Genomic DNA, 102,434 nt, shown 5'->3' with positions numbered 1-102,434 from the left:
ATTACTTTTCGGTCGGTAGCCAGGCGTTTCGACGTGGGTGCTTTGTTCACTCACTCGAATTGACTGCCGTGTTGATCGGTGGTTCAAGCCCTAGTCTGAACGATCGATTTTCACTTGCTATCGTCCAACCCGTGTTAGCAATCACACGTTGAAAGGTAAGACCTCGTTAATCCTTGGCTCGCACAAGTTTCGACTTCTGAGGGTTGTCGTTCGTAAGGGTGCGACAGCTGGTTAACGAAAAAAACAGATTTGAAACATTTCTTTTTAAACAAAACAGATTTCGTTTTTATATTCATAATGTCAGTAAATCCATACAACTTCCTTTTTTGCCAAAAAATATTTTTTTATTGGTATTCCTGGAGAGCTTTCCAAATTTCTAGGTACGTGTTAAACATCGATCAGACCACCAACGCCGACATAAAAACTTGTGAACCAAACGTGTGTGTGGTTCCGTTTATGTTTCACTTACGTTCATGCGGTAATTTTGATGAAGTACTCATCTTGGTTTTTCACGGTTTGCCTTCGATCGGGAATAAGAGGAATCAGCGATACAGGCTTCAAATAAATATAATGTGAGGAATTAATGAATTAACTGTCTTACTTAAATTTATTTCCAAAAATATTTCAATAATCACAAACTAATTTATTTATAACAACACTTAGCAACCAACGCTGAATTTATTTCCACTATTTGAATTTCTTGTTTAGCCGCTCGATTCACTTTCTGAACTGCCCCCTTGGGTCGGAAAGACGGACTTATATCGTAGTCGGATCGGTACTAGAATTTTACCGAAAATTTCTCTGGTCCTTCTTCAACTGTAGCACTCCTTTTACTTCTGGATTCTCGTAATGTTTGGAGCTGACCAAATTTCTTGTTGAATACCACAGCGATACCCCTGGACACAAGGAGATCCTCTGCCACGCAGTGAGCTAGTGCGTAATCAACTGGAACCTTGAAAAGGTCTCGTGACTCTTCTTGAGTTACCCCATGTACGACCTTCTGTCCATTCAAGTATAAAGACATGAACTTCTGGAACGTCATTTCATCCTCTGGTGGTCTGAGGGCGCGAAATTGGTCGTGATTTCCAGCATAAGGAGCCAGTCTATGAAAATGGACGACCTTGGCTTTCCCCGAGGTGTTCTTTGAGCACTTTCCGTCGTCTGTTCCTGGGTACCACTGTCTGACGCCTTTCTTCTCCACCGTCTTCAGACTCCTACACCCGCTTCAGAACCCCGTTTTCTAAGGTAAGGAAGTTCCATTGGGCCCAGTAGGACTTAACCGCTGGCGAATTGCCTACTACCTCTTGCCACGATGGTCTTTGATTACATTTCTTCCATCCGGTGACTAAACCAAGATCTGGGTCTTTCTCTTGGCCTTCCTTGATTTTATTGTTCTACAAATAGTCCTACAAATAGCTGCTTCCTTCTCTTCTCATCGGCAATGTGAGCAATCATCGAGACATGGTCTCCGTGACAGGGCATCTGCGTTTTTCACGGGGGCTTGCTGGATACAGACCCACGATTGACCCCCTTCAGTTTTTCTGCTTTGGTATTGGTTCTTTGAATGTTTGGACATTCGCTACGCACATGCTCAATTTTCCCACAGTTCCAGCATCTCATTTGTTTTCTCTCAGGCAACACTTCTTTTATCACCTCTCTAATGGTGGCCTCAATATCAGCTGGCACCCGTCCATCTTTCTCGATAGTTCGAGTTTCGCTCTGGTAATTGTAGGATTCTTTTGCAGCCTTGAACTCCAGAACGCTTGCCAGTGCATCCACGAGATGTTTGGGATGTTTCTTAGTCACAAAGTGCGTCCAAGAATGCCTGAATTGCTAACCACTCCATTACATTTTCCGGTGTAGCAGGATATGCCAGACAAACCAATCGAGCAATGTCGGCTTCAAATTTCTGTGGAGATTCTCCTGATTTCTGGCAGCAGTTCTTCAGCTGTGAATGGTAAACGTGCTCTAGGTGGACCTGCCCATACCGTAGCTCAAGATGCTTTACAAGTTGGTCATAGTCTTTCTGTTCTTGGGCCGTGAGGGTTTGTAAAATATTCGTTGCTTCTCCACGCAACGCCAGTGTTAATGCTACCACCTTTTCACCTGCATTCCATCCATTCGCTCTGGCCGCAGCTTCGAATTGTTGGCGGTAATTTGCCCAAGGAGTTTTTCCGTCAAACTGGGGCAGCTTCATGGAGTTTTCCTGGTTCATTGCCTTTTGAAGTTATTCCATGTTGAGTTTTACTTCTACCACAGTTACTGTGGTGTGGGCAGAATTAATGATTTGGTTTTACAACTTGCTAATTGTTTCCTTCATCTTGCTGATTTCTGCCTCAATCCGCCTTTGATTTCATCGCCTATCTTTTTCCATTCTCTTCATTTCTGCCCCGATTTCATCTTTGACCTCCTCTTTTCCTTCCTGATTTTGTCTATCTCTATCTCGATGGTTCCTATCCTTTCTTCGGGTAGACTCGCCACACAACAAAAGTCTTTCTACAAGCCTTCTGCATTTTCTAGAATTTCTTCCTTCAAGCTATTCGAATTCTCTAGAAATTTAACTTCCAATTTTTTGAATTTTCCAGAGGGACTTCGAATTTTGTTGGAATTCATCTTTTAAACTCAACGAATTTTCGAGAAGCTTGTCTTCCAAACTCTTCGAATTTTGTTGAAGTTCATCTTCCAGCGATTTCGTGAGCAAACTCAATGAGAATTGAGTTTGCTCATTATTGAACTCAAATTACCCCCAGAAACATCGAATATATATGTTTCGGGATCTTCTCCTGATTCAGTCAAGTTATCCCACAGTCTCTTATGGAGTACTGATTTCTTTCCAGAACAATCTAGCTCCCTCTCCACCAAATCTTGTTTCAATTCGGCGACTTTCAAGTCCGCTAGGCACACTTTCCTCGAACACATTTTGTCTCTTATTGTCTATTTTCCACAAAACTGAGTATATCCACTCGTTTTAATCGAGTCTGAAAACACTTATTTACTTTCACAAATCTATTTTTCGCGATGAAGGTTTACCAGTTTATAATTCCGTAGTCTGGTACTGTCCACTTCGTGAAACACAACGAATTACCAGTCTCTCTACGCGAACAAATAGTCTTATAGTCAATTTCCCCGCAATACAAAGTTTGTCCACTAAGCGCTCACAGATGCATTTTACAAATCCCATTTCTGACACCAATTTTGACAAATTAATGAATTAACTGTCTTACACAAATTAATTTCCAACAATATTTCAATAATCACAAACTAATTCATTCATCACAACACTTAGCAACTAACGCCTCAATCCAGTGGACCTTAATCCGGTGCAAATATAATAATATAGTGACGGATCGCCCCATGCTAGAGAGCTCAATAGAAACCCATTCGAATCTACCACAGTAGCATTCACCAAAAGTATCAAGAGAGAAGGAACTTGACTTCACAATTCCAATGGAAGAAGAAGTAACTATCAGGTAAGGTTAAATATCTGGGAGTTAAATTAGATCCCAGACTGACCTGCCCCAACTTTCAGATAAAATGGAGGAGTAAGCATTGATAGCCGCATCTATGAATAACCTTAGGAGTTGAACCGATCATAACATATGCTTCTGTAGTTTGGTAGTCAATAATGAAATACGCGACTGCTATTAAGAAATTAGTAGGGTGCAAAAATTTATACCTAGGGATGATGAGAGCAGAGAAAACGATACCAAAATCATTTTTGAAAACATGCAAAACTGTATGCACGTAGAAATGTACGTTGAAATGGATTAATATTCTGAGTAAGCTGAATGAGGATATTAATAATTTCAACAAATCTGAATACAACTTCTTGTGTTATCCAGTTCGAAGAACAATTAGCTTTCACTGATTTCCACCCACGATCGTCAATTCTCCCCTATTAGGAGTTTTTTCAGATCTGAAAATGACAAGCCACTTTACATTCGTCCCCTTGCTCGACAATTTAGAAGTAAAAACTAAAAGATGTCACTTAACTTGAGTACCCAGCATCCGACGTGTCCTCTGCTTCACAATCTCGACCTTATCGTTTTAAGCACTCTCCAAGCCTCACTCGACTCACAAAGAACGCAAAACAAAAGATAAAGGTGCTAATATAACTAACGTAGGCCCGGAAGTCTCATTATGAGGTTGTCCCTGCTTTGATCGTGCGAGATGAAATACGATCGGCCTTAGGCTTGTTCAAAATCCACGAGAGTCTCTGTATGATTCAAGTTTAATTTAATTTAAGTAAATTTTGCAACTTTTGATTATGAAAAAAATTGAGCCCTACTGTGAAGAAATTTTATGGCGCTTGATTGCGATAAAATTACAAAGAAAGTTGAATGCATCGACTGATATTTCGGGGTAGATTGATACCAAGGAATTATTATACAGTAACTTAACTAAACCAGTACTTCAATTAGTTCATTCAACCAGACAATGGAAAAACTACAGCCTATTCTCAATAAGATAATACTTTTCACGTATTTCAATAACCGTAGCAGAGGAAAATATCCAATTTTTTCAAAAAAATTTCATAATACACTTTCAATTATCTTATCTTCCCAGAAATGAGAGAAAGAAACTACAGCAGTACTTATATATAAGTGTTGCCCATCCTTACACTTTGCTGAACCATACTGATAATGGGCCAAAAGCCCGAAACACGTGTCTATGGTTTGCCACTTTTTCGAATGCTATGTCCGATATATATATATATATATATATATATATATATATATATATATATATATATATATATATATATATATATATATATATATATGCTCAAGGTTGCCCCTTTCCTCTCATGCAGACCTACGACTTTGTAGGTACGTATGGCAGATACCCAACGGAAAACACAACAACTAACCCAGCTAATGCCGCGCAGAGAGTTGAAGTAAAACCATCAGGCACCTGTGCCACGTCTTCTACTCGGAAGACTCGTCGCAAGTTACTTCCCACTATGAAAAGCTGCAATTAATTTCATTTGGTAGATCCGACCAACTGATAGACCGGTTTCGGGGTGTTTGCTCCATCATCAGTACCGGACATGGTCTCTTGAGTATCATGACCAAACAAATATAATTCCAGCTATTCATGGAACCTCTCTGCAATTGATTCAGTGGAATGTCTACTGCGCCACCTGCAGACAGAGCCAAGAAACAACTCCACAAGCATACTCCGGGGTGGGAGTCGGAATAATGCCACACATACCCACAAATTCGTAGGTCAGCATGAGAGGAAAGGGGCAACCTTGAGCATGTCATAATGCACCTCTCCGAAATATTATTCATTATTCCGACTTCCACCCCGGAGTATGCTTGTGGAGTCGTTTCCTGGCTCTGTCTGCAGGTGGCGCAGTGAACATTCCACTGAATCAACTGCAGAGAGATTCCATGACTAGCTGAAATTATATTTGTTTGGTCGTGATACTCAGACAGTTCACACCGTTCTGAAGAGAACATGTCCGGTACTGATGATGGGGCAAAGACCCCGAAACCGGACTATCGATTGGTCGGATCGACCAAACGAAATCAATTTCTGCTTTTCATAGTGGGAAATAACTCTCGACGAGGAAAGGAACAACCTTGAGCATGACATAATGCACCTCTCCGGAACATTAATTCAGTTAAGCTGCTGGAAAATGATTACATGAAAATCAAAAGATAAATAAATAAGTACTATTCTGATCACTCCCATATTGATTTCAATTTAAGAGCCACCGGTAGACAGCTGTTTCAGCCTATTGGGCATCATCAGTACCGGTCAGGCGGTTCCACTTATATCTCGCTTGCGTTTACGCAGTTATTTTTATTGAGTACTTTTCTTGGTTATTCACATTTTTGTCTTCAATCGAGAACCGCCTGCGCGGTACTGACGATGTTCAATAAGTTGAAACAGCTGTCTGTCTACCGGTGGCTCCTAAATTGAAATTAGTATGAGAGTGATCCAAATAGTACTTATTTATTTAACTTTATATATATATATATATATATATATATATATATATATATATATATATATATATACAGTGTCACACATAAAGTCCGCATCAAATGGGATTTTTTTTTGTTCATCTCTTCAAGCAACTTTTGATATCTCCATTAGGTTGTGCTTTAAAAATGATGCCAAATGACATGCATATGACCGATCCAGTGATTTTTCTTCCCTGTCAAATTTGACATTTTTTCCAAAAAATGTTCAGAAAAGCAGTTATTGCTCGAAATTTCGAAAATCGGTAAAGAGAAAAGATGATTGTTTTTTCATTTTTTACCCATATACCAATTTTTAGCTCTCTAGTACAAATTTAGTTTTTTACAGTTTTTCGAAAATTTGACATTTGCCGATTTCTCAAATTTAGCCAAACCTCAACAAGGATAGTGCTTTATGCCTTTTTATTACCAATTGCAATTCTAAATACAACTTATTTCGCAAAAATTTAAAACACCAGAAAAAATGATGCCAAAAATGATGCAAAGTTGATACAGTTTTTAAAAACAGATAAATATTTCACTTTATTTCTATTTTTTACGAAATAGCTTGCTACATCAGCATTATTTAAAAACAATATCAATGAAAAGTCAATAATTTATTCTTTACTGCACTTTTCAAACAGTTAAACTTTGATTTACTAATTACGAAAAATTACAACGCAATTAAACTAAGGGAAGGAATTATACGAAAGTAATTTCACATTTACTAAATATCTTTTATGAGATATGAATGAACAAAATTACTTCAGAAATCAATTTAGATTTTGTTACCTAGAAAACTAAACCGTAAAAAATTCTAACAAACATCTGTTAAAATAAAGTTATAATTTAAATTAAGAACACTAAATCAAATCGAAACATATGCCTAAACCATGTAAATACCAATAGAAATACAAAATAAAAAGTCACATAAAACAAACATCTGTTAAAATAAAGTTATAATTTAAATTAAGAACACTAAATCAAATCGAAACATATGCCTAAACCATGTAAATACCAATAGAAATACAAAATAAAAAGTCACATTTCGGTGTGCCTTCCACCACGTTCAATGCAATCAATTGTCCTTTTTAAAACATCTTTAACTGCATTCTTCATACTACGGGGTTTCGTGCTTACAACACATCCTCGAATAACTGCCTCTAAATGGTTTATATCTCGAAAAGGTCTTTGCTTATATTTCTTTTGTTTTAGGTACCCTCACAAGAAGAAATCTAGTGGGGTTATATCAGGAGATCTAGGCGGCCAAAAGTGTTCCATATTGCGACTGATTACTTTGCCCCTAAATATTTCCAAAAGACGCTCTTTAACCACCCTTGTAGTATGAATAGGTGCACCATCACGCTGATACTACACAACATTTCTTACTTGAAGGGGCATTATCCAAAACTTCAGATAGTTCGGTATTCACAAAGTGCAGGTAGTCCGCAGAATTTAAATTATGTCTAAAAAAGTATGGTCCTATAATTTGATCGTGTAATATGCCACACCATACATTCGTCTTAAACGAATATTGATCTCGACATTCGATTACGAAATGTGGGTTTTCTTTTGCCCGCCACCTGCAGTTTTGCGAGCTCACAACGCCATTTGAAGAGAAGGTCGCTTCATCTGTCCATAAAATTTGATAAGGAAAATGATAATTTTCTTCTTTTTCCCCTTGAAATCAAAAAGAAAAATACAAGCGCATATCGAAGTCCCTTTCTTTAAATGTATTGATAAATTTCGGTTTATAAGGCGTAAATTTATTTTTGTGTAAAATACATCGTACACTCTCTTGGTTAACATCTAACATCTGTTCTATCTGCAATATCTTGAATACTTGTTTTTTAATGTTCTACGACATCCAAACATATTTCAAATTTCACTTCTTCAGTATGTCTAGAAGGCTGATGTGCTTTTCTAAAATTACTCTCAACCGAGCCAGTAGATTTAAACTTAGCTATTATCCTACTAACTGTTGACTGATGAATATTTTTTGCAGGATGTCTGACATTGAAAATATCAGCTACTTGTCGGTGACCGGTATTCTCGCCGCATATTAAAACGATTTCAATTTTCTCTTGAAGATTCAGCATTTTTAACAACACACTAGACAACGTATAAACTATTTTAAATCTAAAACTGATAAACACTATTTTGAGTTATTCAACAAATGTCATATGACAATGAAATATTTTGCTTATTCAGTTCAGTTCAATTGTTTCCACAATACCCTTAATTTAATTTTGTTGAAATTTTTCGTAATTAGTAAATCAAAGTTTAACTGTTTGAAAAGTGCAGTAAAGAATAAATTATTGACTTTTCATTGATATTGTTTTTTAATTTTGCTTATGTATCAAGCTATTTCGCAAAAAGTAGAAATAAAGTGAAATATTTATCTGTTTTTAAAAACTGTATCAACTTTGCATCATTTTTGGCATAATTTTTTTTGGTGTTTTAAATTTTTGCGAAATAAGTTGTATTTAGAATTGCAATTGGTAATAAAAATGCGTTGGAAAGATAAGTTAGGCATAAAACACTAACTCTGTTGAGGTTTGGCTAAATTTGAGAAATCGGCAAATGTCAAATTTTTGAAAAACTAAAAAAACTAAATTTGTACTAGAGAGCTAAAAATGGTTAAAATATGGTTGAAAAATGAAAAAACAATCATCTTTTCACTTTAACGATTTTCGAAATTTCGAGCAATAACTGCTTTTCTGAACATTTTTTGGAAAAAATGTCAAATTGGACAGGGAAGAAAAATCACTTGATCGGTCATATGCATGTCATTTGGCATCATTTTTAAAGCACAACCTAATGGAGATATCAAAAGTTGCTTGAAGAGATGAACAAAAGAAAATCCCATTTGATGCGGACTTTATGTGTGACACTGTATATATATATATATATATATATATATATATATATATATATATATATATATATATATTCCCAAATATAGATAATAATCATGAAATAATTCAAATTCATTTAAGCGAATACATGAACTGAAAGTTGTTCTAACCTCAACTTCAATATTCTAAAACAAAAACATTTAGTATTTAGAATTCCATCTTTTAATATTCCAAGTTCATAAACATCAAACTTGATACGATAATAGGATATAGAAATATAAAACAATCTTCAAATACGCAAACTTTGCACAGATTGCATACTGAGCATTTTACCTTATTACAGTGACCGGATCAAAGTTGCAATGTCAGCATATAAATCTTCACAAATATTGAGGGAGTTCAAGATCATCAACAGACAGTATTGAGAAATTCATTCAGTATCTATTGATCTTCAGAAAAACGGTTCGAACGGTTCAACCCGAAATTCAGATATTCAAATTTCTAACAGGGGAAACCTATTGTATTTGTATACTTATCTGTTGATGTTTCGGAGACTTTTTCCATCTTCATTACCAAACCTATGATCAATTTTATATTATCAGTGTCAATAATAATAATATCAAATTGATTTACATCAAAATACGAATTATAACTACAAATTATAATATCTTGAAAATGGATTGTCTTCTTATTTTCATATACAGAATTTTGTAAATTCAAAATACTGACAAATTAGATTTTTCTTCAAAAAAGCTAATTTATGTAGAAGGTAACAATCCTAAATAAAAAACTATTTCAAATATTAATTGTCCTCCTAAAAATAAAGTATTCAAACAAAATTAGTTTTTATGATATTTCAATTATCTTCGCATCATGGAGAATATATAATTGGAAAATTTACATTAATACCCCCAGTCCGACGTCTATTAGTACTATTTTAACGCAATATGACATACAGCGTCAGCCGCCTCTTTTGAAGTTATTTGTCGCCAGTCACTATTTCAATGGCTCTTTAGCGGCATCCTCAGGGACATAGCGGGTAGAAATATCTCTGACTTTGTGGATGAATTTCAGTACCACTTGCTCAAGACGACTATGTTGCTTTCTTTGCTGTACAAGCATGTTTTCATTCTTAAAATCCTTTCACTCTCAGACATTATCGAATGAACTACAGTGATGATAATTCAAGTTGTATAGTTCTAATCGATCATTTTTTCAGGATTTGCCTGACTACTATCGTTATTCGTTATTCATCCTTCCTCTGATTATAATTTGAGTTTTGACAAAATATCTCAATGGTGGGAAAAAGCTTGTTGGCTTCCTACTTTCCGATCATCTGAACAAAAAATGTGGAAAACTTTCAAAGGAAGAAGAAAATTTATACTTGAAACTCTGTTAAAGATATATAATGCATACACGAGTGTTCCTTTCAGATACAAATTGGAAAAAACCCTGTCGAAACAACTACTTTCACGTGAAGATCGAATTACAAAAAGAAAAAATATTTTCGAAACTACGTATTCACATTCATATGGTTAGAGATAGACATTTCATTCGATTGAAAAAAAAAATTCAGAAGTTTTTGCCTTTCTACTTCTTCGACATTAAACACATAAAGAAATGAGTGCTTCGAATGATATCCAGCACGATGCTGATGCGGTGGTAAGACAAGTATATTGTCCCGAAACTGCGAATTATACCATTGTGGATGATACTGTTCAATGTTAATGACATTTTATATCAAAACTATTGAACATTTTGTAGCGTTCCTATGTTCCATAACGTTCCATAACGAATATTTGTAGTATAGGTAAACTGAATGTTCTTATGAAAATACTTGTTTCAAAAGGATATTCTTCTTTTTGTAATTCACTCCTCTCAAGTGAGCCCTATTATTTTGTAGAGACATTTGTCAGGTGACTGAGAAGAAATAACAAGAACCCAACTGAATGCTAAAATTTTTTAGCTGAAATATTTTCTGCTATTCATTATAGGACTCTTATTAACAGAGAATATTGCCTCTACGGTGTCCCCCATCTACGTGTCTAGTAGAGGAAGTGTTCCCTACATCACGCACAGAGATTAGTTCTCCTTGTGGGTCTATATTCGTAGTTATTCTTTCAATATATTTTCTGGTTATCAAATATATCTATTCGCTAATACAATAACCATTTTTTATATAAAGACGGTTTTCGAGGATCACGCTTGCATCAGGAAAATCTCAATGGAACTACTGTATCCAAACTGTAATAACGGAGCGTAGAAAAGTAACACCAACAATACTTCCATCAACAATGCACTAGAGCCCAGATACATTCAGAAATTCTCATTCAACTAAAGAAAACAAAATTGCACGCACTATCAACTCACTAATTGAATTTTTATTCCAAATTGCCCGATAATTAAGCAGTGAAAGACCTTATTTACCCGAATATTCACCCGTCAACCCAAATAATAATATTATCTACCAGATTATTCACATGACATGGGCTTTAATCGCTAAACGTACGCCTTCTAATTGGGGATTGTAAAATCAAGCCACCCTTGACTGGCAACCCACTGCCGATTGTTCGAGTATCGGGTTACTAGGGTTACTTCTATTCATTCGTCTAAGCATACTGTGATTTTATTAAGTTCCTCTGACACGTACTTCACCTACGTATTGGAAAAGGGCAGTGTAAAGTGGTCTAAGGGGTTATTATTTTTCTTTTGAGGGAAAAAGCAGTGGACTGTTCTTAGTCCAAAATTATTACTTATATGACGATTGTCAATTATCTCATTCAAAAAATGTATAATAAAGTGATAGCAATATCAGATGAATTTGAAATACTACTATTGATTGCTGATTGCTTTCAGTGCGTCCTTAAAGCAATGCTTGAATCCATCATGATCTGAATGAGCAATATTATGGAAAATTTTCGAAACAGGTTGATTTGTTATTTTTCAAAATAATAATATTAAAGGTGAATTACCTTCGAGTAGTCACTGGTTTAGTTTCAATGAAACATTCAATTTTTATATGAATTATCTTGCTGATTTGATGGCATAACTGTATTTCAAGTTGTTTTCTAATTATCCGAGCAAGCAACAATACAAAAATCCCAAGTTATTTACCAAATAATAGGTGAGAAATAAACAAAATATAAGAATGAAACAAAATTACGTATTGCTATTATTGCTATGGCCATAATGAAAAATCGTTGAAATACACGAAGATCGTAAACGAAACATATTTCACAATTCACCATTGAAAGAATAGAGCAAAAATACAAATAATTATAATGTGTGAGTATGGATGGTAGACCTACGGTTTCTTAAAATATTCAACAAGACGTAATTTTATTGACAGTTGGAAATCGGCACTTCACAGCGCGGGGATCAACTAGGAATTTTAATTTTATTATTGAACATTGGAAAAAATGAAATTCCATCATTATAAAGGACGAACATTTTCTCAGCGTGCAGTCTATTCGAATTCAGCTGTAGTTTGTCTTTGTCTTCGGCACCTGGATAATTAATTCTAAGGACATATTGTCGACCTCAATATCGAAGAGAGCAGCTAAAAGTTCAATATTGTTTTTGTAATATTATTATATTTTTTCCACGACACGACAAACTGTTTCTGTTGAAGTGGTTTGTTAGCCAGTGGTAACTCTCTAATATGTCCAGTTAGTTTTTCAAAGTTTTTATTGCGAATGACATGAGAGTGATTGGTCTCAAAACCCTCATTGAATTATTTCGTTCAGAGGTTTCGGAATTGAAGTTATTTCAATCAGTCCATTTGTTTAAGGTTTGTGTTCCAAAGCCAAACTTGCTTTGAGGAGACACACAGTTTTTGGATTGAAATTTCCAGTCATTCTTGTAGCATTGCTTACTGGACGAATATCACCTGATTCTGGTAACTGGTTGAAGTAATTGTTTTCAGGTCCGACGCCATATTTATTACTGAGAATATCTTTATTCAACCTCCTTGCATTGTCTAATCCATATTCCTCTTAGATTTTCTGGGTCATTTTATATTAGTCCCTGATTTCTCATCCATGCCATATGTATATTACCTACATCAGGAAACACTCCTATTATTTGATCACTTTAGAACAAAACATCTGTATTTCTCAGCGCCAGCGCCGTCACTATAAATCATAGGTAGGGCTGCTATATCAAGTCTAAAGAACCAGTCTGAGCAAATTTGTAGGTCTGACTTACACTGTCCATAATTTGCTTTCAACGGGTTGTGATGAAAGTATGGGACCGTCCGACTTCAAAGTTCATGTGCCGATAATCCGAATATCCCTCATCAGACATGTCTCTTGTGAATACATGTATTATTGCGTCATTTTTCGTTTTTATGAGGTAGAATCACACCTATTTTTGCTAAAACAAACTGTGGTAAATGTTCACTACTTCCAGTGATATTGTGGAGTTGTGCACTGATTTCACAGCCAATTATGAGCTACGAGCTGTATGATTTGCCAGTTCCTCACTAGCTTTTTCACATTCCTGTTGGTGGCAGTTCCGAACTATAGTGGTGAAAGGGTTACGCTGATTCAAGATCGTAGCAGACAATAGTATATTTGATCCTTTTTAGATATTTATTCGGAGCTTTGAGGGTATTTTTTTCTCTTCCTGATGTCTCAAATGAAATTTCTCTTGGGACTAGGGTTGTTGTGAGAGAGCAAATATCGAATTTCTCCCAAAACCTTCGTGAGGACCGCCGCAATCCACGTACGGATGTAGGATTATGAGTCAGTTTTCATGAGTAGGGAATGTTTCCATCCATGAAATTCTCTGCATAGATGTGAGTCTAAGAAGTATTCTGAGAGGTTGTCTGGTATCTTAAATGCTCCGTTGGCGCATTAACGCACCCTATAATTGTTTCAGATAAATTGTTAAATTGAAATGGGGAACCCTTTAAGACTGAGCGCAAATTACAATCTCCCCAATGTCTGTATAACCGAAACGTGATAGAAGGCTTTGATTGAAGTCTTCATAAACGTCGTTTTATTAGATTCATCACGACGATGTAGGAATTACCGGGTGCTCATGGGGCGAGGTAAATAAAGAAGTCTAATGAAATTATTTACTTTTTGATGTAGCAAATGAATAGGTTCGAGATAATAGAAAATAAAAGCACGATCTTTGTCTCGCTCTTTGTCCTGTTATTTGCCCAGCATATTTTTAATGTTTGGAGTGGATGAATGGAGGGTGTTGCCCGGGAAAAGTCACTTTGTGGAGCGTATTGAAAAATGTGTCCTTTTGTTATATGTGTAAAGGGCTGTATTGTCCATGTTCCAAAGCTGTCGCTGTGAAGGCAAATAACACTGATTTGTTATTTTTTATATTGTTCTGCAGCTTTTCCACGAATTTGAAAAACGTGCCATATTCGGCAATACATTTATACTATATAAAAGCGGTTCAATTCAGTTAGATAATTTGAAATAAACTAACATATACAGTTGCTGAAAATATATAGCTGAAAATGTTAGGGGATTCAATCTGATAATTGTGTTAACAATGATGAAAAATATAGAGATGCAGAGATGAAAAATTGTGTAGACACATGCAAGACATATATTTACTCATCATCATTAGCCTGTGAATAATTATAATTTCAATGATAGATTAGTGCAGAATTTTTTTGTTCACCTAATATCAATGACAAACAATTAATGAAATAATTTTCCATAATAATTTTTACACTTTAAAATTTTGTACCATATAATTCAACTAGATGGATTCAAATTCAACATATAAAAAAAGAACACGATGATTGAATAGAACTGGTCGATACTTGATGAAAATCCATATTAAAACTAATTATTACAGTTAAATCTATGATTTTCATTTAAAATTAAAAGTTTCAATTCATGCTTGAGAAAGCTATTGTATAGCGAAACACGTGTTGCGGTTTTTGTAAAACCCTTTATAGTGAAAATCATACAGTAAACTGTATCAATTAGTAACTGACCTAGGAATCAAACTAACAGATGTTATTCCCATATTTTCTATCGTCATGTCACAAACCCTTATTTCGCAAGTATCGTCGAAACATGAATTATTCTCAGGATCCCATTTCAGAACCAGTCAGCCAACTGAAATTATGACAATATATTGTCTTACTTACAAAATAAAAAGGAAAGGGCTCCCAGGAAACCGACAAACTCTTTCAAAAGTCTCCGAAAAGTAGTATGGTTTCATGGGGTTATTACGTTTATATTTCTATCTGTTCTTGACATCCATTACAATAATATTTTTTTCCATATTAGATTGTTATTGAATGTTTTCACGTTCTTCTCGACATAACTTGGGTTGTTCATAAATTGTTTGCCTCGTGTGCCTTACATTCACATAAAACCTGACGAGTTTTCTCTACCCCCCTGTTGTTGACGCAAGTTTCCGTGATGCCCTATTTTTTTCGGGTATAATATACCTTCATAAAGGTTTTTTGTGGATATGTATGTCTTATTACAATTCATTTCGAATTTTTCTCACATTTTCATTTACACATATAAACTTAATATTTTAGAGGTTTTGTTTGCACTATTTTTCGTCTTCCACAAATGACAAATACTACATCCACATAGTTACTCGACTTCGCTCTGTGTTTACTGATTGACTGACACTCTTATATTAACCTTCAGTCGAAGCTACTGAACCTAGAATCATGAAATATGCAGGTAAGTTTTTTGTATAATGTAAATTAGCATTAAGAAAGGTAATCAGGAATTTCCGCCCTCGAGGGGAAAAAATTGGGGTTCAAAGATTATAATGCATTTCGTCAGTTTTGAAGTTGGAAACCTGAAGTTTTGGGTCGATAAAAAAATTATTGTAACAAATTCTACGCGGACGAAGCCGCGCGCAAGAACTAGTAATACATATCTCAAAGTTTGTTCATGAAGAAGTTGAAAAACAAACTTTTGGAACTACTATGGGAGCAAAAAAAATTGTCTCAATTTTGGCAGCTTACGTTATGAATGACCTGTCAACTACCTACTCTTCAAGTTTTTCTTGTCAGGCACTAAAACTTGTCTGGCTACTGGGGAAACATCTTAGCAATAGTTACCAAAAAAACATGCAAATTTTGATGCATTTTGAAATGATGTATTTTAATATTATATCTCGCATTACAATAATTTTTGTTTTCTTTATTCTTTCATCATCGGCACGTTTCTAACCATATAACTCTCCGACAGGGCGTATCATCAGTTCATGTACCTGAAAAAAATTGAAGTATTTGTTTTCAGTGTTAATAACTCCACATGATGAAAGTGATACAATTGTAATGAATGAGATGAATAATTTTGAAAATAATTGCATAACAAGTGAATGGAACAGCAATTCAGGATATAGTGGGCAATACAAAATTAAAGCAGCCATTCCAGGTTAAACTCGAACTCTATTTTTGGAGAATTGTTAATTTTTGTGACATTAATTAACGCAGTTTTCACTTCACACTGATTAGTGAATTATGCAAATAATGAATGATGAGCGAAATATGTGGTAGCAGAATTGAGTCAACAAAATTATTGAATTGTTTATGTATATTTGCTGACTTTGAATAAACGCCAAAACGTAGATTTCTTTTTAGATATACCTAAGAACTATTAAAATTCTCAAGGCTAACTGAAGGGTAGCGCTTGTATCTAAATGACGGTTATAAATTGGGTAAGAATACAAACTTTGAGAAAATGGCATAATGCAATTGATTTCATTCTCCAAGTTGAGAAGTTTGTTTTGGATTTTTTGTTCTACAGATCTTCTTTTGAGCTTCAACAGATTCAGAATTCAATATTTTCCAATTTTACATAATAATAATTATGGGAAAATGAAAATATCCAAGTGAAATCCATTAAAAGTTACCTGTACGTGCGGTGGTGTTGACAATACATAAATCAATCCATCTACGATGTCATCAGGGTTGAGAATGATTTTATCTTCGATGATTTTTTTAATAACTTCCGTATTTCTGTTAGAAATCATTTCGGTGTCAACTAAACCTGGACTTATACTCTGAAAAATATTTTTGTTGAAGACAAGTATTATAAACATACAATTATATTTTCCTCATTTTACCAATAATTATGTATTATTAAATGATCCACATCACTAATTTATGATTAGTGGTATTGAATTATCTGTGGGATTATGAAATATATATCTATGATTTCTCTCAGATGACTGAGTACCGGTAAATTTGATGAAATCGACCGATAATTGATTTTCACTACTAAACAGTTTTACAAAAATGGAAAACGTTTTTCGCCATACAATGGCTTCTTCAGGCGTGTTTTTACTAACTAAATTGACAGAGGAAACTTTCAAGATGGCGACTGGGCGTCATCTGGAAAAAAAAATAAATGGGGAGTCTTCTGACACATGAATATGAAGTCAATATCTTCACCTACTACATTTAATAATTTCCTGAAGACAAACACATTAATATCGATATTTCTATAAAAAATTATTTTTATCTGCCATATGGCAATTCCAACAATCTGATAAGGTTTGTTAAGTTATTTTTTGTTTATAAAAACAACAAAAAATGTCAGTACGACAATAAACATCATTGTTCAGTTGGAATATTCTCATTCAGTTTTCGGTTTCACTAATAGAAAAGTACCACGTCAACAATCTCTAAAATGGTCAATTCTCCTCCATTGGGAGATTTTTATTTACGGTGCAACGCCGACGCGTAACTTTCACGAGAACGAAAGGATTTTCAGTGAACTTTTCGGAATCGTCCTATCTGTAGAAAATATTTGAGGGAACTTGTATCCAAATTCACAACTACTGGTAGTGTACAAAAGCCCCCAGGTCATCCGTCCATTCCGGAAGAACAGCAAGTGCAAATAATTGGTGGGATGGTAGTAAATCCTGAACAGTCTACTTATTCCGTCGCGAATGTTTGTGAGATATCTCCTTCTAATGTATGGAGATTAAAGAGGAATAGGTATCATCCATACAAAATTAAAAGGTACACCAATTAACTGAAGATGACTCTGATCGAAGAACAGAATTCTGCGAAATCATGACGGAAACCATTGTAAGGCATCCTACATTTCTCTACAATATTTGTTGCAGTGACGAATGTACATTTTTTTTAAAGGCAATGTCCACAGACAAAATTGCCGTTATTGGAGTGGCACCAACCCTCACGTTTTCTGGGAAACAGATACCCAATATACAGAAAAAAATAACGTTTGGGCAGGAATATTGGAAAACCATATCTCAGGACCTCTATTTATTGATCAAAATTCAACAGGGGAACTGTATTTGAATATGCTGGAAACTACTGTTGACCCTCTCACTGAAATCGTCGAAGCGAATCCTAATGAATTCGATATGAATATTGTATTCCAACAAAATGGAGCATCACCACGTTACTCCAGACAAGTAAGAAACTATTTGGATACTAGTTTTCCCGGTCGTTGGATTGGCCGTCGATGTCCTACAGAATGGCCAGCCCGCTCGCCAGATTTGACACCTTTGGACGAAACTGAACGTTACTGTGTTCGAAAGTGTTCGGCGTGAAATATCGGATAGGCTGTTCATTTGTCAAAAAGTTCAAGGCAACCATTTCGAGCATCTTTTGAAGTGACCTCAAGCTTATTACTTCATATTATGTAGTTAAATGTCAATGTATTCAGGCAATTATTAAAACTTCCGCCATTTTGAGTAGTTGAAGATATTAACATTATATTCTTGGGTTGTGAAGCATTTGTCAGGAGCTTCAAAAAGATGTGTCACAGGACCCCCCTTTCCATTTAATTTTTTTTTCCGAGATGGCGCCCAGTCGCCATCTTGAAAGTTTCATCTATCTATTTCACTTCAAAATAAAGTATTCATGCAATAATTTCATTATCCCAAATTTAAATTTTTTGAGTTGATCCGTTCAAAAAATAAAAGGGGGGGACATTAAAGAAAAGCACTGTATATTTTTTACAATTTGAAGTACCTAAATTTCAAGTACCTGAGTTTTACCTAATTTTAATATATACCTGAGTTTATAATGAATGAAATGACCTGAGCTCATGCACACATTTGAAAAAATATTCAGTAACGAGGAGTTATTCTTCTGAATGTAACACGTAACATTCATGATTGAACTCATATCCTTCTGCTGAAAGATAATTTGCGAATGTGGAATTGATCTTTCCATTCATGAAACTTCTTATATGCTCTTTTATTAATTGGAAAAAATTACTCCCTTTGGAGTTAAAGTTTCGGGCAATACTCACAAGTAAACTTATATATTCCTCATCTATCCCAATTGAAGTTTTGTCTTGAACTATTATTCGTTCTGTAAGCCACGTCCAAGTATTCTTTTTTCAAAAAAAGAAATATCTTTTTTTCAATTTGGGTAGACCTGGTCCATAGCTTGTTTTTGTAGTTTATTCAGAAAGAATGGATTCGATAATATCTACCTTACAACCTTTGTTGACAGTGATTTGTTCGATGAAAATCAGCTCTCTCTGAAAATTACTTTCCGACACTGGAATATTTAATAGTCTATGAAGACTATTGAATGCAGCTACTTCATGTTGGTAAGGGTATGTGTGAAGGAATTATGTATGACAATTTCTGTACGAGATGGTTTGTGGAAAATTGCAAAATCATGTTTATTATTAATTTTTGTAATAGTCATAGCCAGGGATTTATTGATTATTATGAATTTCATTCTCTATGTTATCCATAAAAATTTCAGCCAGCAAAGAACTTAACGGGTTACCCATTATTAGTCCTTCACTGCATGAATAAAACGTTTCGTCCAATTGGAAATAATTTTGAGATAGACTTCCGGTATTATTGTAATTGGTGCCATTGTTTATTACGTAAATATCTGATGTACTTTTGTACATTACATGTATGAATTTACACCTCTCAGTTTGAAGTCTTTATTGGTGTTTATAAAAATATTCAAATCAATATTGAATTTTTTGCATTCAAAAATATTAATAATACCTTGATGATGTGCTTTTATTGGGACTATTGTGTGATAGAATATAAAAAAAATATCAAATTCGTTATTGGAACATAGAATCTCTGGGATCTATAATAAACCATGTAGACAGATTAAATAGTTGTGCTTCATTTTTTACAACCAGGAACTATTTATATCTCAAACCACTAAAAAGAAAGGAATTCAATAAATCGTTCTATGAAATTTCTAGGAGAAAGCTTTCCGAAAGATGTAGATTCCATACATCTGATTACATACTGAGTGGATAAAATAACAACAAGCTTTGTCATTCAAAAAAACAGGTGGAGATTTTAACATTTTTTTCAGAATACTTTCCATAATTGGAAATGACTATAGATGGTGGCTGAAAAACATATCTGCTTCTACTGCGAAATTCTTCAACAGGATGGGGTTTAACCTGAAATGGGTAAACTGCCATGAAAATTCGAAGCGCTTCATAAATGCCGAAAAACTTCGAAACTTCGAAAGTTCTTGATACCCATCACGAATTGAAATGTTTATAAAATGGACTAGTAGTTGTAAGATACTTCTACGAGTGGATAAGAAGACAGATATCGCCTATATCAAGAAAATTAGAGTAGATACAAGATATCCACATCCTAATGCAATTACAGTAAATATATGGCAGTTTGGGGAGAAAAGCTCGTCTGCTTTTTACTTTGCCATTTTTATACAAAACATGTAGGAAACTTCCATAGAAGGAAGAAATCAATTGAATTCAGAATGAACTCTTTAGAAAAATGTGTAGAAAATGCATAGAAAATTATTTCACATCTAGAATGAACGAAAAAAGGTCCTTCGAAATGTCTACGTTCTCATGAACGCTGATTCACGAAAGAAAAACTCATTTCGGTACAACTACTTTCATATGAACATTGAATTGTACGAAAATCACTTTTCCTATTCAGTTTGTATTTGACATATTCGTTATGGAATCGAAACAGAAATTCATAGAAAAGCTACACAATATGTTTCTCCTGGTTTCTCCGACCACGAGGCGGTTCAGGTCACAATATTGATTGACTCAGTTATGAAAACTAGGAAATTCAAGTATGGACGACTCTTCAACTCTCGGAATTATGATGGATTCTGCCACGGATGACTTCATGCTGATTGGAATTTTATATTAGAAGTGCAAAATGAACCCCTTTCTGTTTTATATTCCCAAATAAAAAACATTTTTGATGAATCTTTTCCTTATCAAAGAATTGAACTGGAGAAAAAGACACACTGGATTACAAAGGGCATATAGGTTTCTGCGAGACTAATGAAATCACTTAATTATATAAAAAACTTCACGAATAGTATATATTTTCATACCTATGTTGAAAAATATAGAACTACTTATAGAAAAGTAATTGAATGCTCAAAAAAGATCTACTATAAAAGCAGAATTTTGCAAGCAACCAATAAATCAAAAGATATGTGATTCATGATTAATGATTTTAGAGGAAAACAAAGGAAAGATCAAGTTGATATACCAATAAACGCAAACATACTGAACAATTACTATTGCTCTATAGCAGAAAAATTAACAAAAAACATACAAACTTCTCTTAATCCGTTGACTCATTTAGAGAACATATGGATCGCTGATAACTGCATTGTACACCCTACTGATGCAAATGAGCTTAAAGAAATAATTCAATCTTTTAAAAATAAAAAGGCCGCGGGAATAGACGAAATTTCAATTATCATTTTTGCTAACCTTCCTGATACCCCATTAAATGCTCTAGCGTTCGCAATAAACTCATCCTTCAAGACCGGAACATTCCCTTCCTGCCTAAAAAATCAATAGTTATCCCATTGCACAAAGGTGGTGATCTCAGTGATCCTTCAAACTTCCGTCCTATATGTCTCTTTCCCACTCTAGGCAAGCTAATAGAGAAACTGGTTAAATTAAAATTGACAATTTTTTAAAATAATAATAGTGTCATAAGCAACAACCAGTTCGGCTTTCAATAAAAAAAGAAGACCCATGATGCTATATTTTCTTTGTTATATGACGTTTATGGAAATATTGATAAAAAGAGTCATCAGCAGGCGTGTTCTGTGACTTTTCTAAAGCCTTTGACTGTGTAGATCATGGAATACTGCTGAAAAAACTATATCACTATGGCATCCGTGGAATTACTCACAAGTGGTTCAAAAATTATCCCACAAGAAGAAGTCAGATTATGAAAACCTCATCATCCTCATCAGAAGGATGGCGTACCACAAGGTTCAATACTGGGACTGATATTTTTCCTGCTTTGCATAAACGATTCAGCATATATCGATATAAAAGGAAAATTCACCCTATTTGCTGATGACACCACAATATTGTGGCGTGATAAAACTTTATGTAATCTACACGAGAATATAAGTGCAGATATAGAAAAATAAAAAAGTGGTGCGACTCTAATCTGCTGTCTTTCAATGTTTCCAAAACAAATTCAATATCATTCCGCTGCTTTATTGATAGCATTCCTTTACCAACACAGGACGCGGACACGATAATTTAAAACAGACCTAGTACTAAATTTTTGGGTGTAATAATTGACAATAAACTCAAATTCGCCGATCACATTGCAACCCTCAATAAAAACCCAGCTTCAGGGTATTTTACAGTGAGAATAACATATAAGGATCTTAGTTTGTCTGCCGTTAAATCGGCTTACTTCTCACTTGTTGAGTCACATTTGAGGTATGGAATTCCTTTCTGGGGAGTATGTTGCAAAAATCAAATGCAGACGGTGTTCATCATTCAGAAAAGGGCTATAAGATTCATGTGTAATGCCAAAAGTCGAGACTCCTGCAAACCCCTATTTGAATAACATAAAATCTTGACAGTTTATGAAATCTTTATATCTTTATTTTAGAAACAGTATGTTTGATTAACAAACATAAATTGATATTTAGCGGTTACTCCAATTATTATGCTCTTCGTCAATCTAACGACCTAAGATAACCTATATCAGCCTGTACTCTAGTCAAAGACTTTATATATTATAATGGTCTCAAGATGTTCAATCATTTACCTGACCATATTAAAATTTTAGAGGATAGCTGTGTATTTCGAAAGTCACTAAAAGACTTATTAATGTGGTAGACCCTATTATAGTTTAGAAGAGTTCTATGAGGATAATTTTCTCTAATTTATTTCATCAACTGTATTTTTCATTGAACAAAGTATTGTATACTGCATTTAAACATTTTAAACTTTTTTGGTATTTTTTATTGTATGATGTCTCTAATCAATTTCATATGTGTTTGAGTATTTTAACATTATTTGTACCCTATATATGTATGTGTGTGTATAGATATGTATATGTATATAAATAAATAAATATATATATATATATATATATATATATATATATATATATATATATATATACATACTATATATATATAGTATATATAAATATATATATATAAATATAATATATATATATATATATATATATATATATATATATATATATATATATATATATATATATATATATGCTTATGTTTATGATGACTGATGAAAATTTGTAGCTTTGTCAATAAGACCTAATGTTCTTTGGGTAATAAAGCATATTATTATTATTATTATTATATATTGAAAAGTATCGATATAAAATTTGTTTTGAATGAAACACTATCATCGTCATTGATGTACAGTTTGGCAAATCTAGCTGTGCTTCTGAGATGTGCGAACTATGAAAAAGGATGTTAACTGTTCACTACCTATTTTATCAGAAAGTATAATCGGGAAAATCATTTAGGCTTAAATAAATTCGACAAGTTATGACAACTACACATATACCGGTAGGGTAACTGGTGCAAGTGAAAAATAATTGAAAGATAATGAGTGAAATGTTGATTTGATTGAGGTTTGAAACAATATTGATTTTAAGTTCAGAAAGAAATGTTACTTCAATCAAAGTTTGAAAATAATTATTGTTTTGATTTTAGTTTTAAAAATAAATGTTCGTTTGAAGTTTAATTGCTTTATTTTATCAGCCTTATCAACACATTCTTCAATGGATTTCTTTGACTTACAAAATAACATAAATCTCACATAAGAAGTTTTGTCTTTCAGTTCTAAACCATGTCGTGTAGCCATGAAAAAGAGGCCTAATACCAAACGAATATTCGGCGTATCACTACAAATAATGGATACGTATATTATCATTAGTGCTAAATGAATTGAGAGAAAATGGATGAACTTAGAACCGATAATTGATAGATAATTGAATGCATAGTTACTAGAAATGATTATGGAAAGTAGCAGGTTAATAGTATACAAAACACAAGAATATATACACAGACACAAGATATATACACAAACAATATTTTATTTGTGTCAAAGCCATTTTCAAATTTGTTTGCCGAGGTTTGTATGTTTTTATGCCTGATGTTTCGTCTACTGCTGCGGCAGACATTGTTGAAGGCGATGAGGCACCGGACGGAAGTGCTCGGGTTGTTCTCACAGCAGATACTGTTATGAAAGCATCGCAGTAGTAGACGAAACATCAGGCTCAAAAATCTACAGACCACGGTCGACAAACTCGAAAATAGTTTTACACAGTGACATCCAGTCCTGAAAATTCACACTCTTTGATCAATACTTCATTTTATTAAATCCACGTTGAAACCAGAACCCAAATTAGCATGCAGTGGAACACGTAGAACGATTCTTGTTCGGCGATTAACGTCGAAGCTTGACATTACAACGTATTGCTTTGGGAAGCCTCGTTTATATTTGATACTCGTGAATTGAATCTTATGTCGATCTGATACATGGCGTATTTGTAAAGGGAGACGTCATCGCCTTTACTTTCTCGGTGGAAGTCATATCTACTCATAATATGAATATACATATAAAACAAATAAGGATTTGTGTTCAATTGTGTTCAAACAGTACAGTGGCATGAGAAAAATATGGGTTTTATTCAGTACACAGAAATAATTGACTATTTTTAGAATATATTTTGGATGAATCTAAAGAAATGAACTTCAAATGTTCAAACCAGTCTTGGATATACCTACACAGTAGGTTGAATGTACTGACGCCTATCAGAAAACAACTACTCCCCTGGTTAATACCACGAACGGCGTTGGATTATATCCGACAGGCGTCAGTGCAGGAATCTTCACAGAAAATTTCCTGCATATGCAATTGGCAATACTGAAAGAGTCGACTTTCAATTTTGGAACGAGCACACTTGCAGACCGGTTTCGGGCTCCTTAGCCACTCATCAGTGCAACATAGTGGCCATGATCGACCTAAAGTCAATGATACTCCATAATTGAAAAACAAAATTCTTCCAGAGTATTTCATCCCTCGTCCTAAGTTGGAGCGAGCAAAAAAAATGTCACTCCATCTAGTGGACGAGGTACTAACCAACTGCATATCTGAAATTTGCCCGATTCCCGATTCATTTTTGTTCTTCGCTTCAACTTAGGACAGCGATCTATTTGTTAGCCTATTGAGGATAACTTTACGAAGTGAAAAAATTCTAGGGTTTCAGTTTCTTTATTATCATGGTTTTTATGTTAACTTTCAGTTTATAAAAAATTAATTATTAACAAATGCATAATCATTGGAAAAATTTTGATACATTTTTTTACCGCGGATTATTATTATTTATTTATATATTCCAAAACTACATGAATTTTTTCATTTCCTAATTTTCATGTTTGATATGTATAAATAAATTTTTTGTTGCTGTGTCAGATTGACGCACCGCGCGAAAGCCTTACTACCCGTTTTTCGCTCTAGTTTCAGGGCTCCGTAAATATTGTAAATAATAGAGATACAGTTCCTGGAGTCCTGGAGTCGAAACTTTTTTTTAGCAAATTTTATGATCTTTTTGGATGTTTTTTTAAAATTCAAACATTTTGAATATTTTTTGAAATAATCAAAAAAATCAAACCTCTAATTTTTTTATTAATTTGTTTATAACTTTTGCCATTTTCTTCAGCGCCTTTTCGAACTGTTCCTTAAACTTTTTACGTTACAATACGAATCGAATAACACCTTTATCGTAATATTTGGAGCCTTTATAAAAATTTTAGAAGGAAATGGTACATGTGAACTCGACTAGTAGAATAAATCCAAAACAAGTACTTATCCCAATCACCAGAAATGCAATACTCTTCTCGACGCGCGAAAATGATAAAAATTCTTCATCTCTTGAGGACGCCAACTTGGTTGATGAGATGCGCTTTGAGAAGAGTATTGCATTTCTGGCGTTCACTCACTTCGTTCAATTACTTCAAGATATTTTTGAACCATATGGCACGAAACTTACCGTTACTTTCACTTTTGATCCTGAAAGAGCCAGTTCATATCGAAGCGACTCGGTTAGAGATGTCACGCTATGTTTACTGGCCATGTACATACCCAATCGCGGGATCCTGATGGGTTGGTGACCTGACACGCTATTGATATGGATAATGTGTCCATCAATATTACTTTGATTCATTTGTTTGATAGCTTCTCGTGTCGTTATGCTGAGGCCCAATACGTTCAACTGGAATATTTTGTTCCAATTTTCTGTTGATCCATCCAAGAGTGAACCTGTTACATTTGTACCAGCGTTGTTAACAAGGATATGGACTGGTCCTAAATTTCGTTTCGTCCATTCAAATGCCTTCAAAATATCATCCTCATTAGATATATCGGTTTGAATGGAATAAAGTTTGCCAGGTTTATCAGAAACCAGTTTACTCAAATCTTCTAGTCTGTCCTTTCTCCTTGCCAAACCTACAACCTGAAATAATTTATCTGAGAGAATTTCATTAGATAAGTATAGAAAAGTAGATAGTAGGAATCATCTCCTCTAAAGAATATCAATAAAATAACAAGAAGTTAGACGTGGTGATGAATAAAAGCTGATCTTATTTAGATCGTATCAACTTAATAATCAACATTATTTGATATTATACGTCAGAGGATGAGGTTACTCTCTCATTCACCTCTTGAAACTTCTACAGAAACTTAAAGAAACAAAACAACTTCAAAATTTTCGAAAAACACAATCATATTTCATAGGCAACTTCTTATTATATTGTTATAGTATTATTGAAAATCGAAGGAAAAAGAAGAAAGAAAAACAACTGTGACAAAGTAAAATCTGAATATTCTAGATAGCTTCTGAACAAATCGAAGATTATTCATTTCACGGTTCAACTACTATTTGTAAGATATGTCTCTGATTGAGGATGAAATAAACTCACAAACAATGATATTAATTCTAGTTTTCCCCAATACAAATTCATTGAGCCAAATTTCAATTATTATCTCAACATATACTTATATGGTGAAGTCAACAGAAACAGAAGTGATTTTTTTCTCTGTTTTGTGACTCTCAGCAAGATTTCCGAGTGACAAAAAAGATTTAATATGGTGTATATCAGGACATGGTGCTAGGTCCCTTAATGTTCCTTCTATATGTCTATGATCTAACTCAAAATTAGCAGATGGAAATGTAACAATAATTGCTAACTGTATCAGAATAAATCAGAAAGTAAAATCAACAAATTTAGTGCATGTTTATTTTGAATAGTTCCAAGTTCACCTTCATCTTCTATCATGAGTAATATGATGATGAAATTCTTTTGAATCTACCTAGACTCTAATTTAAATTGGAGAGTAAGTAAATCATACTTGTTCTAAGATGAAAAAAGCCGAAACAAAAATGATAGCTATATTTTTGCTTTATAGAAATCGGCCATAACTAAGCTGTGGTCTACGTTCGTATGAGCATGAATAAACTTATTAGGGGTGCAGGCAAAGATTTCTCGAAAGTTTTTATAACCTAGAAGGGACAAATGAAATATTAGCAACTGTTGTCCTAATTTTAAGGCTAAAAAAAATTCTTACATTTCAATTCTCAAATACCTACATGGTATTTTCCAGTCTATGTTTGAGGATAGTCGTGTCACTAAGTGTTCTGGTAATGTATTGAATTTATTGGAGCCTCTGGAGAAACTCTACATTTTGTTTTATGAGAGAGAGGACATTGCCAGATCAAGATCTTCGTATGATGTGGTGCTGCAGGTTTTTCCGGGTTTTCCTGCAGCTGAAAAAGCAAATGCGCCACTGGAATCAATGAAGTCGCCCCGGAGCGCCAATTAATTTTTGCTGTTGTTTTATGATTTCATGATTTGTATTGAAAATAAATTTCCATTAACAAATGAAGTCAAATGAGTCAGAGACAACAAAAAAATAACGACGATCTCAAAACTTCACTAAGACATAAAAAATCAGTTTCGTTTCTGATATGGTGGTGGACAAACGTGCCGATAACGACCGTCCACAAAGAAGGTACGTGGACGCCATTTTTGGAGATGGAACTTAGTTTGTGTTGTGATTGTCCGCCGTCATAGAACGTGTCACTATGAAAATAAATATTTTGTGGAAGTGTTTAAAGAGAAATATCACTTTCATTTACGCCGGTTGGAGGCCGGTATGGAACGGATGTCCACGTGGGAGTTCTATAGTGGATTTACATAACACCTACCTCCATTCACGACGGTTAAAGGCCGGGGTGGACCGGATGTCTACGTGGGAATAGGATTGTACCAATCATACCAAAGATATGTGTAAAAAATCAAAGAGTCTATCGAACAGGGTGGCAGCATTGCTTTGATATGAGATAGAGAAAATACATAAGAAATATTATTGTGTCCAAGAATTCCTCGCAAATAACTGAATATGAATATACACATTTATATGAGTGTATGGATCTGGTTGTTTCAGATTGTGCTGTCAAATATAGGTAAGTGATCCTACTTAATATAGGATTTGTTCTATTTCATATTTCAATTCATCTAGACTTGGATTTTAAACTCCATACTATAAACATAATAATTTCAGACTTGGTTACATACCGAGTATATCGAACGTGACAGATGAAGATATTATTAAATTGATGGATGTAGCCGTTACTACGTGGTAGGAAATCATCATGAATAATGAGAATTGAAACTTTCAATGTTTTTTATTACTCACTTGAAGTCCCTCTTCTACTAATCTTCTAGCGATGGCAGCCCCAATACCAGAGCTTGCACCAGTAACAATGGCCACTTTTCCTTTCCACCGATCCATTGATAGAACCATTTTGTGTCAAGTGATTATCTCAATATTCTAAATTCAACTGAAATTATATAAAAACAAACTGTTTCAAGGTTCGCTCTCCCCACTATTTAAAATACTCCAACTAGATCGTTAACCGATTAGTTTTGTTATAAAAGTAAATAATTGAAACATGTATCATGCTGATAACCACTTGGCGATTAAAAGTTTTCTAGAAGTGACATTGTACTGAGAACGAACCAAAAAACTCTCTTTTAGGCATGACGTAAAATTGATGTTTCCGACTTCAACTATTATAACTGGAAACAGATCTCACCAAAATGGGATGGGGGATATTTCTCATATTAATACAAATGAAATTTTCAAAAAAAGGTAACACCCTGTGTCTTGCAAACAATGCATTTTTGGGACTATGTTTATACGATTTTTTCTCATGGAATCAACTTCTAAACATGACCTCACATTCTTTACCGCAATTAAGAAACACCCTTCGAAGTTATGCCAAAGTCAAAAAACTGATCTATTCATTTTGCACCAATTTCATTGATAACTCAATTGAAGCATCTGTTTCATTGTAAATATATTTGAATAAACTTTGTTTTTTTTAATGAAATATATTATACTTTATCTATACTTTGTTTCACGTTTTATTTGCTTCTGAAAAATAATATGGGTTTTTTGCTACCTGGGAGCTGTCTGAATCATTGATTCACCTGGAGAATACTGCAATATCATGGAGTTATTTTGTTTTTCCTTTTTTACGTACGTATATACTAGTTTGCACAAGTTCTTCATTGAAACTTCAAGAAAATGCACCCGGAGAAGCTCTCTTATAGGCTGGTCTCCTGTTACTATGAATTGAGATACGAGGTCCCTTCGATAAAACCTCCTCACATCACGTACTCCATGATTTTCTTTCAGAGTTCGAGGCCGCTAGAACATTCTCTACCCTCAGTATTTCATTCAGAACCATCTCGATCTTTTCGTGATTGGACAGTGTCGTACTTGCCCATTTGCACCCTTAGCAATCCTACCTACTTTTTTTCAACTCATTCCCTAATGGAAAACTCATTTTCTTGATTCCCTTCGTCCGAACTCGTCATTTGTAACTTTTCTTTCATTCGCTTACTCATTATTTGCAAACATTGCGCCGTCTTGTAAACTTATGTACCTTTTCAGACTTTCTCTTTTTCCACGATATAGTGGAATATGCATAGATAGAGAATAAAGAGCCAATCACGGTTCCTTTTTTTTGTGACGGCGTTTCACTATTCCATCTGACTGTACATATTACTTCAAGATCAAAATAAATTTTCTTTACTCTGTCCGTCTAAGCAAAAAAGTGCTCCAAATCATTATAAAAATAACGCTTTGATGTACAGATAAAACTTCAGTATTATTCATTATCATGTCTAGTACACGTGATATCCCAGACAATGCTGCTTGTACATAGTCGAACTGAGGAACAACAAAAACTATATATTTTTTTTCAATAATATGCGGCTGAGTATAGGGAAATTTTTTAGATGGAGTGTAGGGACACAAATTAGCAGTTTTTTCAGCCGTATCAGTACTTGACATTTCAAAAATTTCAAACTTGCATTTAAATCTGATTGGCCAGCGTAAGGAGGCTTGTTTATTCTACTCAATAGATGCAAATGTGCGTGGTGATCATGCTTCTATCATTGTTTGGGTTAATTTGTTTGTTGGATGAACAGAGTTTAGGACAAAAACATACCAAAAACAGGCAACTCTTTAAAATATGGATTCGTAGTTCATCACTTACAACCAAAATAATATGAACCAAATTTCATATTTTTACATTTTACAAAACATTTGATTACTCCAGTAATACTTGAATCAAAATTTCTGGATGATATGCGTTTATTGCTTGTTGGTTCAGATAGACTTCATCTTGATGATGAAAGGTTAATGAATCAAAAAAACTATTTGCATAAGAGTTCACACAGCTTTATCAGATTTGATTGTACCGAAAAAACTCGGGATTAGATTAGCTAGTTTGCAAATAAAATTTATTTTTATTTGAAAAATGGGTGAAAATTGTTCTCAAACTTTCAATTTCCAAGTATTTGTAAGGAATGGTGTGTCTTTATGGTATAACTATCAAATCGCTCATGCCCATGTTTTTAACCTTGCCTTTCCATACGGTGCAAATAGGTCGGGTAGAAGGAACCCCCTTGTGGCAGCGGGGATAGAATAACCCACGGTATTTCTTGCATGTTGTAAATGGTAGTTTTCATAGATATACTGAATTGTTTGTTATATGATAATATTGTATTTCAATGGTTCGGACTTCCGTTGTCTAATAAGATATGAATTGATTTGAAATCCCTGAAAGAATCTGTAAAAAAATTTAAAAAATTAGCTGAAAAATAACAATTATATCAAGCAAATAAACTGAAATTACAATAAAATTATTAACACGAGATGAAAATTAATTTTTTTTAAAAAGAAATGAATTGAAAATTAAAAAAATCCAAACCAAGTTACTTCACGACGTTTCGATTGTTAGTATCCACAATCGTCTTCGGGTGATAACTGGACTTAGGTACTCCTCAGAGATCTGATTATTTATAGGTCATTTGAGAGATTTCACCATTTCCCTCTTCCCTCTGTCCGCTGCCTCGGTTTCAGCGGAAGCTGACCGTTTGGCGGGAGTTGGTCGTGTTCCGCTTGATTGGAGGTTTCTATATGTTGCGTATCTCTACGATAGCTTGGCTAAATGCGTTGTTGGACAACATATATGCCGCTTCTCTGAATTTTCTCCTAAACCAGTGTTCCTCCTTGTGGATGATTTCAGTTTGAGCCCACTTGATGTTATGTTGATGAGCCAAACATGCTCCGCTATTTCTGATTTGCTGATTTCTCCTCACTGTGTGTGTTTCTTGTGCTTGGCAATGCGAACTTTTAATGACCTCCTAGTTTCACCGATGTATGATTCTCCGAACTCGCAGGGTATCCGGTAAATGCAATTCTTGGAATCACAGTCCGCGTTTGGTGGCCTGGTTTTCGTGAGGCCTTACGAGAACCAGGCCAACAACGCATTTAGTCGAACTAGCGTAGAGATACGTAACATATGGAAACCTCTAATCAAGCGGAACACGACCAACTCCCGCCAAATGGTCAGCTTCCGCTAAAACGGATGAAGCGGAGAGGGGGAAGAGGGGATAGGTGGAAGCACTCGAATGATCTATAAAAAGTCAGATCTCTGAGGAGTAAGTCCAGTTATCACCCGAAGACGATTGTGGATACTAACAATCGAAACGTCGTGAAGTAACTTGGTTTGGAATCTTTTGATTTTTAATTTTTCATTTATTGTGTTGATAATTTTTTTTGGTTGTTGTTTGTATTTTATTTCATTATTATTTCAGTTTTTTTGCTTGATATAATTGTTATTTTTCAGCTAACCTTTTTAAATTTTTTAGAGATTCTTTCAGGGATTTCAAATCAATTTATATCATATTAGACAATGGAAGTCCGAACTAATGAAATACACCATGAAACATTGTCAACCACCTTCAAACAAACGTATGATATTATTGTTAGACCATTTGCAAACAAAGGGGCAGATACGTATTCGGTACGGATTGTTGCTATTTTTACATTACATTTGCATTTTGAAAGACTTTTACTAAGAATATTATAAAGTCAACATTTTATTATATCATCATTGGTATAATGTAGAGTTTTATTTAATTTTTTTCAGAACAAACACACACACGCTATTCACAAGTTATTAAAACTCACTAATGATATTCATTTTGATTTTCACCATGAAGTAATAATAATAATAATAATAATAATACAAGAGAGCAGAGAGGGTCGAAGAGAGGAGTCGCTGAATGTAAAGAGAACCTGCTCATCGATAGATGTGTAGCGCAGGACTCGATACAATATAAGCGTAACCTCTCTATGGCCTGGATCGATTACCGTAAGGCATTTGATACAATTTCGCATGAGCTCATCTTGCATTTGCTCAGATGGCATGCGGTACCCGACAACATAGTGAGATGCATTGAACAACTGATACCACTTTGGCAAACTCGCTTCACCATAACATCCGGTTAAGCGAGAGTCCAAACAGGGTGGGTTACTTTCAGAAGGGGTGTATTTTAGGGTGATTCCCCCAGTCTCCTTCTCTTCTGCATCTCACTATTGCCATTATCCGTTCGTTCAGAAATACTCGAGGATATAACTGTACACTCCCGGAAACCGGTGGCACAAGGTCATCCATCTGTTTTATATGGATGATCTTAAACTTTATGCCTCTGGAGAGAAGGATCTCCATCAGTCCTTGAGGGTGCTATCGGTATGAAATTCGGGATTGACAAATGTGCAATGGTCCATCTCAAAAGAGGACGATGCGGGGACTACGGGGAGGGTGTGCAGCTCGTAGATGGAAGCATCTGGATGCCGGAGAGACGTATACTTACCTCGCCACTCACAAGAGGTAACAGTAGTGAAGAACTCTCTCCGCGGCAAGTATCAGCACAAACTTCGACAGATCTGGTCATCGAAACTGTCGGGGAAGAACAAAGTTGCTGCAATAAATATGCTTGCCGTTCCAATCTTACTCTACTCGTTTGGAGTAGTGAAGTGGACTCGGGAGGAGCTGTATCAACTCGACGTAAAGACCCGAAAAATGATTCATCTCTATAGGGGTTTGCATCCCAAATCGTCCATTCCACGGTTGTACTTCCCCCGACAACAGGGAGGCCGTGGACTTTTGAGTTTAGAGTGTCTACATGACAGAATGATACTGGATACAGCCTGTAAAGTCGTCAGGAGTTCGGATCCTCTTCTCTGCATGGTCCGTGACCATGAGAGAGCCGGAATTGGAGCATTTCTCTTTAGGACAGCTGTCCGAGCAACTGGTAAACTCGGTATAGTTTTCGACTCTGGCACGTTCAGAGTCGAAAACTCTGAACGTGGTGACCACAACTCTGTCACCGAGTTGGAACCCGTTCAGCAAAAAGCTGAGATAAAAGCCGCAGAGATCACCTTACTTCTGCGGAGACACAAGGATAAGCCAATGCATGGGGTTTTCTTCAAGAACATTGGAGACCTTGGCGTATTAAAGCGCCTGACGTTCGCTTTTCTCAGGTCGAGTGGACTGAAGTCGGAAACTGAGGAGTCCATCATGGCTTGCCAGGATGGTGTCTTCAACACCTTAGTCTACAGCAGTCGCGTGATGGGTAAAGAGGTTCCTGACACACAGTGCAGGGCCTGCCGCGAAGCGCCCGAGACCCTAATTCACTTGCTATTAGCATGTCCAGCATATGCGGTTTCGGCCTATATCCATCGACATAACGCGGCCCTAAGAGTGCTATATTACCATCTACGTCACTCTTACGGTATTGACGAGACATCGGTGTTGCCCTAAGCTCCGGGAGATGTTGAATCCGTTGTGGGGAACGAGAAGTGCCGAATTTATTGGAACTATTCGTTCACCACCCTCAGGATCATGCAAGCTAATAAGCCTGATATAGTCCTTCTCGACCACCAGAGCAAAACTATATTTGTCGTGGAGTTTTCAGCTCCTGGCGAAACAAATATCGTCAGAAAAGAGAAGGAAAAACATGTAAAATATCGAGATTTTCTCTTCGAACACCGCAGACTCTATCCAGATCAATCTGTCAAGATGGTTGTTCTGATTATTGGAGTTCTTGGTGGAACGATGCCCTGTCCACTCTCTAATCTTAAAATCATACTGGCTTGCCGAACTAAGGCAGAAATCTTAGCCGCTCAAATTCAGAAGGCTGTCATTCTTGGCTCACTGCGCTTGCTCAGGGCACATGATTCCCAGACCCAATGATTACTTACCCCACGGTGTGTAGCAGAATGTTCAACAAGTACTGGTAACTTGTGAAATTTCATTGCCATATAATAGAGAGGTTTTTCATTAAGTCTCAATATATGATATGGATAAATGAGGTCATGCCTCCTGGTGTTATATTCGTGTTCTGCAGCATTTATATTTGTAAGTTCTCTATTTTCAAACAAATACATCAAACATTCAAAAATATACAGAGCATATACAGTCATGATGTTATTATTGTTAAAAAATGTTCGACAAGAGTCCTTATAATGTTTGTAATTGATTATTCTCATTACTCTTTTTTGTATTCTTGTTGGATCCCCATAAAAATTATTTCCTATCTCATGACAGATTCAAAATTTGCAAAGTGAAGAGATAAAGCTGCTTGCTTTTCTAGATGTTTACTGATTATTCTCAGTCCATAGGACACTTTTCCAAGCTTCGAAGAGATTTTCTCTATATGTTGTGACCATTTCAGCCATTCATCAATGTAAACACCCAAAAACTTTGTGTCATGCGATAACTGAAAGGAATTTGTTTGAAGGTGATTGACAATGTTTCATGACGAATTTCACTAGTTCGGACTTCCATTGTCTACTATATGAAATGATTTTAAATCCCTGAAACAACAGAAAAAAAAAGAATAATTAAAAATGAATAGCTGAAAATAACAATTATATCAAGCAAAATAAACCTGAAATGAAATAAAAGTGAAATAAACTACAAGTAAAAATATAACAATTGAATAAATAAAAACAAAATAAAAATAAAGGAATGAAAAAAGAAAATAAAAATATAAAGTGTAGAGATTCCAAGTCACGTTAGTTCACGACATTTCGATTGTTAGTATCTACAATCATCTTCGGGTGATGACTGGACTGATTCCTCCGAGAGATGACTATTTATAGGTCGTTCAAATACTTTCACTTATCCCTGCTTTCCATTTTCCGCTTCACTGGTTCCGTGGGAGATGACCGTTTTGGCGGGAGTTGGCCATTTTTCGCTTGATAATGGGTTTCCATATGTTGCGTATTTCTACGCTGGCCTGACTGAATACGATGTTGGACAACATGTATGCGGCTTCCTTGAATTTTCTCGTAAACCTTTGTTCCCCTCTGTGCAAGATCTCAGTTTGGGACCACTCGATGTTGTGTTGATGGGTCCAAACATGGTCTGCTATTCCTGATTTGCTGATTCCTGATTCCTCGCTGTGTGTGCTTCTTGTACTCGGCAATGCGAACATTCGATGGCCTCTTAGTTTCACCAATATAGGATTTTCCGCACTCACAGGGTATCCGGTAAATGCAATTCTTGGAATCGCAGTCCGCGTTTGGTGGCCTGGTTTTCGTGAGGCTGCTACGGATAGTGTTACCGGATCTGAAACAGGTTCTGATGTTGTATTTGGAACCAATTCTTCTTATCCTCTCCGATAATCCTCTGATGTAGGGAAGTGCAAGCACTGGTTGTGACGGCTTCTCTTCCTTGCGAGGCTCCTGCTGCCTTATAGCCAAAGTCTTTTCTACCATCGCTTTGGAGTAGCCATTCCGTTGAAGATCATTTTTGATGATGTCTAGTTCCTTCTCGAGACCTTCTTTCGTATTACAGAGCCCAGAAGCACGTTCTAATAGAGTCTTGATGATAACTCTTTTAGTCGAATGATGGTGGTTGGATTCGTGGTTCAGATGTCCCCTATGAGTGGGTTTTCGGTATACAGATGTTTCCCACTTAGTGTCGGTCCTCTTCACCAAAACGTCTAAGAATTCGTTGTGGATTTCCTTCTCCATTGTGAAAGTGACGGAAGGTCTCACGCTGTTGATGTGTTTCAGTAAGGCGTCTAGTTCAGTATTCCCATGGTTCCATATTATGAAGGTGTCGTCAACATATCACAACCAGACTCGGGGTTTCTTGTGGGCTTCTTCAATGGCCAGAGTTTCAAACCACTCCATATGGTGACTGGTGAAAGTGGCGATCCCATTGGCAGTTCCTCATATTGTGTGAAGAATTCGTCCTTCAGTTGGAAATAACAGTTTCGTACACAGTATCCTAGTATTTCCATAATTACTTCTATAGGTAGATTCGTTCTCTCTTTCAGGTTTCCGTCTTCGGATAGCTTTCTCTGTATGATTTGGAGTACTTCTTCGACCGGACGTTGGTGTAAAGGCTTTCCACGTCGAAACTAATTAGTTAATCTTCCTGTGTGACCTCAATTGACCCTAGTAGTTCGACAAAATGCCTTGAATTCTTCACGAAAGACGATGTTTTTCCTTGTAATGGTTATATTAAGGGAAGTAAAAATCTAGACAAGTTTTGAGTGGCCGAATCTCTGGAGCTGATGATCGGTCTAAGCGGAACGTCCTTCTTCTGGATTTTGGGTAGTCCATACAAGAGAGGGGGCTTACTGTGGTTCGGTGTTAGCCATGATCTTTCCTTGTCCGAAAAATAGACTTGGTGTTTTTTCAAAATCTGGTACAACTTCCTTTCGATTGATGCAGTAGGGTCCCGTACGATCTTTGTGTATCATCCCTTCTGAAGAACCTCTTCGATCTTCTGTTCGTAGAGAACGGTATCCATTACCACAGTAGCGTTTCCTTTATCTGCAGGTAGGATCTTGATGGTGTTGTCTCTACGTAGGCCGTTCAGAGCTCTTCGTTCTTCATTGCTGATGTTAGATGTTGGAACTGGTTCTCAATCCAGCTGTTCTCTAATTTTCCATCTGAACTCTTCTACCTCGGTCTGGTCAATAAGGGAACTGGTGGATTCCACTGCAGTAATTATCTCCAAAGTGGACACATATGTTGGCGTGATGGCGAAATTCAGGCCTTTCCTCAACAAGGATTCCTCTATTCCCGTGAGCGGGCGGGAACTCATGTTGATGACGTTGGCGGCTTCATAGTTGTCCTGTTTTCGGTCTGTATTTGGGCATTCCTGAAACACATCAACAGTGTGTTCATCACTTTCACAATGGAGAAGGAAATCCACAACGAATTGCCATTCTTTGACGTTTTGGTGAAGAGGACCGACACTAAGTGGGAAACATCTGTATACCGAAAACCCACTCATACGGGACAGTATCTGAACCACGAATCCAACCACCATCAATCGACTAAAAGAGGAACCATCAAGACTCTATTAGAACGTGCTTTTGGGCTCTGTAATACGAAGGAAGGTCTCGAGAAGGAGACCTTCAACGGAATGGCTACTCCAAAGCGATGGTAGAAAAGACTTTGGCTATAAGACAGCAGGAGCCTCGCAAGGAAGAGAAGCCGTCACAACCAGTGCTTGCACTTCCCTACATCAGAGGATTATCGGAGAGGATAAGAAGAATTGGTTCCAAATACAACATCAGAACCTGTTTCAGATCCGGTAACACTATCCGTAGCAGCCTCACGAAAACCAGGCCACCAAATGCGGACTGCGATTCCAAGAATTGCATTTACCGGATACCCTGTGAGTGCGGAAAATCCTATATTGGTGAAACTAAGAGGCCATTGAATGTTCGCATTGCCGAGCACAAGAAGCACACACAGCGAGGGGAAACCAGTAAATCAGGAATAGCAGACCATGTTTGGACCCATCAACACAACATCGAGGTTTAGGAGAAAATTCAAGGAAGCCGCATACGTGTTGTCCAACAACGTATTTAGCCAGGCCAGCGTAGAAATACGCAACATATGGAAACCCACCATCAAGCGAAAAATGGCCAACTCCCGCCAAAACGGTCATCTCCCACGAAACCAGTGAAGCGGAAAAGGAAAGCGGTGATAAGTGAAAGTACTCGAACGACCTATAAATAGTCATCTCTCGGAGAAATCAGTCCAGTCATCACCCGAAGACGATTGTAGATACTAACAATCGAAACGTCGTGAACTAACGTGACTTGGAATCTCTACACTTTTTATTTTTATATTCTTTTTTCGTTCCTTCATTTTTATTTTGCTTTTATTTATTCAATTGTTATATTTTTACTTGTAGTTTATTTCACTATTATTTCATTTCAGGTTTATTTTGCTTAATATAATTGTTATTTTCAGCTATTCATTTTTAATTCTTTTTTTTTAGTTGTTTCAGGGGTTTCAAATCATTTTATATAGTAGACAATGGAAGTCCGAACTAGTGAAATTCAACTGAAAGGAATTATTGAAAAATGATATATCATTTGGTTTTTCCTCTGCTGTTAGATTGTTTGCAAATAGCATCACTTCAGTTTTCGACTCGTTCAATAATAAATTATTTGTTTTCAACCAGTTTTGTGTTTTCTGAAAAATGTTACAACAGTTTACCAGTGAAGTAAAAATCAAAATAAATCGTATTGTACTAAATTATCAGAAATGACATAATGTGTCTCTTGCAGTGGCGTACGGAAATTATACTAAACAGACGAGGAAAAATTATGATAAAATATAAAGAATTAAACCTTGACAACGATGTTTTCGTTTCAATGCAATAATATTTCTGAGAATTTAGTGCCTACCATTATAGAATTGTACTATAGTAAGTTTTGACATAGATTTTTATCAAGTATCGGCCAGTTCTATTCGAATTTTAAATATATCAAGTTATGTGTCTATAAGTGCACTTGGCTTTGCATGTTGCTGTATATACAACCTTTAGCCAAAATTTCAAATATCGGTTTGTCAGCTTTATCAGCTGAAATGTTTTCAGAGGTATACCGAATTGTTATTTTAGATCTGTGTGATGTAGGTAGTTATTCGGAGTTGAAATTAATCATTCCACAACCTCTAGCCAGTAGAAAGTCATCTTCAGTTCAGACAGGTTGGAGCCTAGCTCCCTTACCCTTGCAGCTGATTTTTGTCAGAAGGACAAATGGATTCGCGACTGAGAGGTGGTGGCGGGATGAAAGTCCTCAGATATCAGTACCGCCCTTCACGGTGTAAACCTCTAGCCAAAAGCCAATTCGGTATGAATATATGATATCCGAAACTCCATAAGCATGTATTATTATCCGAAAAGGATTGAAATCAGGCTCTAGTATAGGTTTTATTGAGGTTGTTAGACATTTTTTGCAACGGTAGCCAGTTGGGTTGGCGTGAGTGGTTTGTTCCATTCATTCAATCGACCGTTAGGTGAAACGGTGGTTCAAGTTGTGAGGCCGGACTATCGATTTTCACTGCCTACCGCCCAAGCCGTGTTAGGAATCGCACGTTAAAAGGTAAGACCTAGTTAATCCTCAGTTCCGACTTTTGGGAGTTGAAGGAGAACATATTTCAAACAGATTGTTTCAAACAGATTATTATTACGAATCTGTCAACTCTAATTTGTGGTGATCTCGAGATGTTTTTCAGATATGTTTCTGAAACTTTCAGAAGATTATATAAGTAAAAATCTATTTGGAAAAGGATCAATTCTGAAAAGGTTGTCTCGAGTATAATGAATCCTCCATAACCCGCAATTATTAAAAACTTCAATCCCTTTTTACGAAATATATTTATGGGTTATTTTTTCAAGAGTTCTTACGTTGCGAGTTCTTCAATGATCGATGTTTCTCCATTTCAAATTGCATTATCAAGACTTGCAATTATTCCTGCTTCGTGAGGGGTAACAATAGGTTGGCAATTTAAAAAGGAGATTTTCAGAGTATATGTGTTTTAACAGGCTTTTTTCTGATACTAGATGTGAAAATATAACTATCTACCGTTTACCAATTTCTACTTATTGAACCTAAATTTGGAAAATTGTATGCTCTAAATAAATCAGTGTTTGATGTAAAAATATTGCCGTTCACAGTTCTCGATGTTTTATCATCATCTCAAATTGTATTATAAAGATTCATTTAGGTACTATTCCTGCTTCCTGGGAAGTAATACGCTTGCAATATAAAAAAGAGATTTTCAAAAAGTATGTATGCTTCAACAAGATTCTGATGCGGGATGATATTGACCTAACCTATCGTTCACCAGATGAACCCAGATGAAAAAACTGTGCTCTAAAACAACGATCTTGCTACCGTTGCTACCGCCATCTCTACGTTGAGTGCTGAAAGGACAACAAGAAATATCTGAAATAAAATTACCTTCAAGGCTGGGTGCAGTTCACGCTTGTTCACGGTTTTCTCAGAAATTATTTCGCCCTGCCATCTCTGTGTCAACTGCCGAAGAGATCAACATGACAAGCAGGAGTATTTCAAAATTACCTTTAATTCTGCTGGACACCGGATATATCAAGATCACGATTGAGTGGAGGTTATGAATGCGTTCAAACGTTAGTAACACTAACTAGATGATTACAGCAGGAATACGGCAGGAAGTTCGTGAATTGGTTCCAGTGCGGTTATTTGTTGGTTCTAGTTTCCATTCGAAATATAAAGAAAATATGATGAACCCTTGTGTGATACCGGAGCCTCCAGAAGATATTATTGGCGATGGACGATGGATGTCTATGGTAAGAAAAAGTTATTTGGAGAAATTCTTTATTAAATTCCTTTGTTTCACTATGTACAATTGGCATAACTTTTTGTGTATAGTACCGGGTATAGATTTAACGGTTTTGAAGATTTGTAATTCACAGATTTTATCCAAACAATCCTTCATGGAATAGCTATTTTTTAATGTTTTCCGAACAGAAAAGAAGAAAGACACATGTTTATGTTGATGATTAATGATAAAATGAAGGCATTTGTAATTATCGGATTGTATTTTTGAATGAGCTTTCCAACGTTTCGTCATCATAAGTAATTAGCATCTTCAGAAATACAAATTGTCTTTTAAATTCTTTGGATCCATAATCTCAGAAACTTACGACTGTCGCTCACCTCAGAATTCTCCATAATTCATTGGTTGAATCGCAACTGCAATATGCAATTATAGCTCAGGGAAGTGCAGCAGGGGTCCATCCGAAAAAAATATTAATTCTCCAGCAGCGTTTACTCAAAATAATATACCATAAAATAATAACTTACCCTTCGGATACTATTTTAGCTGAGAGAAAGTTACTAGATATAATGCAGTTGTATGCTGCTGTGAAACTAGAAACAATGTGAACAGAGTCAATTCGTTGAATTTATTTGAAAAGATAATAAAATCGATCCTTCGCATCACAGATCGGAGCGCAATCCACAGTATATTTGAAATTTAATGTAGGTATTATTAATAAACTGAACGTATTTAGATTTTTGTATAGATACCTATATGATATAAGCGTATTTACATAATTAGTGTTGTATTATTCCGATATGCACGAATGCACATTGAATAGTTGTTGCTGGCGATGGCGCCTGTGTAAGTAGTATATCCTTCTTTTGTTTTTTTATATGATGTTCACTGAATTCAGAGTATATTTTATCAACAAGCTTTATATAACTATGGCTTCTGTATTTCACTGTATGTAATTTGCATCAATGTACACGAAAATGAACATTATTATCATTACATTTGTTTGAAGGTGATTGACAATGTTTCGTGATGAATTTCACTACTTTGGACTTCCATTGTTTACTATATAAAATGATTTGAAATACCTGAAACAAGTAAAAAAGAATAATTAAAAAAGAATAGTTGAAAATAACAATTATATTAAGCAACAATAAACCTGAAATGAAATGATAGTGAAATAACCTACAAGTAAAAATATAATAATTGAATAAATAAAAATTAAAGGAATGAAAAAAGAAAATAATAAAAAATAAAAAAGTGTAGAGATTCCAAGTCACGTTAGTTCACGACGTTTCGATTGTTAGTATCCACAATCGTCTTCTGGTGACTTAGATTGCTCCTAGTAGTTCGACAAAATGCCTTGAATTCTTCACAAAAGATGATGTTTTTCCTAACAGTGGTTTTATTATTGGTAGTAAAAATCTGTACAAGTTTTGAATAGCTGAATATCTGGAGCTAATGATCCGTCTGAGCGGAACATCCTTCTTGTAGATTTTGGGTAGTCCATATAAGTGGGGGGGCTTACTGTGGTGAGGTGTTAGCGAAAAATGAAGTTGGTGTTTTTTCTCAAAGTTTGTTACAACTTTCTTTCAATTGATGTAGTAGGATCCCGTATGATCTTTGTATATTGTCCTTTCTGAAGAACCTCTTACGATCTTCTGTTTGTAGAGATCAGTATCCATCACAAAAGTAGGGTTTCCCTTATCTGCAGGTAGGATGTTGATGGTGTTATCTCTACGTAGGCCGTTCAGAGATCTTCGTTATTCATTGCTGATGTTTGATGTTGGAACTGGTTCTCGATCTAGCGGTTCTCTGATTTTCCATCTGAATTCTTCTACCTCTATCTGATCAATAAGGGAACTGATGGATTCCACTATTTCCAAAGTGGGCACAGATGTTGGCACAATAGCGAAATTTAGACCTTTCCTCAACAAGCATTCCTCTATGTCCGTGAGCCGGCGCGACGGGAGCTCATGTTGTTGACGTTGGCGGCTTCATAGTTGACTTTCTTTCTTCACTTTCTGTTGTGGGTATTCTCCATGTCTTGGCGGATCTTCAGGTACTTGCTTTCAATATTGGCAAAGATTGGTCCATGATCCTCTTCCAAGGTCTCTCTTCTTATTTCTTCAAATCGTTCTGTGGCATCCTGCATCACAGTTGACCTCTTTGAAGGGTGGTAATTAATTTGAGACTTAGTCAGTGCTCGGCTGGCGCATTCCAATATGCGTTTGGCTCTCTATCTCCTGGGAATGGCGATTTCAGCAGAACACCTTTGGGGATGATGTTGTCTCTAGCTCTGCACAAAAATCTAAGATGAGTTTCTCCTTTGGTAAGCTTGCTCGTAGTCTTCTCATATCCCCGAACCTGATCTCGTGAACCTTACTCAATTTATCAAAAACCAGATTTCCAAGAATAGTAGGAATCATTTCAATGAATTTTTATGCATCACTCTCTATCGAATAAAGGAACACGAAATTTTCATGGCATTCTTGCGTTACTTCCCGACTCAAATTACTTGAATAACTCAAATTATTATTTTCGAAAGAAAAATTAGTACCCACTGAATGTGTAATTCGATACTGGTAATCTTCGCAAAAAAATATCACCTTCTATTGCTCGATTCCTTAGTTTCTCTATCGCATTAAAGGTTTTGGAGCATAGCAACATATCTGATTTCTTTTTCTAAATAATATTTATCGACAATTTTACCTTCTCACAAGTAATCCTTCTCATGTGCCAGTATTTTATTAAAACAAATCCAAAAAATCAAAGAGTAGTGGGATTATCAAGAATTTGTTTGTTCTCTGGTGCACTATTGTAATAGTTCTTCATGAACAATTTATCATTGACATTTGCAATGATTCTCATGATTTTCATGAATCAGTCAGGATTGAAAGATATGTGACATTTATGTGAATATTTATATTTCTTAAATGTATCTAAAGTGATAGATACAGTAGGACATAGGTGAAGCACTTGCCAGAGAAGGGTAAAATGAGGTAGAAGCTACAAGAGAAAGAGCATGCTTTGATATAATCTTAACTTTTGACGTGTAGGCAAATTTGTAAAAAAGTTAATGAGAGCTGTGAGTTGTGAAGAATTAGACTGAAAATGAATTATATTTCTACATTAATTAAAACATGAGATTTTTATGTTTATTAGTATTGGGTTTAGTCTAATATTTGTTGGCTGTTACGTACATAACATGGTCATAACTTGGTTTTCCTCATACCTTTCAGTTCGGTTTCACTTTTTTAATACATTACACCTAGTTTTTCACACACTGATAATAATGAATGTACTAAGTTGAAAATTCGGTCACTTAAATATAATTCCTAAACCTGAAACGTTTTCCATATCTTCAGACGTTATGTCATTAATTTCAACAATATATCTTCAGAATGTCAAAAAGCACCGACATGGCCTCTCTTGTACTGGGTACAAACAATATAACGATATAACTTTAATCCTCTGGACCTATAGGTAATTTATTCAATACATCTGCAAGGAACCATAAGAGATACAAAATTATTGGAATACATTACAAATCATTGAAAATATCAAAATTGATTTTTATGATAGTCAAGTTTCATGTTCAGTTTCTTAAAAGTGAGTGAGGTCATGATCGAACCTTTGTATTACTTTTATGTTATGCCTTGCATTATTCCATCGGAGGAATTCGACACTATACATATATAGGAAGTGTCTAGTTTCACCAGTAAACACGTTCAAAGGAATTATGTTATTAAAGTAATTATCCTTGTCAGCGAGTTCTCACTCTGCATTCAAGTTCTATTCACGCTGTGCAAATTCTTATACAATTTCCATCCTTGTCAACAACTAGGTCACATTTAATATCTATTATGTTCTGCGAATTAGGTGGTCAGGTGGTCATTGCATTCACCTCTGCCACTAATAATAGTTCGATGTTGCATTCGTTTTCTTAATGTATTCAGCTATATCTCGCTGGTGTTTTGACTTAATTGGACATATTTGAAATGAAGTTTCAACATTGAACAAGCTATGTGAAAAGTTAGAATTCTGCCGAAAAAGTTGTATCATTAATATTTTCCATTGTCATTGAAACTTCCGAATCCCAGTTCATTCACGTTAATTCATTGGAATTTGTGAAATAGTAATTTTTTCCTCAGTTCAATCATGGTCCTTATTATTGAAGGGTAATTTCTGTCCAAATTGTCCATTTTTCCAAGTCTCCACAATTCACTGCGACTTCATAGGGTTATTGCATAACTTCTCACATATTTTCAGCATCTTTTTTATGAGTTACAACAAGTCCTTTGTTGAATGTTTGTCATATTCTTCCAGGCTTTGTCTGTAAATTGCTTGCCCCTTGTGTCTCAATGCCCCACATTCACAAAAGACATCACCAGCTATCTCTTTGTTGCATTGCCTGCAGCTGAAGTCTCTGTTTTATTGCTATTCTGTTCAGTATCTTGTGAATGGACAGAGATGCCACTGTTGATTACTGCTCTGTTGGAGTCAGTTTTTCAGTTTTTTTCCCAGGAGGAACCTTCATAGGAGTTTTGTCATGCCTGTTATCAGATATTTCACTGTGTTTTGCTTATTAGAGTTATTATTCAGTGCTTCACGGTATTCCCAGACTAGTCTTGTTCATCAATGCCCCAAAGTTGCGGCCTGGATGTCTAAGAATGTTGATCCGCTCATTTCGTAGAGACCTCAAATCAATATTATTTGAAGGGGGCAGATTCAATAGTGTTTTCAATCCAATTCATCAAATTTTAATATGAGAATATAACGTAGATACGTCTGGCCAGCAACAGCGCTACCTTTGACTTTTTTGTTCCAGGTTAATCGCTAATCACTTTTAGAAGTTCGTTAACAGTTGTACTTCTCCACCTCACAGTTTTAGATCTCCTAATCATCGTAACTTGGGTCTCTTAGTGCATTCTGATATAGTCCATCTAGATTAAAGGTGTTTTATTATAAAACTGAATCACATTGAATAACATTTCAGAGTACTATCTCATGCTCCTCTACAACTTGTGTAAGTGTGTTTTCTTAATAAAAATTGAGAATCAAGTTTCATAAAACATTTAAACAATTTTTTTTTTAATTTTACTAAATTGCTCCTTTATTTCAACGGAATATTGTTGATAATTTTTTGATTTCAAAATAATGTGGCTCCAAAACGAAAATCTTTTTTATTTTCATTGCAGATTTAACCAATCAGTTTTCTTTTCCAAAAACGTATCACCTCATTATTAAAATTAGTAAAATTTTCATATCGACTCCGAAGACACCTAAAATTCAGCAAGCAAGCTATTGAAATCCATTAGCCTAAGTACAATTTCAATGTTTCGGAAGAAACTCAGAAGGCTAAAGATGACTAGTTATCTAACCTAATTGATATATACGAAAATCATATCTTCTAAAATAAATAGCTTGACCACACCTTCTAATTAATCAGCCAGAAGTATTCAATCGCAACGGCACAGCCGCCAAGTTAGCGTCACCTGAAGTCGCCAACGTCTGTTGGTTCAATTGCATACCTACTAGATTTGAGGAAATTCGCGGTCATGTAATCGGAGCCCAAAAACACAACATTCGATCCAACACCAGAATACAGTGTCGACCTGCCAAAGGCTGAACCACGAAAACTCGACTGTCCTTCAAAGACAAACATGAGTAAGTAAGCACATCTTTCCGCATAAAGATGTGACCTATTGGATCGCCAAAAGAGTCAAAACACCAATATCAAGTATAAACAAGGCGATCCGTCGCAAAGCAAAGCTGCGACATCGACCCCCGAACGAGATCGTCCTTTGTCTGTAGCTTTTCCTACAATGCAATCAATCAAAACCAGAGCCCTCAATCAATATCTAATATCTGTATTTTTATCTATTGATTTTGTGCCATATAATGGTATGGTTCCATACAAGTTTTACGCTCACTTTCTACTTCTATTCAAATTTTCTCCGCCTTGTCTTTATTGATATTATACCATGAACGACCTTCGAAAACAAATTCCGAACAATTTCATATTTAATTTTTTCATTGTTACTGATTGTGAACCTAAGTTGTTTCCGGTTGAGCTCATTGTTGGCCCCATAATTACAAAAACTAACTTGATAGTAGCACTTTCAACTTCGTCTTCGTCAATCGAGTGAAAACCACCTCAAATATCAATTCGGCAAGATAAAGTAAATTCGAGAGAAAATACCAACGAACCCAGTGTGTACATATTGAAAGAGAAAGATTGAAAGACTAATATATAGGTAACACTTTATTGTGTACACAGTTTAAAAAATCAGAACACATGTTTCACTATAGAATAACTCAGGCGTGATTATACTAACTGAATTCTACTACTAAATTCTATAACAATTTCAATCAAATTACCTTTTACCTACTCAATGACTAATAATTTTACCTGAGTTTAGGTATGAACTAATAAAAAATTTACCATGAGAAAAACAAGTGTACAAATGGTGAACATGTAATAAACTAACATCAATTTCCACATTAGAAAAAAGATCGAATAGAGAGCAAGTATTCGATTATATTAGACTATTCAGTGAATTTTCAGACTTCTCAAATCTATTGATTTCCAAGCATCCCTTCCTCTTCCAAATGTTATATGCTATCGTACTGGTTGAACTCAAACCCATCTGCCAAAAAAAGGTTTCCAAATGTGGAATTGGCCTAGACATTCAAACAATTACCCCAATATTTTTTATATTCGGGAAAACGTTCTCCTCATTTGATAAATATCACACATATACGTTATGGAGTTTCGTCAAATATAAGCCAATTCCATCAAATATTACCAAGGATACTTTCAATTCCAGTGTGGTCAATGTGTTCAGCGACAGCTCTATATGAAATTTGTCACTGATTCCAAACAGTTTCTGTGCCATTGATAAATAATGTTTGTCTAGATACCGCCACATTTTCAAATAGTTATGAATGCACTTCCTTTCATATGTAACCCTTCTTTTCATGAAATTTAATCCAAAGTCCCATCCATACTAAGCCATACTAATTCCATACACACTAATTCCATACACAAAGAGTCACAGTCTGTGACTCTTTCACGCCTAAACCACTGAACGGATTTAGCTGAAACTTTACATAAATACAGCTTATACATCAGAATAACATATAGGCTACAATTCATTTTGTGAAATTTTGGTCATAATATAACGATAAGTATTATATAAGTTGAAAAAATTTCTTGCTCCCTGGGAGCTATCTTAGCGTACGCGGCCTATAATGTTGGAGTTACATGCAGATAATGTACCGTAAGATTGTTTATCTCAAATAGTTCCAAATAAAAGTCCGCGATAGCATATATCTACCTCTTATGTGATAGTCACTATATGCACAATACTGAGCCATAAATACAATTGAATTGGCTACTTTTTTACAATGTCAGTGAAATTTTTATAAAAATTGATACAATTGTCGTTTCAAGTATCCAATACAGATAAAGCATGTCTATTACACTAAGTAATTTGGACGAACCGTTCAGAAGTTATCACGATAAGATTAACTTGATATAACGCAGTGAGCCATTGCGCGTCGCGTCTACTGAAAGACGACGGAGGACGAAGCGCAGGGGTATAGGGGTAGTCTGAGCAATGAAGCGCCATCGCCGAGAACGCGATCTGAACGCGGGCAGACGCGAAATTTCTTTATAGGCAACATAGTTCGATTCTCGAAGCTATTCATTACTCAGGGCAGTTGGCATATTTTTTCAGTTACTTTATTTTTAAAGTGAAAATATAAATTTCTAGCTGTTGCCCGCGGCTTTGCCCGCGTTACAATATTTTTTCATTCACTCAAAACTTCAGGTTTCCGCCTTCAAAACTGACAAAATTCAAAACAATCTTTAAACCCCTATTTTTTCCCTTGGGTGTGGAAATTCCTGATTTCTTTTCTTGATGCTTATTTACGCTATACAAAGAACCTACCTGAATATTTCAGAATTCTAGGTTCAGTAGCTTCGGCTGTACGTTAATATAAAAGTATCAGTCAATCAATAGGTACCTTTACATTTGAATCCGTGAAGCTGTTTAGGCGTAAAAAAAAGTAAAAAACGTAAATAAATACATAACATTCATGCATCCTCACAAACAGTACGCATTTATAATGTGAGTAGGATTAGTAGGATTACCAATGTATTTGATTCTAATCCTTCCAGTTTTTTTCGCTGATGCTATTCAGAATGATTGACTGACACTTTTATTTTAACGTAAAGCCTAAGCTACTTAACCTAGAATCTTGAAACATGCAGGTAGGTTCTTTGTATAGCGTAAATAAACATCAAATCAGAAATTTCCTCCCCCGAAGGGGGAAACTAGGGGTTTGAAGATTATATTGAATTTTCCCAGTTTTGAAGTTCCAAACCTGAAATTTTGGTTTAGTAAAAAAATAATATAACTATTTTTTTAAAATGGTCTGTCACGAAACTTGTGACAAACCAAATTCTACGCGGGCGAAGCCGCGGGCAACAGTTAGTATTTTATAATATTCACAAGAAACATATTTCCAAGAATAACCTGAGAAACAGATTTTCATATCAATTGAACTTTTCAAACACAAACCCACAGTTAACAACATTTCAGCAAAACATGCATCTGCACATAATTTATTTTCACTCTCCGAATATTTTCACAATATTTCCACTTCAATATTCGAATGTCGACAGAGAAATTTACTGGGCATGTTAACAAACTCTTAAAATATGTTTTCAATACTATATCGACACATTTGGTCTGGCGGTTCTGAAAGCCAGAGCGATCTATTTTCACACATCTCAGGATTTTTTTATTTGAAATTATCAAGAACAAAGTTCTACGTTGAGCAAATATTTTTCAATTGTTTCAAAACAAACATTTTTCTAATGTTCCCTCAGATATTTCATGAGAATATTCATTTTATTTTACGAATGTTGCCAAATAAAAATTCAGCATAACTATATTTCAATCAGCTGAAATTATTTGTTGATGTTTTTTAAGAAGAATGGTTACCAGTATTTATTGAAATGTTACTTGCGTAACATCACATATCTCGTACAATGCAAAATCAAGAGATCTGTATTATTACTGAGATAACATATTTCTTCGCCTGAGTACATATACCTTGCAGCGTCGGATTCTTTGGAGGGCATTATATTTTTTGTTGGTGAAAATCCTATCACTTCTATACATTCGTTTTATTCCTACGCAACTGGTAAAATTGAATGATTGATATAAACGGAAATGGGCTTGATGACCTATGCATAATAATCCAAGAGGGAAATGCTGAATCGAAAAAGGAGATTGCTAGCTTAAAAAAGGACTCATGTGCGGAAATTCATGAAATATAAGCGTCAAAATAAAAAAAAAGCTGTAAGAAAGCTGTAAAAAAATATCAATCAGCAACAAACTGGTAAAAAATATGATTGGCCTTCTACTTCTATTTCGATACAAAAAATGTGGGAATTTTCTAAAGAAAGAAAGGAATCTTCCAATTTTAATAAGCTGGTAATTGAATGCTCCATAGGAAATTTTCTTCATTTGTATTAGATTGGTCAGCATAATTCAGATGAACCGAGGTCCATTGTAGCAGAAGTCGAACACTACCAACTGAAATCTAGAAATATCTCCTGGCGACTAACTGCATGAGAATAATCTATGTGTGTCTCAAGACTACTACAAAGAGGACTATACATTCTCTCCCAGCATATAAGGGCCGCTAAATCTAAATTCAAAGTTGTTCAGATCGCAATAGTTACTCTCATTACAGATAACCAGACAACGAAATATACCCCTTCGATCACCTAGAGAACCATTCAGTATTTATATGGACCGGTGTCACTTTTTGTGATCGTGATAGAATAAATAGTGTATTCGTATCTCATCGTTCACTAAAGAAACAGCTAGCATAGAGAAAAATAACACCAGATGCCAGGAAAAAAAATAATAAAAAAACTAACTGAAAATCATATTTTACCTTCTGCTATTATACACTGTACAATATCTCGTAGTTTATATTTTATCTGTTCAAATATAGGGTCATTCATTCATTGATTTGAAATGATGTATTTTTAGAAATGACGTAAGTATCATTGAACCTGTGTGAAACTTTGTTAGACCCACAGTCCGATCCTATAATAATACAGATCGATTCATAAGAGCTGATAGGGTTACTAGAGCTGGTGTTGCATTTCACTATATAAAAAACTGATTTCAATCCAAAATCTTATTGTCTCTATTGAGCAAGTGTCTCGACCAATTGTGGATCTCTGTTAATCATTCAGGACAAGAGACTTTACAAACCACCTGAAGCAAACATCAGTAGTCATTTCTAAAACTTTCGCTTCCATACTGTAGATCAAAAAACCGCCCCAAAACACTTACGTAAAATTCAAAGTAATGCTGTTGGATATGATGACATGCTTCATATGGTAGAGGAAGAATTCATTCATTACATTACATTTACCAGTACTTTTCCTTGAACGTGGAAATAGTCGAAATACGCCTTGGTCCTTCCTCTTCCAAAATGTTTTTCACCTACAGAATACTTGGACTTGCGAGTGAGGACATGCGAAAAAAACTCACACATGTTTGGTCCTCTTAGATTGCAGATTGACATTGCGTCATCATCATACTCCCTCCACGAGGATTCAATTTTTTGGATTTTCTTCTGACGTTGGGTGCGATTACAAGTCCTTTGTTGTTCAGTATTGGTATCTGCGATTTTCATTTATACAAAATGAATAGCGAAACTCACCATTATGCAGACGACACCCAAATATATTTCTCCGTCACATTAAGATGAAGAATGACAACCGTCTTCAAGTCAATGATTGCCGGAATCTTGGTTTAGGTTAATACTTATTTGAAACGTCAGCAACTTATGTAAAGCGTCGTACAATATTATTGGGAAATTGTATCTGAATCGTGATCATCTTTCCATAAAAATCAAGCTGAAATTATGCGATGATATGCAGGGTGTTTCCTGACTACAGTACGAAACTCCAGAGGATGATTCTTTAGGTCGTTTTAAGAAAAATAGTTTTTGAGAACATATGTCCGGAGTTGCTTTGTTTCTGAGATACAGGGCGTTGAAGTTTAATAAAAAACGGTATTTATGAAATATAAATATTCTTACACTAATTTGGTTGAAATTTGCTACAGTTATTCGAAATAATGAGGCGCCTATTTAGCTCTAACTGGATTGAAATTATTAGGTTCAGTGGAGTCTCAGTGGGTATCACAACCAACAATATTGAGCTATTACATCTAGGGTTGACTTTTTCTTTTGGAATCCATATTGTCTGTCCGACAATAGCTTGTTTTTCCCCCTAACTAATTAATTCTTTCTCTCAAAACTTTCTCCACTACTTTGGCAATTGGGAATATCAAAGTGATAGTCGATAATTGACAGGATTTGTTTTTCGTCATTTTTATAGAGAGGTTTGATGATCCCTTTTTCAAGTTCTTATGAAAATACCCCAAATTGAAAAATTTTATTTGTCAAATGAGTGGGATGGGAGCTTATAATGTCGGATACGATAACCTCGTATCCAGAGGCTTCACCATTATTTAGAGATTTTATGTAATGTTCTACCTCCACTTCGGTAGTATGGATTAAAAAGAAATTATTTTTATTCATCTTTATTTCTGCATCAGCATTGAATAGGTTGTTTGTTTCTCCTGCATTTTTTCCACACTTCCTAAATGTAGAGCAAACAAATTTGCAATTTTATGTTCGTCAGTTATTTTACTTCGATCTCATATGACTTTCTTTATTTTAGTATCTTTTTTGTTTTCTTTACATTTTTTTTTTCACTGACTTCCAAAGATTTTTATCATAAAGTTTGTTCTTCTCTATTATTTTTTCATTGTATTGTGTTTTTGTCTTGCTCATTAGTATGTTCAATTTATTCCTGCGTACATTCTGTTGATTTCCATGAGGTGTTTTTATTAGTATATTTGTTGCCCTATCAATACTTTCAGTTGCATAGAAATCGCGCCACTCCTGTTCTGAGAACTTCATGATTTGAAACTCTCTTTTTTGCAGGTTTTGTTTAAGCTTTTCTTCATTTCTTTCTATGAGAATAAATACGATGATTGGGTTGTGGTCAGTGATAGGTGTTTCAAAATTGATTGGTAAATTCCTTCTTGAAGGTTGAATATATATGATAAATACAACTACTAGTATTATCAACTTGTCTGGTGGGGCTATTTATACATGATAAAAACCCGTTTTCGCTAATGATATTTCGGTATTGGCGAGCAAAATCCACGTCTTATGAAAAAAAATTATTTCTATATGACCTGGTTCATTTTGAGTTTTTTTTTGGTTACTCAAGAAGATTAGCACGGAATTTATAAGACACGTAGAAGGTGGTATGCACAAAATATATTCAGGCGCATCGTTACACATAAAGACATGCCTGAAGAAGCTATTGTTTAGCGAAACAACGTATTGCGTTTTTGTGAAACTGTATAGTGAAAATCTCACAATGAAGTGTTTCTTGAATACGTTATGGATTTTCATCAAGTATTAGCCAATTCCATCACATATAAGAACGAAGTATAAGAATATCTTTCCCTAATGGAATCGGTAGGTGATAACAACAGGGGTTTGAATGTCTAAAAAAGCCTTCATGGCAGACTAATGGACATGAAAAAATTGCTCTCACATCACAGGATGTTTTCAATCAGAATCCATTAACGTGTACAATATACAGGATGAATCTCCATAAGCTCCAATTGAATATTAGGAAAACTAAATGAAAATTCAATGTGAAGAGTGAGTGATTTTTGCGGAATCTCCAATCGAAAATTGAGGACATTGTTTCCTCTTTAAATAATATATTTCCAATAATAAAATTCACTTATGAGTTAGAAAATAAAGGACAACTTCCATTTCTTGACGTTTTTGTAATCAGGAGCCAATATGGAGGGTTAGAATACGATGTATTTAGAAAGGAAATAAGCACGTACATGTATATTCCTGACAGCTCATATCACTGTGGACAGCACAAACGTGCTGGGTTGAATTTTCTAGTACATCGTCTTTTGACTTTTCCTCTAACACATGAGAGGTTCACAAAAGAAAAACGTACAATACGGGAAATAGCAGCCACTAACGGTTTCTCGAGGGGTATTGTAGATGACATAATGAGGAAGAATAAGTTGTAGATTAATTGTAGATGACATAATGAGGAAGAATAAGTTTAGGTTGAGAATGAACCAAATCTCGATTTTTAGAAAGGACAAAAACCAAGATGAATATATCGCAGTTCCATACCACTAATTCACGAAGCAACTTTGGGAAGATTTTCAAGGAACTAGGTATGAAGGTGATTTTTGAAACATACACAACAGAGCCTTTTAGGAAGTCCAAAAGACAAAGTCGAGAATTTGGAAAAGTCTGGAATTTACGAAATTAAATGTAAGGACTGCGATGCATATCGCTGTCCAATAGTATGGACAGACAAAAACACCTATTAGCACACTTGAAATATGGAAGACCTAAAAAATCAGTAGTCGCCCATCATATTTTGCAGCGCAACAGCTCTTGACTCTCCTCGATTGCGTTATTCCAAATATGGTCGCTTGTTGATCTTTGTTTCCGAAAACCGTATTGATGATCGCTCAAGACGTTGAAGCCTTCCAAATATTTAAGGATATGCTTGTTTACGGCTTTCGCAATGATTTTTGATATCACTGATAGCAAAGCGACTGGTCTATAGGTGTTTGAAAGAGTTTTCTTAACCTTTTTGGGAATAGGCTGAACGCGAGCAATCTTCCAACAAGAAGAAAAAACTTCTTTCTTGTAAGACAGGTTGAAAAGTTCATTTGCGCACTTTTTAAGTACGATGACGGTTACTCATCAGGACCAGACGCTTTGTTGATATTGAGCTGTTTCAAATTTCACTTGACTAGACGCTGTCGAAAAGTAATTTCCGGCATTGTGGATTCTAGTGTGGGAATAGTAGGTGGTGCCTTCCCCAGAAAATGGAGTGTGGAGTGGGACACAAATTGTTCAGCTAGTAGATTTGCTTTTTCTATGGCTGTTGTTAAAATTGAACCAACCGCTTGTGTTAGTGGTGGAATTGTGAATTGCTGATTGACAGCTTTAGCTACCGACCAGAAGAACCTAGACCCGTTGGGATTGGCAAGCAATTTATCCCTAATTCTCTGACTGTGGAGTTCTTTGCTTTCATTTATCTTAAGTTTGCAGCTGCTGTGAGCATGAAACAACCTTGTTCAGTTTTCGGCACTAGGATTTTTGTGCCACTGCCGGTATGCGAAATTTTTGGAGGCGATAGCTTGCTCGCAATTTTTGTTGAACCAAGGTTTGTCGTTAGAAGGTCGTTTCATCAAAGGAATATATGCATCCATGGATGCTAAAATAACTTAAGTGACTTCAGAAGCATAAGTTGATGGATCTTTAGAGCTGAAACAAACATCTAGCCAGGGGAAACTTCGGAAATGGTTTTGAAGATCCTCCCATTCAGCTGATCTGTAATTCCAAACTTTGCGCGGATCAGATTGTTTCTCAACAATTATCGGTAATTCACTCAACACTGAAATGAGTTTGTGATCAAAAGATCCTACTGGAGACCTTACGGTGACTGTATAAATTTCTGGATTGGTTGTTAGGTATGTATCCAGAAGAGTAGCATATTCTCCATCACGGTCAGGAATCCTGGTTGGCTCATTTATAATCTGAGTAAGTCCGCTGCTCATTGCAAAAGCCTCAGCTTCGCGACCTTTTTCGTCGTTGATATTCGAAAATTTGAGCCATTCTATATTGTGGACATTAAGTTACCGGATATGGAAATTTCAGCACTGGGATGATTGATTTGTAGAAAATCAATGGTTCACTTGCAAGTGAAGAGAACATTGACGGAGTTTGTTGAAGGAGTGGCTTTGGTTTCTGTGAATGCAAGAATATGAGGACTACTTGATTGCAGATGTTGGTGTACTGAGTTTATACTTTATACACGTGCAGAAAGGGAAACGTTTTACTTCACCTCGATGAGTTAGTTCGTAAATTCAAAGTATTTTTCACAAAGAAAAATTTTCTATTTATCGGTAACTTTTGCTCATCAATTATACGTTTCAGATGCTAAAATCTGCTTTCGCCTTCAGAATCGAAAAATATTCAATAGATTATAAAACGTTTTTTCTTCACTGATCTGTTCATTTCTGAACTTTTTCGCCAAAGGAGTTTTAAAATGTGAAATATGTCAGTGTTGTTGATTGACTTCTGAAACATTTCATGTAGTACAAGATGTTCTCTGATATCAGTCTGTCGCCATTTCGCCACATTACATATCTTTCTTCCACAGGGGTAGCCAAGTACACTCCTTTGTAAGAAGCGGTTCGAAATACACTTCTCTCCAGATATAAGAATATACGCTGATTTTTTGAGTTTTTATCTCTTGAAGTGGGGTTCGTCTCGTTTCATTCAACTTGATGTTCACCGTCTGATTGGGTTCTGACAATTTTGATCCTGCTGATGTCATCTTAATGTTCATTCTCACGTACTTTTAATGGTCTTGATGTTTCACCAATATAACTTTCCTAAGAGCACAGTATCTCATGTTATATTTAAAATCTAATTAATTTCTAATTATTGCTAATGTGGGTGGTTCAACTTCAGGAGAGCTGTTAAATATCGGCATACAATTTGACTGCAACTAATTTAGAATCAGTCGTTGCCCTAACCATGCGAGAGTTTAGACTTGTCTATTGAAGTTTGTGAATCGAAAATGAATATTTCTAGTGAATGAAATTTATGAATGAATAAATTTTGAGTTTTAAAATACTATATAAGATGCATAAAAAATGAAATCGAAAGACAGAGTTACATGAATGAAAATGACGTTAGTGACTTTTCATACTGAAATCTCCAATTGAAGCATCATAATCTAATCAATGAGCTACGTCATTTTCAACTGGAATAGCAAGAGCGGAAAACAGATCGGTCATAGAAGTTTTCAGTTATGTTTTAATAATTTTCAATCTCAAAAAGCTCGTTTCAACTGTCTCAGATATTAAGATAATAATTTTAGGACTTTCCAGTGGTAGGGCACACTTGCTGATTTTTTTAAATTATATTTCAGCACCGAGATAATATCATCGTTTTCTCGATAAAAGAGGCTAAATAAAAGTTGATCATGGCGATTTCCCCAAAATGAATATCAAATACAGCGCATCGAGAGGAAATGCTTGAAGAGCGCAATTCAAAAATAGTGAATTTTCAGTTTAGTTTAGTACTGTTTGAGAATTCATTTTTATATTATTTTCATCAATACCATAGAATAAAATGAAGTGGCTGATTTAATTTTTTTTCTCTTTGGGCCAGGCCCCTGCAAGAGCATGGACGACTGTCAAGACCGTCCTCCCTTAAGGCCACCAGTCAGAATTAGACAATTTTGAAACAATTAATGCATCATTCATTATATGAGAGTTTTTATTCCTAGACGTATATCTACTTCGAATATTCTTAACAAGGAAAGTTATTTGATTGAACATAGTACTTGGTCCCCTGATTATATAATGACGATGCTCAACGATTTTTATTAAATACTTCCTTGATAGCAGAAACTCTTAGTACCCGTAGCAAATGTTGGAGTATTTTTTCATGTTTCATTTATTATATAATCAAATTATAAATATAATAAATACTGTTTAAAAAACTTACTCGGTGAGTCACAATTCTTTCCAAACACAATTTGTTAAAAATCTCTGAGGGAGATATAACAACCAATTATAATTTATTCAAAATATTTACACAAAAGGATTTTTGTTAACCTGCCTAATTAAATGCAAACAAAGACTTCGATACAATCTTTTTATATTCAATACAGTTTTTGAGAGAAACAGCCGTCTATATATCACATTCTACCAAAATATTTTCGAGAATGATTGAAACATTTATAGTCATCGTTTCTGAAATTCAGAGTAATAAACAATAATTCGTAAGCTTGGGTGGAAATGAATGTTTCATTTATTGGAAAAATTCCAATTGGCGTTTACTAACATTCGCGAGAACTAGCAACTGAATAACATTCGGTTCACTAGAAATTCCTTTGAAAGCCTTGCAAAAAATTGATTCTACATGTATTTGATATCTAATCAAGATAATTTGAAATCGGAATACAACTAAATTAAAACCAACCAACAAACAAAGTAACCCAAACAAAGATAGATGCGTGGTCAAAGCATTTGCATCTATTGGGTAAAATAAACAAATGTAACGAAATGAACTTTGAATGTTCAAGACCGTCTCGGATATACCTACACAGTAGGTTGAATGGACTGACGCCTATCACAAAACAACCACTCCACTGGCTAATACTACGAACGGCGTTGGATTATATCCGACAGGCGTCAGTGCAGGAATCTTCACAAAAAATTTCCTGCATATGCAATTGGCAATACAACTGCAGTTGGTTAGTACCTCGTCCACTAGATGGAGTGACATTCTTGTTGTTCGCTCCATCTTAAGACAAGGAATGAAATACTCTGAAAGAATTTCGATTTTCAATTATGGAATATCATTGACTTTAGGTCGATGAAGGCCACTATCTTGCAGTGACGAGTGGCTAAAGAGTCCCAAACCGGTCTGCAGGTGTGCTTGTTCCAAAATTGAAGGTCGACTCTTTCAGTTGTATTGCCAGTTGTATTGTTAGAAATCACACGTTGAAAGGTAAGACCTCGTTAATCCTTAGCTCGCACAAGTTTCGACTTCTGACGGTTGTCGTTCGTAGGGCTGCGACAGGGATAAGGAAAAAACAGATTTTAAGAACAGTTTTTTTTTAATTGAATATGCAGAAAATTTTCTGTGAAGATTCCAGATATAATCCAACGCCATTCGTGGTAATAGCCAGTGGAGTTGTTGTTTTCTGATAGGCGTTAGTTCATTCAACCTACTGTGTAGGTATATCCGAGACAGGCTTGAACATCTAAAGTTCATTTTTTACTGCCTGTCTTCAAGCATAGCCCACTAACTAATAATAAAACAAACAAGCCTCTCCACGCTGGTCAATCAGAATTTAACTACAATCGGCTGGCGGAATTCTTTGTTACAGTGTCGGAGTGATCAGTTAAATTTTAACCCATGTGGTGTGTACATACATATACGATATTTTAAAGTTTAAAATTTTTAAAATGTCAGGTACTGACATGTTATTAAAAAAATAAAATTTCGTTCGTTCCTTAATGCGACTCTGTACAAGCAGCCTTGTCTGGGAGATCACGTGTACTATGTATAATAATATTTTGGGGCACTCTTTTGCTTATGAACGGAGTATAGTGTCAATAGTGTCTGTTGTTATTGATAAATACTCTATTGAGAGAGGTAATATCTATATAACGGATGTTTTGATAACCTTGTTTGTATCCAGTTGTTGTAAGTTCTTGACATCAATAGAAAAATAATTGGGAATTTGTCACATTTCTTGGATTTGAACTAGCTAAAATATTATTGAATTACAAAAATCTTTAATATGTTTCTACAAATAATCTATTTTTCTATTTATGATATTTTTAATTTGAGAAAGTCATAAATAGCTCATAGTGTACCTAGACATTATAACAGATTTTGTGATAATTTAGTGATATTCAAATTTTATACATTTTACTAAACAGTAAGCTTCATGAAGTAAGTTGAATCTATTTTACTGGTTCACTTTGTTTTCTCTTGATTGTTTCAGTCGCCGACTTATAGACTGATGTTTTGATACTTTCGCCATTTCTTTCAGTTTCATCCACTGAGGATAAAGGTGAAGAATGGAAACACAGTATATAAATATAATGACATTTCCTTCATTGACTTTATGCCAACGAAAAAATCTAATGTGGTCGAAAACATTTGTTATTCAGGTTTGACTGACAATTCTATCACAGTGAGAGGAAACACCCTATTGGTAGTGATAGTTCATGAAGACATCGCATCGATTGATCCGGTCAGTTGTTTTCTACTCCTTCCATTGATATTTTTCAAAATTTCATTCTTTTCATAATCGGTATCAACATGTTTTTGAATTGTTTGTTTCATGAAAATAATATGACTTTTTTATAATTCACAATACGTAACTGTGACACATCAACTTTACCTGCAACTTATGTAAAAATCATGTGCTCATATGGCTAAATAAATTTCCATTATCATGTTTGTGTCGATGAAGATGTCTAGGATGATCTTTGGACTAGAATTTATAGAGTACCTAAATAGAATGTCGCTAGGACATCTATCATAGGAAATATCAAAAGTTTTCTGTTGTATTAGAAAAATCATGACTTGTCCATTTGTTTGAAGGTGGTTGAAACTGTTTCATAATGAATTTCATTAGTTCGGACTTCCATTGTCTAATAGAATATAAAATGATTTGAAATCACTGAAAAAATCAACAAAATCAAAATGAATAGCTGAAAATAACAATTATATTAAGCAAAAAAAACCTGAAATAGAATTACAATATAATAGAAAACAAGCAACAATTGGAAATTGAACAATTAAAAGGAAAATAAAAATTAAAAGCTTTCAAGCCAAGTTACTTCACGACGTTTCAATTGTTAGTAGCCACAATCATCTTTTTTTATTAAAGACAAAACACAAACACTACAGGAAAATATTTAAGGCGTTCTCAGAGCGGTGTCTGTGCGGAAGTAGCGATTTACATTAGATTTGAATCGCTGGAAGTTAAATTCGATTAGAAAAACGTTCTCATTAACGCAGTTCCTCAGATGAAAGAGTTCTTAAAAAGTAAAGTTCGAGATGTTATGAGTTGAACCTCATAACGATGAGCAGCAGCAGACCGATATGTACCGATTTTGGTGGAATCAAATGTGCCAAGCCCCTTGAACTTGAAGAGAGACAAATCTCCAACCCCATACATGAGAACAATACTCCAAAGAAGAACTGATCTGAGCATTATAAAGTATCAAAAGTTGCTGAGGTGTATACAGTTTTCTAGTTCGGAATAGTGTTCCAAACTTTTGAGGAGCAGCCTTTGCAATTCCAGCGACATGATTGTGCCAAGACATATTAGTGTCAATTTCAACCCCCAACACACTCATGGAAGCAGAAAGCGGAGTTATTAGACCTGACATCATTATATCCTTCGTAGCCGATGACCTGGAATCCAAATGGAATGTCTAGACAAGTGTGGTGTCGCCAGCAAAGTAATATATTAGATTTTTTGGTTTTTCCAATAAGTCGTTTATATACAATAAAAAGAAAGTTGGAACACCAGCGTTGATGATGAAAGTATTCGAGAGACATCCATCGACGGCCACTTGCAGGGAACGTTTTTCTAGATAGCTGAAGCAAACTCTCATGCCACACACGGTCAAAAGCCTTAGAAATATCAAGCACAACAGCTCTTGATTCCCCATGTTTCTCGATTGCGTTATTTCAAATATGGGTGATAGAAGGTCGCCTGTTGATCTTTGTTTCTGAAAGCCATATTATTGATCGCTTAAGATGTTGAAGCCTTCCAAATATTTGAGGATACGGTGGTTTACGGCTTTCTCCATGATTTTTAATATCACTGATAGCAAAGCGACTGGACTATAAAGTTATTTGGAAGATTTTTTTTGTACTTTTTGGGAATGGCCGAACACGAGCAATCCTCAAAAAAAAGAAAAACCTCTTATAAGACATGATGGAAAGTCTGCAAAATACTGGTGCGAGTTCATTTGCACACTTTTTGAATACGATGACGGACACTTCATCAGAGCCAGACGCCTTGTTGATATTGAGCTGTTTCAAAATTCAGCTGACTAGACGCTGTCGAAAAGTAATTTCCGACATTGTGGATTCTTGTGTGGGAATAGTGGGTGGTGCCTTTCGACCGTAGATTGGGGCGCAAATGGTTCAGCTAGTAGATTTGCTTTTTCTATGGCTGTTGTTGCAATTGAACCATCCGTTTCGCTTGGTGACTCGACTTATTCCTTCAAGAGGTGTCTATTTATATAGATGACCGCACTCGAATGATCTATAAATAGTCATCTCTTGGAGGTATAAGTCCAGTCATCACCCGAAAAAGATTGTGGATAATATCAATCGAAACGTCGTGAAGTAACTTGCTTGAAATCTTCTGATATTTACTTTCAATTTCCAATTATTGCTTGTATTTTATTTCAATTTCAAATAATTTTATATAAAATTAGACAATGGAAGCCAATGAAATCCATGACTTTTTCAGTCAATACTAATTGAACATAATAATAATATGATTCAAGTAGTTCCTCAGCAATTTTTGTTGAGCAAACTTTCAACTCTGGTTTTGTTTCTTTCTTTAAATTTGTTTTTGGTTCTTTCTCACTGTGGACACTACGATGAATTTGTATTACTCATAATAATAATTTATTGTATTCGCAAAATCATTAAAATGTCGACAATGTCTTTTCCAGCTAAGTATTCTATGACTCAACACTATATTTTAACTAAATCATATATTCTCACTGAAATATTCTCAAAAACATTTTCATCGACTTCAGTCAATCAACTATCATTGAAATAATTTGTTGTTGGAGAAGCTCAAAAACTAATAAACCGATTTTTGAAATTCTTTCACCTGAAGGATCATAAAATATATCAGCAAGTAACATGGGCTGCTTCATTTTTTATTATTTCATCGAAAAAAGAAATATATCTACGAAAATTGTTGATGATACATGTGTATAGTATACAGTCATCAGTAACCACAAAAGGGGGCTAACAGACTATAAGTCTAACTATAACAGTTGTTGGAGAAGCTCAAAAACTAATAAACCGATTTTTGAAATTATTTCACCTAAAGGATCATAAAATATATCAGCGAGTAACATGGGCTGCTTCATTTTTTATTATTTCATTGAAAAACAAAATATATCTACGAAAATCATTGATGGTACATGTGTATAGTAGTCATCGGTAACCACAAAAGGGGCTAACATACTATATGTCTAACTATAACAGTTAAGTCACAGTGACTGCTTTTTGTTCAAATTATTCAATCAAAATATCCGTAGAATCGAAATATGATGACTTTTGTATCATGATACAAATGAAGATTGATTATGTATACCTATGTAAATTCCATTTTCATTCATTCGAATTAGACCTTCCACTTAGAAGCTACGACGGGTATAAAAAGCCATGGATTCCAGATAAAACTCAAAATTGCACACGCACGAAGCCGGATAACAAAAGCTACCCCCAACTGAAACAAAAAAAAATATTATTGTTTTCTTATGTCTATAATGAAAAAATGTTGTTTTCTCATCATTTTGATTTTCCAAACAATCGATCACACACACAATAATAAAAAACAATTATTTGAAAATTTGAAAAAATATCAACGAACTAAGTATGGACATATCGGGACTGAAATGGAGCAGCTATTGAAAAATATATAAGTAGATCCATGAAACCTTATTGGTGCTATTTCCCGGTGAACTAAAAGTTCGACAATATTGTCAAGGATAAATTTCAAACAGTCTGCACATGAAGACTTCAAGTATGATTTATATCATCGTCACATATGTGAATATGTAAATGTAAAAGAAAGACAACACTACTTTTATCTGCTTGAAGATTAACATAATATGAGTTTTCAGATGATTCCAGAGCCCAAAAACGTTGCATCCATGATTAAATGCCAGATGACACTGGTTTGATCTGGTACTAGGTCGGGTCATCGAATATAGGATCAGTCCGAAGTAAGCGGGTATATTCGAGCTTCCACTGCAACCCGCGAAAGTTTATTGTGGCCCACCTGATCATGGACATAACCTTTGAACTCTTCTGTCTTTATTAGCGACAACCCTGAGTAAGAAATGGCGATGATAACATGTCAAGCAGGATTATATTCGAATACATTTATGTAATCGATATGTCCCGTTGATTTTTCCCTTCGCCAAAACTAATAACATTGAAGGTTTTCACGATTTCGACATAAATAACGAAACACTGTAGGAATGATGAGTTATAGAATTAATGTGTGCAGATACTTCAATTCGAAATCGTTGATACAAAAATAGCAACACGAATTTTTTTCAGTCAGATAGATTATTCGCAATGTTCCATTTCTCGATTTACGTGACTGATAACAAATTCTGGGGTCTCAGTGGATCAGTCGTCGAGTTATTTTCAGAAAAAAAAATGATCGACCTAATTTTCTCGCCATATTCGTTTGGGATTCTATTAAGTATTGATACGATTATACTCGTATGTGAGTAACATGGGAGGAAAACAACATTGGACAAACACCTTCATGTTGATATTAACAATTTTTATTTTCGAGAAGAAAACGCATAGAATCGAAGCGATAAACAGATCCAAGTATATCCTAGGTTTCAATTTTAATTTTGACACAACAGAATACTTTCGTATTCGTACATAACATCACATTTCACGCATTAAATGAACCACTAATGACATGTCTCCATGCATCAAATCTATTATAACCCAAACAATCGAAATTCAATAACTTTAATGAACATGTACGCGAAAAAAAATGTTAATTTTATTGAAAAAATGATAATTTCAGATAGGCCATAACTTCTGATTTGAGAAAAAACCCAAAGTATGCACCATATGGGAAACTTATTTATTAAGAGTTTTTCGACTTATTCTTGATAAAAGTTTGTGCATCACCAAAAATTAAACATGCACCCAGTAAAACACACGTAATATACGAGGAGCTTTCAAATATTTGATTTTGAGACAAGAGTAAAGTACTTTTATTTTGAAACATTTTGAGAAATGTTATTGAAAAAAGTTGATCAGCATTGAAAAATACATCTAGATTTGAAGTCATGGCCATCTAATCGAAGTATTATTTTTTACCCATTTTTTTAAATGGGGACTACAAAAAATAAAAATTTGCTATAATCCTGTATTATTACGAATTACACAACTATGGTGTTAACCACGGTCAATTTTATTGAAGAGTAAAATAATCTTCGAAGTTTTTGGTGCAGTTATTTTTATTTTTTGTTAATACCGAAAATTACTCAAAATTATACAGTATTGTAACAAGAACTTGATATTCAATAGTATCAAATCACAAAACATCAGAATAAAATAGGTATTTTGGAACAAACTCATTGATTTTCTGGAGAATTATTTTGGACGAAAAAATCTCCAGAAAATCAATAAGTTTGAGAAGTATTTTGGACGAGAAAATCTCCAGAAAATCAATGAGTTTGTTCCGAATTACTTTATTTATTTTGATCTTTTGTGATTTGATATTATTGAATATTAAGTTTTTTAAAAAAATCTGTCAAAAAAATTTGTTTTTCCGTTAATCAGCTGTCGCCCCTTTTGAAATTTTGAGTAATTTTCGGTGTTAACAAAAAATAAAAATAATTTGGCACCAAAAACTTTGAAAATTATTTTACTTTCCAAAAAAATTGACCGTGGTTAACACCATAGTTGTGTTATTCGTACTATTACAGGCTTCTGAATTGAACCGTCGGATACAGAATGCTGTCTATTTACGGTTTTAGCAATTTTTTTTTCGTAGTACCCATTTAAAAAATGGGAACAAAAATAAAACGTCACTAAGATGGCCATGACTTCAAATATAAATGTATTTTTTAATGTTGATCAACTTTTTTGAATAACATTTCCCGAAATTTTTCAAAACAAGAGTACTTTACTCCTGTCTCAAAATCGAATATTTGAAGGATCTTCGTATATTACGTGTGTTTTACTGTATTTTGTGGGTGCATGTTTGATTTTTGGGGATGCACAAACTTTTATCAATAATAACTTTTTGTCGAAAAACCCTTAATAAAGAAGTTTCCCACATGATGCATACTTTGGGGATGACACTGTTCGTATTTTGACGTGTAGATTACAAATCCGAAAAAAAATCAATGCTCTTCACCATTCTCAGAGTTACAGCTCACCAAAATTCGAAAAATTGCCACTACTCAGCCTTCTTGTTACACCATACAAGCAAGAGAAAAACACAAGTATTCATTCACCATATCATCTTTACTTTTTATGTCCCTTTCTCTGACACTTTTCAGTTTACTGGTGATAAATCTCTAAATTTTACATTTTTGAGCGAACTCATTATTATGAAAATTCCAAATTCGAATATAAAGTATTTTTGCTTTCATTGTTGAGATGATCAGACAATCATCATTTATCTCATGAAACATTAACCACTGTAATTTCCAGAAAACTACAAAAATCTGCATTATATGGAAAGTTTCGTTCGAATAAATATCCTGCCAGGTAGCTAGTAAAATATTTTTTTCACATCCACTTCCCTCCACATTCTCCTCATAGACTGTGTATTAGCACCTAAAAGATGTGCACAGCTAACCAGTGTGTGGATCAACAAAATTTATATTGTGGTTCACAGTGACGTGTTAATTACCATATGTACCCAACTGATTCTAGGCTTTCCAACGATCGGATACTGGTGCGGTACAGGTTTATTATTTTATGTTTATGATTTTCATTAGCGTTTTTCTAATACCATCAGGAATGGAAACCATGAAAACCCTTTTTGGTATCCCGCTCTACACTACCATATAGCCATTGTTCCTCTACCGCTTAGTTGATACGTCAAAAATAGTACTTCAACCACGCCACTGAAGATGACTGCCGCAGTTGCAGTTGAAACGTTTGGAGATTGTAACCAAAGAAGGCCACGGCAAAACCCGGAAACTAACCAAAACATTGACACCAGCCGTGAAAGTCTACATTCCTATATTCATCCTCTATTATATTTTCTTTTCCCAAATTTAGTAAAAGTTTTTCTCACGCCATTTCGAACAAACTTAAAATGATATTGAACGCAATACACATCAGTTCAACGAAAAATAGATATTTTACTTTTCTACAATACTTTCTCCAATCAGACACAGCTTCTGAGGAGATATTTAATTAATTCATTATGAACTTCACTTTTGGGCGTGGGGAAAATTACCACTAATGATTTTGACTTTTTTTCTTCAATACTTCAACTTTTTGTTTTTTGTTATATCTGTACAAAAAGTATCATAATTCAATTTGCACTCTCTACTGCGATTGGTACAACGTTTTCTAACTTGAATTAAATAGGGAAATAAATTCTCTCTCGCTTTGACTGAATACGAAATTTCGATCAAATTCAGGAATAGGATTTTTATGAATCGCTCACGTCAAAATGGTAATTTAAATCAAACGAATTTCGAATAGTATAGTCGGTGATAATTATGGTATTAGTTTTTTTATTACTGATATTCATTTTTTTGTAAATTTGGAATCAATTGCCATGAAATATCCCTAGATGAATTATTTTTGTGTAACTTCATCTGTAATTGAGGTATTGGAAATATCTAGCCTCGAAGAACCATCTCCCATACCTTCCGTGGAAGCATTTTATCAAATGTTTTCTTCAATTTCTGAAGACTTGGTAGGATGTGTTCTAGGTTTCACTGTCAAACTACAACTTCGAGAGGGGCAAAATCTGTTTTCACTATATCACGTGGTGTACCTCTTGCACTGCAAGAACCCGTCAATACATACAATACATAGATCTTCTAGATTTCTCCAGTATCTACCTCCTATTGGGCTACCCCTCTTGTAATTTTGCCGAAACCTGACGGAAAAGTAAAACTGTGTCGACTCTAGATGTGGCGTTGATGAGAGATTGGAGAGATTGGTTCAAGCATATCATCCAATAAGACGAATCGATGATGTTCTTTTAACAGTCTTCAAAACTATCGACACTATTGCAAATTAGATTCATTCAAAGCATTACTCCGTTTGAGGGTCGATGAAAAAAGCAGCGAAACCCAAACTTTTTCAAAGCATCGCGGAACTTGCATCGATTCAGTTCTGAAATCAAAACAGACCCATCTGAATTCAATCGAATACTTTCTCTGAGTTTACGAGGCCTTCCTAAAACAGAACAATATTTCGACTACCTGATAATTCATGGAAAATCAAAAGATGAATTTTTTCAAAATCAACAAATCTAAATTTAAATTCCCAAGGGAAAATCGAATATTTGGATTGAGTTGTAAAACGTAAATCAAAATCAGCAAATCTCCAAAGAAAACTAATGTGGTGATACCTATTACTAATTACATATTATTAGCAGCTAACTTTACATTTTTCGACATTGTCTTATCCACTGAGGTGTTCACTACAAAGAAACCAACATTGGAAATGGACTTCTCGTTCGAACTTTGTAGCGACAGAGTGTAATACTGACAACAAATGCAAGCCCTACAGGAGTGTCAGCTGTGCTCAGTCATGCCATTGAAGGTTACGAAAAACCCATTTCTCACGCCTCACACTAACTTAGTAATGCGGATAGAAATTACAGTCGACTAGATCGGAAAGCACTTATACAATTACTTGTATGGTTGAACATTTTGGTAATAAACAATGTCTTTGATACGTATACTTCAACATAAGAAGGGTTTCGCAAAAGACTTCTCAATTGCTGCGATATGTCTCTTTTCTTGATGGTTTCAATTTCTCTTTTTGATTCTAGAAGGGCGAAGATAATCAAAATGTGGATTGCCTATTCCGAGCGTCTTTAATAAAAGTAAAGTCTTCAACTGATGAATTACTTAGCAATGACTGCGTTAGGTTAGTTCTAAAGTGAGTAGGTCTATTCAACCCTCCACCGCAACCCGCAAAGGTTCATTGTGGCTCACACCTATTTACACTCGGCCAAATAAACCCAGCTTCTTAACAAAGCCAATTAGTTAGTTATGGTGAGTGGTCTTTCAGGTCAAATGGTAAGAGTACGGTTCTGCCGAACTCCCAGCAGGGCAGGCACAGAGTATATGCTCTGCTGTTACATTATTTTCCAAACAGAGGTGACACACACTGTCTTCCGACAGTCCAAGTTTCTGCATATAATGATTCAAATGACAGTGACCTGTGAGAAGTCCTGTTAGGCATCGTAGTTCATCCCTACTGTAGTCCAACATCTGTTTGGTATCAAGCTTCAAAGGGTGAATAAACGCCTTGGAGTGAGCCAATCCTGGAAGATTCTGCCAGAAGTCCATAAATCTTCTTGTCATCCAGGTGTTCAATGTTTGTTTGGCAAAGCCTGAAGTGATGCCAATGGCAGATTCTGGTTCGATGAAGCTGCTTGCAGCACCCTCCTTTGCAAGGGAGACAGCAACTTCGTTGCCTTCCAGGACAGTATGGCCAGGAATCCAGACCAGAGACAATCTGTTAAGTATTCCTATCGAGGAGAGTCGTTTTTGGCAAATTGCTACCAATTCAGATGTTGCTCGGTAGGAACCAAGAGCTACCAACGCCGCTTGACTGTCCGAGAATAAATTTATTGACTTGTGTTTGAGGTTGGATTTATCCAATCTCTCCGTACACACTTCAATAGCGTAAATTTCCGCTTGAAATACAGTCGCATAAGTTCCTAGGCAGGTAGATATTTCTATCCTGGGTCTGCGACTAAAAACACCTGCACCAGAACCGGAAGGTGTTTTTGATCCATTTGTGAACCAACAACTATCTGCTCTTAATATTTCCTTCTCCCGCAGGATCCAGTCCTTTCTACTCGGAAATAGTACTTTATAAGGCAGTTCGTAGTTGACGGTTGGAGGCATAAAGTCAGAGGTCATTTCCAGAATGCTGTGACTTCCAGTGTCAACCAACAGTCTGTTGCACTCTGCATTAAATTGATTTGTGCAATTGGCAATGTGCACAAGTCTGTATGCAGTCCATCTAGCCTCTCTCTCCAGAAAAATGTGGAGAGAAGGTAGATCTAGAAGGATCTCCATGGCCGCTGGCGGTGTGGTACTGATGGCACCACTGATAGCCAGACAAGCCTGAATTTTGGCCGTTTTCTGTAAAGCTCTTGGCTTTACAGAAAAGTGATCATTGGTTTAACAATCATCACATAAATCCAGTGGATTTGTTTGGGACCTAAACCCCAAGTTTAACCACAAATCTGCATAAACTTGCAGATCAACTTTTCTTCTCTCGAGGGCATCAAGCAGACTATTCATCAGGAGCGACTAGAGAAGGGAAGATAGTACCCCACCTTGAGGCCGGCCCCTAGTGACCCTGAACCTAATGGCCTCTCCTTGAAAAGTCGTAGTTGCAGTTCTGTTTACTGGCATGGCATGGATCTAGCTAATTATGGTCGATTCTATACCCTTCCTAGCCAGAGACAATCGTATAGATTTAGATAGTGCATTGTCAAATGCTCCTTCAATATCAAGAAATACAGCAACCGCAATATCCTTGTTGTCAAGGGATTGGGAGATTTTATCAACGAAGTTGTTCAATGCTAAATATCTCGATTTGCAGGTTTGATAAGCATAATGGTGGTTATTCAGGGGAGATGCATATAATGCTACCCTCCTGATGTGCCCGTCCAGTATCCTCTCAAGTCCTTTCAACAGGAAGGATGTGAGGCTGATTGGTCGTACCGATTTAGGGTGTGGATTTCTCCGACCCACCTTAGGTATATATACCACCCTTGCTGAGAACCAACTGGGTGGTATATAGTTCCACGCTAGACTAGCTCTATACAATTTTGTGAGAATAGGTAAAATTATTTTCAGTCCGTTTTGAAGAAGAGCTGAAAATATACCATCCTCTCCGGGTGATTTGAAGGGCTGAAAAGACTTGATAGCCCATTCAACTGCCGGTGCTTTGCTACGCCCCAATCGTTCTTTTTGGGGCGTTTAGCGCCCTCGAAGATGGGAGGTCTGTTGTTATCAAGAGTCAGATTTTCAGGAAAGTGGTTTTCTATCAAAATCTCCAACGTTTCTTTACTAGAGGTCGTGAATGTTCCATCGGGTCGTTTAAGCGACCCAATTTCAGCAGTCGGCTCTCTAGAGAGAATCTTGTGAATTCTTGTGCTGCGAGGTAAATCAGAGATACTCTCACAGTATTTCTGATTTCCAAGACTCCCGTTTTGCCTTTCTGATTTCTTTGTTGTATATCGTTAGAGAATTTTTATAAAGCTCTTTAGTTCGATTGAATAATCGTCGAACGTCTTTTCTTTTCTAGGCTTTTATTCCACCAAGAAGAGTTGTGGTTATCTCTTTCGATCCTCAGTGGACAGTTCTCGTTATAGGATGAGATCACTGCTTCGCGAAATTGCGTCGCTACTATATACATATAATTACAACTGTGAATGGTAATGAATCCGTCCTCAAAGTACGATTGGAGAGAGTTTTTATTCCCACTGCAATCAGTAGATTTTGAGTCACGATATTCTACTATTGGTCTTAGACCTGTTTCAATATTGAAAAGAATATATCTATGGTCTGAACAGAAGGTTCAGTAGATACAGACCAATGGTGTATCTTGTTGCTCAGAGAATATGAGCTGATGGTAAAGTCTAATACTTCTTGCCTATTACTAGTGACAAAAGTTGGTTCCGAACCCTCATTAATTAAAGACATCCTTTCCCCTTGTATATAATCAAAGAGTAACTCACCTCTACGATTTATATTCGAGCTGCCCCACGCTGTAAAATGTGGATTAGCTTCACATCCCATAAGGATTTGTAGTTTGTTCCTTTTGCTGTAGTCGATAAGTCGTCTAACAGCTAGAGGACGTACAGTATCCGAATCTCCCGGAAAGTGGGCAGAGCAGGCGATAATATTCGTCTTACTCTTCTTGCCCGATAGGGAAATTTGAGTGGCTACCACATCTTGGGTGCAGAAGCCTGTAAGCAAAAAATAATTAATACTTTTCCTGATGACCAGACATGATCTGGGTTTCACCCCAGTTCACGCTATTACCTCACCAGGAATATTGCTCAGTCCGGTTACTCGGCCTGTATTTCCTATCCATGGTTACTGCAGGAAAGCAAGGTCGATTAGTCCATTCTTGAAGTTTTTTCCAAGGACTTATGAAGCGGACTTAACATGTTGTAAGTTTGCCTGCAAACACTTGAAGTTAACAAGTGTTGCCGAAAACTTAGAACTCCTCGACCCTAGGAGGGAGAAAATGGGGGGTCCTCAAGGACACCTCCACACTACTCTCCCGCGATCGAGGGATGTGTTGTCTCAGATGATGAGGTGAGGACACCTGCCGTTTCTGAGTTGCCATCTAGTATTTTGGATCCCCGTAGGTGGATTTCCTCTCGGCCCTGCTTTATTTACTCTAACGGGTACACCAGAGTGCCCGGGAGGGTGCCTGAGTTTTAGGGGGAAATAAAACCTGCCCAAAACCAAAATATGGTCTGAAACCCATCCTCGCCAGCACAGCCATGAACCCATCGTCTACAGCGAAGATCCATGTTTGACCAGGGTCCGAATTTCCTTTGTGGAGGATAGTCCACTCCAAGGTTGACAAACCATGATTCATTTTCCTCAATCTAGTGAAGACCTGTTCGGAGGTCAGTCTGTGACTGCCTCTGTCAGGTAGGTAAGCAATACAGATGTGTGGCTTCGGAAGTTGGTCCCCTGACGCATTTCAGGGAAGCGCACTCCCACGGTTGCAGGGTATTAACTACACTCGCAAGCCAGTCGGCACTAACCTGATCCTCACAGATGACCTGTAACCATCCAGGCCGAAAGACGCAGCTCTGGAATTGTACCAGTGGCCCATCATCTGGAATAACCTCCACAGCCGACAATATAGCCACCTGAAGAGATTCCAGCTGATTGGCCGTTAATGATGTAGTCCGATAATCAAGGTTCAAGATTCTCACCTTGATACCCGCGACAACCTTCCCATATGAAGGTTTTTGCACGTCAGGTGCACCCGACGATGCCTTAGATTCAGCGGTGCAGGGCTTTTTCGCCTCTGGTTTTGGTGAATCATCACTTGAGCGCAAACGTTTACTAACCTGCTCATGGGGGGTTTGTTCCTCCTCCTGAGACAGATTCTGCGTACGCCGGTCAGGAATTTGGTGCAAGACGGTTTCATAAGGTACTCCGCTCTTGAGGCGGCGACTCAGTCATTTCCTGGCTGCGCCGCTCAACCTTTTTTCAGGTTCAGTTTTCGGATCAGGAGTTGGAGAGTTGCGAAGTTCTCGCTCCTGATCTAAGCTTACAGAAAATTCAGTTGGAGTCGTAAGCTCCACATCCATCTCCTCTGTAGACTCAGCGTCAGCTTTCGACAATGTCAACCATGAGCTCCTGATTCATAAACTTTGTTTATACGGTGTTGATGGTCTAGTATTGTAGTGGCTCAAGAACTATATTACGAAAAGAATGCAAACTGCCAGTGATAATAATAATGATGATACTAATGGTCTTTATTGGGTGAAATACAATATAACAACCAACAGGCGAAGTTCAAAACTGCAGTTAACACTACAGGTTTTTTCTAACACAACCTCCACAGCCAGCTACGAGAACTGGCAGCAAAAATATAACAAATACAAAAACCAAAAATAGAAAAAGAAATACATTATAAACCTGATACCAATCAGAATTTGGATAACAAAAAAAAGAAAGTACATATAGATGAATTATTGGGTAGTCAAGTTTGTCCACCTAGTAGTTAAATTTTCAATTTTCGACTAAAAATACCTATTTTAAAATGTTTCAAATGAGGGGAATGTTTATTGTAAACTTTGCATATCTGATACGTTAATGATCGCTTGAAAAATTCATGGGTGTACATCGGAGGAGTTAATAACCCTTTGTGCCGTACATTCAATTTGTGTACGTCACTCCTAAATGTAATTTCATTATATAGATAAGTCGGAATTTTATTGCAGATAACCTTATGATAGATACACGCTATTCTCATGCCATCGTAATTACATCGGGTGTTTCCCAAAAATGACACTTGGGACCACTGTTGTTTAACCTTTTCATTAATGATCTGATTCGCCGCTGATAATTAAATAATTAAAATTGAGGCCGATACATTGATTTTACAAAATAATATTGATTGCCTATCTAACTGGTGTACGCAAAATGGTATGTGTTTGAACGCATCCAAATGCCATATTCTTTGCTTTCATCGAACACATCACTTTCGATTATAGGGCCCTACATTCTGCTTCCGAAACCAAAGATCTAGGTGTAATAATAGACTCCACACTTAGCTATAAATCACACATTTTCGCTTTATTTCATAAATCCATGAAGATGCTTGGCTTCATAAAAAGGGCCACCGGGGATTTTACTAACATCATCACTCTGCTATTAAATCTCTTCATTTTTCCCTGGTAAGATTTCATCTCGATTACTGTTCCAGTTTCCCCATTACATTACACAAAAATAGAAACTTAAGGCTGTACAGCAAATCTATTTACCATTTTCAGCTTGGACTGGTATATTGTGTTGAGTATTACTTGACTGCAAAAATTAGATTTGTTCATATTGTTATATCTTGTGAATTTTTTCAAACTGATCTATATTTTATCTTACAATTTGGTAACTTTCATTCTTATAATTTACTTCCAATTCACTACATTGCATCGACTTCTATAATACTTGTATTTGAATTGGGCCTGCTCCTGTATATATAAATAAATAAAATCTCCTGAATCCCCAGAACATTTATATGAAATACCTTAATGGGGCCGAATTCATATTGATTATGCTGGTTCTTTCGATATGCGTTAATCTAAAATCAAAATGGGCTGAAATAACAGTCATCAAGCATGATAATACCAGTTATTCAATGATAGCACTACTGAAAAATATTTTTTCTGTATATGGATATCCTCAAGCCATTTTTTCCGGTAAGTTCTCCAAGTGAGAAGTTCCATATGTACTGCAATGTCAATGGTATATTTCAATATTGTATCGCTCCCGAATATCCTGCTACCAATGATCTTGCTGATCGTAACGTGAAAACATAGTGAAAGACCAAAAAGCCATGAAAGAAAAAGTTCAGGAAATTTATGTTACGTTACTTAGCAACACTACTTGCCTCTGGCCATTCACCCGCAGAGGTATAGCTTAGAATTCACTTGGATACAATTTTTCCCTACAAACGACCGTATCAATAACAAACATTTATGGAAATTTGATGAAATGTGAAAATTTCACAATAAAGTGTTTTTGAATACGTTATGAATTTTCATCAAATATTGGCCAATGCCATCATATATTTAATTGGCATTACATTGTCAATTTAGACACATTATTCAATTGAGATCAACTTTAGTTGAAAGGTCGACGAAAAATGGTTTTTAAGGACAAAACACAGGCACTACAGGAAACTCCTTAAGGCGCTCTAAGAGCGGTGCCTGTTTGAAAGTAGCGATTCACATTGGATTTGAATTGCTGAAGATTAAATCCATTTCGAAAAAAGTTCTCAGGAAGTTTACTCCACATAAACACAGTTTCCCAAATGAAAGAGTTCTTAAACAGTAAACCTCGAAACGATGAGCAGCAACAGTCCGTCGCGTATTTCTGATATGTACCGCTCTTGGTGGAATCAAATTTGCCAAGTTACTTGAACACTTCCCGTGAAATTATCTATAGAAGAGAGACAAATCTCCAACCTTTCTTCGATGTTCCAGACTATCAATTCAGCAGATTCGGGGAATGCTTAGGAGCGGAGCTCCATACATGAGAACAATACTTCAAAAAATGTTTGATCTGAGCTTTATAAAGCATCAAAAGTGGCTGAGGTGTGTACAGTTTTCTGTTTTGGAACATTGTTTCAAGCTTTTGAGAAGCAGCCTTTGCAATTTGGTGTCTTTAACCCGCAATAAACTTATTACAGCAAAAAGCGGAATTGTTTGCCTTGACATAATTATATCCGGTTCAGAAACATTCATCTCTTTGGAGAAAACCGTTACCTGGGTTTTAGTGGCATTGAATTAAACCTAGTTACTTTCACCCTAATTTCAAATATGACTTCTGTTTCTACTCAAACATTCAATAAATATCCCACGAATTTCATCGAAATCCGCTGAATTTTTGGATACTTGGAAAATGAAAGATCAATAAAAGTTCATCCCGACTAAAAGTAGGATTTATTGGGCATTTTCGAATTTGATAATCCTCAAGAAAACAATACCTAAAAATGAGAATATGGATTATCAACATTTTCCAACCAATGCTCCTGCTTCAGTAACGGATGCTACACCTTTCGTTGCTTCTGGCCAACCCACTGCTAAATCCAAACAGTCCACAACTTTTGTTTTCCTGGATGAAATCAGCGCTACATCTAGACAATCTGGAAGAAAAACGTAAAAGCCTGCATGGAGTCAAGATTATCGAATGTGTATTCGTTGAACATTCTTTCATTCTTTCACTTGAGTTATTGTCAACAATATTTGCTATTTCCACTTTTATAATTTCAATTCATTCAAAGTTGTACTTTTTGAAATAAATGGGGGAGACTGTTATATCTTTCTTGTATTATAATTATCCCCTACCTAACAAATGACACGGGTGTTAAGAGAATGTCAAGATAGAAAATAAGTAATAAAAAAAATGTATTTCAATAAAAACTCTACCCACCAGCCAAAACAAAAGAGGGGGTAATTGCGTCTTCAGTTGGAAGGACCTGATATGTGAATCTGAGGGTCTACCCTATAGGAACTGACTTATTTAAAGAATTCTTTCACAGAGAATGGGAATAGCAAAATTGAATACGAGCAATCATTACACGAAAGAAAGAGAATTCAAAAGCCACTTCAAACGAGCCAGTCAATAGAAAAGCGTTCCTACCCTAGGAGAAAAATGTTACGAACCGAATGTTACGAACAAAACATAACACCAATATTCAGGCCAACGAAAATCATCAGAGAGAGTCTAGGGTCGCGAAGGTCCAAGAGGACCCTTTGCTACACTGAAGGTATACCAAATTCCTTGCAGCTGTGGATTGGTCTACATTGGAACCACGAAGAGAAGTATAAGTACTCGGCTCACTGAAGAGAAATTCTAACCTGGGGCACAACAAGAGTATCCACTTTATAGAGTTTGGAGAGGTACAAGTACTCGACAGAATTCAGAGCAATTACCCAAGACTATATTGGAAGGCAATAGAAAGTCAGAAACAAAATAATAATTTCAATCGAAGAGAAAAGGAAATTAATATCAATAAAATTTGGCTACCTCGCTAGCTCGTAAAAAAGGATCATTTGATACGATCGATAGAAATGAATCCGCGTCCACTAACAATGGAACAATACTGGAGACTCCAACTTCGAATATAATATTTCCTGTAGGGATAACTCGAGCACTTCGTCCTTTGCCTCATCGCCTTAGATAATGTCTACCGCAGTAGTAAACAAAACGTCAGGTATAAAAACCTGAATTCCATAGTCAACAAACTCAGAAATTTACTTCGATACAGTAACATCTGTTATTTATTAAAAACAAAGAGTATTGTAATTTCGATTGTTCTCGCTAAGTTTAACATATTTCAAAAAACCAATACAAAATGCAATTATTTCATTCAATTTAGAAGGGGAAGATAGTCTCTCTAACGAATCAACAGTGTAGGTATATATTATGTTTTTTCGATATAATTTCGAACCCATCCAAATTATGTTTTGAAATAGACAAATTATCACATTTGTGATGCACTGTTAGAAACCTTTGGTGTAGTAATGAATATTATTGGAGTTTTTTCCAACACCAAACCGTTATTTTAACACCTCAACACGTGTTTCAATGACTAAATGATCATCTTCAAGAGGAAGATCAATCTAAAGCATACTTACAGAGCTATCCTTATTTATACCATAGATACCTGTTTAAGGTACCTGCATCATGAGTGTCTTAAATTAATTCAACAATTTGCCTTATCTACTTGTCTTAAATCAATTTTACAATATGTCCTTATGTAATAGTCAGGTAAATGTAATAATTGAAATATTATAAGCTATATAATATTAATTTCACATATTGCCTTATCTCCCAGTGTATCCTTATGTCCAATACCTAATAGTATACTATACAGCTTGTTAAAATAATATTTTATTTATTAGATTTCCCTGACTATTACAGAAGGACACATTGTAAAATTAATTTAAGACAAGTAGATAGGGCAATATTGTGAAATTGAATATTATATACCTTAAAATATATTGATTATTAGGTTTACCTAACTATTACATAAGAACACATTATTGCTTGTTGGCTATTTTGTTCCATTCAGAAAATGCTTAATTTTGTGGGAGTAACATAAAATATATGAAACAATTCTGATTCAATTATGTCCCCTTCCGTGACTCGAAGCATGCAGACAACATTGTATTGGAAATATATTTTTTAACCTATTCATGAACAGTCCATTATTTTTTTCAACACACTTGAATTTGGTGTTGATTTATAACAGTAGAATATTAAATGGCCCTCTTGATGAATTTAGTAATCGGTGGTTTTTTGAATCATAAAAAAATGGCAAATATGAGCGGGAGCTTTGCAAGAATTATTATTTTCTTTTTCATTTCGAACAAGCCTACATCTTGTTTGCATGCTTAATTATATGATAACTTTAACCATCTTAAATTGGTGCATGTGACCTTTGTTGTTTTCATTTGATTTTAACTACTTTATACCGTATGCCTTTCCTTGTTAACATATTCATTATTTTGAGAGGGTAACCTAGATCATTTTTCTCGATGCTATTCAGATATGTTCTCATATCAGTGCGAGGACATCTTAATCTCACTGTAGCATACTCATTGTAGGATTATTCTTAAATAGGTATATGACACCATCAAACATATGAATCAAAGTATACTTCATAACATATTGAAAATAAATCACAAAACATGTTGAAAAGTGAAACTGGAATCTTTGGCGTAGAATAAATCCAAAGCAACCTCTTTTCTCAAATACGAGAACTGCAACACTCTTCTCAACACACATTTTGCCAGTCAAGATTTCAAAACTAATTAATACAGTTTATTGTATGATTTTCACTATAAAGGGTTTTACAAAAACTGCGACAATAGCTTTCCTCAGGCGTAAACTAAAAGTTACTTCTAAATTACAAATATTTTATACCCTAACATATTACCTACTTGTATGCCTACTTTGTAATTAATGAATCTACCTAAAAACGTCAGGTATGAATTCATTAACTATATGAATAAATTAAATTTTTCGAAAGTACCGTAATATACTTAACTTTTCTTACGCGGAAATAAACAGATCCAATAATGGCGAATTATCCAGTTCAGATTGATCGTTCATAAGATATTAAGAGTTTTTGAATGTTTTCATTTCCTTACTCTCCAACAGGTTAAGTTTCAAACCAAGGGGCTTGAAGTCATGGTTGAACTCATGTCCCTCTTTGATGGAATGAGTGATATGTGTGAAATTTATTTTTCCATTCTGGAAACTAACTATGAAACATCGGACACGACCCACATGATAAATAGTTGATACACTTCCGATTTTTCGGAAACTGAACTTTTATCTTTGTTATTCTTAATGTGCATGACTAAGTTGTTGGTTTTGAAAGCAATATCTACATCTTTGTTGTGCAGAAAATCTGAAATATTTGTAGTGGATTGGCTTAAGTAGGTTAAAGTTCTATAACTTTTATCTTCATCTCTTCAAATTGGGTAAATTACCTTCAAAGCTTGGCTGTATAACTTTTTTAATAATAGAGAATTGATTGGACTGCTATTGTTATCATTTTTGATGGCTATTTGTTTTATTATGTTCAGTTCTTCATTGAAATTCGCCTCTGACAAGGGAACATTTATCAGTCTGTGGTTCATACTGTTGAATGCTGCTCCTTTGTGCTGATACATGTGGGTGGACGAATTATGAATGATAATATCTGTATGTGCTGGTTCACGATAAATCGAAAAATCATGTTCGCTGTTAGTTTTTGTTATTGTCAAGTCTAAAAAGTTAATGAAGTCGTCCTTTTCACCTCCATGGTGAATGTGATAGAAGGGTTGTGAAACATACCAGGATATCATCCACATATCTATACTAATTCACGCAACTTCTTACCAGTGGGTTACTGTGTATTTTTCTCTCCAAATCGTACATGAAAATCTCTGCCAGAATGGGACTAAGTTGGTTTCCCATTATGAGACCTTTGCAGGCTGAGTAAAATATTTCATTGAATTGGAGGTAATTCAGTGACAAACAAACCATAAGTAAGTCTAATATTTAATATGTGTGATTGATGACTTGTTTACTTTATGGTGATTCATAAAACCAGTCTTATAAATAAAATCTACCAGTGGTACTTAGACAGAAGTGTTTTTATTCATTTCATTTTAGAAGTCTAATTCCTTTTTCACTACCGGATTGATAAACCTTTGGTCCAATAGATTCTTTACAAAAGTTTCATTCGGAGCAATACTGGGAAACAGCTTCTTTACATCGAATGAAATCAATTTGGCATTATCTGGGAGTGTGATATCTTGAATTTCATTGATCAAATGGTATGAATTCTTCAAACTGAATTTCGATTTGAAATTGGTGTGGTTTTGAGTAATTGCGATGAGTTTTTCGGATATTTTAAGTGAAGGAGCTGTGACAAAAGAAACTAACGGTCTAATCGGGCAGCTATTTTTGAGTAATTTAATCAACGAATGAAGTTTGGATGGTTATGGGTTCTTGACTAACGATCTGAATTTTTCTGTTTCATCCATGACACGATGAATATTTTTCAGAGTTTCCTTGACTTCTTTCTGATAGAAATGGGTGGGATCGTTTCTGAGACTATCGAACATGCCAGCGTATTCTTCTTTGTTCATGGCTATGACCGTTTCGCCTTTAACAATGTTGTTTGCTGTCGATTTCTCTTTTATGGATTCAATTAGTTTCAATTCCGGATTGAATCTACCTTTATACATCGTTTCAGACTTTAAAATTTCTGCAGCAATATGTTCATTGGCGTAACATGTCCCCATCAACGCAATATCTGTATCAATTCCCAAAACTTTTGAATTTGTATAATTTATGTTGGGTTTAATATTGTGATTGAGACCTTTTTCCAATAGATAACTTCCATGTTCTGTGAAACTGATGTTCGTAAGATTGACTAATTTGTCAAAGAACTTTTTCTTTTTCTTCGGTGGTCTGTTCCGAATTAAAACATCTAATTTCTTTCTGTGCGTTAAAAACTTTTTATGTATAATACCATCAACTCTATCACGAATATCTGAGTCCAGGATTTGTAATTCAATGTAGTGGAGTTTACAAAATAAGTTGTGTATGCATCACTTTGAGATAGATGTTGGCGACTTCCCTTTTGCTGTACTGTATTTTTCTTTCTATTTTTGTTCATTTAATTTTTCCGTTTCTACTTCCTTCAGATGCAGCGTGGCTTATGTTATTGGTCTTCAATTGAATAAATCTGGGGGACAGTTCTTCTTTCAAACATTGGTTAAAAAACCAAATGTTTTAGTTTAAAATGGAACACTTCAGAAGTAACTTTAAATACCACAAGGCCAAGAAGCCGATATCGACTTTCTTCAATAATTGAATAAAATTGGCCGATACTTAATGAAAATCCATATTAAAATTAATTAATACAGTTCATTGTATGATTTTCACTATAAAGGGTTTTAAAAAACCGCGACACGTGTTTTCCTATACAATAGCTTTCTCAAGTGTGATAATTCGCCATTATTGAATCTGTTTATTTCCAGGTAAGAAAAGTTTAGTATATTTTCGTTACTTTCAAAAAATTTGTATTTTTTCATATATTTAATGAATTCATACCTGACTTTTTCTGGTAGATTCATTAATTGGAATGTGGGCATACAAGTAGGTAATACGTTAAAGTTTAGAATATTTGTAATTTAGAAGTAACTTTCAGTTCAAGCTTGAGAAAGCTTTTGTATAGCGAAACTCGTGTCGTGATTTTTGTAAAACCCTTTATAGTGATAATCATACAATAAACTGTATTAATGAGTTTCAATATGAATTTTCATCAAGTATCGGCCAGTTCTATTCAATTAACCAAAATTTCGTCTTTGGGAGATAGAATGTCACAGAAAACTGTTTTTCGAATGTTTCTCATTTGTGAGAAAATTTCACCTTAAATGTTATTTCTTTTGTAGCTAGATACCAGCCCTGTTTTTCTGTTTAACCATTAAAATCCTTTTTCGTCTATGTAATTATTACCTAATGCAAACATAATAATTTTTCAAATATAAAATATAAATCTTTGAGAAATAAAATTGTTTCAACAAATTTCCACTTCATAATTCAATAATGAAATCAGTTCACATCACATTCAAAAGAAAAAAGAAAAAAATAACTAAAATGAATATTCTATATATCCCACATATCCTACTGACATGTCTAGTATTGCCAGGTCATTTTCATGCCTAACAGAAGATTTTCTTTGAGAAAAACAGTGAAAAACATATTTACTAGATAGGGGAGAATGGGGCAATAATGGTCAGTGGGCAATGGTAAAGCATGAACGCGTGTGAATTACGTCTCTCTCGTCACTGCTTGCGAGCGTTAAGCGCCCTGTGCTGATATTCCGCACGCGACGTTCGTGGAGAGTGTTTGTTATTTTCGAGCCAAATTGATGTAACTTCACGTCTCAACGAATTAACGAGGTAAGATGTGAAATATTCTTTAATCCACGTAAACGCTATCTTGTTATTTGAAACTTTATTATTATTATACTGAATATATATTTGTTTGTGTCGAAAAAAGGTTGTTGAGGGTTATCGTGGTCAACTGACCACCATTGCTCGCAAAGTTATTATGAGTGTCGTATGGTAACCAAGTCTAATTAATTTGTTTTTAGATGCCAAAAAAAAGATCCAGAAAAACGCATAAGGCTGCATGGTCTTCAAAGACGTTGGATAAGGCTCTGATGCTCATGGCTAATGGAACATCTATAAGAAAAGTCGCCAATCAAATTGGAATTCCATTTTGTAACCTGCAAATTCGAAACAAGAAGAAATTGTTTGAAAAAGATGAAAAGAAAAAGATTGAAATATTTACGGTTGCACATATATTCAAGTAAGAAAACTGGCTTATGAATATGCAGAAAGTTTTAAATTGCCACATGATTTTAATAAAAATAGTGAAATGGCGGGACAAGCTTGGCTTGAAAGCTTCTTAAAGAAAAATGGGAACCCAGAAGCCACTAGTATAACGAGAGTAACGGCCTTTAACAAAACAGAAGTTTCACTTTTCTACAAGAAGTTGGAGAAACTCATGGAAACCTATGAAGTTACCCCAAAAATATTCACAATTGTGATGAGACAGTCCAAGTCCAGTCAACCGTCCAAGATGCGGGAAAAATACTAGCCCCAAAAGGGATCCCTTACTAGTTGAGAGGAAGGCAAAACATCTCCGTTATGTGTACGATGAGCACTGATGGGTCATTTATACCCCCAATGTTTATCTTTCCAAGGAAACTACATTTCCCTCCTCTGGAAAAGATGGCCCAGCTGGTGCTATATACCGCTGCTCATAGAATGACTGGATCAATGAAACCATTTTTTTTAATGGCTTCAACATTTTACAACATTTGATAAACCTTTATGCAGAATAACCAGTCTTGTTGATACTAGATAACCATGCGAGCCATGATATTTACAAGCACTGCAAAGCCCACAACATTCACATGCTATCCTCACCACCAAACACCTCCCATTAAATGCAGCCGTTGGACGTGACGTTTTACGGACCTCTCAAGGCTGCTTACAAAAAATAATTTGATTGCTTTATGAAGAGCCACTTTGCAGAACGAACAACTCCATACGATGCTGCATCGATGTTCAACAAAGCATATTCGAACGTTGCTTCTATAAGTGAAAGAGAGTCCGGATTTAAAGTCGCTGGTATTTTTCCAATGAACTCAGATGTATTCACTGATGAAGACTCTTTATCTGCTGAAATACTGCAAGATTAACCAATGGTTATTCAAGATAACGAAAGATGTTCTTTCCTTGAGACAACTATAACTCTGACATCCCAAGAACCACTGGCGAATAGATCAACACCTGTACAAGAACCCCTGGTGGATATTGAACAAGAACTTTGCAACAACGCCTAAACAGGAACCACAGGTGGTTGCATCAACATTTCTTCATCTGGGAAAGAAATGCCGCCAAAAAAGCGACCAAGGTTTGAAAATTCCATCAAATCAATTTTTCTACCAAAACAATATCTGTTAGTACAAGAAAAAGACGAGAAAAGGAACATTCTACCATTCTGTCCTTCACCTCAATCAAAGACAGTCTTATAGAAAATAAAAACAAAAAGCTGGACAAGATTTTCAATGAAAAGAGAAAACCAAAAAGCAAAGGGGAGGAAATAAACCAAAGGGAACAGGTGAAGTATTGAAAAGGCTAACCGGAAAGTTATTAAGGAAGACAATGACTCGCATTGACTGACATAGATATTGAGGACCTTTGCGTAGGTGATGATGATGAGGACTTAGAAAATATTTGTCTTATATGCGGAGAATTTGGCCAAAACAACGAGTTATGGTACCGGTGAACTTTCTGTGGGCTTACTCTGCTTGCACTGGTTGGGATTCCGCTACAGGATACATATGTGACATGTTTTACGCTCTTTTCACATTACATGATTTACCGCGTGCGGGAAAAAATCGCCCGATTTTTAATCGTGGTTTGCTACTTTTCACATTGAACGATTTACAATCGTACATTTTTATCAGTTCACTGGAAAATGTGGTCTGGTTAAGTTATAACAATGGATCGTGAACAAGTTATTGCGTTATGGATACTGTATCGGCATCGGAAAAGACAAAGGCGCAATCGCCTTCACTGGATTCACCCAATTAATCAGAGACGAGAGGAAGTCGGGATGTTCCACACATTATTTGAAGATCTTAGAAACGATGACCAAAAGTTTTTCAACTACTTTCGTATGTCAGTTCGCTCCTTTGACGAGTTACATGGGAAACTGAAGAGTGTTCTTCAACGACAAAACACGCAGTTCAGAAACTGTATACAACCTGTTGAAATGCTGGCAATATGTTTAAGGTAAGCATTAAAATACAGCTTTGTTATTATACCGTTTGAATGAAAATGCCATTGAAGTTAAAAGTACATTTAAGTTTTGCGTTTTAAGTGACAAATTGTTTTATCATATTTTGCTTCCGAGTCTACCCGGGGTAGCGGAAGCCTTGTTATCACTTTCGGGAGGTGGAAAAAAATAATAAATAAAATATAATAAAACCTTTTGAATAAGCAAATATACTTTATTTAATTTAAATCAGAATATATCAGAAATATATCAAAATATATCAGAAATCGAGGAATCTTGTGAAGGAGAAATAGACGGACTATTCTCAATTTCAGTTTGTGAAGAGTCGCTGTAACAAAAACCCTGTAGGTACTGAGGTGCGGATGATGCATCCGGTTTGGATTGTGAACCTGATTGATTTTGCTGTTCACATTCATATTGAGACAAGTGAAGCTGTTGTACGCTATTTTGAACGTTGCACGAAAAACTAGGATTTGCATATTGTTGAGGTTTAAATAGAGGTTGTTGAACATGGACATATGCTTGCGGTTGGTTAACGGGAGATGGCTGAAGCATGTACTGAGGAGGTGGTTGATAAGATGGCACGGAAGAGGGGTACTTTGATTGAGGATGAGGAGTTTCCTTTAGTTTGTTTATGTTTTCTATTACATTTAACACTCCCACTTGAAATTGAAGAAATTCACTGTTGGAATAGTTTGTCAAATGAGGCATTAAACTCTGAAGGAAGGACATTTTACTGCAGGTCGTTTTAGGTTCCAGAGCTTTGAGCATTTTCAATTCGAACTCATCTAGTTTCTTTCGTTTTCTTGTTCCTACGAGCTTGGATGGCAGGTTTACGTTGGTAGAAACTTCAGGTTCACCAGTGGTACCTTCAGGCTCCTCATCTTCTTCGAGTGTTCCTGGTACAGTTTCTGTGTTCAAGCTGTCGACCGTATCTTTTTCGGTGTAGATCTAATTCAAAAATTGAAGTTGGTCTGAAAGCACATATTTCTTACGTTTTTTAGCCTCAGACCCACTTTTTTTTAGCAGATTTGTCATCTCTTTTTGATTTTGCGAATCAATCTCGGAGGTTAGTCCACCTTTTCACCACTTCTTTGCCTGTAAAAAAATACAATGAATTCAGTATGATAATTAATGACAATGTTCAAAAAATACAATGAATTCAGTATGATAATTAATGACAATGTTCAACTTTATTTCAGATATTTGACGAGTGGCTGTACGTTGACGGATTTGCACTACAGCTACAGAGTTGGAATTTCAACAGCAAAAAACATAGTTGAAGAAGTATGTGCTGTGATTTGGTCAGAAATGCGAGAAGAGTGTATACCGACACCAACTTGTGATATGTGGCAGTCAATTGCTTCCAACTTTGAAAGTATCGCAAACTTTCCTCACTGCCTTGGAGCTGTGGACGGTAAGCATATAAGACTGACCTGTCCGTTTGACTCAGGATCAATGTATTTTAATTACAAAGATTACTTCTCCATTGTCCTTATGGCTGTAGCAGACACAAAGTACAGATTTGTTTACGTTGATGTAGGGAGCTATGGTAAAGAGTCTGACTCGTCTATATTTAAGAGGTCCAAATTGTGGAAATCAATAGAAAGTGGTTCTACACCATTACTTGAGGAAAAACTTCTTCCATGAACAGGGAGTCCTAAAATACCATACTTCTTTGTTGGAGACGAAGCATTTAGCTTACACAGACATCTACTGAGACCCTTTGGAGGGAAACGCTTAACAGTTGAAAAAAGGATCTTTAATTATAGATTGAGCAGAGCACGAAGATATGTGGAATGTGCGTTTGGCATCCTGAGCAATAAATGACGTGTGTTCCATCGCCCTATCAACGTTCAGCCACATTTTGCAGTGCTCATCGTCAATGCGTGCATCGTATTGCACAATTATGTACGAGACAGAGACGGATCACAGGCCTGGTAGATGTATCAGGGGAAAGCACTACACGAGGAGGCTTGGAAGCAAACAATATCAGAAGTGTGCTTACCTCATATTTTTTGACAGATGTCGGAAGTGTATCCTGGCAAATGTCTAAAGTATAATTTGTCATATATGTGAAAATAAATAAATAAATCAAGATTTTTAATGAGTTGGGTGTTTGTATTAGTAATAATTAAACTTTATTGAAAACAAGTACAATAATACAAGAATGAAAATAAAAACTAGGTATTTCACCAATATCAGTCATTCAAAAAACTTAATTCTAATAATTTTTACTTTAAATATCTTAACTTGAAAATGGCCTCATAGCCGAAATATATGTTAATTTTTTATTTTCATTCTTGTATTAAATAAATGAAATAAAAATAAAAAGTGTCTCTGTTGTAGATAGAAAATCAAGTGGAGTATAAAATACATACAATACAAATATAATAGAAAGTTAATAGGTATAGTACTTACCAAATGCATTTTTCTCTCCATCGCTATTGTTCTCCAAACCCGGATTGAGTGCTAAACATACTTCTTCCCAGGCTTTCCTTGTTGCATTTCTATCCTTATAAATTTCTAAAGTTTCGTCCCATAACACAGGTTTTGCTTGAACTAGCGATATCAAAACTTCAGCGTCAACCCCTTCCATAATTTGCAAAAAATCCACCAAAACTGAACGCAGTAGAAACAACACTGGGGACAGTTCCCGTACGACTGAAAACCGTCTAGTGCGCAAGCGTGCATAAGGTCACGTGGGCCACTGAGCTAGAGGACGATACGGTAGCCGTGCGGTTCTAGTGGCACTGGACGGCAGGCACACGATTACAACACAGGCACATTTTGCAATGTGAAAGGTCTCGTGCTCTTCTACAGTCGATCAAGAAAAATTGCCCAGGTGATTTTTCCCGCACGAGGTAAATCGTGTAATGTGAAAGGAGCGTTAGAAGTATTTCACCATCATTGTCAACATCATGGCTACCATTGCCCTCACGTGCGTACAATGGTGGTTTCTGTTTAAAAATCTGCACTGTTTCATTTTTGTACCTATCAGATGAATATACTCCAAATATGATTATTTTGATCTCAAATTATAATAGTCATTCAATGTAGAATTGGTATGTTATGTTTCTAATGAAGCTATGATTTATATTTTGAGTTTTATTCTGAAAATTTGTGAACTGACCATCATTAGCCTATCCTCCCCTACACACTTCATGGTAATTTTCACTATTCGTAGTCATTTGATCACTATTTTAATAAGTGAACTGCGTCATCAGTAGATTTCAACTCCCAACAGTAGACCAGTATCTTTAAATCAAAAACAGGGGATCCACTTCAAAAACGTTATACCTGACAACACTGCGCCCCTTGTGAAATTTCTTTTTCATCCGTTGTGGATTGATTTAAAATATTTCGCAATCTAAATGAATTATGGATTTCTTGTGAACAATTCGATTTTGTCGCTCACAGCATTGAATGAGCGCACAATCACAAATATCTTAACATCAGTTGTCTTTAAGCATTCCAAGACAGTTATCATAACCTAACAAACTGAATATCATCAATTTGTTCTTGAATTATGAATGGTGTTCTAACATGATTTTGCGATTTTGTTTTATATATGTGTTTGGAAATGAAGTCAATATAATTACTGGTGTTATTCATTTCACAAATGTTTCAATAATCAAACTGTATTTTTTGGAGAGAACAAAATCCGAGTTGGTCGGATGAAACTTGTAGTAGCAAACGTTTCGTCTTCTAGTGCAGCAGACATCATTAGTACTATATGCGTTGACGAAGATTGCTGAGACTTCGAGATATAACCATCGTTCTACAAGTGCCCGAAGTTCCATTCGATCACAGCCTTCCAGCCTGGATTTTGTTTGCTCTAATCGTGACTCCGGCTGTGAAAGCGCATGTTCTTATATTGAATTTTTTTTTCAGCACAATCGTTTCGTTCAAGAAGCCAAAACAAGCGAATCTGAGGTGCTTTTTATAGGTGATTCGATTATACAACAATTACAGTTCAGCACACTATGGACCGAAAAAATTAGTGCTCTACATTGCTTGAATTTTGGAATAGGTGGAGATAGGTGAGAACTGAAAATTAAAAGCAGTTGATTTTTTCATTTTTTGAAATGTGAAAGTTTGAAGCAAACCTTCAACACATGAGGTGGACAAATTATCGAAGGGAATGGGCTTGATGCATTTCTATATGTCTGATCCCAAACCATTAGCCACTAGTTTCCAGTTATGAAAATGAATAGTAATGGAGTTATCGAATACTCAATGCAAAATCTGTTTTTTCAGGAGACAGTAATAACTGTTCAGAAAGAAGTTAGCCATATTCCTGTTTTCCATTTCAAAATTTGTGTTGTGAGTAACAAATAGGCCAAACAGACGTTAGATGATAATTAATTTAGATTGGTAAAAAAATTAATCCTTGAGTTCTTTGTAATCCAGACAAAAGTACTTGTCCAAAAGATTGGAAAAAGGAACTAACTATTAATCTGAACTCTTCATTCAAAAATGATTTTAGAAATAAGCTTTCAAACTGATGCTGACCAAGTTTCAACAGAAAAAAGATTAAAATATAGAAAATACACGGTTATCTAACGGTCAAGATAAACGGTTTGGAGATAAGTCTGCCAAATTGTTATGTATCTCTATACCTAGAAGTATCCCAAACCTTTCGATTTCATTTGCAGGCAACTGTAATGCTTTTTTCAATAAACCCAATAATAGAGATACTGATCACATGTCACTTTCAAAATAACAATTTTTTTGGCTCCAGATGATTGAGCTCAAACAATTTTTATGTTTTTCATACTCAAACTCATTTTAGATACCGGTTCACAGATTATGATCACTATCCATTTATCAAAAGTCATATATGAAAATTTCATGCAAATAGGATAAAAACATCACCTCCCATTCAGACCATGTTCTAAATTATGTGGCTTACATAATACGATTCGAATAATATATAGTAATAATAAAATGCATCGACATTATCCATGTACCCCCCAATAACATTTTCAAGCTGTTTATAACAAACTATTCATATATTTTTACTAGCAACTTTCACCAGCGCTCACACGAAATATTTGACGTATACCTTATATACCTTATACCTCCATTTTTTCCAAATGAAATACTGCACATGTTACTCGATGATAATCAAATTTTCTATAGGTGAACATTTTTTTGAAGTAGATTTCATCTATTACAAACAAACAAATCAGTTTCTTATTAGTTCAGATAGATTCTGATGAGGAGGGTATTAATCTGTTTTCATGTAATTTATCAGAAGATATATCAACAATAAAGTTTCATATTAATAACACTGGTTATCTATTACTTGTGTTAATTTGTTATGATAGCACAATCTCTGAGAGTTCATTGCCAAAATTCAATATTTATATAAAAGTTGAACACATAAATGGTTTGAATATTTCGGGAATATCGACTGAGTTTTCGACTTGATTGCATCAAATATATCATTATTATAAACTGGTGATATTCCTTTATTATTCCTATATAAAACTAATATATCAATCGTAGTTGTTTATATTGTAATTATTTCAACTTTTTCACTTTTCACATCATTCGAGAAAGACTTGTTTTGTGATTGACTTTATTTAATTCCAGTCAATTATTTGTTGGTGTTCCACAGTTTTTTGTGGTTTGCACCAACTTTGGAAGTGTAGCACAATAACGGGAGAATAATACAGAAACTGGAACAAAACGAACAGAAATAAGAGGCATAAAAATTTTTGAATTCAAACAAATATATTTAAATAAATAATATTACTGATGTAATGAATTTACCGAAAGCCTAACAAATAACAAAGAGTCTTCTTGCGTAGAAACGGTAATAAAATATGGTGTTCCTCAGGGCACAGTCCTGGGGTCTGTAGTTTTCAAAATGTATCTCAATGATTTGCTGAAACTATAAGGAGATGTGGTAAGTTTTGCTTACAACACAGCAATTATATATGTACACGAGGATTGACAATCTATAAAAAAAAGCCGAAAAATAATTCAGGAGTTGTTTAAAAATAGGCTTTCAACAATGAACATCGACAAAACACACTTCATACCTTTCACCTCATACGTGAAGAACTTACCAGAATACGACGCTCTTCAAATAGATGGCAACCAAACAATATCAATGGTCCCACATAATAAATATTCGGGAGTATTCATAGACTGTAATTTGAAATTGGACATCAATATCGCCTTCGTCTTGATAAAACTACGAAGTACATCATCAAAATTCAAATATTTAGCAAATATTTTAAAAATTGATCAGCTACGATTATTATATTATGCCCTAGTTGAACCCCACTTGAATTATTAAATATTAGCCTGGGGAGCGGCAACTAATAATTATACCAAAATCTGGAAAAATACAGAAGTGGATCATTAAGGTAATATTCAAGAAACCATATACTTACTCCACTAAAGAATAATACCACGAAATGAAATTATTTGATCTTCATCAATTATATTTTCCATCTGCTGTAATGCGACAGCATGCCCACAGAAATACACTGATAACCATATATCATAACTACAGTACACGTCACAAAAGCAATTCCTCTCTTATACCAAGACTAGAAAAAAGCACCCTACAAAGAAGTTATGTCTACTTGAAACCTAAGTTATATAGCTTGATCACTCAAGAAATGAAAATATACAATTCCTGTAATTTATTCAAATCAAAAATAAAGGAATGGATGAGCTCCCTATCACGCCTTTTCATCCATCAATAGATTGATATGGAAAACGTATATTACAGTTTGTTATAATAACAAAAAAAATTGAAATTGACAACAATTATTTACATAGAAATTATTTCTTTATAAATTACTATAAGTATTTTTTCGATAATCTTCCAACGATATTTTATATTAACAACAGAATTTTCAAATTTCTAACATACTAATTTTTATATTTTATACATTTTTTACTTCATATTTTGTTTTTATATTTCTTTGAATTTACATGATATGATATCAAGATTCTGGATTCACGTAGACAATTTTCACTATGGTCAAGGTTTGCCTTTTGGTATTTTGTCTACTTTGACCAGATCCCCGATTAGGATAATTATACGCATCGCTTTTACTTTTGTCTGTTTTAATAAAAAAAATATTTTATGATCTCATACCACTTCAGAATATTTACTCATAGGTTAGTTCTTCCCAGTACTTGCCTTGTTGGGTAGTTTTTTTTTTCACCGTAGTGTGCGCTAGTCAGGCCCTATCCCCCGAAGCCCCGATACATTCGGAAGGGCGCGCCAGCATTATCAACCAATGACCACTCACCACACCGTGGGGTAAGTGATCATTTTGGTCCGAGAATCATGTGCCCTGAGCAAGCGCAGTGAGCCAAGAATGACAGCCTTCTGCGTCTGTGCGGCTAAGATTTCTGCCTTAGTACGGCAAGCCGGTATGATTTTGAGATTCGAGAGTAGAGATGACATCATAGGACTCCAATAATCAGAACAACCATCTTGACAGAGTGATCTGGATAAACTCTGCGGAGTTCGAAGAGAAAATCTCCATATTTTATCCGTTTTTCCTCCTTTTTTTTGACGATATTATTATTAGTATTTTTTTTACCGTGGTGTGCACTGGTCAGGCCCTATCTCCCGAAGCTCCGATACATTCGGGAGGGCGCGCCAGCATTATCAACCAATGATCACTCCCCACACCGTGGGGTAAGTGATCATTGGGTCCGAGAATCATGTTCCCTGAGCAAACGCAGTGAGCCAAGAATGACAGCCTTCTGCATCTGTGCGGACAAGTGTTTTGCCTTAGTGCGGCAAGCCGGTATGATTTTTAGATTCGAGAGTAGAGAGGACATCATTCCACCAGTGTCGAAAACTATACCGAGTTCATCAGCAGCTCGGGCAGCTGCCCTAAAGAGAAATGCTCCAATTCCTGCTCTCTCATGGTCGCGGACCACGCAGAGAAGGGGATCCGAACTCCTGACAACTTTACAGGCTGTATCCAGTACCATTCTGTCATGTAGACACTACAAACTCAAAAGTCCACAGCCTCCCTGTTGTCGGGGGAAGTACAACCATGGAACGGAGGATTTGAGATGCAAACTCCTATAGAGATGCATCTTTACGTTGAGTTGATACAGCTTCTCCCGAGTCCACTTCACTACTCCAAACGAGTAGAGTAAAATTGGAACGGCAAGCATATTTGTTGCAGCAACTTTGTTCTGCCCCGACAATTCCGATGACCAGATCTGTCGAAGTTTGGGCTGATACTTGCCGCGGAGAGAGTTTTTTACTGCTGTTACCTCTTGTGAGTGGCGTTGTTCCACCCCGAGGTAAGTATACGTCTCTCCGGCATCCAGATGGTGTAGGATGGTTCCATCTACGAGCTGCACATCATCTCTGTAGTCCCCGCATCGTCCTCTTTTGAGATGGACCATTGCACATTTGTCTATCCCGAATTTCATACCGATAGCATGCGTGTACTCTCCTACCACCCTCAAGGACTGATGGAGATCCTTCTCTCCAGAGTCATAAAGTTTAAGATCATCCATATAAAACAGACGGGTGACCATGTGCCTACGGTTTCCGGGGGTGCCACAGTTATACCCTCGAGTATTTCTGAGCGCAACGGATAATGGCAATAGTGAGATGCAGAAGAGAAGGGGACTGAGGGAATCACCCTGAAATACACCCCTTCTGAAAGTGACCCACCCTGTTTGGGCTCTTGCTTGACCATATGTTATGGTGAAGCAATTTCGCCAAAGTGGTATCAGTTGTTCAATGCATCTCACTATGTTATCGGGTACCGCAAGGCATCTGAGCAAATGCAAGATGAACTCATGCGAAATTGTATTAAATGCCTTACGGTAATCGAACCAGGCCTTAGAGAGGTTACGCTTATATTGTATCGAGTCCTGCGTTACACATCTATCGATGAGCAGGTTCTCTTTACATTCAGCGACTCCTCTCTTCGACACTCTGCTCATATATCCGTTCGAACACTCGGTCAACTGCGGTGAGTATTCGTGTGTATAAGATGCTTGTAAACAACTTATAACACGAATTCAAGCATGTTATCGGTCTGTAATTCTTAGGAATCGATAAATCTCCGCTTTTGGGGATAAGAACGGTCCGCTCCTCGACAAATCAATCCGGAATCGACTGCTCTCCGTCCAGCCATGAGTTAAAAACTCTGGCCAGATGGCGGTGGGTACTTGGTAGTTTTTTCCACCAATAAGTGTTCAGACCATCTGGGCCTGGGGTAAGTGATCATTGGGTCCGAGAATCATGTGCCCTGAGCAAGCGCAGTGAGCCAAGAATGACAGCCTTCTGCATCTGTGCGGACAAGTGTTCTGCCTTGGTGCGGCAAGCCAGTATGATTTTTAAATTCGAGAATAGAGAAGACATCATTCCACCAAGGACTCCAATAATCAGAACAACTATCTTGACAGAGTGATCTGGATAGAGTCTGCGGAGTTCGAAGAGAAAATCTCGATATTTTATCCGTTTTTCCTCCTCTTTTCTGACGATATTCATCTCGCCAGCAGCTGAAAACTTCACGACAAATATCGTCTTGGTCTGGTGGTCGAGAAGGACTACATCAGGCCTATTAACCTGTATGAGCCTGAGGGTGGAGAACGAATAGTTCCAATAAATTCGGCACTTCTCGTTCCCCACAACAGATTCAATATCCCTCGGAGAGTAGGGCAACACCGGGTCTCGTCAATACCGTAAGAGTACCGTAGATGGTAGTATAGCACTCTCAGGGCCGCGTTATGTCGATGGATACAGGCCGAGACCGCATATGCTGGACATGCTGATAGCAAGTGCATTAGGGTCTCGGGCGCCTCGCGGCAGGCCCTGCACCTTGTGTCAGGAACCTCTATACACATCACGCGACTGCGGTAGACTAAGGTGTTGAAGACACCATCCTGGCAAGCCATGATGAACCCCTCAGTTTCCGACTTCAGCCCACTCGACCTGAGAAAAGCGAAGGTCAGGCGCTTTGATAAGCCAAGGTCTCCAATGTTATTGAAGAAGACCCCATGCATTGGCTTATCCTTGTGTTTCTGCAGAAGTAAGGTGATCTCTGCGGCTTTTATCTGAGCTTTTTGCTGAACAGGTTCCAACTCGATAACAGAGTTGTGGTCACCACGTTCAGTGTCGAAAACTATACCGAGTTCATCAGCTGCTCGGGCAGCTGATCTAAAGAGAAATGCTCTAATTCCTGCTCTCTCATGGTCACGGACCATGCAGAGAAGGGGATCCGAACTCCTGACGACTTTACAGGCTGTATCCAGCACCATTCTGTCATGTAGACACTCCAAACTCAAAAGTCCACGGCCTCCCTGTTGTCGGGGGAATTACAACCGTGGAACGGACGATTTGGGATGCATCATTTTTCGGGTCTTTACGTCGAGTTGATACAGCTCCTCCCGACTCCACTTCACTACTCCAAACGAGTAGAGTAAGATTGGAACGGCAAGCATATTTGTTGCAGTTACTCTGTTCTTCCCCGACAGTTCTGATGACCAGATCTGTCGAAGTCTGTGCTGATACTTGCCGCGGAGAGAGTTTTTCACTGCTGTTACCTCTTGTGAGTGGCGTTGTTCCACCCCGAGGTAAGTATACGTCTCTCCGGCATCCAGATGATGTAAGATGCTTTCATCTATGAGCTGCACATCCTCTCCGTAGTCCCCGCATCGTCCTCTTTTGAGATGGACCATTGCACATTTGTCTATCCCGAATTTTATCCCGATAGCATGCGTGTACTCTTCCACCACCCTCAAGGACTGATGGAGATCCTTCTCTCCAGAGGCATAAGGTTTAAGATCATCCATATAGAGCAAATGGGTGACCTTGTGCCTCCGGTTTCCGGGGGTGCCACAGTTATACCCTCGAGTATTTCTGAGCGCAACGGATAATGGCAATAGTGAGATGCAGAAGAGAAGGGGACTGAGGGAATCACCCTGAAATACACCCCTTCTGAAAGTGACCCACCCTGTTTGGACTCTTGCTTGACCAGATGTTATGAAAAAACGAGTTCGCCAAAGTGGTATCAGTTGTTCAATGCATCTCACTATTTTGTCGGGTACCGCAAGACATCTGAGCAAATGCAAGATGAGCTCATGCGAAATTGTATCAAATGCCTTACGGTAATCGATCCAGGCCATAGAGAGGTTACGCTTATATTGTATCGATTCCTGCGTTACACATCTATCGATGAGCAGGTTCTCTTTACATCCAGCGACTCCTCTCTTCAACCCTCTCTGCTCATATATCCGTTCGAACACTCGGTCAACTGCGGTGAGTATTCGTGTGTATAAGATGCTTGTGAACAACTTATAACACGAATTCAAGCATGTTATCCGTCTGTAATTCTTAGGATTCGATAAATCTCCGCTTTTGGGGAAAAGAACGGTCCGCCCCTCGACAAACCAATCCGGAATCGGCTGCTCTCCGTCCAGCCATGAGTTGAAAACTCTGGCAAGTTGGCGGTGGGTGCTTGGTAGTTTTTTCCACCAATAAGTGTTCAGCCCATCTGGCCCTGGAGCAGCAAAGTTCTTGGAACCCACAAGGGCTCTTCAAACGTCATCCGGGGTTATCGGGTTGCGCAGTTCATTGAGCTCAGGCTGTCGAAGCTCTCTGTTGAAAGCTTCGAACTGCGCTAGGGCTGGAGTGTCTACGTTGAGTGGCTGCGGGTGTTCATAGATATCCTTCCAGAAGGATTCCACCTGATCAGCGGTCGGCGGATTACGTGGACGCTCTTGGAATAAGCGAGAAGGTTTCTCGTGGAACCTAAGGTTTTCCGCGATACTTCTCGCTCGCCTCACTAGTGACTTCTTAGCAGCCACTAGCATTCGTATCCTATCAAGGCAGGGCTGTTTGATGGTCCGCAGCATGCCTTAAGTGTGATGGATACGTCGTAGTTTGGCGGTTATTCGCCGCACTGCGGGCGTGAATGGCCTGTTGGCCGCCCTGAATCCATTGGATACGAGACGCGTGTTGTCTCGCCGACGTGATCTTAGTCTCCATCTTGTGTACACGCCGTTCAATCTTCCGAACCGCAAGGCCGGGATTTTGTCCTTCCAATTCGGAAACCGATTGGACGACGCTATACACGACGATGTTGATTTGCCAGATGTCAGCCTCTTCTGTTAGAACACTATGGACCTCCGCATCCAAACAAGCCAGTTCTTGTGGCTTCAGGGGCCTAATTCTGTGGAGCGCCCTGCGTGTTCTGATTGTCGTCTCCATCGGTGGTATGGGGTGCGAGTCTCCTCTCCAGCCGTGCCAACGGGTGGTAGAACTGTCACTTCTACCACTTCGTTAGCAGGCTGAAAAGGAGCTAAATAACCCTGGCGCCGAAGATAAGATACATAATCCCTAAGGTTTTGGGCGGAAAAGGCGGCATGCTCCGGATGTGTTTCACACCACAGAGCATGCAATTTCGCCATGTACCCTCTTCGCGCAGGCTCACTACTCTCGTAGCAATGCATAAGGCTATCTCTTAGCTCATGCGTCCACTCATAACGTCCGTTTTCGTTGCCAGGGTTGTCATCAGTAGGCAGATCATCGTTATGGGCCCCACCACCTTGCCTCTGACCCCTCCGAGCGGGTCGATTGTGGGGGCCCCTTTCTTGATTATTGGGAACCAAATATTGGGTCCACCGGATGGTTAGACCTGTGGACCCACGGCCGGCATCGGAGGGAGAATAGAGTTCTTCTTCCCGGGTGCGCCTGGGCTGCCGGTACGGTTTTGCACCAGTTGCTCGGGTAAGTGGTGTCGCAACTCACCAAAAGCCAAGGGTGTTAGTGGCCATCCCTGGCCACTTATTAATATTATTATTATATCATTACAAGGGAAGATATGGTGATTTTTCCCTCTTCCATCACATATTGGCGACAGGACACAATATCATTTTCGAGAACACAAAAACATTAGCAAGCAATGAAAACTCATACTCTCGAAAATTCAGTGATGCTATCGAAGTTGAAAAACGACCCAGTAGTATGAATAAAAGGAATGACGCGCAAAGGTTACCAGCAACATGGAGATCCATCGTATCACTCCACAAAATCAAATAGAGCGACCAACATCAAGAGCAAAACTCAGCACGTGATAATTCAGGCACAAACGTAGGTGGGCCAGCATGACCATTCAAACCAACTCAGATAGGGGAAATAACTCAGATGGAAGGTACCTGGCACACCTATAAATTAAAAAAAAGAGTTTCAGAGAATTAGTCTAGGTCCAAAATCCAGACATCACCACAAGATATATATACGGGTATATATATTCAACTTAGTCACGGGTGCAGCTATAGCAGCCTGCGTGACATACTTGTAATCACAAGGTCTTCCAACGATGATACGAAATCGCAGTTGGCCCCTGATGGTGAATCCGCTTGTTTGTTTTTGACCCCGTTTTCGCAACCAAGTGTTGTTTATGTTTTACACTTGGCTATACCGTACTGACGATGGCTAAATAGCCAGAAACACGTGCATATATTTTTCCCACTTTTCTATTAGTGCTTATCTAATAACTCATTTTTATAGATAATAGCATGTCACTCGATATCCATCTTTCTTGTTTGAATTATCTTGGACCCGGATGTCACGCAGGTTGCTATGGCTGCACTTGTGACTAAGTTGGGAGTAACTCCTTGTAATCACAAGGTCTTCGAACGATAACACGAAATCGCAGTTGGCACCTGATGGTGAATCCACTTGTTTGTTTTTGACCCCGTTTTTGCAACCAATAAGTGTTGTCCTTTACCCTTGGCTATACCGTACTGACGAAGGCTAAAGAGAAATAACGAATATCAAGAAAAGTAACTTTTTCGGGATGTATTCATTGGACGCTCTTGAATTGGTACCGTTCCAAATTCGAAAGTTTTGTTTGTTCACGTAATCATTCATCCAGAAATAGGCCTCACCGCTGAAGATGATTCTTCGATCAAATGGACTCGATGGACTCAAATTTATCACCACATAGCGAACAGTCCTCTAGGTAGGACAATTATGGCTACCGTAAAATGGGCGAACCGCGCGGTACGTTGTCCCAATAGAATACTCATTTTGATAAAACAATTTCATTATTTGCACGTGTTCTTGAATGTCATATCCATCCATGGTGATTTAGCAAAACATACTAAACAAATGACAACTAATTGGACATGTAGCTTCAACAAGATGGCCGTTATCAATTGTCAAAGTTCCTATTGGAAGACCCTATATTATAATTATCAATCATAAAATAAAATCTAAAATGGTGTTCTATTTGATTGTAGAAAAAAAGGGTGAAATTCCAATTAGGATCTACTTTATACTCCAGAACACTTTTCAGCATTATGTTATTTGTGCCAACATTTTCATTTTTCATTTCAGGGTAGAAAATGTTTTATGGAGAGTCCAAAATGGAGAACTAGAATTCAACACAAAAATGAAAGCAGTAGTCTTATTCGTAGGGACAAATAACATCGACTGCACTCCTCATGAAATTTTTGAAGGAATTTTAGAGATCATTAAGGAGATAAAACATAGGCTAGGAAATGTCGCTATAGTTTTACCGGTAAGCTACTCATTCGATTACGTATAGAAAATATTAAAAAATTTAAGTATTATTCAGATGTATTGACTCAAACTGTTCTTGTCTGATTTCAGAAACCTCCATTACCACACATCATTATAACAAGACTATTAAATGACTGTAGTAAAAATAAGAAATTGTAAACTTCTTGAATGACTTTATTATTCGATGGGCATCAACAAAATTTGCAAATGGAATAAAAATACTTCCTTAAAATATATAAACATATCTACAATTCAAACAAAAAAAGTTAACGAAGGGTCTTTAGCCCAGCCTCTTTGACTTAGTCTTCTGTAGCCACATAACTGATCTGTTAGTTATCTTAGTTAGGAAATCTTAATTTCCGACTTCATAGCATATGAAGGTTGATAAAGTAGTTAATGGAACTATCTATCATCTGTGCATAATGTATAACTTTCAAAAGAGAGTACAACATATAACTGATGGTAAAAACAATGGAGGTGCATCCATTTCCGTGTCTTCGTTTGCTGAAGTTGATGTATCAATTCCCGAGTAATATGCTAAGAGCAAGTATATTTCTATTAGCAGCTTATTTATTCTTCGGCAATTTCAATGACTGAATCTGTTAAAGTTTGTACCGATACTTGTTCCAGAAATAGTTCGTTACAGAAGTTATCAATTGAAATTACCTTCATTTCACCATAATGTGGGTAGGAACACATCTTTTCATAATTGAGGTGGCGCATAATGCCTCCACCTTAGATTTTTACTTCTTCAGTTTTTTTATTTTTAAATAAACGATATGTTGAACTTTATACCACCTTTGAAGACTGATTTCTATTATTTTTTCTCATACATCAAATATAAGGTCAACTATTTAAAAAAGATAGATGACTAATTATTACTTTTTCCTTTTTTCGAAGTTCTGGAGTTGGAGGGTTGGCCGGCATTATCCTCCAATGATCACACCCCATACCAGAGGAGTGAATGACTATTTAATTCGAGAATCTTATTTCCTATTAGCGAACCGCCCCGGCTCCGCATGGGTGCAAAGCTGATAGTAAATATACATATGAACGTGTGCGATCACTGCTAACATAAAGAGCTATAGGGCGAAGCGCGGTTCTCAACGCGCTATTCATAGGAACGCGCTGCTGACCCCTCGGCCGGTACCATCGCAACCACTATGTCCCTGCATTTAAATCTGTAATATATTCGAGAATATTCATGTAAATTACATGATATGAAGGGTCATATTGATCTATATTGAATGCACAATGTATTCAAGGTACTTAATTGGTTGAGGATTGATGCTGTATTGCGTTAAGAGTGAAGAATAAAAAATAGTTATTGTGGGTTATCCCATTGTGGACTTTTTTGTATATATTTTTAAGGCGTACAATACTGTGTAGTACATTATTTTGCAATGTTAACGTAAAAAATGTGTTTATTTACGACATCAAATTAGAAACCTCTAAAATTATCTGTGTATGCATGATATATACATATACATAATATAGTCCTCTACATAAAATAATAATCTGAACATTGCTCCAAGAGGTCATTTGATCAGACTCACCGTTTTAATAAAATGGACTAGGATTTTAAATTGGCTTCTTTAGTAACATACAAGCTTCTTCTCCAGCTAGATCCATTAGTCAGCACAACTGTCAGTGTGACTATTCTTATACAAATTTGAATTTGTCGAAAAAGAAAATGAATGATACTACTTCTTACTCTTCGTTACGAAGATGACATACAAAAAATTCCTTTTGGATATTCATCATGTGGTTTCGCCTCCTTGATTATTTGCAGGTTAGACGGAGAGTCTCTATGATTATCAATTTCTTGCGGAATCATAGTAACTGTCGCTTGATACTTAAAAAATACATGTTGATCTGGTACATTATTAGTGATTTTCAATATTACTGTCGAAAAAAAAGCGGATGGTTTATGGTAGCTTTTTCACAATCAACCAAAACCAACTCATCAAATGCTGGTCGGTGTCAGTTGCCAACCCTAGAAAAAAAACCTCTCCATCAGAAACTGGTTCTTTCAATCCACTATTGCATTTTTTCAGTTCTTCAATATTTAGCAACTGTTTTTCTTTTTCAGACTCTGCTGCCAAAGGGACAATATCCAAATCCCCTGAGAGATAGAAATGATCATGTAAATTTATTTTTGCTTGATAAATTCTGGAATGAAGCAAACGCTGATGAAGTCACAGAAAATGTTCATGTGGTAGTTATCGATGAACAAATAGTAGGCAATGATCAAACAATATCTCACCATATCATGCACGATTATTTACATCTAACTAATAGTGGTTATACTAAGGTTTTTATGAAAGTTTACGAAAAGTTATGTGAACTACTCAAAATAATTCCGGCCAATTCTAAGTGAATCAAATTATTCATTTATCCCTATAAGATACATTCGCAAGCTGAGTGTCATGTTCTTTCATATGTATTTGTTTGCATAAAATCAAATTGATGGTATTTTGATCATGCTGTTGAAATAATGATCGAAATCAATTTTCAAATTGCTGATGAATTGCCCATATTTTTATAGTAACATTACCCCTTTCATGATACGAAAAAGAAGAAAAAAAATTGTGAACGCTGCTTATTCAATATTAATGTTACGATGCTAAAAAATCGTAATATTCTGGTTTCGTAATTTTCCACTATCTCAGTGAATATTATTGTATTTATTTTCATTTCATTTTCATTTGGAAGTATTTGAATAAAACATTTTATTAAATATCGAACAAAGATTTATTACCATTTTTCCTATGAACTGTAATGAAAAACTAGTCTGTAACAGATTTCCTAGCTCGAAAGAACCATTTACATGCTCTACTACTTCTGAATGTTCATTTGGATTTCGAACTAGGAGAAAAATTAATAACTTTGGATAATGATTTTACCAGCCATGGTTACCAACCATGTCAAGAAAAACAGAAAAATCAAAA

The 102,434-nt window shown here is 36.0% G+C and overlaps 2 protein-coding genes across 2 annotated transcripts; one reads left to right on the top strand and one right to left on the bottom strand.

The window, feature by feature from the left end:
- Window positions 1-15,909: 15,909 nt before the first annotated feature.
- LOC111507350 (farnesol dehydrogenase) lies at window positions 15,910-28,988 on the bottom strand. Its single transcript, XM_023162651.2, has 4 exons — window positions 28,804-28,988; window positions 26,099-26,560; window positions 16,691-16,840; window positions 15,910-16,045 (listed from the first exon to the last, which is right to left on the bottom strand). The coding sequence occupies exons 1-4, from the start codon at window positions 28,909-28,911 to the stop codon at window positions 16,001-16,003; spliced, it is 765 nt and encodes a 254-aa protein (XP_023018419.1). The 5' UTR covers window positions 28,912-28,988; the 3' UTR covers window positions 15,910-16,000.
- Window positions 28,989-40,899: 11,911 nt separating this feature from the next.
- LOC111512146 (platelet-activating factor acetylhydrolase IB subunit alpha2) lies at window positions 40,900-102,223 on the top strand. The gene is made up of 4 exons (XM_023168252.2): window positions 40,900-41,125; window positions 88,833-88,981; window positions 99,298-99,481; window positions 101,576-102,223. Exons 1-4 carry the CDS (start codon window positions 40,964-40,966, stop codon window positions 101,861-101,863), a joined length of 783 nt encoding a protein of 260 aa, XP_023024020.1. The 5' UTR covers window positions 40,900-40,963; the 3' UTR covers window positions 101,864-102,223.
- The last annotated feature ends 211 nt before the right edge of the window (window positions 102,224-102,434 follow it).

Source organism: Leptinotarsa decemlineata, unplaced genomic scaffold (genome assembly GCF_025532065.1).
Source record: "Leptinotarsa decemlineata unplaced genomic scaffold, Ldec_3_MD MMD2_tig00078346_RagTag_RagTag, whole genome shotgun sequence".
In the NCBI taxonomy this organism is placed as follows: Eukaryota; Metazoa; Arthropoda; class Insecta; order Coleoptera; family Chrysomelidae; genus Leptinotarsa; species Leptinotarsa decemlineata.
Note: the sequence above shows the minus strand (reverse complement) of the source record. Positions and strands in the feature narration are given on the sequence as shown.

Bases quoted from the DNA above. Each gene is read 5' to 3' on its own strand.
- LOC111512146 (XM_023168252.2), top strand. From the start codon at position 40,964: ATGATTACAGCAGGAATACGGCAGGAAGTTCGTGAATTGGTTCCAGTG. The intron at 41,126-88,832 runs GTAAGAAAAAGT...TTTTTTTTTCAG, and splicing joins ATGGACGATGGATGTCTATG to CACAATCGTTTCGTTCAAGA. The intron at 88,982-99,297 runs GTGAGAACTGAA...TTTTCATTTCAG, and splicing joins TTTGGAATAGGTGGAGATAG to GGTAGAAAATGTTTTATGGA.
- LOC111507350 (XM_023162651.2), bottom strand. From the start codon at position 28,911: ATGGTTCTATCAATGGATCGGTGGAAAGGAAAAGTGGCCATTGTTACT. The intron at 16,841-26,098 runs GTAAGTTTCGTG...AATATTTTTCAG, and splicing joins GATCAAAAGTGAAAGTAACG to AGTATAAGTCCAGGTTTAGT. The intron at 16,046-16,690 runs GTAACTTTTAAT...AATTTTTTTCAG, and splicing joins CAACACCACCGCACGTACAG to GTACATGAACTGATGATACG.